Source organism: Chlamydotis macqueenii, chromosome 2, assembly GCF_036417535.1.
Source record: "Chlamydotis macqueenii isolate bChlMac1 chromosome 2, bChlMac1.mat, whole genome shotgun sequence".
Classification (NCBI taxonomy): domain Eukaryota; kingdom Metazoa; phylum Chordata; class Aves; order Otidiformes; family Otididae; genus Chlamydotis; species Chlamydotis macqueenii.
Window position 1 is genome coordinate 44,948,872 of NC_141557.1, and position 137,290 is coordinate 45,086,161.

At 43.2% G+C, this 137,290-nt stretch overlaps 2 protein-coding genes and 2 long non-coding RNA genes across 5 annotated transcripts; 2 read left to right on the forward strand and 2 right to left on the reverse strand.

The window, feature by feature from the left end:
* Positions 1-2,527: 2,527 nt before the first annotated feature.
* On the reverse strand, positions 2,528-58,910 carry ZNRF2 (zinc and ring finger 2). Its single transcript, XM_086742778.1, has 5 exons — positions 58,064-58,910; positions 27,453-27,548; positions 6,433-6,538; positions 5,597-5,674; positions 2,528-4,411 (listed from the first exon to the last, which is right to left on the reverse strand). The coding sequence occupies exons 1-4, from the start codon at positions 58,533-58,535 to the stop codon at positions 5,617-5,619; spliced, it is 732 nt and encodes a 243-aa protein (XP_086598904.1). The 5' UTR covers positions 58,536-58,910; the 3' UTR covers positions 2,528-4,411; positions 5,597-5,616.
* LOC147601644 (uncharacterized) lies at positions 58,360-89,610 on the forward strand. The gene is made up of 4 exons (XR_015257922.1): positions 58,360-58,465; positions 64,039-64,157; positions 67,874-67,948; positions 89,589-89,610. It is a non-coding gene; the product is annotated as an uncharacterized LOC147601644 (long non-coding RNA).
* LOC147601645 (uncharacterized) lies at positions 74,516-76,993 on the forward strand. Of its 2 annotated transcripts, XR_015257921.1 has the most exons (5): positions 74,516-74,638; positions 74,915-74,989; positions 75,707-75,869; positions 76,409-76,481; positions 76,825-76,993. It is a non-coding gene; the product is annotated as an uncharacterized LOC147601645 (long non-coding RNA). The 2 variants fall into 2 exon arrangements; XR_015257920.1 differs by having other exon boundaries at positions 76,409-76,993.
* A 23,958-nt stretch (positions 89,611-113,568) lies between the features above and the next one.
* On the reverse strand, positions 113,569-127,845 carry MTURN (maturin, neural progenitor differentiation regulator homolog). The gene is made up of 3 exons (XM_086742779.1): positions 127,668-127,845; positions 121,715-121,837; positions 113,569-115,521 (listed from the first exon to the last, which is right to left on the reverse strand). Exons 1-3 carry the CDS (start codon positions 127,827-127,829, stop codon positions 115,411-115,413), a joined length of 396 nt encoding a protein of 131 aa, XP_086598905.1. The 5' UTR covers positions 127,830-127,845; the 3' UTR covers positions 113,569-115,410.
* Positions 127,846-137,290: the final 9,445 nt, after the last annotated feature.

Below are 137,290 nucleotides of genomic sequence, written 5' to 3' on the forward strand. Positions count from 1 at the left end.
AGCAGTACAAGCTGATGACGCTGCTGCAGGAAAAAAGGCTGGGCTGTAGCAAAACCCCCGACAAGCCCTCCTCTTCCAGCTACAAACTCTTATGTCACTTTTGCTGATGCCAATGGAAAATCTGTCCAAAGACTGAGGGGATATGGCCTAAAAAGTATCATGTTTTCAGCTAGGAAGAGGAGAATGAATTGATACTAAAATGACTTTTAGGCTTGGAAGGGTGGAAACTGAATAATAAAATATAGCACTTATCAAAAAATGAGATAATCCTCCACTGGCAAAGGTGAGCTGGAAGATCCATAGTAGCACTTCTGCGTTCCCAGGTAGACTTTTGGCAGGAAACTCCCAACTGTACAGCAAAATGAGTAGGTACAAAACAGCCATACTAAATGTGCACGCAAATTTTCTCTTTCAATCTGGGAAAGTAGCTAAAATTAACAGAAACTTAGACAGATTATGGCCTACATCAAAACGAACATAGGTTCTGTTGCTGTTTACGTACAGATAGCAATAGCAGTCAAGTGCCACGATCCCTGCTGTTGGCGGAACATAGAAGACATGGAGCAAGTTTCCGAAGCCCTCACATGGAAAAGGCAGCATAATAAAAGTGTTCATAAGCACATCTTATATATTAGACATTATCCAACCAGAAACACCAAAGATCCACATTTCTGAATCAAAATTATCTTTCCCACATTTGCTGAGCTTTTAGTCTTCTGAGAGTCAGTTTTACAGCTCTCCAGCCTTTCAAAGACTTAATTAAAAAACCAGCACTCCTAGCATTAAGAACTAGGATAAACGTATAAATGTCAAGATTAAGTCATAAAACCCCTTTCACATCATGAAGGGGAGGAGCAGGGGAAAAAGGTCACAAGTATCCACCCACATCTTTGTACATTACCTACACATTTTCCATTTCAAAATACTGCAGTACGCTTACCCTTGAAGATGAACGTTAAATTGATTACAAATAAGACCATCTGTTTTACGCTTTATTCTTCCCAAAAATAAAATACCACAAATTTGCAGTGTGCTTCGTATTTTTGCTTTTACATCCCACGGAACTCATCGTTGCAAGTACACGTTGAAAGAAAATTTGCTACCTCCTTCAAAAGGAAAGTGTTACTACAGATACACTGCTCTAGAAGAGACAGGACACTGGGTGCCCTGCGCAGATGGTAGCATGGCTCTCCTGGTATAGGATTGGGTAGGGTTATATACAATCCAACTCATAGCCACCTCCACTACGAACTTCAAAACACAAGTTGCTACTCAAGACACATGGGTATGTTACAAGCTCAGAAAAATCTTACATTTCAAGACAATGTTGAGTCTACTCTTCCCCTTCTGACAAGCAGCATGTTTATAGCAGACCTGAGTATGGGAATTATTTCACACCCTTACATACTTAGGGAAGATATAGGCCAGATGACAGAAAATACTCTGAAACAGCACAGAATTGGCAATCTCAAGATATTTACAGGCAAAGAAGCACATCGCACCGTAATTTAAGTTATTGCTTCTTGTGGACAAGCGTGGTATTCCTTGATCGAGAGACAGGACTTGTTTGGTGTTTATTTTCCCCTTTTGAAGCACAATGACTCAAGACCACCGTGAGGATGTTTTTTAAATGAAGGTGTTGCCTATGACTAGAGCTACATCTACAGCATGGCCATCGCCAACTGACCAAGGCAGCTGGTGACAGGAAGCTTACACAGGTGAATTTCCACAGGTGCTTTCAAACCCAAGCATCACACACTCCCAGGGTCATTCTAGACTTGGTCTATATTACAGGTTTTGATACAAGAAAACCTCCCATAGCCTTTCAGAAGAGATTTATGGATACCAAAAATGCCAAACTAGGATCTAAGGCTGACCTCGTATCAGTTCCTCAAATAATCCAAGGTATTGCTGCTCTGCCGTGCTGATGGAAGCAGCAACGGACTCTTGCCCGCAAAACCACGCATCAATGCGATTGCTAGTGGCAGGCTTTTCAAACACCAGTCCTACATGTAGGACAGCAGTGATAACTGCTGGGTCTTTAAACCAGCTACTTGCATCTGAATACAGAAAATTAAGGTTTTTGAGAAAAACCAGTAAATGAACTAGGAATATGAACTACCAAAACTGAGCTTAAGTTGTAAACAGATTTATATTTATAATATTTACCTACTTAATCCTCAAGCCAAAGGCTATCTAGGACCTCGGAGCACAGGACACCAAAACAACTTACCCACCCCCTTTACATTATTACAGTTGAGTTTCTGTAGGCATGAAGCCAACAGTAAACATTAAATCAATGGAAATGCAAAAGCTTTACTTTCAGAAGACAGCAGGAATTTAAAACATTGGAAAAGCGGGCCTGCAGACAACACCGCTATCTGAACGTTACAGGTGCTGTAATTCCTCATTCCCTCCCTTCACGCCCCCCCCCCCCGTGATAATACAAGGCAACATAAATATTCTCAGCTAAAAAGGAATCTGTACAGAGAACAACTGTACATTTGATGTGACCACAGAACTGCAGGTATGACAAAATTATTCTGCTCCCACTGAAAAAGAGAATACAAGAGGGCCCCATGGTTACAGGTTCAGCTGAAACCTGTGATGCAAGCCCAAAAATGTAGAAACTGCACCAGCAATCAGAACAATTATCTAGTTTGGACTCCTTCAGATTTGCAGCATAACAAAGGCATTTTACAGAGCAACATTCAGGAGAAAATGTTATCCAGGCAAGGACTGTCTGCAAGCAAGATAGGAGAGTTTAGTAACATGCACTGCACTTGTTCTCCAGATAGCAGCAGTTGCTCCTGTTCTTTGCCCTTTTTGATATGAATCACAGTAGCAACAGAGAGAAATATGTACTTAAAAAACCCAAAGCAGAATTATGCATGTAGAAGAAAAATGTTTGAAGTGTTGTGCAATTTATTTTAACTATTGAAACTCACTAAAAATGCTGTCGCTAATAAATATTCATAAACTCTTCCCTGTGCTGTGAGATTCAGAAACTACCAAGATTAATTCTTTATATAAAAAGTATGCTTCTAAGCCCTGATATCTGTTCCAGTTTATTGTCCTTTTTTCCCCCCTTCTCTCTCTCTCTTTTTTTTTTTAAACTGTGATAACTTATGGAAACTAATACTTGTCCACAGTTTTACTTTGTGTACCCCAGAGACATCCTGTGTTTCATGGAGCCCTGGTTATACCAATATAATACAGTAAAATAATAATAAATTAAACAAATACAGGTGCATTTGGAAAAAAAAACAAACCAAAACCAAACCACACTGTCAAATGCTGGTCTCCACATTAAGAGATCAAGGATTTAGATGCAACGTACTACAGATCCTGCCATCAAAAAAACATTCAAATGAGGAAACAAAAATTTGCACGTTTTAAAAATTAAACACAAATCCCACCTTGATGTTATCTCACCCATGCCTATAACAACCTCTTGCTGTGCCCACATTTGCAGTTATTCATTTACACCTCAGGAGGCAGCCTGGAGATGAGAGTAGTACAATAAAATAATTACCTGAAACATTTTTAAAAAAATACCCGTTAAACAAATTACCTTAACTGGCAGCACTTAAAATTGGTAAATTTTTTCTTTTTCCCTATTTAAAAAAAAGTTGCATAGCTGTAAGATTTTGCTTTGCTGCATTTTTTTTTTGTTGTTTTTACTCACAAGCAGTAAAAGAGACGTTTTAGTTACTTAAATAGCAATACAATGTGCAGATTTCAACAATCCCTATCACTTGATCAATATAAATTAGTTACCTGTCCTGGTTTTACTCTTTGGACTGCATTGTGACAAAGGTTTAGTTACAAAATTTTGAAATATAGTATTCCTATGCAGAGAAGTTTATGTTTTCTGTTCTTGAGAAAAGTGAAGAACGTAAAACAGGGTGTGAATTCAGTAAATTAAGGTCACACTGTTAGATTATATTTAGTTTGCCATTTACTCTTCTTCAGCCAACGAGAAGGTGAAAACGTTCCCACTCAAAACCGGGGCCATCCTCCTGCAAGGGTCTCAGATAGCATGTATCGAACGTCTCCGCTTCCACCTGAGGCAGTAGGAAAACACGTCCAATAACCTGCTTCTTCACAGAACCAGAAGTTAGGCTGAAATTAGGAACTTTGGCCTTCGATACAAAGTAATGTCAGTCATGTCTGTGGGGAGTCGATTGTTACAGAATGTGCAGCATTTTCAAAATCCCTGTGTGTCCTTTGCATGAGTGTTTGGTATACCGAGCACTACTGGCAAATAACCGGTGTCTGCAATGCGTTTTCCATGTCACTGTCCATCTTTGCCTTTTCCAGCCACAAAGAACTGTAAGTCTCAAGCCAGGCACGCTGTGTTCAGCATGGGAACCTCACATCTCCTATGTTTTCTGATCAGTGGAAGCAGCTGTTGAAAAAGCAGAACACAAAGTACCATCATTTCAGCTATTTCAGTATGTAACACACTCAAATAGCAGGAGCACAACCACCGTGTTCCCCTTCCCCTTTTCCCTAAGCCCCCATTTGTCACCATCTCTGCAGTGAAAAAAAGCAAATAGAATTTAAGATGAGCTTAGACACCCGTGAGCATGTACAGAGACAAACGTGTTCATAAACAGCAGGTGGGCTTCTTCCACAATTCAGTTGTTGGGGGCAACACAGGAAACGTGTTTATTATTTTCGGCTAATGCTGCCCTGAGGTTAAAACAGTTATCCCTGCAGCACGATACCTTCCTTCAGGTTTTCTCTGCTACCCCTGCAACAACCATAGCACTGCAATGTGACCTGCAACACGGGCTCACGAAGCAATATGAAACAAATGGACAAATAAGCGGCAATGATGAAATCTTCAGATATTTTTTTTAATTTACATCAGAAAAACAAAACCAAACCCTCAGCTACCAGCCAGTTTCAGATATTTCAATTTCTCTAAGAATTATGATGACTGTTGGTGTGTTTTGTAAGGCTTAGGGGCAGTTGTTTAATGCAAGATAAAGTTCTTGAACTAGTCTACTAAAGCATAAACCTATCCTTTAAACCTTTGACATTGATTGCAGATCTGCAATCATTAACACAAAACATAAGCTGGAAAAATGTGAACCTCTGTGAGATGGCATGGATAGAAACATGTCAACATTTTAAATTTATTTATATATTTTAAACATTCTGGAATGAATTAACATGAAAGTGGTTTTGAAAATACCTAGTTTCAACTTTTTCATATGATTCCAAAAGCTTTCCGTCAGAAGTAAATGCCAGTACTCATGGAACAATCCAAAATTACACAATTGTATTATTTTAATTTTGTTTCATTTCCATGGAAAAAATACTCTTTAAAAGTTAATGCTAAAGCTTTATTGGCACTGACTTGTCACTTTCCAGTACTAAAACAGGAATACATCGTTTCAGCCCATGCCATATAAGGACGCAGAAACCTTTTACATATTGCAATACACGTCAATACTTACTGATTAATATTGCAGTTCTGAGACACAGTAGCAAATTCACAAATTAAAAAAAATAGCATAAAGAGTTCTTTCAGACAATCAAGATATTTATTGTTGAAATGTACATGTCTAAAAATAAATATTACCTAAAAACATGAATCTTGTCTTAATCTGATGGATGCTCAGGGCAAGATCTATTTACTTCAAACCATTCATCTATGCAGCTGTTGGATTCAAGACAAAAATGAAAACAATTGATGTGAATATCTCAGTAACATTCAGCAGTAAGATATTAATATAAATTGGTTTCCCATAATTTCAATGACTAGTAGAATTGTATATTATACAGAGAAGTATATGTACCTGTACACATCACTGGAAAATTTAATAACCCCAAACCACAGTACTATTTGGATATTAAACACTGTTGAAAAACTAGATTTCCTAGGTGTTAAAATTTTCTAAGGAAGCATTTTACAAGTTAATAGCCAGCTTTTATACACAGGTTCCTTCACTACTAGCACTATCATCTTGCTTGTATCATTCACTGCCATTTTACTTTCTGTAGTTACAGACACTTGTGAGAATAAATATAAAATAGGTTTAAAAAGTGTTCTCCCCTCTTCCCCATCAAGTCTATTAGCATTTGACAAATCTTAAGCACACACAACCTAAGCTAGCCCTAGCCATGAGGTGCACTCCTTCCCCACACAGGTGATTTTGTGTTATTTTTCCTCTGGGCTTTTCATGCAAGCATGGGAAGACTATAGTAAGGACAACTGACCTCAAATACCTTGGTGGAGATGCAGAAAGATGTCATTTTAAAAACATTTTTAGGGTTGCTGTTGTTTCTTTGTTGTTTGTTTGGTTTTTAAATCTACAAAGCAATTAAGTTTTAGTGCTCCTTTAAGCATGCCTTAAAGGAGTTACCCAATAAATGCAACCTTCTGGAATTTTATACGCATCCTGGAGGAATACTTGCCCTTTATGATATATGCAGAGGCAAGGCAGCCGTGCTATCGTATCTCCTTGCTGCAGCTCTTCCAGGCATATTGCACACTCCCCAGCATCTTTACTCAGCACATCCTCTGAAAAAAGAGCACAAAGTTAAATGGTTAAAAAGCAGACTACCGCAAGCAAAATGTTCTTTATGCAGAACATCAAGGACAGCTACAGAAGATACTCCTTGTCCTGCAGAAAGTCCTGTCAAGGTGAGGATCAGTCACACACCAGCTGACTGAAGATTCCTGATGGAAGACATCTTAGCAGCTCAAATTAAAATATGGTTATGATTCAGTTTCTTGCCTGAACAACAGAGTCATAGCTCAAAATGAAGTTCTGTAGGAAGATACCCATATGGAGAAGAGGGGTAGCCATAATCAACCGCCAGTATCCCTTTGGTGTTTACATTCTCCCAGCAGATCCATACCCCACCACACAGGCTGCTCTGATCTGAGCTCAGAAACCTGTGCTCTGAACCACACAGCTGCAGCAGACAGGCTGTGCTGCCAGCCCCAGGGATTAAGCATTGGAGAAGTTGGGTTCTTCATACAGATGGTATGTAATGTCTCTAGGGCTTTGAGGAGTCGAGCTGGGTGGGTTTTACGACCTGTACCTTCTTCCCCGTGCTCACTATGGAGGTTAAGTTCAAGCCTGAACGTTACACTTCCCCAGACAGGACACTGTACGTAATTAATTAGGTAAAGATCTTTTTAACTTCTAACCACTTAGCCTATCATTGGCTTTTTTTTTTTTTTTTTACTCTCCTACTCATCTCTCTTCTATACACCTGGCTTTCTTTTACCAGCCTTGCTGGTACTCATATTTCACACATTCAACCTCCTTTTCTCACCATATCAGCATGTTCTACAACATCCCATCCACCTCTTCCTCAATGCAAAGAATAAAACTGTTAGCAAGAGGAATGGGAATTTTCCTTCAGGGAAAGACCAGTGCTGTATAGCTCCAATGACCCTAAATTATTGGAGATACTGAATTTTTTGCAGCATGACCAAGTCCTAAAACAAAGGAGGAGAAAGTAAGTTACCAGGAATGCACAAGAGTTGGCTTTCACACAGAAGTTTCTGGGAATATATATTATTTTTAATAAAAACCTTCTCTCTTGGACACTTCTCCAGCCAGAACGTGGGATGCAGAATTCAGTCTTAGCACAAAGCAAAACAGGAGATCACGTAAGCCCTTGTTTGCCAGAAGCAGGTTAAAAGCTGCAGTTAGATGCGACCTCACACAGCACACAGAGCATTCCCAACAAGGGACCACATAGCAACCAGGTTGGCAAACTCTGGCAGATAAGAAAGGTGCACACTTGGCAAAATAAAGCCCACGCATTCCTGTGAAACTGTGGAAGCGTGAAAAGCTTCCCCTTCTTAACCAAAAGGAGCCTAAAGGACTGTTTATGGAGAGTATAGTTCCCAGGTATGACTGAGAAACCGCCAGCTCTATGTTATTCTCTCCAGTGTCTCCAATACTCCTCACCACGGCATTCCAAACACCTAGAAAATGACAAGCAGACAAGTAAAAAAGCTATCAGGGCAGCAAAAAGAGAAATGAAATTAGGTCTACTTTGTTTCTCTTAGAATGACAGCAAGCTGTCTTGCAGGTGCTTGGGTTTCTAAAACAGTGCTTATTTCAGTCTCTGCTGTATTCATTGGTTATGCTAAAAATACTGTCACGTGTGTGGCATCCTCATGAGGTTATGTGAATATCCGACACAAAGTGAACTGTCATGAAGAAAAATATTTGAAACAAAGTAATAAACAATATATATCCACCACAATGAAGAAAATAAAAAACGTGTTTTACACACAGTAACATTATCCATAGGCATTGTATTAACAAATTGCTTCTGTTCTTCTATCAGAAGCTGTAAGCTTCCAAGGATATTAGAGTTACCTAAGAGACAAAGCAATTTAAAACAATACAAAAGATCTTAAGGACTTTTAACTGTCATTACAAAATCCTGACACGAAAAACATGCCCAGAAGAGGGTGCTAAGGATAAATGCTTCCTTGAGGTTGGTTTTCGGTTTGATTTTTTAAATTATTTTTAAAATAAAGAGATACTTTAATATTTGGCACCAGTAGGCAAAGAGTCTCCAGACAGTATTGTCCTGCGACAGAGATATTAATCTTTGCCTGAGGCTCTCAGACACTCCTGTCCTAAACTGTCTGTTTGCACAAGTACTTTGCCAAAAGTCCTGTGAGCAGACCTACCCTCTTCCCACAGTTCGATTGCAGGAAGAAGTGCCATTCAAGCATGTATCATATACACAGAGCATACTTGATAAAAAGTCATTTTTTCCATGGAATCACTTTATCAGATCAGCAGCTGGTACCCAAAACAAAATGACACTAAGACACCTCCAGTGAATTAAACCCCCGGCTTCCTGCCTCAGCACTCTCAAGAGGGAACCATTTAGTCAAACTTTGATGGCAAAAATTAAAAAGCTGTCCAATAAAAATACAATTTATAAAAGACAACATTCCTGTGAACTGTTTTCCCATCATTCTCTATTGTACATGTCTGGCTTATCGTGCGCTCCCCAGACTGAACAACGCTTGGGTCTGAGCTCCTGCAGAGCAATTTAACAAGGTTCTGCACCTTTTGGCTATTGTTAGGACAAGATGCCAATTTAAACAGTTGTTTCTCCCACCAGGTCTGGCGTAAGTGTCTCAGACTCCTTTTCTTCCCTCCAGTACTCCCCAGCTGCCACGAGCCTCCCTCTTGCCAATACCGGCCCTAATGCACAATCCCAGGCAAACAGCTTGCCACCCTCCCTGGCTTCACCCCAGACTTTCCCACCGAGATGAGCCACCGGACACCCATTGGTCTTTTGCCCCGTTGTGCCCAGGGGAGCTGGAGAGAACGCTGAGGATGGCTGGCATGGACAGGGCCTCAGAAACACGGTGGAGTTCTGCCATCCCTGCAGGAGAGACTTTGTTAACAGGTTTCAATGCTCTCCCTCTGGAACAACTAGGAGTAGGCGTTCCCTACTTCTTTTGTCAACCTTATGAATCCTACCAGGCTCTCATGCAAGAGAAAAAGCATAAATACTGAAGGAATTAGTATAAAATACCTAACTGCTATAAATGCCCACATTGCAACTTGGCACTGCACGTTAACAGACTCCAAACCCATGTAATTATGCTTATAATTGATTACACATGTAGAGTGATGACAGCAAAACCAAATCCTTCAAGGACCTACAACACTTGGGGTCTGACTCCCTTTTCACCATTTTAGGTGATTCAGATCAACAATCCCTCATGAACAAAGAGGAGTGAAAAAACCTGTTAGACCTGGATCTGGTCAGAAAGTCTTCTGTAGTTGTTTCATACAGCACTCTCCTGTCCAACACTGGCTTGTACCAGATGGAAGTCAGGTTAAGGGCCATTTAATGCTAACTTTTAAATGTATCCGTTACGGCAAAATGTGTAAATCATTTTACATAGAAACACTGCAGTCTGAACAATTTTTTTTGTTTTCATATTTTCCTGCAATTGAATGATTCATCAGATATGTATTTTTATTTTTCTCTTAAAAAAAAAAACCAAACCCAAAACAACAGTTTGAGATCTCATCAATGTTATAATTAAAACATTTATGAGAGTGTATTACCTAAATGGAAGTGGGAAGAGGAAATAAGCAGAGGCCACATTTTTCCATTTCGCCCACACGTGGGTACGTACACAAACACTCACCACCACCCTACATCCATCTGCCTTGCACCAAATAGGAGGTAAACACTCCTCCACCCTCCCAGCTATTTGAACAAGTACTCACTAGCCAAAGACTGGTGTCAAAGATGAAATCTGGCAAAAGAGTGTAGTATTCGTCTCCTGTGTCTCCTCAAGTACTTTTTCCTCCTCTCCTCTATCCCTGGTTGATAATATTTAATACAACTGTTGTAACTTCTAGTTGTTCGTAATTTTTCCTCCTAAAATTCTGCTTTTATCTTTACTGTGTCTTGGTTTAGCCAAAAATAAATTCTACTCCACTCTTGCATTTATAGCAAAATAGTAGTACTGAATTAACCATACAATCATCTTGGCAATTCGGCACATACTTTACCAATTAAAAACTTTCTCTAGAACTTTTGAAAAATGTATCCAACAACTATCAAAGCCACTACCTCAACCATGGTTAAAATTATAGGTAACGTCTGAAATAGCCTGAAATGAAATTGTCTTTAAACTGAGGACTGCAAAAGCACATGCAATGCATACCTTACAGATTAAGTAATTAAAATCTGTGCTACTGCTTTTTGTTTTTCTTTTTTAAAACACAGATACATACAGCCCTAGGCTCAGGAAACACCAAGTCACAAATCATGGAGGCTGCAATGGTATTTGGGGGGAGATCACCTTATAGCTGCAGCATTTCATTTCTCACTAGGCATTCACTAGAAATGGAACACCAAGTTAGAAAGACCTTTGATCTAATCCAGTATGACAACTTTTAAAAATATCTGTATTTTTTTCTAAAACTTAAAAGCTTAAATGTCTGTGGAAGCTGCCACTGCAACTAGCTTAACAGTGAAGAATGACACAAAAGTGCACCCTTTCAGGAAAAAGACTGAAAGTTCCTGGAATGTGCCTTCTGAACAGTATTTTATCAGCACTAAAATTGGTAAAACAAGAGACGTAAGAGGTTAAAAAAATATAGATGAAACTTGATTAAATAGCAGGTATTACCATATGTTCGTTACACATTCAGTCATTTTTTTTTTTTGACGATTAACAGAAACCTCTCTCAGTTAAGTACTAGAGACTCGCTTTGCTTGTTTTCAAACAGAGGACATCAAGATACAGACACCTATAAACCAACATATTTCCTCACACATACAGCATTAATTTATCCAATTGCAGAATTTCATGAACTCGTGAAGTTCAACAAGGCCCTGCAAGGTCCTGCACATGGGTCAGTGCAATCCCAAGCACAAATACAGGCTGAGCAGAGAATGGATTATAAGCAGCCCTGAGGAGAAGAACTTGGGGGTGTTGGGTGGATGAGAAGCTCAACATGACCTGATAAAAGGGAGCTTGCAGCCCAGAAAGCCAACTGCATCCTGGGCTGCATCCAAAGAAGTGTGGCCAGCAGGTCAAGGGAGGTGATTCTCACCCTCTTGTGACACCCCACCTGGAGTATTGCATCCAGTTCTGGAGCCCTCAACATAAAAAGGACATGAACCTGTTGGAGCAGGTCCAGAGGAGGGCCACAAAGATGATCAGAGAGCTGGAGCACCTCTCTTATGAGGACAGGGCGAGAGAGCTGGGGCTGTTCAGCCTGGAGAAGAGAAGGCTCTGGGGAGACCTGATAGCGGTCTTCCAGTACCTAAGGGGACATACAAGAAAACTGAAGCGGGACTTTTTACAACAGCATGTAGTGATAGGACAAGGGGTGATGGCTTTAAACTGGAAATGGTTAGGTTTAGATTAAACATACGGAAGAAATCCTTTACTGTGAGAGAGGTGAGGCACTGGAACAGGTTGCACAGACAAGCTGTGGATGTCCCATCCCTGGAAATGTTCAAGGCCAGGTTGGACCGGGCTTTGAGCAACCTGGTCTAGTGGAAGATGCCCCTGCTCAGGGCAGGAGGGTTGGAACTAAATGATCTTTAAGGTCCTTTCCAACCCAAATCATTCTATGATTCTAATTTATTTTACACCTTTATCAATACTGCCTTCTTGGATGATCCAAAGTTTCTCCTTACACACTTAGAAAACAAAGTAGACCCCAAAGACCTGCATTTTCCACAGGTAACTTATTTGGTAGCCAGTAACTGTGTAAGTGATTAAAATACTCCTATTACATGTTACTGACTTGATTTACTAGATGTTTCCAGTGTCTGCCACATCTATTTTTCTCCCTCTCCATTCCTTTCCATCTATTTCCTACTACACTTTCCTCCTCTTGACACCTGTTTTCCCCAAAATATCATTCCCTCTAGATCTACTTTTTCTACCACTCCTCCTACCTTCCATCACCTCATTTCATTTACTGCTGCAATGGATGCACTGGAGAAAGAAGGACGAGATTAATATTATTAGCCACTATCTGATACAAATAATATGGACAGTCATTGTATTTGGGATTAATATCCTTGGGAGAAGTACACACTGAAATGGAAGGAAAAGGGACCATTATGTAGGGTGTGCTTTCCTCATGTAGCTCCATAACTATCTTTGCAACCTGGTACTGGTTGAGTAAAAGCTCTCTCCTAGTTCATTCTAAGCACTAGCAGAGCAAGCAGTTTATTTGGCATTCTACCTGTTCTTCAGGATTCTGGCTGCCACAAAAACAACATCCTTGATTCAACATTCTCCAACTAGGGATCATTCTTGGATGACCAGGTCAGCCCTCTGCTGCTGCTCAAAAATTGATCTGAAAGAGAGCTAATTCTTTAGTGCTCAGAGCCCTCAACAGCAGGAGAAAGATCATTCAGTTGTTACTGCAGAAGATGCTTATTTTGACACTCACAGCTTTCCAAGCTACAGGGTCTGTCAGCAGATTTAGCAAGGCAGAGCTACAGCCATTTGCTTTATTCACCCATGAAGACTGAACCTTCACAGCCAGAAGTTAAACTCGCAGTTTAACTTTCTCAGTGAGGAATATTCTTTCTGAAGAAACAGTGGGTTCCTGACCAGAAATATTTCTTACTTCTCTAATACAAGCAACCTCCTGTAAATCAGACGCAAAAAGGGAAGATTTTTTTAACATCTTATGTTTTCACTCGAACCACAGCTAAGTGGTTTTCAGGATTCATAATACCAGCAAGTTGAGCATGTAGAAATTCAGAATTCAGCTCTGCTGAGTAACTTCAATCCAAATTCCCTTTCATACTGGTGAAAAAACTAATACCCATACCCTAATCAAACATGCACACGTTGCAACTTTTATTGTGCTTCCAACAGGCACAGTAACTCCAAACACCGCTGCACCGCTTGCACGGTATTACCTAGAACTTAACGAATCTAAAACACCTTCCCCACCACAACGCACAAAACCATAACCTCTCTAAAACAAGCTAACCAGCTGCAACCAATGTGACACTTCCTCAAGTACTGACATAGTGTTTGATGAATTTGGAGGAGGGGGGCTTGTTTGGCATCTCACTCCTCACCTCTTGCAACACGGCAGCCTGTTACAATTTCCTATTCAAAGTCCAAGTGTTATCCTTGTTTTCCCCTTCCCTCTCACATTGCTTCGTCTTGGTCCAAGACTCAGATATCTATATACAAACAGACACCCACCATGAAAGACTTCCTGTACAAACATTGCCTACAGTCTTTGGTGCCTCCCCATCTTAAAACACCAAGGTAAAGGGGAGGGAGCACACCAAACAAAGTGAAAGTCGCACAAGAAAAATATTTGCAGAATAAGGCCTAAGTTGCAATACTTGATTCACAACACCAAGTTAAGCGAGAGGGAGGTGGCTGCAGAAGTTTCATTGTTTCTCTCAGCTAACCCAACATTTGAAGAATTGGATTTAGGTATTTGTGGGACATTCTGAGCTTTCAGAAGCTAATTCTGAGAAATAGCTAGATGCTTCCTGTTCAGACAGATAATGATCGGGTGTACGGTAGAGAGAAAACATTCGCTTTTTGTTGAATAAAGATAAAACCTGAAATAGTAGCAATAAAAATACATTTTAGGGAGCAGGATGAGTATAAAAGCCTGGATAGTCCTAGGTACCTGGATACAATTCTAATTAGGTAAACTAATACAGAGGGGAGAGGGATTTGTGCACTGAGGAAAACAGTTCTTTTGTAAAGAGTTTTGCTTCAGTGGCCACAAAGGAAATCTATCTGCAACTTTAAGATAAATGTTGTCAATACAAGCTACAGTTCTGAAAAAAATAAAGTAAAATAAAATAAAATAAATCCCCTGTTTAAATAGCACAGCTTTCATACAATGACCAATTAAGACATCTTGCTCAAAGACAAAGTCAGGTTTGCAACCCAGGACTCCCAGTGAAGAGCTAGGCTTTGAAAAGAGGTCAGGTGGTCTGGAAATAAAGCCCCTCACTTCCGAGCAACGACATCCATGGTCACTCCTACACTACAGGAACCAACATACCAACTTTCTCTGTCATAGAATCATAGAACAGTTCGGGTTGGAAGGGACCTTTAAAGGTCATCTAGTCCAACACCCCTGCAAGGAGCAGGGACATCCCCAACTAGATCAGGTTGCTCAGAGCCTCATCCAACCTGGCCAATCCATATTTATACTTCTAGTAGAAAGCATTGGGGTGAAACAGAAACTCATACAAGATAAAATTTATCAACCCAATTGAACATGAAACATTTCATGCTCCTGTCTTGAGATTTATTGCCAGAATGACTATGCGTTTCCACAATGATTCAAAATTCAAGAGACAATTACCTGATTGATTCTGAAACTTCAGCTTCAGCTACAGTCTTTCCAACTTTTGTTTAATCAAGCTTACAGTTTGAGATGCCCTTGAACATTAAATCATCTCACGATAGCTGAACAACTTTGTCCTCTTCCATTGACTTCTAAAGATAAGTTCCATTCACCACATTTGTAAGTATCATGTCCTTAAACTGTCAAATTTTGGTTTAGATATGGATCAAAGAGCTGCACCTGTTCAAAAACAAACCACAAATAAACAGTTTTGTCCTCCAGAACATGATGCAAAGTGACTTTGTTCCAGCCTTACCCATCCTGTACTAAGTCCCCATTCCAACTGAACTGATGTATACTTGTGTTTTGAATGACCCAAGGGGTAACTTGTTCTTGAATCATGTTCCCTGGGATGCTGTGTTTGTCCCAAGGCTTTCCCCGCCTCCCCTCAGAAACACTGCTCCTGGGAGACAAAAATACCGCTAAATATTGTCTCATCAGGAGGCAACGCAGTGAAAAGGCCTTGAATGTAGCAGTACCAAAACAGTGTCCCACCGTGCAACTTCGTCATGAATAGCATAAGCCAGCACATACCATCTGAAACAAAAGCTGCTTATTGCAGCGCATACAACAAGGAAGCTGCCTTCAGGCTGTTTTCTTAGTTTTTAATCAATACTACATGACCTCTCAGGTTATTGGGTATTAATCTTGCATGTCAGGAGTCAAATCAAAAGCAGCACGTAAAGGAGCAAACCCACAAGAAACAAAACAGCAGCAAAATAAGACTCCTTAGGAAACAGTGTAAGGACCTGTCACTTGAGGAATACCTCCTCCTCGCCTTCACAGGGTGAGAACGATGTAGACTTCTCAAGGCTAACTTTACCATCAAAGAGGATCTTACACCACAAATATGCTAGAAAAAGAAGGAGTGGTTGAGTAAATGGCCTGGGGCAACCAGAGTCTGCTGCAGTTAGAGAGGATTGTTTCTCACAGGGAGCTGGAGATAACTGGGATGAAGGAAACTTACAGAAGCAGGCAAGAAAGAAGAGTATCAGTGTGGGATTTATGCATGCAGATCTTTTATAATTTTTATTCTTTGCCAAACAATGCCTCTCATCTTTGAGCAGTAAATCAAAGCAAAATATTTAAGGGCTACTTATATGTACCTGCCAATCTGTACCAGCTCTAAGAAACTGCTATGACAGACACAAAATCAATTTAGGCCTGTTGAGAACTTAGGATTGCAATCCACAGATCCAGTCCAAAGGTGCTTGAACCACATGGTATCCCCCAGCACAAGGGGCAGAAAGTTGAGTCTTGTCACCAAGAGTGGCACATTCAAGCAAATGAGAGAGGCTTGAGGTGCAGCTTGCCTTGTGTAGCAGACGTTGACTTCTTTACTAAAGGTAAAAAACCAAAACAATAAACCTCAACCCAAACAAACCCCACTACAATCAACTAGGCATAAAACTCCTACAGTATTTATCTACGGAAGTATCTTCTGGTAGTAAATCACTCGGGAATCTAATTTTATGATTTAATGAGGAAAAGATACCACTGCGGTTAGGAGAAGGGTGAAGAATTCCTTTCATATACTGTGCAAAGATAGTTCTCTTCAAATATTTTTTCGGTCAGAAGGAAGACTTCGCTATCTTGCTGTAAGTCTGTTAAAATGAGCAACTTTGCCAAATCAAGACTAGATACTATTGCCAACAGTGTTCACAAAGACCGGGAAAGTGAAGCTGAGCATGGATGTGGCAGAGCAGATATGACCATAGATGGTTGTCTCTGACCAAGCTGAAGGTAAGATCTAAATTTGAAAAGATTTTGCAAATGCAAGATGTTGATGTGCCTGTACAAAAGGATCCTCACTGAGGTTAGGAAATCCCTGTTCCTTTGACAGCTTTTTAAAGTGACTAAGCTTATTTTAACCCCAACACGAAAGGATACCAAAACGATTGTAGAAGACAGTTTTTCCAAATGGCAAGGGTTCAACCATTCACTGTCACTGAAACTATGGTCAGAAGTCAGAGGAAATTGCTTTGTAATGATTTTAAATTAAGAAGTTTCATTCTAGTAATAGTCTGCAAGAAATTGAGAACGTGATAGGGACCTGCTGGCCTAACAAGAGCTGTGAGAACTCTCATCTAACTCAATGTAGGCAAAGCAGGCACATTAGAAACCTTCATGGAAGGAAAGGGTAGGGCAATAGTGTCCCTGAAGAGCACAGGCAGAGAGGGAAGGAAGAGAAGCAGCTCAGATGCACTTAGCTATCCTATTATTCTGGGTAACATGGGTTACTTTAACGGTGATTTTTTTTTTTTGAAGTTGGATGTAGGATTTGATTCAGTGTTTTGTTCACTTTGTCCTTTTTCAAGTTCCTATTCCAGGCTTCCTACAGGTGCTGTGAGTACAATGAGTTTTGCCAAGTCTTTTTTCCAGTCTTTTAAGATTGGCCAAGTAACTGACTCATTTCTTTGCAAGCTTGCAGAGGAGTTTGGTTCGATTTGATGCAAAATGAATGCATAGGGAGCACTAAAAGAGATGGCATGAAAGATGAAACTACAAGCCTAAGCTCAAAACAGGAGGAGGGGAGAAAAACAGGTGTGTCTGACTAAGACACTATTCTTAGGGAAGACACAATGCATTACTGAGCAACACACAATGAAAACACTGGTGCCAAAACTCAATGTGCATAAAGTCTGGCTTATTACCTCCAGTGCCAGGTGCTAGGCCTACAGGGTGCTTTTCTCAGCAGGCTTGAGATCAGCCTTCTCCAAGTTAACACTGAATGTCTGGTGTCAACGTGCATACACAGGACAGGGATATAAATCACTGCATCATTTTTACTTGCTTGTCTTTTCTGTTCACAGCAGACAGACTGCTTTTTCCAGCTATTCCAATTTTAAATGTAATTATTCTTGCAATATAGATTGAATGCAAAAAGTTCTGATAACATCAAATATTGAGTGGGAGGTTTCAAACTTATCTCAATTTTTCTTCTCTACACTAATCCATAATCCAATATTATAATTTATTCCAGCAAGCAGAGATACAGCATTTCTGCTGCGAACAGGTACCTACAGATTTACGCTATCCCAGCAAGATGCAGAGTATACGGATCTTTAATTTCAAGGTGGGGAGGTGAACCATAACAAACCTTCCTTTATATTTTGAAGCAAACAGCAATATCTAGATTCTAGCAATTAAGTAAAAAAAAAAAAAAAAAAAAAAGATACCCACATGATTTCAATAGTATTCAATCATGATCATTCACAACTAAGAACACAAAAAGATTAACATTGGAGATATGTTTAAAAAGTCCCCACAGACAATTCTCCAGTATTTGTTCAAAGCTTCATGCACATAATCTGGCAGTATACTTCTACAACCATATTAAAGTTTTATTTTTCTCTTCATTTTTAAAAAGTTACCAAGCTATCAAAACTATTGGACACCATTATGACAACAAGGTTTTTCAGCTGGTAAAGCCATGGACTGAAATACATTTCCTTGGAACTGGGGTAGGCTGGGGGGGAATTTACACGTCAACCAAACAACTCCTCCCTCAACTCTTCACCTCAAATAAACAAACATTATTTATGGGCTAAAAATTATCATTGAATACTACATTATTGCTCTAGCTACATGAAGGCTACGCAATACCTAATGTTATACATGAAGACTACCTAATTAAACTTCACACAAGAAAGGAGGAGACGAGGAACACGGTCAAAATGAAGAAAGGTTGATACGGCTTTAAATTACAGATAGCTATTAGGGCAGGGTTAAAACGGAAGTTATCCAAGGTTTTTATGAGGAAACTTTAACAAGGTCTCCTAAGTGTTAATATAGTTCAGTGGTAAATCTAGCAATAGTGAAGCTTTTTGTGTTTCAGCTGTTTAAGCAGTGATGATAATCCCCAGTTTAGAAGTGAGAGTACTCTTATCACAATAACAGTGTTCTCACCCAGCTTGTTTCTGAAGTTAGGCTTGTTCTACCACTGAACCCCCCTGCAAAAACTGGACTGACTTCTTTTGTCATTGAAAGGTTGAGTCTGCAACTCAGAAGCACAAGACTACTTAAATAATCAAAAGGTAGCAGGTTTTAAAGCAAGATTTTAATGTGAAGGGGAAAAAAAATTACAAGTGACATTTCAGGCAATACTTTCAATTGATCCGCCCTTGGGGCAGTTTCTGAGCAAGGAGTGCCTCTTATTTTTTTATATTTCTTTAGAAAAAAAAAAAAACATGATCTGCGAATAATCTGTTCTAGTTCCTGCAAAACAGTGAGGAATTTAAGAAAGGAAATACCATGAAATTCCTACACAGATCTCTCAATCTCAGCAAGATGTAATTTGGCATTTATTTTTAAAACTACTTGAAATTTTTAGGCTTTTATTTCAAAATCCAGCCAATGTAACCTATTCTCTAAGATTAGGAAAAGCTGTCTATTTTCAAAGGTTTTGTTTCCACAGAGCAACTGCAAAAAAAAGAGTCCGTTTGCTGCTAACAAAGGAGTAAAATCTCAAGGTTTTAGAGGTATCAGCTTTAAAGACTGCAGAATTACCATACAAAACTAGGAACATTATTTCCCCTGAAGCTAAATTCCCAGCAGTCACAAGACTGCAGCAATTGCAGACACGATTTATGACATCCTCTGAATGACCTCTCAAAGCTGAAGACTGATTAAGTGTAAGACACGGAAGGTAGCTCCTGTCTTCCCGCGTCACATGATGCAGAGTCACAGCACAGCGAACGTTTGCTACCGAGCGGACAAAACTGTCCCTCGGCTTTCTACTGCATGCAGCACTGCACCGCCTTTATAGAAGGGGAAACACAACGATATACAGTGCAATGTATCGGGGGCTCTTCTAACCCGATCTGTATCGCTCCTCGCGTCACCCGCAGATGTTCTTTGCGGCACTGGTTCACAGGTGTATCTGTCATTTTCTAGGGCAAGAATTGTCACTTGACTTTAGCAGTACCATCAGTACTAAAGCAAGACAACAGCAGTCTCTGAGCTTAGGAGTAGCTTATAAGAAAAAGAAACAACTTGAGCTATTCAGGATATGAATGATCCCATTTTCTCTGTTTCTTGCAGAAACAAGCAGGCTTGTTCTATAGTTGTCAAAAGCTTTACTGTATTTATCCAGTGCTGCATATAAAACATTCCCATGGTACATGTATGCATTCATATAACGTTGATCCAAATGTACTGAGAAAATAATTGTTGTCCTGCTTTGAAGAACTGAATTAAGTATGAGGTGACATTGCAGCTATTTTGGCCAGGAGTGATTTGCAATGGCTCCGTCACAGGAAGTTCAGTCTAGCAGATTTAGGCCTGGCTCGAGGGAAAGTGTGCAGAGAATCGCCCGCCAAGTATCCTTCTCCTCAAAGGTTCATTAAAAGACTAAATCACATTCACAACAAATCAAAGAAAAAATTAAGATATGAACGAATGTGATCTCTTCAGTGTGTCCCACTCAGCAAGATCCAAGCGTGCCGACTTTACTTCATCGCAGAAAGAAAATTCAGCATAATCTATTGAGCATGAACCATGAAAGTAAGCTGTCATAGCTTCTTTACAGATCTATGCCTCCCTTTCTCTTACATGAAAAGTAAAATAATAAGCAATATTGGTACCTCAACCACCATCACTAAACCTCCAAGATTATATCTTACCAAGATAAATGCGGCAGTCTGCGGTTCTGGAAACTGCTGTTCCAGATATTCGAAGAAATTCCCTCCCGGTTACACCATGTTTCCATTTCAGGAACTTTCTTTACAGCCACACCATTAGAAACACATAGCTTGCTTTTTTTACTCCGTAGCAAAGGGTTGACAGTTTGTGGGTGTGGAGGACAGATAAGAGACTGCAGTCTCTAAAAGTGCTGCAACTCCATGCTATCACAGACTGACCCAATTCATCCACTCACTGAGGCTGAAACGGGGTCACCAAAGCAGGTCCTACCCCCTCTAAGAGGTAGGTACATGCTGAACTTGACTGTGGTTTTATTTAGTGACATTTGTCAGCTTTACTCTTTAAAATGAACAAATCTCCCTCTCAACAAACTGGAACTGTAACAGGCTGCTTTTGCAGTGATGCTCTTCTCTGAGGTACCAAACACTGCTGAAGGAGAGATTTGGGATGGCTGGAAGGAAATATAGCTTTATTGAGCAATAGGGAGGAAGAGCTAGAGTTTGCCACTCTTCCTCTTGGCAGTCTGGTTTGGATGAGTAGCTACCCACAGCCTACACTGGCAAACACCAGTGAAAGTTTCCTCCTTGTTCAAACATTACCAACAACTCCCAAAGGCGGAAGTACAAACTAATCAATATATTTTAATCCAGTTTTTCAAATACAATTTCCCTCCTCAAAATTGTAACAATGATTTGCAAGACAAGCTACGAAAAGTCTGAGCTGATATTGTACCAGTCCACAGAATAACAGCCGTGCAAATGTCTGAGATAAAATTTTATTTACTATAATAATGTTCTACTGTCACTACATTAAGCAAAATCTCAAAGTTCAACAGATGTTCAACAGCTACAATTATTTTCAAGAACTACTGAATAAAAGAGCTTTAAAGCATCGGGGAAACTGACTGAACCTCCTATGTACTCTGGAGGAAGTTCATGAGTACCCAAGATCAAAACAAGTAAATATCACTATTTTAACTGCAAGCTCAGGGTAAGTGTCTGTTTACATGTTCAGTTAAACTACCTTAAAAAGCATGCTCTTCTCCCTCCCCAGTACCCCTGAGGACAAAGCACAGAATCATCTAGGGCAGAGCAAGAAGCTAGAAACTTTTAGCCAAGAATCTTGTTAAATTCCAAAAACGGAAGAATTGAGAAACTCTATTGAGAATTTTATATCTCAGATAAAGTGGAATGAAAAAATTGTTTTGCCTTAGTATTATTTTGTAATACTTTGCTGAAAGTCTAGTCCTATTAAAGGATGAGGACAAGGAGGAAGGCTTAAGCTTTTCCGGGCAGACTGGCAAGATGCCCTCTTGCAAGGTCTTTTAGGGTATGATCTGAGGAACCCTGGCAGAGAACTGAACCTGAAGTTAGCAGTTCCCTTCATTCCAGACTGAAGTTTTGAGTGCATCACTCAAAACAGTAGACAGCATCAGTCCTGCCGAGTAAAATAGTTTCCCTTTTTTTTGCACACAGAAATGACCGCGGAAATCAAGTCACTGCAATGGGCAGAACTATCAGAATAATCTGTTTTCATGGTCTAAATGTTAGGTTAAGGTGTGCTATTTTTCTTCCTTTCTACTGAGCAATATAAACTGAATAAGTTCTAGCACAAGTAGCTTGCCCCAAAGATGTTGAAACAGCCACCAATCAACAAAGCTTATAACTTGTGTCAGAAAAAAATTAGGTCAGTCTCATTCACAAATAATATTTCCAAAATATTTTTATTTAGTCCTTTAGGTGACTCATGGCAATCTTCAAGTCTCTATTTTTGATCAAGATGCAAATGTTATGACTGTCATTTAGATGTTGACAACCCCTCTAGCGGGATTATTGCTTATATAGATTCCAGCTCAGGATTCTGACACTCACAGGCAGACCTCGGCATGCGGCAGTACCAGCATTTCTTTCCTCACAAGACAAAACTTAACCCAATACCTCAAACTGATTTAGAATCCTTGTGACAAAACCCTGCTTTGCATCCTTGCTAATCTAAATCAGTTGCACTGTTGTGGCCCAAGTCACTTTGAATTCGGTTTGACAACAGAGGAATATTTGGCTAGCTGTGCATGGTGTTAGATTCAAACACCCCAGAAGACAAAGTACATTGCCAGACAGAAAGAGGACAGAGTTTCACTTGTGTTTTCCTTCCAGTACATCTACCTTAAATTTCAATACTCTGTCTGTAACAGTCTTTCCATATACTAATCCTCCCTTCAAAAGAGAGCTGGATAAATTTTTAATATAAAATCATACATGTAATCCCTGCTATCTGTGATGTTTGACCCCCTGCTCTTTTTTTGGTGTGATAGGGCTAAAAAAAAAAAAAATAAAATAATTAAAAAAATCATTTATTGTAATTTAAAAAGAGTAATTGCAAAGTTGTCACCTTGAGAAAGGAAGAAACCACCAGCAGCTCACGCACTGGATGTCTCAACATTTTTCCTCTCTGATATTACACTAGCAAGAGCTTTCCCCCTTAAAATGAACCTCAGTAAGTTGCCAATAATCAGACCCACCGCTGTATCTGAATTAAATGCAGAGCGGTCTGAGTGAAAGCAGCACTGATGTCAAAGCAGCACCACCCCTGAGCAAGCGGCTTTGAGGAGACCCGCTTCCAAAGTTTCCAGTAGAACGGCGTTCCAACACAAAGTGCTGACTTGATGAAACCCAAAATATTCCACAGGAATGTGCTAATTCAATCAAAACTTTTGAAAGAGGACAGGCCGGCTCGCCAAGCCAGCCAACCAGTCTAGTGAGTCGACCGGCTCTTCCCAGCTCTCCAGGGTCACTGGCTTCCCCGTCTGGCCAGGGGCCAGGCGGCTAGTCCCTGCTCTCCGAGGGGCCCTTTAGTAATAACAAGGATAAAGTCTTACAAAGTGTTCCGAGAAACAAACAAAGGAATTTTAAAATGAAAAATCACAATTCCTTCAGAACTAACTGCAAGGTTTCTGCAACAAATGCAAACAATTCCTCTTGAAAAGCATCTAAAATGAGTGCCCCTAAAGGCACAAGTCTCTCCTGTGTCTCCTCAATTTTTATAAAACATCTTCCAGTGGGAAAAAAGCCTCAATACTGTAACAGCACAAAATGAAAAACAACTATAGTCGAAACCTAAACTTCACCAGATAGGTCTGATCATCAGCAAGGAGTTAAAGGCAAGTTGCTTCCAAAGCACCGAGTAAATTCAAGTAAATGCCCCTGCCTGACAAGACACAGGGCTGCCTCATAAGCGACACCTTGGGCAGAGCAGTCCCAATGTGGGCTCTGCGTAACTCACCACGCCAAACTTGAATGAGATGGTGCAAGGGGCCTCATTTAACACTCTGGAGAAGCTCAAAAGAGCACATGTGGCTATATAATATTTTAGCAGTGGTTTTCAAAAAAAAAGTCTGTCAACTAGCAAGTAACCCACTTTCTTCACAAAACTGGCTTTTGGCAACCTGTGGCTAACCAGTGCATGGACCTACTCTGTCTTCCCAGCAACTCAGCAAGTAACAGCATGAAAAGAGTTTTTAATTGCTAAAAAAAAAAAAAAACCCAAGGCTATTTGAGACAGCAACGCCAAACACCACAATGTTTTTGCACAATTCCATTCATTTCACAGCTTTTGTATAAAAATGCCTAGATGCTGGTTCATATGTGAGCACCACAAGTAGTTCAAGAGATGTGGAACGAAGTTCCACAGAAAAATGAAAGAGCCCTTTTCACATGCTAAATTGAGTCAGCAATGAGAACTCTGTCGTAGGCAAGTCACATGATTTTGAAAGAATAAGGCTAATAAAATATACTGTTTTATTTATATGAAAATCAACACAACATCCAGCATACAACTGGGACGAATTCATGACCACTCTCTTTCAGAAAAGACATGTAAATCAGACAGCTGCCAGAGTTTGCAGTTCACTGACCCTTCCTATTGCCAAATGCAACGCACAAAGGTAGCTCAGAAAGCAATTAGAGATTGGCTGGGAGGACTCATTATTTTTTTTCAAACTTCAAATCACAACTAAACAGTCTTCTAACATTTTTCTGGGGAAGACTGTGTGCCTCAGACTCACATTTAAAAAGAAAGAAGGTTTGTCTTCTCAGAATGACAAAATCAGTTTGATCCCTGCTGTTTCTTGGAAAGAAAAACAAATGCATTTATGGTATCATGAGGAAACATATCTAAAGCAGAACTAGACATAAGCACAGTTCAATCCAACTGATCAATTTTTAAACATCTCAGCATCTGCAAAGTCTAAGGTTCCTTTCAATTAATTGCAGCACAAAATTCAGAGAGAAAAAGATGGTGAGGGCGAAAAAAAAAAAAATCTCCTCATCATGGCAAACAGCAAAACACACAGGAAAAAAAAGCATGTATACAGACATTCATACACAATTCTGAGCTTGTAATCACGGCAGCATTAAGTTACCCATCTGCTAGTTAATTCTTTCATTAGCCTCATTAAAGGGATCACAGTCATACCACAAAGTAACAACTGAGCACTGCACAACTCCGAAGCCATGTCCTCAATTTCTTTGTGCTGCAGTAAATAACCAGCTATAGGCTATAATTTAAGATTTAGTCCATGACTCCGGGAGCTAATCAACTGGAGTTACAGGGATCAATGCACACTTCTATTAAGCGTTTTTGAGAACGAGACCATCCTTCTAAGTAAGTGTCTCGCTCAAACCAATCTATGTAATTTAGTAGTTTTCCCCTTTCAAGCTTATATAACCATTTCCTAGAATGGGTTTCTGAGGCTCTCTATACAGCAGACATGCTCTTAAATTGAGAAATGACATGTTGCTGGTAGTAACTCACATGGCATTGTTCACAACTGCTTTTGTCATGTTGCAGATAATCCAGAGAGTGGCTTCAGATGCCACTCCCAGGTTTTACTTCTGCTCATTTACATGGAAGCTTGTTGACTTAACAGACCACACAAAGGTAACAAGATGGCCCAAAGGCCATCTTCCAACCAGCAGTGTGCCAGCTGAGAGAAATAGTGCAGGAGGAAAAACCAAAACAAAACAAAAACAAAACCAGGGGTCTGAACATGGCACCATTGTGATGCAAATGAACATTATAAATGATACTGAGAGGTTACACTATGTAATTGCTGCACCTTTGAAAATTAGTCAGCTGAGTGTGCTTATAGGTACACGCAGGAAGCAGCAGGGGCAAAGGATTTCAGTCAGTCGACTCATAATTTGTGCACGTCCCATCAGCTGGATTACCGCCAGAGTTTGCTCTCTGCCAGCTTGCCTCCTCCTGCTCCACCCTGACTGATCTCAAGTGCATTAACCCTCCCTGACTGGGCTGACCAGCCTGCTTCTCCCTAATGTTCAACATCCCTCAGTACAGATTTCTAATCAACTTACATTGGAAAATGCTCAGTCCTGAATTAAAGAAGGCAAAACAAAGAGAAACAAATCCCCCTCTGTTAGATGAAGTCAACCTTCTCAAATATATGTGTGGTAACACCAGGAAAAAAAAAAAAAAAAATATATTTACCCTTCCCTAGTGCTCTGCTTTGAAATAGATTTCACAACTCTAAGTATATAATTTCAAATTATTTTTGCAATTAAGGGCCAGCACTACTGCTATCCAGACAAAGAATAAGTTGGGCCCAACTATCCTGCAAGATTTCTTCCAGAAAAAAAAAAAAGCCAGTGCAGGATACCATAACAGCAAGGTGCCAGGGGGGTCAAAAAGCCCATAACACTGCAGATTATTTATGCAATACCTAACTTATGTTGGAAGGGACCTCTGGACATCTTCCGGTCCAGCCCCTCACTCAAAGCCAGACTAAGGTTAGACTAAGTTGCTCAAGGCCTTGTTCAATCATTTTCTGATCATCTCCAAGGATGAAGGTTGCACAGTCTCTTCAGGTGCCTGCTGCTGTGTTTAACCACCCTCATTATGCAGCATTTCTACCTTACATTGAATCAGATTTTTCCCTGATGTAATTTGTGTCCACTGCCTCTCAACTTTTTGCTGTGCTCCTCCAAAAAGTGTCCAACTCCCTCTCTTCTACAATTTCTTTCTGATCACATTCTGTTGTCACATATTCCACATCTGAAGACTGGTGAGCAACAAGGTCATTCAGGAGGCACTGTAAGATTTCTGATGGTAGGGTACCTCTGCCAAAGTCGGCACTAAGATTTTCCAATTCGTAGTTTTCTAATACCTTTTTGTGTGCTTGCCATAGAACGGAGCGTCAGCCTAAGCGATGGTGACAGAAAGGTTTAATCCCAACAGTGGCAAGAGTCCTGTTTGCATTGCATCAAAGGTAGCCTAGAAGGAGAGCTTAGTAGCAGGGGGAAAAAAAAAAAACAGAGCTACTACAGGCAACTCACTTGACATGGGCAACTTTCACTAAAACAACAAATACATACATATCTACCAGTCCTTATGATGTATCACACACACAATCAGCTGAAGGAGAAAGTTCTTCAGCTCCTTCAAGAAAGGGTCACTTTCTTGAACAATGTGCAAATGCACAGTGCATGAAGTAACAGTCCTTAATAACGTTCCCAGAAGGAGACTTGATTGACCTACCTCACTACTTGATGTCATTAGATGAGAGGATGTTTAAGCTACGCATACCTCAAGTGGACACTAAACACATACTGACCAATATCTGAGCTTGTGGTAAAAAAAATGGAATTAACACGCTCAAATAAGAATAATTTTATATTTGCAGAACACGTTAACAGTGTAAATTGTATTGGCATGCAGCATAAAAAAAAATAAAATAAAAGACCACGTTGTTAGGAATTAATTTGAAAAAATAAACTACAAGAAAAACCATACATCACTTCTGAGTGCTCTGAACTAGTTACCAGAGTATCTTGTTACATAAAGAATTATTATCATTCTAATGTTTAAAATTAATAAATTATCAGCTTACTTCTTTCTTACCATTGTACGTTATCCTTGGTTTTGTCAAACACATCACAAGATGTAAATCCATTTCGTCAGAAGATACAAATTTTGAACATACAGGGCACTTGAATCCTATGGAAAATGAAAATATGTAAGTGTGGGTACATTCAACCACGTTGCAAATATGTACGTTCAAGCCAAAAAAAACTATTCTGCACACATTAAAAGAAAGGGGGGAAAAAAAATACCTGGCAGCTTTTCTGTTTTGACCTGACATTTTTTTACATGAATACAATTCCCTTGATTTCAAAAGATCTCAAAATGGACCGTTGTTTCTGCAAATTGATCTGTTGCCAATTGCAAACATGTCGGCACCTCTGGAATGCAAACTTTCCCAACAACTCTAAGAACAGTTTAAGACAGGAGCAAGGGGATAATATGACTACTAAAATAGAAATTAGAAATGTGTAGCAAACATAGCCATTAAAATCTGAACTTGGGTAGCAACCTTGAATTAACATCTTCATTTTTACCAGAAAGAGCACTGAAACTTTAACAAAGGATCTCAGTTCTACATCTCACCATGTAAGCTGCAGCATCTCTTACCAGTCTGGAGCACAGGGAAAACATTAACTCAGAGGTGTCGTCTCACCTACTGAATCACTAATATTTCCTGTAGCACTGAATTTGTTTGACTTCTCTCATCCTAGCCAAGCATAACCTTGTTTAGTTTTTGAGGTCACAGCCTGCGGCAATACGGGGTAAAGAATAATTAAGACAGTTGAGATTGTGATGCAACTGCATACTAGTCCATGACAAAACTGCTTCATACTTCACGTAATTACCAAAGACTGCAGTCTTCCAGTGAAAGAACAAGATTGGTTGGACAAGTTTTACAGTTCACAGAAAAGTCCGACTGATTTTGATCTGCTGAATAATTGACACGCAAACAAGAAAGAAAAAGCCACCAACAGGGATCTTGATGCGTAACAATTGTTAAGGAGTACACCTACAGGACAACCTACAGCAAAAATATCTAAATCCATGCTCAGTGCAAAGCCAGAATTTCTTTGATGCTGTTGAAAAGTAATGATGCAGACATGTATAAAAGGCCACTGCACCTTCCACCAAGATCCGCATCTGGGCCTGCTCCCCCATGTTTTACCTTGGTGCCCCTTGCTTTTGTACTTCTAACCTTGGGAGCCCACAATGAACCGAGTCAGTCAAGGATGACAAGCGACTTGATGCTGCACTTTCAAGTTACTGATGCCTGAGAATTTGGACCTTTACTGTTAATTATTACCCAGATGTAGATTAAGCAGCTAACCTGAAGCATTAGCACTTGATGTAAGTAATGCACTTTATTTATCAAGACGACGATTTTTACTTCTTTAGTGCAGCTAATAGGAAGCAAGTCAAAGCAGACAACTGGTAGCACCCAGGAGGAACTGAGCAGCAGCTGAGCACGTGTTGGAAACCACTTCCTGAGATAAAGTACAGTTCTGATTCTTCCCATTTTAGTCACAAGCAGTTCATACCTATTTCTTCTTGTGTCAGTCTTACATTTCAGTTTAATTATTACTATTCTCTATGTATTTGTAATCCTCCTCCCCAACCCAGATCTTTCTTTAGAAACAAGTTACAACCACAGGTTAATAAGCACAGAACAGCCAAACACATCATTTGGAAAAAAAAAAAAAAAAACCAAGTTGAAAGGATTAATTTACTTGTAGAAAGCTTTGTCAGTGACCCTTCAGCCACTGTGTAGCCTCCTTCCTCCAGGCTGCGTGACAACATGACTGAAATCGAAATTAGTATCTCAGTCCTCCAAACACACAAAGCCACACGTAACTGTTTCGTTACAGTTTTCTTCAAAAACTGACCCAGGGTAAATTTTCTCTTAACCTTTATCAGCCTAATGCAGCTGATTACTCTTAAGTCTAGTCAAAACCACCAAGACCCATGCATTATTCTCATTTATATGCTTCTATAAGGCATAATTGACACCATATTTTGATGTGAAAAAGCACATAACTTCCTTATACATTGCAGACCAAGTCCTGCCGTGCCAGAAGGGAGTGTTTGCATTACAGCAAGTTAACATCTATCTTCATGGCTAGTTAAGCACCGAGACAGTCATTAACAGATTCCCTTTGCTTTCTGGACAGAACCCTTCCAGTTTATTCTCTAGGGTCATCAGCACATCTAATTGGGAGTGACAGGGGGCAGAGAAAACCATCAATAGGTCTTTAGAACCATTGCTAAAGTTAACAGTGTTATTAAGAAGGTATATATCCCATGAAAGCTTAGAGGGAATACTTAAATCCAAATAAAATATTAGGGAGAGTTTGGGTAAATAATGGTGATGATGATAGTAACAGTAATAATGCTTTTACTTAAAAAAACATGCTTAAAGATAGACAGCTGTGAAAAATCTTTCTGGTTTTCCATCTAGATTATTCAGCTAAACGTGCTTATACTACCATGTACCTGCCCCTAAAGCTAGTAAACGGTCCGCATTCCAGCAATATAGCAAGTATTTTAACAATACAGTATCTTGTGGCTTGTCCAGTATCAAGGAGGATCTAAAGGTAATAGTTAAACAACGACAAATATGCTCCTGACACAGCAAGTCTGGATATCTGACGGCTGCAGCCCTACTCAGCCTGCACAACAGTACACTGAAAAGCTCAAGAAGTAGAAATCACACAACTTAGCTGCCAGTGGCAAAGGTATCTTGTGGAAAATATGTTCTTCAGTAACCACCATCAGCTGCATACCAGAGACTAGCATAACAGCAGAAAAACAGCCTTGAGCTTGCAACACTTGCTGAAACATTTTTCAAATACAAGTGAAATCCAACTTCTCATTCTTTCACAAAATTCTGCTGCAATAACCAGCTCCTGGGTTTAGCCATCTTCCCCAAGAGATGCACAGTGTAGGTTTTGTGTGATGGAAATTATAATTTCCAACTCCTTTAGTAATCCCAAAGAACAAATTATTTTGACTGTAGACACAATATTTACTTTATTTTTAACTGTATTTGAAAAACATTAATAAGTGAACAATCAGCAGCGTCCACAAGGCAGTTAAAGGTCCTTAAAAGAAGCCGGTATTTTCCCACCTTTCCTCAAATCAGAAGGCAATAGTTTCACGACCCAGTTTACAATTAAGTACTCTGTAAGAACAAAGACTCTATTGTACCACTGCCCAGCAGGCTACCAACATTTATAGCCTATGTTTGTTTTCACCATCAGTTTCAAGGAACAATTCTGGTAACCTGAAGAAAGTTTCACATGACTCTAACAATCAGCAACAGGTAAAAAATAACTTGCTCTCTACATGACTTGTTTTACTGAGTTTTGCAGAGAAACAATGCATTCACAGACATCTGGACGATAAAGTGGAAGTAGTCATCAGATGAGGTGGCGTCATGTGAAGTGTCCTCTAAAAACTACAAAACTCAACTACTTTCTCATTCTCTTTACAAGGAGAGTCAAGAAATAATGTACAGTTCTAAGCAAAAAATCCAGCTCTTACAAAGGTGTTGGTTTCACAGCATCCCTTATCCTCACCCAAGATAAGGAACTATCACTGTTCTATTAGGGTCATCACTGTTTGTCAGCATGCCACAGCAAAGCTGTCCTTCCTTCTCCCACAGCAGAGAGAGCATTGCCTGTGATACAACCTAAGATGGCGAAGAATGACCTCTCACCCCATTCTCTTTCTGTATAGCAGGAAAGAACTGAGCACCAAAACTGAGCAAGCACAGACCTCTAGTTGACTTTAGCAACTGCATGCTTAAGAGGCAGGAAGACAAATTCTTACAAGCTCCCATCATCTAGTTTCACAACCCTGACTACAATACTGAAAGTAAAACATTACTTAAAACAAACCCATAATCCTCGAAAAGAGTACAATTACAAGAAAAGAGAGATAGAACAGAAAGTTGCAGTATGGCTACTAGAAAATGCCAAGATGGCACAGAAAGTTTGAAATAACTAAATCTGCATAAGTAGCAGGTCTTAAATACAGCAAATTCTCTCTCTCATTCTCTTGAATGTATCACTTTGTTCAGACTCTGCTGTCTTCTGCAAATGAACCTCCAGTTTGCCAAGAATTCCCATCTTCTCTCACATCCACCTACCAAACTCATAACTTTAATCTCTGGCAGGCTTGGAAACTACCCACAGGGAGACGTTGATGGGTGATCACTCGCTCTATCTGTACCAATTTCAACCTTTCATTGATATCTTACTGTATTTGCCTTGCTTTCCAAACATCGGACACTTAACTTGCAGTTCAGTGCGCAGTGAAGCAAACAAAAACCATTCAACAAATAACAAACTCCTGGACTTCCAATTTCTGCAAAATCATGTTGGCACTCCTTCTGGAATATCTACTTTGTGGTGGGGAAAAAAAAGAGCTAAGAGCGTCCAGACAATACAGCGCACATTGTCACAGAACTGCAGATAAAGGAAAGATGTTAAAGCAGTATTAGACTTGCATAGGAGAAGGGATGATCCTTTTGGTCCATATTAAACAGTTGTAGCAAGAAATAACCACAAATAAAATCTGCACCAATGCAAAACACTGCATCAGTCTGATCAGAGTAACCCTTCAGCAGAAAACATCTCAACTGGAACATTGCCAAAACCAAACTAAAAGTATAACGAGACCAGCTGTTCTTTTAAAATAACTATGCAACGTCTTAGTATTTTAAGTTTTTGTATCCTTGTGTTTTCAAGTAAGACAAATAAATCAATCTCGGTTTACATTTAAAGAAGTCATAAGAAAAGATAAATCCTTGCATACACATACTTTTCTAATATGCATTTGACAATACGAAGCCTGAACAAATGTTACTTACGTACTTGCGCTCGTTCTTCGGTACTTAGAAAAATAAGTATAGACAATCTGGAAGCACAGCATCCAGTAAACATGATGGCATGAGGGTGGTATTCAAGATTACTGTCACACAAATAAAGCCTGCACAATGATGCTAACAAAACAACACAAATAATCCCCTCCCCTCAATAAGCAGAAAAGACTTCACATAATCAGAGAAAGATGTTAGAAAGGACCTCAAGAGATCACCAAGCCTATCCCATACTGGGAAACTGGGTTAAATGTACTTAGAAGATTTAATCTGCACTTAAAAATCAACTAGTGAAAGATTTTACAGACAACCTACAATGCTGATCAGCTATTCCTAGGCAGCTAGAAAAATCTTCCCTAATCGCTAATCTGGCAGCCTTCACTTTCAAAACAGGTTGATTACTCTTATGTGTTCAGTAGACATGGAAAACAGTTGGTAACTGTCCTCAGTATAAAAAATATGTTCACACTGGAAAATGTGCATCCTTCACCTTCTTCCCCTAGCCTGAAAAATACTGAGTTACTCTAATCTTTTCTCACAGGCCCTGATGTCTAAACTTTTATTCCTATTGCTGTCCTCTGGACTCTTTCCAGCCTTAACATATTGCATTGCCAAGAACTGGGCAGAGGTTTCAGGCTAAGACATCACAAGCTCTAAGCAAAAATAAAGTTACCTATCACATCGTTCGGTTACACGAGGTGTTGAATATATATAGAATATATAGAGAGTATATAGGTCTATCTACACATAGAAATATCTCTTATCTGTGTGCATATACACGTACATTTTTAAACAAACCAGCAGATTATTAGCTTATTCCTCTCATGACCTATAACAATCCCTAAATCTTCAGCAGAACTGTTACTAGCCAGGTCCCAATTTTTAGTGGTATGTTTTATTTCGCCTCACATTTAGTAATTCTCAATTGTATTTTTTAATCAATTCTGAACACTTTTGTAACGTGCCAAAAACAATTATGAATTCCAATTTTGCCCTCCATAGTGCTTTCAAATCATACAAGCTTGGTATTATATTTGGCATTATATTTCCTTTTTCAAAGTGCCCATCCTCTGGGGAAGAAAAAAAAAATAAATAAAAAAAGCATGATTGAAAATGGACTCAAAGTAGACCACTGTGATACTTTATTTGAATTGCTCTTCCTAGAGCAGCCACAGGATTTTTTTTCCAACTATTTCAGCATCCGCCTACTTTTTCACCTAGACCATATTCTCCAAGTTTGCTAATGAGAATATAAAGCAGAACAGCGTAAACATTTTAGTAAAGTCAAAGTATAATGCCTCTACTTCTTCCTTTTATATTCAGCTGTGTAGAGGATTATGAAGCGAGATTGTAAGAATGGCAGAAAGACAGATGGAAATAATTCAGATTTTCGGTGAAGTAACAACAGTCCTGGTCAAGTCAAACTTCTGTTACTCCCTTCTTCTGTAAAATTAATTTGTAAAACTTAAAGAAAAAAAAGTTCCAGTAAAGACTGCATGGTCTGTCAGAGTTATGTGGCGACAGCATTCTCTCTTCCCTTCTCCTCAGACAGCTGAAACGTAAAGACAGAATGAGTAATTCCTTAAGCTCAAAACCATGAAGTTCTGTTCATGGAAGCACACTGCTTTAACCCAGCTAACATCTTACCTGGCAACTCTACCCCTACCATCAAAGAGAATATGAAGATCATTTTGCACTAGATTCAAGAACAGAGAGCTTACATTTTTTAAATGTCTTTAAGTTAGAATGTAAAAGAAAAAAAAAGCATTACCAATTCCCAGGGAACCCTCAACATAAGAATTTCTAGGTGCTGTAGCTCCCAATACAAACGGCTACTTGGAGAAAGTTTGCCATTTTATGTACAGAAGATTTTTATTAAGGCAGAAAGTGTCTCGGTGAAGAGACACGTAGTTCTCTAGCTTCCATCCTTCCTTATGCTGTCAACGGCCTAAGCCAGGAGAACATAGCACCATATGGAAAGACTTCTGGAGACAATAAATACAATCATTAAAAGAGAGAAAAAAAGCCCTGTGTTGAAATATCTTGCAAACCAAAAGATGAAATTACAGGTGAGAAAGACCTGTGGAAAAACTGATTTCACCTCTTAATACAAAAATAAGAACGGTTGTTATTAGAGGAAGAGCTTTATAAGAGTAACATTTTAGACTGATTGAAGCACCCAACAAATGGAAGAGGAAAGACCTTCTTAGCTCCACCTGTGTTTGCGGGTGGGTGTTACCCTGCCATCCCATCATTCATAGGGTCTGTGGTCAAGGTAGATGAGAGACTGCTCAAGTCCTCTTCATCCAGACTTCTAGAGTCTTTGCACTTTCAAACTGACAAGCACACAAGCAAGAATAGTTTTTAAAGCCACTTGAAAGCTATTAACTCACTCTTTCACTTACTACTTTATTAACTGCATTTCAGACATGTCACAAGTTTCTCCACAGAACAGAAGCAACTGAAGACAGATACGTGTGAATATAAACTTATGCTGGGAGTTGCATTTGGTAGATTTAAAGGTACGAGCAAGAAAATTTTCCTCCCTCTCTCCTGTCTATTCATTGTCAGATCTCTGGCAAGTAGAGATAAGGGCAAGGTCTCCTTCTAGCTACACTGGCAGTGTAACATCAGTAGTATGGGAGGAAACTAGCCCTTATAACCATTTCAGAGGCTTCTGTACACAAGTGGGGCTCTTACCACTCTGGAGAAATCTTGTGGAGCTGTGTGGAGGACAGCAAAGTTGTCTGAATACACAGGTAAGCCAGGCTGGATGCATTTTGGAGCCCCATCAACAACCTTATTCAGAAAGCAAGCAGCCAGAAAGCATGGTCAACAGTTTGGGGCACATACGTATTTTATTTACACATGGCAAGAAAGATTAACCTGTCAAACAAGCTTGGTTCTTGCATTACCAGATGATGACAAATAACTCACTGTAAGTCACCTTGGAGGTCTGAAAACTTTATGCAAATGAAATGCCTTAAGACTTTGACATTAGAGATATTACATATTCCCTTTGCTTTTTAGCTCTTAACTCATCTATCACAGTTCAAGGAGGAAGAATTCTCTCTCATTCTTAGTGTCTCCTGAACCTACACTTTTTTTTTCCTTAATTTTCCTACTCCTTCCATTTTCTCTCATTGCCTGTAGCAATATTTTTCTCAAACACCTGAAAGAAGTCTTTCCACGCATCATTTCACAATTAAAGTTGAGGAAGACAAACAGAATAACGGTGTTCTACTGCAGAAGTAGGCTATTCTAGAGTAACAAAATTTGGCAAGACTACTAAAAATTTTTAAGTACAGGGAACCAGTTTGTCTACATTCTCCTCCCCTCCTTCACACTGTCAATAAAGCCACTACTTTCAAAATATAATAGGGTTAATGAGAATGTTTCCATTAGAAATCACATCATTTAAAAGGAAGTATAGGAAGAGCTGCTCCAAGATAAGAAGAAAGAATGAAGTCCTGCTTTTTGAAAATACACAGATGTAAATATCTTGAAAACTTGTACTGCACAATGCAACAAATCTGATTAAAATTATGTGAAGCATGATAATAAGAGAGGAGAGGGTGGCCATACCATGCTGAGAGTATATTTAATGATAGCTAAAAGGGAAGAAGTATGATGTGAAAATGGCTGAATAATGGTTGACAAGGATGACTAAACTGAACATGTGAAACAGAGCATCTTGTCGGATGCAGAGAAGTCTTCTGAGCAAACTGGCCAAAATGCATATGAGGTCTTACGAAAAAAAGAAATGGGAAAGACAAACTAAACACTGCACTTGAAATGCAGCAGACAGGAACAAAGGAGCCAGCCCCAGGAGAAGGCAGCATCTTAGAAGACAGCACAGATAATGATGCTGCTTGAAAGCATGCAGAAGACAAAGTCTCTCCAAGAATCTGAAAACTGTTACTCTACTACACAAACAAGGCGATAATGGACACCTGAGAAAGCATAGCATTTACAGACAACCGGTCTGTTGTCTACAAAGTTTTTACCAAAGTAAGTGAGGGTAAAAAAAAAAAAAAAAAAAAAAAGAAAAAAGAAAAAAGAAAAGAAAAAAAAAAAAGAAAAAAGAGTCCCCACTAAGGCAAAACTTTGTGAAGTCTGATTTAGTTGAAATACTTACCAAAAACCTACTTGTTCCTGCAGAAATAGAGGTAGCAGTGACAAAGAAAAAAGGGGAAAATCAATCAATGACAAAAAGTCAGAGTACAAAATATTAAAGATTACAACTGGGAAGAACATATTTAAATAAAAAGTTAAATTATTATGTGGGATGTTCTCAGGAGTTTAAATATTAATTCTAAACATAATAAAGTCATTTTTTCAACAGCAACATTAAATTATACATCAAAAGTAGTTATAATTAAATTTATCATTCAGTATAACAGAAAAATGATACCTATTAAAAGTACAGTTTCAAGAAAGTCAAGGACAAATGTTTCAAAGCATACTTGTTGTGCTTTTAATCTCATTTTTTAATCACACATACAATAATTTTCATTACCTAAGCAGAACAGTAGACTTTCCTGTGTTAGTATACTTCATATTTTCCCTCTTTAGCTCTCACAATAACAGTGCTCCACAGAATGCACCAGTCTCCCAATTCTGCAGGGAAATATCAAACCTGTGGACTAATTTGCTTCCATTCACTTGAAACTGCTGAGAGTAAAGTAAGTATGGTTGTTGGTTTGTTTATTTATTTGGGGTTTTGGGTTTTTTTCCCAGGGTCAAGGTACGACTTATGAAAAAGGACTGAGCTTAGCAGAAGAGTCCGGGCTGAAAAATATCATTGATCTTCAGCAAAAAGGAATTTTGCTTATCATAAAGCAGCCTTTCATTTTTAAATAGAAAATTAAACTAAGATAAGTTCATTCTGCACTGACCCTTCTGCTCTTCCAATTGGTAAAATATTTACCTTAGTGTATGAACTACTGCAGAAACTAGGATGTAGATTCATAAGAAGTCAGACTTTTAACAGAATAATTAAAGAGAATCTTACAAAATGGGGAGAAAACCAAGGATTACAAAACAATTTCAGAAAGGTGTACACTAGAATTAGATCATTTAAATCCTTCAGTATTAACAGAATTTAAGTGTTCAACATGAATTATTTACAAATTTTGATAAAATGTGAGGGCAGTTTCTAAAGTTTGAATGATACATATTTATGTACTATAATAATTAGTTTTGCAAAAGTTCCTATTTCTAAGAGACAACCTTTTAATAACATTTGGGGATGTACCATAGTGAAGAAAACACGCAAAATGCCTAATAAGAAGATGCATAGTTAGTTCACAAAAACATAGAACTGAAGAAGAACTTGAAGAAATAACCCCCCAACCAAGTTTTCTAACTACTGTCAGTAAAAGCTGGAGAAAAATCAAGCTATTGACTTCCATGCTTTAAACAGATCAGTCATGACAGATCTGTCTATATTTACAGTCTTGTACCTATATTAAGAGGGTACCTAGCACCCATACCATATTCTGCAAAATCTTACAGAACTTTAATAAGAAAGTGGTGTTGAGTTTTGTTTGGGTTTTTGTGTGGTTTTGTTTTGTTTTCTTGTTTGTTTTTGAAACAACTGACTAAAGAGCAAACACAGTTAGTGCTCCTATTGCAGGATGTCCTTATAAGATCAGGATCATAGCGTGCCAAATGCTGCAAATATGTTCACATATATGTATTAGTCTCTCCTCCAAAGAGCTTACACTCTAAAATAGACAGGAAAAAGCAATGGTTGCAATGGGAGCAGTGTTTCTATTACATACTTTAGAAAGGCAGTAAGAAACTTGCCCTAGCTTACACAGAAAGACAAACAATTCTCATAAGTCTCTAGGTGTCACCTTATATAAGAATGCTATTTGCCCACAATGACATTGAAACAAGGGTCACAGAAAAAGCAAATAATGACATAAATGTGCTCTGCCTTTCCATGTAATGCTGCCTTCTTAACCAGAGCCTAACCTAATGAGTTAGCAAGGCTCTACCACCTGTTCCTAAAACCACAGTGAAAATATAAAGAATAAAATGCTCAAGGAAAAAAAAATAATCTGGTTTTGAAAGAAGAAAAAAGCTCTTTAGAACAGCTCTTGAGGGCAGCATAAAGAATGCCAGAGTTTGAGCCTTCACTCCTCTCAGCTCATGTACCTGTTCATCCCTTCACCTTCCTTCTGTCTCTTGGCAGCACCACCTCCTCGGCTCTTGCTGCCCCTTCCTGCGCGTGCACATCAGTCCGTGGGGACCAGCCCAAGCAGGCTGGACTCTGAGCTGTGCCAGTGGTATACTGGAGCAGCCTACTGCACCTTGCTGTATCAGCCAGCCTGCCTGCAGCACATAAAACAATTCAGAGACTGATAGGATCAAAAGAGCAGCTAGAGGGCAAAGACCAGTAAGGTGCATTTACGTAAACCCTTCCATGATATAAACAAAACAAACAAAAACTCCACACCAAAAACCTGCGGATTTCTAGAAAAAGAGACAAACTAATGAAGGATGCACCCCAAATGTGTATTATATACATACTTCAGCAGCAAACAATGTACTTAAAAAACAAAAACAAAAAACCCCCCAAACCAAACTTCCATGATGCACGTTAAGTAATTTATGCATCTTCCATCTCTTCAGAAGTCTGAAGTCCTGATGTAAGACTACTCAAGACTCCTACTACGACCCCAATGCCAAAATTATTAGAGACACAGATTTATATCTATTCTCATTGTAGCCTTTCATTCTAGGTTGAAAAAAAATTCACAGAAGATTTTGAGAAGTTGTTAAAGAAACAACAGTTCTCAAAAGGCACTTTCAGTTAAACAAACAATTCTCCAAGCAAGAAAGACTTTATACTGCTAAGTATTTGGCTACTGAATTGTCTCGTCGTTACTTTTCACAGACCAGGTTTTAAGAACTGCAGAGAATTAAGATCATTTATAAGAATTTTTCTGTTTCAAATTAGATCTCCTTTATCTAAGGAACATTAGTCCTTCAACAAGACTTCTGTTTCAGTAGACAGAAGATGTACTTTCAATGTCTTACAAAATAAAAATCTCCATGATGCTCTTGAAGAATAACTCTCTCACACTTAAACCTTGTTACCAGTTTTCTAGAAGGATTTCTTATTCTGAATTTTAGGAGAGGTCAAAGTAGCTGTTTTCCACATGGACACTAGCTTAAATCCACTCCTTACATTATAGGAGAAGCCCTCAGAAGGGAAGTCCATCACATGCAGGTGAATGCAGGAACAGCAACTGGAATAAATTTCACAGTATGGCCATCAACAAATTAATGAGATTAAGCCAGGCATAAGTCATGAGCTCTGGTGAAAAGACAGACTTGTTCCAGTTCTTCCATAGTAAACTCTATCCATATTAAAGACTACTGAGAAGTGAGCCACAGGCATATAAAAGACAGCCTCTGCTTCTAGGCTTTTTTGTTTCATCAAGCACTTTATTTTAAAATTTGCCTTTAACTACCATTTTCAGGAACACCTAATAAAAGCTCCCAAAGGATGCCCCATATTCCTGTTGGTCATCACAAAAGCACACTCTTCCTCTCTCTAGTGGAGGTCTTGCTGTACCTGTCCTTCACTGCAGTTGGATCAAATCAGAAATTAGTAAACTGGGAGATGCGCCAATAAGAGAAACCTTCTTTTATTGGTTTTTCCTTGAGAAGAAGCAATACTCAATACAATTCCTGGGTTTGTGCAGCAAGAATACCATTTAAACATTTAAACTTAGGTCTTTGCTTTCCAGAACTGTATAGACATTGTACCATTCATTCTATTAATACTATAATCTGCAACAGCAGTTTCTGGTTTGGAAGACATCTCCCCAGGGCAGTAGGCAGGCTCCAGAAGATTAACAGCTGTCTAATCTTTCAGGGAGACCCTCCAGCTCTAGGCTGAAAAACAAGTGATTGCTGAACTTGTTCTGTGACTTTAGCCTGACATGCTGTCTGTCCGGCACTCTCCACAGAACGTGGTACGACAGACTGAAATTCTGCTCTTTGTGTAAAACCAATTCTTAGCTAAACCTGTATCAAAACTGTTCAGCTGGCCTAAATATGACCAAAGGAAAAAAAAAAACAGATTCAGTTAGAAGGGTTACGTCACACATAGGGGAATACAAATGTTTTATACACATGTATATGCTTCTGGGGAGAAGTCAATGTAAATATGGAAATTGCCCTCCTTCACTATTGCATAGGTAGGACGATTTTTGTTGATATCAGAGACATTCAAAACATTGAAAATTAAGCTCTTAGGTAAGGAAGGGAGTTCACAACACGCAACAACATCTTTACAATGACTTCCATAAAGAAAAATAAAAACTTCAACTCACTCATCAGGTGTACATGCAACAAAATTCCTACAAGTTGCGCTAAATCTTGAGATGGACTAATTTTGTTATGCTGTCATCTAGACGCTCTAGAACCATACAGTGACAGATTCAAGTGGAAAAAAAAAGTTCATTTAAGCTCTTAAAAAAATAAATCAAATGTTTCAGATGCATTTATGTCAATTTACCAGATTACTTAACCTACAACATAGGTGGGACTACAAATTCTGCAGTATGTTATTGTTGCTCTTGACCTACCCCGGTATCTTACAAAGTTGAGGCTAGTACCATCCAGCAAAATGAAACAGCAAGCCTTTTGGAATAAATTCAAAGTACTAAAAGGACAATACAGTCTTATAATTTATTAATATTCTGGCAAGAATATGTATATACAAATCTGAGTTTTTTAAATCAATTTGGACAAAAATTCTGATATCAAATGTATGGACAGCTACAAAGTTTTCACTTTTTTTTTTAAATAGACAAAACTGCTTGCACGTAAGTGATTTATAAAAGATATAGGAACATCTTCTAAAGTATCAGTTATGACAACTTTTATTATCAATTCATATTCCCTCAGGGACAGTTTTACAGAAAGAAATTGAAATTGAGGCAAGGAAGAAAACCTCTTAGAAAACTACTAGCTTTTGTCTTGCACTGGCTAACCTGTTAAAATAGGTTTTTAATGTATTTAAATGTAAATTGTGGGTTCCACCCTAAATGGTGTCCCCCTCATCCAAGCAAATACAAATACTGTTTCATGGACTATCCAATCCCCATATGTTTCTGTAATGACTTAGGGAATAAATCATTCTTATATCAAACCTAAGGAATCAGAATACCACAGAAATAACTTCTAGAATGTGACTTCAATAAAAACCTTCAACTTAAAAATTGTGTTTTATATATATATCACCTCTCCAACGAAGCAAGTTTAAGCACGGGGAAAAAGAAAAGAAAGTGGAATGCAACCCCGCTAATGATCCAACAGCTCGCCACAGATCGCAGATACGTGGCAACATGGCAGAGGTCCAACCTAAACAAAGCAAAGTTACCCATAAGCTAGGGACAATTGGTTTGGAAATATAGCTTTTCCAGGACACTGAGAAAATTCTAATACTAATTTTATTTAAAGATGGTATTTCCATTTTTCATTTAGAAGGTGAAATGCATGTATTCCAACAATTAAAATAACAAACCCAGTTTCTTTTCTTTTCCTCCTGAAATTCACTTTATTTCTTCTAGTAGGGAGGAAGTGTAAGAAATGCATGTGGCTTCCTCTTTTGCTTAGGAGTAAACTGAATAAAGCTGCTGATGTTCCTGCAGAAGCTAGTGTAGCGGAATGATAGTATACCGAAAGGTCTTCAGCATAAAAAGGAAATAATATTTACTTAGGATTCCCACCCCTAAGGAAAATCCTGCAGGACATTTGTAAAGATAACAGTAAGTAGGAAAAAAAGCACATACTGTCTTAAATAAACTGCACTTAACAATAGGGAAAAAATATTCAAACCACACAGCTCTCTGCAGCAGGGTCATAAAAAGAAAGGAAAAAGGTCACTGAAGTATTTACAAATCCTGTTTTCACACATGAATCAAAGTATTACTGTATTTTCCATCTTGGCTTTGAAAGCCATTAAGTGAAATTAAATATTTACATGTTTTGTTCTTTTCCCTCCCCTCACAAAAGATGGATCTTATCTTGTTGCCTCAGCATTACTGGATGCAAAACTACTCCTTTTCAAAAGTAAATATTTTCAAATATCACCTTCTAGATTTTAACCTCTTCTCAAGAAAAACTAATGTTATTTTGAAAGATTACTCTTTCAGTGAGCCTCCTACTGCTCAAGGCATCTTTCTAATACTATAATTCAAAACATATCATGAGTTTCTCCAGGTTTTTAAACATTTAAAGGTCAAATATTTTAATAATTTGATTTTTTAAAGAGTAGTGTCACACAGCATCAAAGAAAACTGAACAGTGTGATAAAAGAAAGGCTCTGTATAACTCGCTTTTTCTTTTTTACTTCCACTTACTGGAAGGAGCCAAGCAGGGAAGTCCAAACTACAGCTGAAACTACAAGACTAGTAAAACTTTTAGCAGAAAATAAGAACTAGTTCCAGAAAGCCCTTAAACCACATGAAAAACAAACAGAGACAAAACTAAGAACAAGGAAACTAGGTTAACAATGTTTGAGAAAGCTGTGACAAGAAATCTATTTCCTAGGATAAAAGGGAACAAATAGATGAATACCAAACTTCTAAAACCGAAATAAGACTTAAAAACAAAACAAAACAAAAACCCACAAACAAAAAACTCAAAAAAACAACACATCGGAACTGTAAGCATATGAGTCAGAGTTAGAAAAAGTTACAAAAAGCCTTCCAAGCAAAGTCTATCTGGTCTACTCTCCAGGCTGTCAAAGCTGCTTCCCATACCACAGGGAAGTGGGGCAAATAGAATCATAGAATGGTTTGGATTGGAAGCGACCTTCAAAGGTCATCTAGTCCAACCCCTCTGCAAGGAGGAGGGGCAGCTCCAACCAGATCAGGTTGCTCAGAGCCCCATTCAACCTGGCCTTGAATATTTCCAGGGATGGGGCATCCACCACCTCTCCGGGCAAGCTGTTCCCGTGTTCCACCACCCTCATTGTAAAAATTTTTTTCCTTATATCAAGTTTGAATCTGCTTCCTTCTATTTTAAAACCATTACCTCTCATGCTATCACAAGAGGCCCTACTGAAGAGTTTCTCCTTGTCTTTCTTACAAGCCCTCTTCAGGTACTAGAAGGCTGCTATAAGGTCTCCCCAGAACCTTCTTTCTCCAGACTCAACAGCCCCAACTTTCTCAGCCTGTCCTCATAGGAGAGTCTATCTCAAACTCTTGGTCTGTTAAGCACAATTCAGTAGTCCAACACAGAAAGCTTTAGGCCAGCATGAAACGTACTGTTCTTGAAAAGTACCTTCTTTTGTCTCCCGGCTGAAGAACCCAGCGCATCCCCCCGGGCAGCGGGAGCACCTGGAGGGGAGCAGCCGCCTGGAAGAGGCTTCGCTGGAGCTGTCCAGAGAGCGGGTGCTGAACAGGGCTCACGCCGGGGAGGGGCTCGCAGGGCTTTGGGATTTTTCTTCTTTTCGGCTTCTACGGAGCGCGTGCTAAACCCTGAACAAGTCATCCTTGATTATCAGTCTTGTGTTATTCCTGTTATTAAGTGCAGTTCGCCAAATACCACAACAATGACACAAATAGATATATTCATGCATAAGGCCTGTCTTCCGCAGACAGGCCAGAATCAAGCTCTTTTAACAGTTTTTACTTCTGGTCTTTAGGCAAGATTCATGGCTTAAAGACAGGAAGATACTAATTTCAGTTTGTGCAAATGATGATGAGGTACATGTGAATGTAAGAGCACTGAAGTCTCCCTCAATTCTTACAGCACTGGTGCCAACTTGTATACACATTCACAATTGTACTTTTGTCTGTGTTACGGAAAGGTTTTTCACAGCCTAATCGGACGCTTTCGGCTTTAAGGAATAACTGCAGCTTGCTTTCTTGTTTATACAGGAAGAAGCAGCTTCAAGTTCACTAGCTAACCCAGATAACTCTCTACATAAGTCTGTTTTTAATGAATACTGTTATCAGTCTATCCTCCTGAATCTATCTAAGTAGACAGCCACTGACAGAAACAGCAACTTAAGTTTAAGACATTTACTTTATTGTTAAATCTCATCTGCCTCATTACCACCCTGGTCCTTTTTTGTCAAACGTATATAGCAAACTAGAGCTTTTTACAAGTCTAACTCAAAGTAAGTGGATATAAAAAACTGAGAGATATTCAACTGTAACAGTGCAATAAATGCCCTTTCAGTTACATTTCAAGGTTATACACATTGTTGAAATAGCATCTAATAGCTAGAAAGAGTCAAGTACAGGTAAAAAGGAAAAAAGAGCCCTTCACATTTGTAATGAAGAAAGAACTACTCATTAATAAAAATGCATCAATTGCAAATTTCTGCATTCAAAATTGGGAATTAGTTGCAAAACAGTAAGAATAACTTGCTTATTAGGAAGTTTTCCAACGGTAAAATTAGTTGTCAAAATAAAATACCCAAGGAAATAGATAGTCTTCCATTAAGAAATTAAGAAAGAGCAGATAAACATCATCTGCTCAGAATGGGCTAAACCCAGCTGATCCTGCATTCCAGTGCTAGGAAAGAGCTGTTAACCTCAAGGTCTTATCAATTGATTTCATTATCAAAGAGACTTTGACCCACACACCACTCATTAGAATTAAATCTATGCTTATCATAGAATCAAGGAATTCTATGATTCTATGGACAAGTACTTGTGGTAATATTCCAAACCTTCAGCTAAAGGGTTCCATTGGCATACCATCAACTGATTTTCACAGTTATGAAAGCACCATTAAAATTAGCTTACAGTTCAGGAGCTTCTTCAAAGGACTATAAATCTAACAATTTAAAGATGTGAATACTGAGATTACAGAAGGAGTTCCTCTCCTCCAGCAGAGGAAGGAATTCTTGTCAGTTATATATGACAATTCCTGACAAATGGGATTACACTCTTCAAGGCAGATTTGTGAGTATACCAGAAGTTCTGCACATGCAAGACTGGCTGACTTGAGTAAAGCTGTCCTCGTAGTGTTTTAGCTGTACCAGTAGCTTAAAAACATTGTACCTAGTACATTTATCACCACTGCCTGAAGCAACACAAGGCTAAATATGTCAGAGAAACTACAGCAGGGAAAATGCAAGAAAAACAAGGTACTAACTTGAGGCTTTTCTTCCTCTCCTATTTCTATATGAAATTTCACATGTCTGAAATTGAATTAGAAGTGTGTAGTTCTGTAAATTTACAGATTTGTAAGGCATAAACAGAAAACTGATAGCACTGGAATTTAATATGTTGACATTTAAGTTCCAGGCTTTAATGCCTTGTGCTATATGTACAGCACATGTAGCTGGTTAGATCTTTGAAGAAGCAAGTTTAATCAGTTTTGACTTGTGTGCACTTCAAAATACTGCTAATGAAAATAAAAAAAAAAAAGTTTAATCACGATTTTCAAGTTTGGGGAACTGCAAGTCAGAAAAACTGAAGACAAGAAAATACCTAAAAATAGATAAACTAAAATAAAAAGTTTCATCAAAATAGCCTCTTTGATAGAGAACTAATTATCTATTTCACTTCAGTGTTACTCCTCCATTAACACTACAGATACAACTATTGCTAGATAAAACTAGGATAACAAGGTTAAAATCCAAATTAAATAATACCCCAAATTATATCTTTCTAGGAAAAAAAAAATTAAAGTACTAAACTAAGACACTGATTTTGCTTTTAAATTGGAATGTTTAAGATCCAGCTAAATCAGTATTTCTGCAGATTTATTTTTGTTTCCAGTAGCATTTCAGTTACTAATACAGGTGTTGCGAGTAAGATGACTCATCGACACAGAAAACAGCAAGAGGGCAGAGAAAAGGAAGAAAAAAGGAGAGGCTCTCAAGCTTCATTGTGTCACAGGACCACAGTTTAAGAGGCTGAAAGACACCTGTATCAGCACACATATCCTTGCATCCTGATTCCCTCCAAGTAAGACTAACGCAACAAACATTGCCATTCCGTACAGACATTTTCCCCCTCCTCTCTCTTGCTTACAAACTCGACACTCCTTTCAGATTATTTCATTTGAGGTTAACATTTCCTGGGGTGCTTATGTTTTTCACTTATTTTCTTTCTGCATCGTTGTGGATAGTGTCAGGCCAGCCACAGGGTCAATACAAACCTTTGTTTTTAAACTAATTCAATGAATGCTTGCATGCTACAGCTAACAAAGTTGTACAATTAAGAATAGGCTGTCATGGGACACAGCTGTTAAATAGCCCAGAAATAGTCCAAATCCATGATGGGAAAATGAAGAAAAATAAGAGTCCTTAGAGGTGCATCTTATAATTAAATTAGTATTTTGCAGTACTTTGTAAAATGCAGAACATCTTACAAATATTACAGCTGAATAAAAGTAGAAATGTTTGACTGCTTGCAAACATTTAAGAGCCTTCCTCATGTTGACAAATTACACATCACTTTTGCATACTTAACCTGCAAGCTAAGGTATCTGTCGAGCAAAATAAGGGTAAAATCAAAATAATCCCCAAATTGATATAATTTCATCTACACCAGAATACCTTTAGGTCTCCCATTCTCAGCTCACTATATCAGAGCTGTAGCTAGAGTAATTTCCATTATTAAAAGGCAGTATAGCTGCATTAGCCCAGCACCCAGTTTCTCAGCATAGTTAGCAATCCAGACGCACCACTAAACCAACAGCATGGCCGTACAGCTTTTCAGATGCAAAAAGCCAACAACATTCAATACCATGCTACAGCCTCATTCAAATACCACGCTACACCCTCATTCAAATACCACACTACACCCCTACACCTGCTGTTTCCATTAGTTAACTAATGAACAATTGGTGGAATGGCAAAGATGGAGAAAACAATTTGCGGACAGCAAAATACAAGAAACACTTCTCTAGTACACTTCAATAGGGATCCACTTCATTTTTGGATGCTTTGGGCTACTTGTTTTTCATCAATAAAATACTAAGATAAAATACTAAATCTGTATGCCTGTATTTTCATCAGTAAATTAAAATTCAGCTAAAATGGAAGTCAATACCATTAACTCACTATTAAAAAACAGGCAACACCTATACATAAGCAAATCTTTTGTGGAGAAAGACTGCCATGTCTGTTACAACAAATATAAGGCAAGTCATACTTAGCATTGATAATACTGATAATACTGATATACATTGATAATATTGATATACTCTGATACTGCCCAGAGTATAATTTTTTTCCAAGAGTTGAAAGAAATTACAGAAATTAATTCCTACTGACTTTTGCAGCACTACTAAAAGCAAGGATTGCAGCAGAGGTCACTGAAATTTTTTGCGCTATCACTTAATAATAAAAAATAAATAAAGGTCCAATATTTAACAAGTTTTTTAAAAAAATTATTTAGCTAGTAGTCAAAATTGCCTTGATCAAAGATTACAGCTAGCCAGTACCTAAAAGAGAATCAATACTGGTCAGAATTTAAAAACTAGAAGGCTTTTGACAACCGCTCCATGGTCTCAGGTTCCATGACAGCATAAACTTGCCTTATCTGTGTGGCTAGGATCAATGTCAACACTGCTTTCAGCCCAAGCAGTCTTCATAAAGCTTAATTCTAGCCCATTTTTCACAAATCAAAAGACTTCCTCCACATATTAAACTGTTTAACATCAAGAAATTACATCATCCAAGCTTAAAACTATTTTGAACATTTCTTCTGAATAAAGCTTTAAAGCAAAATGTACAACCATTAAACACGTTTAAAAGGCTGGTTGCCTGCACACCGGTAGGGGGAAGTCATATACACCCACCCAGCCCACTAGAAGGAACTCTTGCCCTCTGGCTCTAATTGTGTTCATCATTTTCTTTTGACTTCATCAGCTGAACACAACTGTCCCCTTTACAACTGGAGACGCAAAGTGGAGACACAAAGGAGAATAACTTGAGCTGAACGCATCATCCCCCACACTTGCACAATACGAAACACATTGTTTGCATCAGCCTTCTTATTTCTTTGTTTGCAGCAGAACTAGTCCCACATTTGAAAGGAACATTTCCTCCACTCCCTAGTTGTATGCCGTCACTGGATCCTGGTCTTAGCAAGTGTGTGAAAACCAAACTTTATCTTAGCACACAGTTTATTATGCTAGCAACGGAATCTGTATTTCCTCCAAACTGGAAGCTATTTCAGTATTGTATTTTACTTCAATAGCATTTTAAACACTTTGGTTTTCACATCCATGGTTAGGAAAAAACCTACTTACAAAACATGCAAATTCACGGATATGAAACATTTGGATATAAACTAATCCAAGAGCAAGCTGTAGCAAACATACAGTTAAAGCTAACTGAAGAGCAATATAATCCAGTCCTTAAGAAGCAAAGTAATGCCTGTACACTTGTCATCTAGTATCTAAATGTAGTCATCTAGTAGTCAAATGTTAGGACAGCTGAATAAGATATTCAAGTAGTGTTTCTTTCATAGCACACAGCCCTTTTACATATGTGAATTTCATGCTGTTTTCATTCACATGCTGTTCTAGTACATAATTGCTCTTCAGCCAGCAACAACCTTATGGCTCTATTGCACAGGTGGAGCAGTATTTTATTTCTTTACACAGCACTTTAAAAATGTGGAAGTAGTTTTACAATTATGTTTTATTATTTTGGAATTGTAATTTGTTAATAGATTGACAGAGCTTTAACAAAAAGCGGGGTCTTTTTTGTTTTGAACTCAATCTATTTGTCATATATTTAGTACTGCTCTCAATATAGAAATATAACAAATATCTGTCCACACTGATCTGACTACCTCTAACAACTATATCCACAGGGATAGGGAGGAAAAAAAAACCCAAACCAAAACACTCAAACCAACCCTAACTGACCATTAAGGCTGCAAAATTACAACACTAAAAAACAAAAAGCTCTAGAAGAAAGATGCATAGGTAACCCTGTATTTGGGCACTTCACACCTGAACTCAGTAAAACTACCTTTCAGGACACTTAATCAGAATCACCTCTGAAGATGAAACCTGTTTATTCAGTCTAAGAGACTACAGGAGCCCTGGGCCACTTGCTGGACAAATGTAATATGCCTTCCAACATTAAGAATGTAGGTGTGTTATTTTAAACTTGTTCTTCCCAAAGGACAGCAAAACACCCAAGAAAATGGACAGCAAATGCTCTAGTCTGGCGCCTTAGGCTACTTCAGCCATCCTTGCTTTAGGTTACTCTAGTCATCCTTGCTGATGCAGCAAAGACAATGAGAAGAGGACTTCCTCCCTGTAAAAGCAGTTAAATGACCATAGAGGACTGCATTTTACCATTGTCACTGTTCCTCATATTCTCGAGCTCGTCCACTATTATCCACTTGAAACGTGCTTCACTGATGATACTCTGTTCTATTTGGTAGGGGCACAGCATTTTCTCAAGACAGACAAGATTTTTCCCCATACTGGAACTTCAATCCATATTCATGCTCAAGAATCAAAGAGGAGTGATGTTCTTCAGTCCACAAGAAGTAAAACTCCTGAGAGCTGCAGGAACTCAAGATTCAAAAGTGACATGATTTTCAGGGAACTACTAGGATTCTTGGCAGGAAGACAAGTTTTCTGAAAGACTATCACCAGATTGGTCCAGATTTCATTAGACAATGAATTTTTTAAAGATTCTTAAAATACCGTCTCTGTGTTCAGCTAATCTGCAGAAAGTACTTCTAAGCAGACTTTTCTTTTGCTACACATGGAAGCTTCACTGATTTAAAATTCCTTTCACGAAGGCCACATCTGTTAGTGTACCTTATGACAGTTTTTCTTTTAGCAGTACAGAAGAACTGCATTTAGGTTACACTCAACACAGTTCAGCAAGAACCCATCCCTCAATTTTGTGTCAAATTCAATACTCAAAGAAAGATGCATCTGTATTTTAATAAGAAACGGGTCCCTCCCCTTTGTGCATTGAGTCCTAGTAATTTTTTTCAAATGTGGTTAAGTGCCTTAGCTGTACTTCAACTCAAGCAAATGTATATACACCTAATACTTTATGAAAAAAATTCCAAGAGTATCATAACTAAAGCCTCATTTTTTTCCCCACATGCCTTTATGCATGTTCAGGCAACCTACTAGTACTGACATAAGAAAGAATGTAATTTACCAGTTTTGATACTACTCCATCTCACATCTAAAAACTCCAGCTTCAATTTTTAAAACCGTAATGAAATTGTAGTATAAATCAACCTGACATAGGGACTAATTATGGTAGCCCAAATAGGAAGTGTTTTGGAACACCACTAGTTTTAAAAGCCATTTACAGTTAAAATGTTGCTAAATAATTGCCTTACAGAAATGATACTTCATATGGAAAGCCAAATAAATTCTAACAGCTCATTTTTTCTTGCCATTATTCTTAGGTCAATTTATAATAAGTTACTAGAAGACATGCAAAGTGCATGCCAGACAAGAACTCTGTATTTATAGCACACTAAGTCAGTCAGCAAATGGAATCTACTAAAAATATCCACAATGGTATGCAGCACACCCACCCTTTGGGGACTATTCACAGGCTGTGGTGGTCTGATTTTTAGACAGAGCAGACAAGGAAAAAGAAAACACCCAGGTAGGTCAGGTCCTAAAGATGACTAAGAGTAATGGAGTCGAATCCCACACACCACTTCATATTCTCCTTGGTTGGCAATCAGACATTCTGAGCCCTACAAGATTTTCCTGCTTCCTGGTCTCTCCAAGTCAATACCATGCAATTTTCACGCAGAAAACAAAAGCATGTCCTGAGTGAAAGTGAGAACCATCTTCATCCCGTCTATGGCTCACCCTCCCATTTTTGCAAGCATCCAGAATTTGAAGCCTACCAAACGACAGATGTCAAAGAGCTCTGGACGCACAGCAAGACATCCTTATGAAAGTCATGATGCTCACTTACAAAGAAAAGGTGCCCTTGGGAACATAGGCATCTGTTTAGGAAACATCTAACCAGAGATTAGACAGCAAAAACACCTTCCTGGATGCTTAAGAAGTGGTGTTCTGGTTTTACTCAGGTAATTGTGGTTTTTATCAATCAAAAGAAAACAATTTGTATAAGATGCTTGTCTTTAAAAATACTCCAAAATAGAAACTCAGAGCACTTGAAGGTTTCTGCCTGTTTCTTTTCATGGATTAAACATCTGCAAGAACAACATGTTCCATTTACCACAGTAAATGAACACAGTCTGTAGAAATGACCATACATCTCTCCTGAAACTAATTAAACCATTAATGAGCAGCAGACACTGCAGAAAAATCTTGAAAATAATATAAATTTGGTTCATGCATCTGCAAATAGCTGGGAAAACCTACTCAAAAATCTTCGTAACATTATTCAAAACGTAAAAGTTTCATGCAAGTCTAAGACAACAAATCAAGAACATTCACATGACAAAGTTTTCCCTGAGCAGCTGGCAAGATCAGGAGTGGAGAACTTACATTGCCTACCCATCTGTTTGGGTGTTTTAAAAATAGTTTTGAATTTCTAGCAGTGACAAAAGGCTTTCTTTATAAGACAAAGAAATTACTTGGGAGGTTGTTGGAGACTAGTCTGCAATTATGTGAGAGAACCCGAGGAGAGGCACACTGTCAGGATACCAGGGCTGGAGAGGTATTCAGAAGACGTTAAAGAGGAAGGCCTTTGTTTGAACTGGCACTGTAAACGCTCAATCAGGTATTATCGCTGTCTTGATAGCCAAAAGAAATATTTATATATGCCATTACAACTAGGCTGTTTGGCTAACTATTTACATTTCTCCCCTAAATGAATTACTGCCATTTTTACTATTTGGCTTCTCCTAATCCCTTTTGTTTACCAGGCAGGAGGAGAAGAAAAAGATGCCCTTCAAAAATCCTCTATCACCCACCTGAGTCTTTATTCCAGCGCTCCAAGCCCCTCATCACCACAGAGACCTGTCTCCAACTGAAGGAAATGAAACATGGTTCCCAGGGGCTTCATTAGCACTACCAGAAAATCCAAACAGCTCTTTTGGCTCCTTTGTCCAAACACATAACATTTGAGACTAAAAGCACTCCCTTGACTGAGCTGGAGCAGGTGGGTGGTGGTGTTGGACTTTTTGCTACTTTTTCCTGTCCCTTCCTTAGGAGAGCTTATATCTCTGCTGCCAACCAGGACCTGTGTGCTGCTCTGTACGTATGCAGGAATAACAGAACAGCCCACTCAACACGGGAACAGCGAGGGATCGGATTCCTCAAACCCATCTGTCAGAACAGCTCTTCTGAAACTCCTTATCAAGAGATTTATCCTTGGACCACTTTCCTAGCACACTGGATTTTTCAATCTGTATTTTGGTTAATGGCATGCTAATACATTTCCAGAACCTCCCGTATCTCCAGAGTCTGCAAAAGTTACTCTTCTCTCTCACTCTGGAGTCAACTCATTGGTATAACTGAAGAGAAAATGAGGCACACACAGATTTCTCCCCCCAGTCTGTGGTTGTTGTGAAGTTATGTGCATGCATACAGACATGTTTGTATTTCTCTCAGCTTCCAGACTTGTCTTCATTTTAACCTTCTTCTCCAATCAGCAGACTTCAGACAGCCTCTCATTGTTACTGCTCTCAGTTTTCCAAAGCGGACAAACATGGATATGATTGTGTTTCACTGGTGCAGCCAAGTGAACAGAAACAAATCAAAACATCAGAGACAGCCTCTTAGCTTTCACTGTTCTGCACCTTGTAAGATCTATGAACTGCAACAGCAAAACTATCTGAAGATGCACATGGGATTTTTTTGTGTTCACAACAGCAAGTAGCAGTGTTATCATACCTCTAAAAAAAAAAAGGGCAAAATCTGTATGGAAAAATTATAGCTTCTATTAGAGTAAATCCTTACACTCTTTCCTCATTCTGAATGGTTAGGAAGTAATTTTGAGAAACAGATATTGTACCAAAGATTCACCAGCTTTCCTCAAACATCAAAAAAAATTTCCAGCTGCCAGGAAGAGAAGGTATGTCAAGCAGTACCAAGGCACACAGGCTGAAACTGCAAGAGTGAGTTTCACTGCTTCTAACATGATGCACACACATGGGATATCTCAACAGTCTCATGGCAAGGCATGCTTCCCAAAACTTCTCCCAACTCAGGGGGCAAAGACCTCAGAGCTACAACTTTGGCTGGTAAAACAGGAGCAGCATTGAAGTCTGAAGTGAAACTCTTAAGAGTTTCACGATTTCTCAAAGCAACAGTACTTGTGTGACACTGGGAAAGAAAGGCAAGGAAGGGATCAAAAGATAGCCATACTCCCCCATCCCTAAAAAGGTGTGAGAAAGATGAACTGAACCTCAAGAACATATTCAAATGTACCACAGAACTAAACAGACCAGGTGGAAAACAAAACAAGATATGAGTTTCTAGGCTGTTTGAGAGACTTCTAAAAAAAAATCTGAGACTTCCCATCATTATTCTACTGATATCCACTTCCCACAATCCAGCAAATAATTCAGGTTATAACCTGAGGCTTTCGTGAACTTTCTTCTACAGAATGAAGAATTCATTCATTACTTCTACCAGCTATTATTACAAACAAATGCTACTGTAACATACCTATAAGGTTCTACCCATACTGTATTACGTACATTCAGTAGCTGGCGATAAATCCTGCACTGTAAAGCACTTCATAAAAAAGCTTGACTGTTATTTAGCTTGAGAAGAATGTAACCAACTTCCTTCTCCTAATAAAGTTGAACTGACATAACTTAAATCTCCAAATTATTACTCCAAGTCTTGACATAGGCCTGAAAGCTGTCAGTCATATCTGACAACACCATAAATTTAAAAACCTGTCTATAAATACATAATATGAACTTGTATATGACCAAATATAACACAATCTGAGACTTTGTATAATACTTTTACATTCTCTGCTCAATCAACTTGAATAAAGAACTGATGTGGAAATTTAAAAGACTCAATATGTAACATTTCTGCTATCCTCAGTTGAACTTTTACTTATTCTTCCCTAAGAGACTTTTAAAGACAAAAAAAAATATTTAAAGGATTTATTCTTGTCTTATAACAACATTCCCAAGGAGTTATTTAAATTTGGGCACCAGAAGGATACTTATACTAGGTGTTTTCATCAAGAATTCTCCCTGTTGTGACCGCCTAGAAACAGGATCACAAACATGAAGTGGGTTCTGAGGAGCTGTCAACATTTTAAGTGACGGAAGTAACACATCAGCAGTTACCCAAAGCAAAGAAAATTCTGAAAGACTGTCTATTTTTAGCTGAACCAACTGCTGCAAGCATCATTGACAAAAACTAGCTATATTGTAACTACAGCAGTACCTTTGCTGCAGTGCTAACAGTCTACGCAGGAATACTTATTGCCTGAAAACACAGTGGAAAAACTGTGGATCTAAGGGCCAACTCTTCTACATGTTTCTTAACAGAAGGTAAGAATATTTACTTTGGGGTTGGGAGAGAGGGGAAGTCCCATTCACTGAGAACAGAATGGGAAACTACTGGTCAAAATTCCCGGTAACAGCGTTATCACCTTAAAGGAAGCTGGAACTCAGCGCTGTGTTGCAAGAAAGCGCTTGAACATCATGCACAAGCTTGGCCTCTGCATTGGGGAGTGCCCTAAGATCTTACGGAATTTGGGTCTCACTCTGCTTAATGCTCTAAGCCTACTCCAGGCACACTTGCAGCATTAAGTGAAAAAATTTTTTTTTTTTTTTTAGTGGATCAAGGCCCCAGTTATTCAGTGACTTGAACTCTCCCAGAGACGAGACATAAGGTTACAAAGCAGTATTTACTCCACTATATGCTGATCACAAAAAGTGCACTAAAGGTCAGACAGGAACATCAGACCCTCGCCGTAAGGAAAAGCAGGAAAAGCTGTTGTTACTACAGTTCCTGTTAAAGGAACATAGAAAATAACTGATCATACTTTCCAATACATTAACATACAATAACATAATACTTTTTACATGCTCATCCAAATGGCATATTAACAAGCATAGTATGGATTTAAGTATGTTACATTAGAGAGTTAATGCAAAGCTGCTCGGTAAAAGTGACAATAGAGCGTAATTCACTAATGGCAAATTAATTACAGTTATTTAATAAACACAACACCTACACATCACTGATTGAGGAAGCCAAGCAGTATGCCTAAAAACATAAGTAGCTGGAGATTCAGTTCAACTTACGGAAGTTATTCTTGTTCTTCTTTTTCATTTTAATCTTCATAGAATTGCTATGCTAATCCTCAAAATTAATTTCAGTAGTTTTCAAGATAAAAAGAAACAATTTCGCTAATTCACAAGTTACAAAACAAGGGAGGGGACTTCAAGCATGCTTATCATACACAAGAGAAGTGCCAGATACCACACCTAGACAAGCTTGAGCTAGTTACCATCAGAACAAAAACAATGCTTCAAGTTATTTTTCACCATGCTGATGCTACTAATGTATGATCTGCAGTGGGGCTACTTGTTCCAAGCATCTAGTTATTACAAGGAATCAAGAAAACACAAAGCATGCAACTAAATAAGGATGCTGACATTCAATGTGATATGGAGTATCACTGACATCACAGAATATTTAAATTGGAAAAAAAAAAAAAAAGAATAATGTTTCAAGTGAGGCCTTCTTCACATGTGTTGCAGTATCATGATTAAACAGTTACTTGTCCTGATAAGAAATACTAAGATTTTTAGACAAGCAGCAGCAGGTCAATTCATGACTATCTTGTGACCACATAAGGACAGCATATTTTGAAACTTGCCACTCAAACTCCTAACATATGGCATTCCTTATTTATTAGTCAGTAGATTAAGAGAGTGTACCCCTCCTGATGCTTTTCCTGCGCCGGGAAAAGCAACAAGCTTTGCATCATTTCAGTCTATATCCACTTTAATAAGCCAATTTTAGAGATTTGCAAAAGACAAAATATAGTGTGGTACAGCAATTAATAGATTATCATGTGCCAAAGAAAAATACGATCAAATTGAAAGTTACTCTGAAGAGACCTTCCTGCACCTGAATGAACAATTGCCTAGGTTATTGATTCTCACCACTGTATTTACATCTAATCCACTCCCTCCTGGCAGCAAGGCAAATTGCAAGACCATGTTTAAGCAAGGAGAGAAAAACAAACAAACAAACAATGTTTTACCTTTGAGCAACAACTGGCTACATGTTTTAACGATTCCCTTGTGCTTAGCACGGACTGCACAATACTCCGTGGCAGGGCATCCTTTCAACACTAAGACAAACGCATGCATCTTCTTCCCCCACAAGCTACCGCGACCATGTAATGAGCATCCTTGCAACAAAGCACTCCTGTTCAGCAGCTTGCTACTATAAGAACAGTTACGTTTCCTTTCTTAGGGGCAAATACCCCTCTATTATAATGGGGTTTGACAGCTTTCTGTTAATGTTCAACTGCTGCACTGGCAGGAGGCAGTTTTTGATCTAGGAAGTAACAGCTATACTGTCTTCAGGTCAACACACCAGCAGCATCTAGGTGGCAGGCCATGGGACAGAAACCTTGCGCACCCTGTGAGGGTAGGACTGAAGAAAAGCTCTGCTTTGGCTAAAACCAGGTTGCATTACAGAAAAGAAGAAAGCCTAGCCTGCTACAAATAGTATTCACAAATGGATTAACTAGAATGTAGAAACATAGGAATTTCACACTAGCTTCCCTTTCAAAAAAAAAAAAAAAAAGAGCTTTTGGGGAAGTTGGTTAGTATTTAGACAGGTTATATATATACACATGTGTGTATATATACACACACCAGAATTATCAAGAGAATGAATCCATTAAAAAAGTCACCTTGCATCTTAATGTGTGACGTTAACAAACGATGACCTTTAGAATAAGCTGTACTGAAAGCAGCCAGCAACTTTGAAAGCAGTTGGCAACTTACAGGCAGATTTTTAACTTCAAGGTAAAGAACACAGGCAGTAAAATGCAAGTCCTATACCAGCCCTATTCATCTCAGCATCACACGGGAGAGAAAAAACTCTGACAACTTGCTCCACGTTTACTACGACCTCTCAAAGGACCTCTTGGTTAATTCCGAGTTTAGCTGAGTGTCTCTCCTGCCTCAAGACCACACGGTACCGGTGCTGCAAGCCTGTACTCCAGCGGCACGGATAGCTATCCGGCTCTACTCAGCTCTTAGGGGGAAAATAAACAAATAAACTTAGTTTAACTTCTGCTTTTCTTAATCGACTTTCAGAACCGAGAACTTGGAAAGAGGAACAGGCATCAGCCACGTATTAATCAGTACCTAAAGAGAGGTTTGGTCCGGTTTTAGAACAAACGGCGGAGACCCATGATCCAATTAAACTCTGATTATGTAAGTAGCAGCCAAGAGTATTTACACAGGCACTGATTACAGCTATTACAATCTAAAGTCGCTGGCCGCAGAGGCTCGGCTTCCCCTTCGCCGTCCCGACGGCACCGCCGCGGGCTCCGTTTCGTTTTTAACCCCTCACTTCCCACGGCTCTCGTTACAAACAAGAGACCGGCTGGGCTGAAAATCTCGTTCTCCAAAGCCTGGAGGAGCCACCGCTCTCCCCAGAGTGATGATTCATTACCGGTCCCACCTCCGGGCCGGGACCCGGGGAAGGAACGTTCTCTCCCCCCATTCCCCGCCTCCACCGCCCCTCTCGCCCGGTCGAGCCCGAGCCCGAGCCCCAGCCCCGCAGCAGCGGGAGAGGGACCGAAACCCTCCCGCCAGCCCCCGCTCCGCGGGCCGGCCCTTACCTCCGAACAGGTGCGGCGAGAGGTGGGCGGGCAGCGAGCCGATCACCAGCCGGGGCCCGCCAGTGGAGCCGCCGCCGCCACCCCCCGCGGGCCGTTCCCGGCCGCCCTCCTCCGGGGTGCTGTTAACCGAGTCCTGCGAGCCGTAGGGGCCGCTGCTGTGGGGGATGTTGAAGGCGGATTGCGCCGACCGGGCCCCGGAGGCGGCAGCCCCCCCTAAGGACCTGCTCCGGGGTGCCGACCCCGCCGCTGCCGCCGCCGCTCCTCCTCCTCCTGTCGCTGCCGCCGCGCCGCCGGGAGCGGCGCGAGGCGCCGCCGCCGCCAGGTGCGCGTACCGCCCGCCAGCTCCCGCCGAGCGCCCGCCGGTCCCGTTAGCGCCGCCGCTGCTGCTGCTGCTGGAGGAAGGTAGATCCCCGCCCGAGTACGCCCGGGTGCGGCCATTGGCAGCGGTGGGGCTGCTCTGCTTGGCGCCCATGGTCCCGCCGCCGCCTGGCGCTGCCCGGTGCCCTTCGCCTTCGCCGCCTTCCCCGCGGCGTCCCAGGGGAAGGCGGGAGTCCGGCCCCGGCGGGGGCGATCCGAGGAGCGGGTCGCGACGGGGTTGAGGGAGGGGGGAAGGGAAGGAGAGGGCACGCCGAAGGAAGGGAAAGGGTCGCTCGGTGGGTCGGTGTCGAGAAGGGAAGAGCCGCCCGCCGGGATCCGGCTCAGCTGGCGGCCCCGGCGCGGCCGCTGCTCGCGGGTCTGGGGCGCCACCATGAGCTGCTCGGGACGGTGCTGGCTCCCGCCGCGCGGCCGCTCGGCCCCGCTGCTGCTGCTGCTGTGCCCGCCGCCGCCGCTGCTGCTGCTGCGTCCGCCGCCGCCGTGCCCGCCGCCACCATCCTCCGCCGCCGCTGAGCCCTGTGGGGGGCAACGGCGGCAGCAGCGCCGCCGAGCCCGCTCGCTCGCCCGCGGCCCGCCGTGCCTGTGTCGAGGGAGGCGGGAGGGGGCGGTCACCCCGAAGCAGCCGCTCCTCTACTGTGTCGCCATACTGGGGGCGGCACCCGCGGGCGGGATGGGGAGCGGTTTACAGCGGCGGCAGCAAGAGCAGGAACGGCGGCGGCAGCCGCCTGTCCTTTCCCCTGCCCGGCGGGGGACCGGCCCGCCGCTCCACCCCCGCCTCCTGCCCTGCTCTTCACGCAAGGTGCGGGGCAGCGCCAGGTGGGCGGGCGCGGCGGCCGTTGAGGGCGGCCGTTGGCGTTGCCCCGGGGCCGCCCTCAGTGCCGAGTCCCACCAGGTGAAGGAAACGCGAAGCGCCCGCAAAGCACCCGGATGCCCGGGCTCCAGGGCCCGGCCCGCTGCTCCCCGCGCCTGACTTTGGCGGGGTGCTCGGCCTAAGGGCCGCTTACCGCCATTGGGACCTTTCCCGGGTTGGGGACTTCCCGCCCGGGCGGTTTGCTGGGAGTTTCGGTTCCGGTGGGTCTGTGCAGGGCAAGAAGGGTGAAAAATCTCTTAAATCTTTGGTTCACAGGCAAACTAGAAAAATCTTGTAGAGCTCAGTCTCTGACTCAGAGAAAAACTCCTGTTACTATTGATGACAGGTTTACACACGGATTGACTAACAGCCGAAAATTTTGGCCCTGTGAATTACACCCATGTGGATTACAGGCTCGGTTTGCTCATGACAAAACGATTGGCCACATGAAGTTATTTTGTTCTTTAAAGGTATGTGATATTAAACGTCATGTACACTGAATTTATATAAAAGTTGTTCCTACAATTGGTCACCCGAGGTAAACTGCTCATTTTTATGAATTACCGTCTGCTCTAAACCAAGGTACGTCACCATGAAGCAGTGTCACACACCATCATGGCACTCGCCGTCATGCCGTCTCGGTAGGGATTCCAGCTGCATTCGTGCCTGTGTCACAATGGCATAGTACCCAAGCTATTTTACAATTCATACAGTAAAACGGATCAAAACCTTTGTTAATATACAAAGTATTACATAACAGTTGCACTATACATATTACATGTAATTACTACATGTATGTTATTACATGTAATGTACATGTTACAGTTGTAATATACACGTTGCTGAGAACTTCAATACTCGTTCTCTGATGGGAATAGGTGCAAAGCCCTCCCTTTCCCTCTCCTTTTGCCAGCTCCATTACAACTGCATGCAGTTGCTTTCCAGCATCCGTGCAGCTCACAGTTCAACTTGCAAGAAAAGGTACTGTAGCTGGGGATGGCAGAGGAGGTTACTAGCCCTAACTCTTCGTTCCAACACCGCTTTTCTGGGTAGCGGAGACACTCGGTGAATAATCTGAACCCCATTTAGAGGATGCTGCTGTAAACCATTGCCCGTTTCAGTTAGAGGCGGTGAGGCCACAGCTGTCTCACGAACAGCTTGGCCTTTTGTGTGCTGAGTGCCGGGCAGACAGCTGGGATCGATAATCTGCTGTCCCAAGCTATCCCATCCCTGCTTGTGAATTATAAGCTGCAGTCTCCGCTGCCAGTGGTAGATAGCCCAAGGCAGATCAAGCGTGATTACTTTCTAGTTCAGTTTCTTACAGGGTGAGTATGCTCTCTGCTCTACCACCGGTTACTTTTGAAACCCCTGGCCAGCTTCAGCCAAATCTCTCAGAGGCACTAACAGCATAGAAAATAAGCTGTTATGTTAGAGACAGGGATCCTATTAATGTTCCCACAGAAGGGAAAGCTACTGTAGGAATTCCTATCTTCATGCCCAAGAATCCACATGGGCAAAGGATGTTGCAAACATGACTCATAATTTCTGCTGCTCACAAAATGCCTGTGGCATGTTCAGCCCTATCGGAGCAGGTTCAGAGGACAGCATGCTCACAGTGTTACGGAGTTTTTAAAAGTTCCACCACTGAGTACTAGTGGAGCTGGTCAGCTGCTATAATAAACAGCATTTTGAAAATAGTACATTGTTGTGCAGTACCACAGTACTTTCTGTAATTTCTTTACAGTAGGTCTAAGAGTTGAGCAGGTGTTAAATGGAGATTCTATTTGACTGAAATAACCTTTCATTCAATTTAGGATTAGATTGTAAAGTCTACGGGGAAAAAAAAAGAGCCCTCAAGACATCCAAACAGTTACTCAATCTTACGATCAGAAAGTTACCTTTAACAGCATAGAATATTTCACAGAAAAGAAGTCACAACAGGACACCCTGTGTTCCCTTCTCAGAAAGTGTGGCTGTTCCCAGTGCAGTGTGATATTATTTTTTCTTCTTTTACCCTTTTTTGAGGGACTTCAGTTTTTGTTTTGCATCTGGGGCAGCTCTCTCACTATCCGGTGTGAGTCTCAACAGGACACACACCTCAAAGAACACCTCACCTTCAGAAAAGCAATGTGACATGCTTCTGAGCCAGCTTTCTCCCTTCCGTCCTTCCCAGTCCCTCTTAAAAATTGTTGAATAGAAATTTTTCTACGTATGGAAATTTGCTTTATATAGCCAACAGAGCAGTTAGGTTTTCAAGCTAACATTTCTTCCAACTCATGACTGTTTACTAGCTGTTAAGTCTTGTAGAGGCAAGTAGCTGGCACTGTAACGTCCACCCATTTGTTCACGAATATACTCCAGAAGTAGTTTGCATAAAAATTTCCGTTTCCTACCCAACATAGAAAATAACCAGTGACAAGAGTAAACAGTGCAGAGAGGAAGTAGAACAACATCTTGCTGCTGACCATATTCCCACAGATCTCAAGGAATCAGGGGAAAGCAGATAGTTATATAAAAATTGACTTCTATAGGCCTATATGGGTGAATGCTGTTATTATTCCTGTGGAAACATATCTAGGGAATCTTATTGGTACCTAAATAACCATGAAATAGAAACTAACAGTCTCGTTCCCTGTCCAGAATAGTGGAAAAAAAAAACAACTGGTTTAGACAGGCAAATATACTTGCTGTTCTTTGTTATAAGCTGCATACCTCCACTTGAGTTCTGGTTACACTACCTTGTCTGTCAGCAAGTGAAAATAATGAACTTGTTTCTTGACCAGTTTCCTTGAAAATACCAGGTGGCAGGTGTCCCCTAAGCATACAAAATTAGCTGTAAAGTCATAATACTCCACATTTTGGAAAATCTGTACTGCTAAATGGAGCAGGGGGACTGAATTTTGCTCACCAGTGAGCTATGCAAATAGATCATCCTCCCTCTCCCCTCCTGCCCCCTTCTTTGGTGGCTTTTACGGGGACACTCAAGCAAGGTTTCATTTCTGACAAAAGCCTCTGACCTTGAGCTAATAAAGCCAGCCAGAGGTTTACATTCTGTTCAGAATTGATCAGGCCATCCTTTCTAAAGCAGAAAGGTTTAAGAAGTAACGGCACAGACTCATAGCATACAGCTTAATTTTATAATAGCTAGTGTGTGCTCCTGATAGGGTTTGGGCAACTACATTTTCTGAGCAAATACCAAACTAGAGGTGCATGTAGTGGTTGGAAGAGATCAACGTGGTTTTTACATTACTGTATATTCCAGCTGTTTGAAATGAACAGCACCGCACACCACTTCTTCACAGATACTGAGAACAGAGGCTTCTGAAGTGTTCAGTTACTCATAAGAGGAAGTAAAACAGAACTATTTTACCCCTCTGCAATAAGATGTGTAAAATACACGTCCCTTACATCTGCAGCTAGAATAAGCCATCCAGCAGATGAGACTTATGTGTTCACATCTGTAAGGGAAGGGAGATAGGTCCCATATTATCCCTGTCAGTGTGACTACAAACCATACATAAACCTATTGTAGGCATCTTTTTAGATATATTTTGCTATCATTGTATCTCCAGCTGGTAACTGGTGTTTTGAGAGATGTAGGAGACCCTATTATCCAGTATCTTAGATTTTTGTTTGCATAGAATAACTCTTTGTATATATTGGCTTTAATCCTGTGAAGACTTGTACATATGCTTACACTCATGTGTGAAATACACTCCTGCAACATGTTGTGATTGATCTTCATGAAATTAAAAAAAAAAAAAAGCAACTCTTAAAGCTCGAGGTTTGGGTCCTAAAATTGTTCTGGAAATGTGTGGTGATGCTTACAAGGATAAGGAAATTTATCCTTGCTTTATAAAAATTCTATTTAAAACCATTTATCTTTTGTTTGAAGTCTATGCTTTTCTGAGGTTTCTACTACATTGTAAGCAATGTGCTGAATTTTGTACACTGAAGTTACCCGTGGAGAAAACTGGTGTTCACAGGAAAGATAAAAGAGACTTAAAAGCACACTGACATGTTGACTGGACTTATCGATTGACTGTTTTGTACAGGAAGAAATACTTGGAAATAACTTACTTGAAGAAATGGCAGTTTGTGCTGTGCACTCCATTACCACATGCTATAAAGCATCACTATAAGAAATGTACTTTAGTCTAACAGTTCTAGTAGGAAAGTGTATTCACCATGATAATTTCTAAGCTATTCTACATTCATGGTTTTATTATTCTAGCCACTGAGTACCTTCGTAGGTCACAATGCCATTTGTATGAATTTGCCATTTTAGTGGATAATCAGGCCAGTGTTGTTACTGGTTCTCCAATAAACTGTGTTAGTTTTACTTGTTGGTGGTTTTTTTTGTTATCACCTTTGCATGAATTATCCCCTTGTGTAGCTTCCTGACCTTTCGTGCATCTATAGCCCACTCAACGCTATCTTTCTTCAGAAGCTACTGTGCAGACCATTTTTATTATACACTGAAGGAATAACAGAAGGCAAATAGTTGCTTAGGCTATGCCCCTATCTACACTGATGGCATTTGCACCAATTCATAAATGGAGTGACATCAGTATATGTTTATCTGGGCAAGGCGTGATACGCAGATCTGTGGGTATGGGAGTCTGTGGATAGATGAGTTGACATATAAAGGTTCCATCCAGCTGATTTTTCTGTTTCTGTGATTTCTAAGAAGAGGGGGTGGAGGACAAACTAACAGGTGGGAAGTATGTTTACTCTCTCTTGTTTTCAGATCTCGTGTATCAGCACCCAGCAATGCCAGCTGAACGTGGATTCAGGAGCTGGGGGAGGACTGTTGGTTTTCTTGGCTCCTTTTTCTTCTGCAGAGGGAAATACTGATAGTCTTTCAAGGTATATTCCTGAATTACACTGTTTTGCCTTGCAACGTAGAGTGTGAGACCACGAAATCCTTCTGCACCTAGAGAGACAGCTGGCTTTATGGAGAGCCTTGTCTGAACAATTCATGATAGTTAATAAATAAGGCACTTAAAGTCCTGACGCAGTGAATATTACACAGGTAAATGAGTATTCAGAAGCTGATTGCAGACAAGCTGTTTTACAGGATACATCTTGCAACAGAAGGCAACAGTCACAACCTTAAAGTACAATAAAAGCAAGGCGTACTACTGTATGTATGGGGGTAGTACTTTATTAACGAGCGCATAGTGAGGGATACAAAAGCACATAACTGGATTTTTCTGAAGGCCTAGATTGCAGCCGCAACTATACTGAGTTGGGAGGAATGTCAGAGAGCTCTGCTTCGTGTTCTCTGCCAGAAGCATTTTCTGCCTCAGCTTCTGTGCATCATGTCTGGTGTAAACGAAGCACGAGGGTGGTGTAAAAGGCTCCATCTGTTGTACTGGCTCAGATCCACTTGACAGAAGCCGGAACCTATGAAAGTAAGAGATGAGAAATCAGAATTGCGAACTGGCTTCCTCCTTTCCCCACTCTGCCCTTCCCTAGTTCGTACTTCTCCAGGAGCAAGAGGAACTTCGTGTCTTGCTCTAGATTGCTCCTTGCAAAATGAGGGGTTGGGGTCCTTCATGCATCCTCCTCAGCCGTCCCACAACAGCGAAGAGACCACTCACAATTTATACTGAGGGACTTAAATTTCTTAAAGAATCAAAATATGTTCCAAAGAGTGATAGAAACCAGTCATTTCACTACTTCAGCAAGCCAGCCTGCACTTCCTGGTCGGTTGCTCTGCCCCAAGCTGGTTTCAGTTCAGTATTCAGAAAATGCCAGGCAAATAATAAACCAGGTTCAAGTCAGAACAGTCCTTGCAACTGCCTGGAATAGCAAAACATTTCTAGATGATGCAGTGTCTTTCTAGACAATAGGAATGCAAAGTCGCTGTATTGTCAGTAGGTTCTCGTTCGGATGAGTACTGTTAGTTACAGGATTAACCATCCCCATGGAGCTCCTGTACAATGCTAACTTAACAGGGTCACAATTCATCAAGATAGTTCAGAACCTTTTCTTTTTCTCTGTGACTTTCTAAACAAAGCTTTTCCTCTGGAGTCATGGTAACTCATCTTTAACTAAGATGTGATATAATCACAAAATAAATAGGGCCCTTTTGCAGCTGTATTAATCCCAGTCAAGGACAGAATGAGGTTCTACACTTTCCACATGGAGTTCAAATGGTAAAGAAAGGACCTGTTTTGTAGGAAACGCATCATGAGGCTGGAGAGACTTGGATTTGTCCTGGATGGCAATTCTTCCTCTCTTGTTGAAGGAAAAAATAGAGAGCAATCTGGTATTGCAAGTCCACACTGACATCTAGTGCTGAAAAAATTGCACTAGCCAGTGAGGAAACAAAGGGAAAAAAGGTGTTGGACTGGAATGAAAATCTGAAAATACAGGAAAGCATCCCTCCTGCTTTATGAAAGCCACTGTCCGTTTGTAGATCTCTCCAGTGGGCAGGAGGTGCTCTGCCTCCATGAACCTGAGTGCTGTGGGGGCATCCCTTGAAGAACTGCACGGGGTACTGGGTCTGACATCCAGCATGGCAACCTCTGAACGCCCCTGAAAACTGGTCTTCAGGACACAAGGAATCCTGAGTTGTGACTTATTTTAAGTGTGGTTTGTTGCCACCGCTACTGTAGGACTTGGTCTGGAGTGGCATAACTAGTAGAGCACTGCTACCAATGTTCCAGTATTCTTGATTTTACAAATGAAGACTTCACAAAGATGAAATGTTCTGACCTTCCAATCCGAGAAGAGAATTCCCTGGTACGTTGGAAAGATTCCCTCTCTAAGCTTTTCCTAAGGATAGGGGTAATTTGTTTATCAATGGCTTTTTGTTGTTAATGTTCTCTTACCTCCCGTTTTGATACATTTTTCCACACACACACAAAAATCTGCACTTTGTAATATTTTACTGTGCCTTTAAGGGCAGGCAAAGACTGTAAAACAAATTATTTGTGATTTTTCTTTGTCATTTCTACCTTCCATAGGGAATTAAAAAAAATAATAATAACGTAGAGAATAATGAGTGTTTTTCAATGTCTTAGGTGCCAGCACACTTCCTTCCCTGTCACCAGGGAAATGGTGAGATTAAAACCATGTGCTCTGTGTGCTTCAGAAGTGAGATATGCACATCAGTGTTGTATAAATCATCAAAGGAAACGAGCAAAAGGACAGACCCAGAGCCACTGAGATCAATGGACTTTTTTTCCCCCCGTTGAATCCCATGAGCTTTGGATCAGGTCCCGGCGGATGTCAGAGCTCTGCCAGCCCCGCTGAGAAACTGTAGTCCAAATGTTGGCATGCTGTTTGGCAAGTCGCAACCGTAAGGTTAAGCAGAGGTTGGCAGATATATCCTCCACGGAGGAATCCTGGTGTTGGCGAGCAGAACTTCATAGCGAGACTCAGCACGAAGAACTTCTTGTTTCTCTGCACAGAGGCAATGCAGGTCCTAACCTACCAGCCATCGCTACGTGTGAGGACATCTTCTTCTTCCAGACACCCTGCGCTGTGCACTGGGTTTTCCTACCATTTGATACTAGCTGGGAACAGCTCTTACTTCCTCCTCTTTCACAGCACAGCAAGCAACAAATGGCAGGATTTAGCCCTTACTGCTTTGCAGGTGTGAAAGCCTCAGAAAAAAATGTGGCTTTCATCCTGCCCGTTGTACCTTTCCTCCTCTTATAGTCAGGAAGCCCAAGTACTCAGATATAATTTCTACTTTTAATTTTTGCAGTTCTTTATTTTTCTGAACAATAATCATATAGAAGTAAGCATGTTGTCACATTGAGGCTGTATTTTTTTTTCCTCGTCTCTTGTAATCAACAGCCATATGCAGATTTAAAAAATGTTTCAGACTCTTGTGTCTGGGCTGGACAGATTGGGACGTACAGGGAGGATTGGCAGGCCCAATTAGACAATGAATAGCATAAGTAGCTGTCAAAAAATAAGACTAGAGCAGGAGAAAGCATGTGGCATCTTTCACTAGATAAGCTAGAATGATTGGCATACTTAGTCAGAAACACTCGCTTTCTGATTTAATGGGGGCTTAAGACAAATTGTCTCACAGCTGAGACCATGCAAATCGATCATTAAAATGTAGGGTTAGAGTCTGGTGTCAGTTTAAATTCCATTAATATCAGTGGAATGACACCAAATTTATCCACTCAAATTTAGAGGATGCAAAATTTGGCCCGTAATTATTATTAGGAGCAAAAGCATGCAAAACTATATCCCATGGCTAGAATTTTCTTGAAATAAAAAGTAATAGAATAGTAAAAACCCAAAACACAGAATGGACTACAGTAGAATAGGTAAACAAGGAAAAGGAGAAGGAAAGGAAAGGGAAAAGGAAAAGAAGGGGAAAAGGAAAGAGGAAAGAAGAGGAAGGAGACAATGGAAAGAAGAAAGGAAAGGGGAAGAAAAAAAGAAAGAATGTAAAAGAAATGGCAAGAAATGAATGCATTAATTTAGGAAAATTCCCTGCTGACATTTAAAAACATGGAAAAAAATTCCATATGTACAGTAATAACATTGAATTAAATCATTTCGGCATCAGTGTTATCATATGATGTTCTTGTCCATCCTTTCCTTTTCAGCTTTTAAGAGGACCCAAAGGACACACCGTCTGGTGATAGCAAATTATCCAAGGAGGTGCCACTAACATTTTAACGGTGAGTAGTTTGCAGAGCATATCTGGTGTGGTGATTGAACATCCAGTATGAATATATTCAGCTGACATGAGTTCCTAAGCCTTTAGGAACACAGCAGAGTGTATTAAAAGCAATGTTTTTTTTCCATCCAGTATTAGGGAGTAACTGATATAATCCCAGCTAAGAGCACTGACTTGCTTTCTGCAGAACACGATCTTTTAAAATGAAATTTCAGGTGTATTTTGGGGAGCAGTGAGCTAGGTCAAATGGTAATAATTTCGTGTTCTGAGATTAATATTAAATTCCCCACCTGCTCCTTTGCCTTGTGTTCAGGAGTGTGGTTCAGTGAAGGGAACACTCCCGTTGGTACAAACAGCATGAGTCAGGGCTACTTGTCAGCCAGGGCTGCGGGATCACAACCCGAGTCAGAGAGCCTCTGTGAGGCTTTCAGTGACTCAGGACTTTGACAAATCCCTGAGATGGGGTGAAGGGATAACTTTTGTAAAGGAGTCAGTGCTATTGTAGACTTGGTTTTACAAGCAATTGCTACCGGTGAGACAGAGTTTTGGCAGCGTACAGACCCATGCGGTGGCAGATTAAGCTGGGGTGGCTGACATGACTCCAACCTTGCCTGATGACGCTGCCCTTATCTTAGAGGCTGGCATCCTTGCCTGGAGCTGACAGAGGGATACAGACAGCTTGACGTGTTAGAGTAAAGCAAAAAGGATGTCAGTCAGGAACAGTGGCAGTTCAGGAAATGCTGCGTGGCCCTTCAACCCCCTCCCCTGCAAGGCCAGGAGAAGGGCTGGAGCAGCCCTGCTTTGATCCATTGCCACATCTGAGCCAATATCCTGATACTCCAGAATTTGGCTATGAATAGCTTCTAATTCAAGCTGGCTGTCCTCAGCAACAAAGAAAAATGTAAATGCACAATGACGGTTGTGGAGTGCAGTGCTTTAAACAGTGATGGTGGAGTAAAATATTGCTTTAGAAAATTCACAAATAAATAAAACCCCTTCAGCTGAAGAAACTGGAAAGCCTTTTTTTTTTTTTTTTGCAGCTGCCTCCTTATATTTCGAGTAATTCTCCTTGCCTTTATGTGAAAATGGTTCTTTCCAGAATACTTTCAGACTTCAATTAAAATCATATTTGATCATCTGCTCTCTCTGACAAAATTACAATGCAGTTTTCATCAGCTGTAACTCACCTCATCTGATGTGCCTCTACTGATAGAGCTCAAACCAGATCTTTGATTCAGGTCCCTATTTGCTGTGGAGACTGAAGGAGAAATCTTAATGCGCTTCCATTTTTATCAAGGGCATTTTGCAAACGGAAGAGAAAAAGTAAAACTGAATAAGGATGCTAAAGATTATTAAAAACGTGTCATTAAGTCCAAAATTATTCACATGAAGAATTCCTTCCCAGTGGCAGAAACTGTGAAGAGGGTGCAGTGCTTGGAGAGAGCAGCGTAGGTCCCAAGGAAACTTGTCCTTGCTTCCCAGCTATCTGACTTGATTATTTGGGCAACTTACAAGTCACTTTGTCTCTTGTTGATCCAGTTCTTCCCTTTCTACTCTCTACCTCTTTATCATTTTGTCAGGATAAAACATACTACAAATTGCAAGAAGCTCAAACAATAAGTAGAAAGACCTTAATAACCACAGAGGCTCAATACATTTTATACTAGATCCCTATGATAAGAAGAGCTTTAGAAAAACAGAACTCTTATAGAAATAATGATATCCAAATTATGCAAATACCAGTCAGAAAACAAATTGCCACTAATGCTAGCCTGCTAAGCAGACCCATGAAGCACAGAACATGTGATAGACATTTCTGCAAAAATCCCCTGTAAGTTCACACAGAGCAGGATATATCTTAAAAAATGATCACGGGAATACTTTATCATGTAGAAATTGTAGTGGCTAGAGAGGCCACTTCTGAATTCACCTGGGGATTTATAGATATGACCTATACTGGCATATAATAGGGGAATATTTTGTCAATCAGCAGCTGGCATAAAATAAATATGTTTACTGTTAATGCTGCTGTCACAATTAATCACAAAATCCCAGGAATCAGATGCTACAGCACCTACTGGTTTTCGTTAGCATCGTGGTGTGGTGCGTATTAGGGCTTTCTCGCATAGGAAATTAATTCTTATTAAAATGTCTTGCGGGCATCAAAACTGAAGTAATGAGACAAGAATGAGCTGGGAGTCCAAAGGCAAATGGAGTGGGTGGGGGTTTATACAAAACAGCTCCTTAGTAATCAGCTAGCGGAAACTCATGAGAAAGGAGAAGTATGCCAGATGGAAACAGCTTTGCCCATTGCCTGAATAGAGCCTTTCACCCCATTTTAGAGAGGTAGGGTGAAACATTGTCAAGGCTGATCAGTCCCACAGACAGATAGTAAAGAATTTGAACTGTCTCTCTCTATTACTGTTTACTAACTGAGCTAACTGGCAACTCAGACCACCGGTAGAAGTTTAATTATCAGCCCTGTTGTTTTCATGATAAACTGCTGTTCCTTGGGGTTTTATCGTTTCAGTTCTTAAGGCCTTTCTGTGTGTGGTTTGGTCATGGAGGCAGCAGAACTGGATTGATTTAGAAACAGATTTAGCCAGACTGATGCTGAAATTGTGGCTAAACTAGCCTGGCATACCTCTTCACCTCTTTCTGTAACACACATGCCAAAAATCCTGCCATTGTTTTTACCAGAGTCCAACATAACTGGAAGCACGTCAATAGTCTTTGTAGAAAAAAGCTCGCTAAGATGCCTTCCTAAGAGGCGTATGATTAATCTGGAATCTCTTAATGAGGCTACAGCCTGGCACAGGTCCAATGGGCAGGTCAATTGGTCAACATTTGCAAGAAATCCTGAATTATATTCCAAATTTTGGTTCTCACGGAGCTCATAAGATCTTTTCCCTATCCTCCTCTTCCAGACCTGGGATATGCCAATCTCCCAGTTCTACTGGTTAATAAATGTCTGAAAGCATAGTTATTATTGGGAGGCCTGCATGTGTTACACATACCAGAAAATGGATATGTCTGAAAAGTGAGAATCTGAAAGGAGAGAAAGCAGATTTCTATAGAGAGTATTGCCTTATGCTGATTTTCAAAGAAACATGGAGATATTTTTTTTTTCACAAATCATAGAGGATCTGGAAAGGGTAATTAGTTCCTCTTCTTCTCCACAGCAGGCAGTGCTTTTAAAGTCCTTCCAGAGTACTTGTCATCAAAGTATTTGTTACCTACCTGATCAGGTCTTTAGAGGTACAATATGGTATTTTCAAAGGTGATGTGATATGGTTGCAAATCCAGCACGTTGTATGGCTATCTGTGTAAACAGACATTATATAATGCTTCCAGAAAACGTTTCCACAGTGGCAAGAAAGAAGTTGGAATTGATGAACCAAGTTTTAGCCAAATTGTTCAGGTTCAACCCTTCAGGATCTGTCTCCGCTGTATGTTTAACTCACATGACCCAGCCAGAGCACGTGCAGCCGCAATGCAGGGCTGCATTCACGTGGCATCACCCTTCTCCATCCTAGTCCTCCTTCCTGCAAGAGAGGAGGGTGGGTGAACGGAGGTGGAAGAACTGTACAAGCACTTTGGTTGTCATTTGTGTTTGGTTTCAGAGCTGCTGTCGGTATATCCCACAGCCCTCAGCATTGTATTAACTCAAGCTCCTCTGTCATTTGTTTCCAGTGAACCACGGGCCGTAACTAGGACTAGAGCTATCAAAATTATTTTCCTGCAAAATCAGGAAACACTCAGATGAGCTGGTCCATGTTTATGGACGCACCAGAGATTTGGGCGTAGCAACCAGCTAGGACTCCGAGTGAATCCTCAGGGATGGCTGGCTTTTGAGCCACATGTACACAGATAAATGGGAATCATCTGGACTTGCCTGTCCTCATCTGTCTCCTTGTCACAGCTTGCTGATACGTTACTGCACAGATACGTCCCCCACACCCCAGGCAATGCCCCTATCTCAGGAGACATCTATAAACCATTTGCAGATCCTAAGCAAATCCAATGTAGTGTATATGGATATGCGTTATCCAAGCTGTCCAGGATGAATTTTAACTGGTGCAGAAGCACTCTGTAATCATTGTTTTGTCTGGTATTTATGAAGATACTGCCCTCTGCATAGCCTGGGTGTTCCTCCATTTGTATGGTAATGAATCAGCATTCAGGGGGCCTTTTCTGTGCTGCTTCTTACCCGGGCCCTGTTCCCTCTGATATCAGAGCAAGGCCCCCAGCAGCCCAGCCGCTGGTGAAGGTAGGGGAAGATGAGGACAAAGAGCCCCGCCATACCTATTGATGGAGAAATCTGCATCTGAAAGTGCCTGCTGGGAATGGGCAAGGTGCCAGACAGCAGGGAGAAGGGTGATGCTCTAGAATATAAAGGAGGGCATACTGTTATAGCTTTCTGTCTTTAAGTCACTGGTTATTTGTAAAAAAAAAAAAGAAAGGAAGCAAATGGGGTGGGGACGGGGTGGGGACACACACACACACCGTTTGATTTGGCAGCAGCATGGTTTATAGTCATATCCCACCAAATGCAGGACCTCTTCTCTCCCACAGCCCCTGCCCGCTGCTGCGACTCTTCTAACCCTGCAGCCCTTCTCCTGTTCCACCTCTCCCTCTTTAGTCCACAACAGAGCCTCTACCAACAGCTGGATCTGCAATTACCCCAGTCAAGGCCATGATATCTGAGCGTGTAGGTGACTTTAAGCACTTATTTTCAAGGATCACTGCCTTTGCTATTCCAGTTCAATGGGTTTTGTTTTACTGTTTCTGAGCAGACATGCTGCCAAGCTGCTTCTGCAGTTCTCCTTCCACCCATTCTTACTCCTCTCTCATGGGGAAGGTGCCTAGGTCTTTCCCGCTGTAGTCCCTCTGCACACCCCGCTGCCTCCAAAAAAAAGAAAGCTCCCTCCAAGACAGCCTGGCAGCCTTCAGGTCCCAGTGCTTAGTGATGCCTCCTGCTGAACATAGGTCAAGACTCGCAGCTCCCCTCCAAAGAGAAAGAGAGAAGCGTCTCAGCAGCAGGCTACAACAGCAGAAAGCTCTTCAGTACTCAGTCATGGGGGACAAACTGCAGCAGGAGCCTGGATGATGTGTAGAAACGGCATGCCCAGCCAGCATCGGTGGGTACTATAAAGCTGGTGAAGACACCTGCGATCTCCATCTTCTACTCCTTTTTCAGTAGGTAGGCTGGTTAATAGACAACAGCCCTTCTTCTGGGGAAAAAAAAAAAAAAAGAAAAAGAAAAAAGGTGAGGGGGATTATATGCAGGCCCAGAGTGAAAGAGTTCAGCTGGGAAAGACAGTCTGCCCCCAGCAACCCATAAGTTATGCTTAGCTCTAACCAGATTTTCAGCCTAGAAGGAGGAAAGCTTCGGGGCCCATAGTGCAAGTTTGATAACAGTGTGTGAATCATACGCCAGTGGACCTCGGCTGAGAATTTCCTCTCTAAATCTCAGCTTCCCCAGTGCCAGAAGCATCCCAGTTGGGGCTCATCCAGGATGAATCTGCAATGACTAAGAAAGAGAAGGAGCAATGATTGACATGATAATACAGCATCTCCCATGCAAAAACCTCCTCACCCCCTCCAGCATTTTCATAACCAAATGCACACCTTGTTTTGCACTATAAAGAGCATGGGAATGAGATGTGATAATGAGACGTAACGAGATGCATGTATAAGACAAGCTGTGGACATGCAGTGAGCATAAAAAGAGATGTGTACATATGCACATAGGGAAGAAGTGGCAGGTGATAGACACTTTCTTATAATCTAGCAACAATAATCATGACAATAGTTAAGTTCTGGTTTTATTTTCCATCCCCCATGCACACCTTTGTGTATCTTGAGAAAATAAGAAAATAACCAGGCTTTCTATTCAGATTCTTATAACTAGACTCCAGTAAGCATTATAAAAAAAGTCCACTAATATCCATTAAAATCATTAGGCAAGTTTAATCCAGCTGTCTTCCTGCCCCTTGTGTTCCACTTTGTTTTTCCTTATTAGCAAAGAGAAAGCCTACAAGCATGCATTTTACAGAGAATATTGGAAAGTACCAGTTTGGAATTCACTTTCCACAATCCATGGCACACCCAGTGCTAAAAGCTGATTTTACCTTATCAGGAATCAGAAGCAGCACCAGACCTGCCTCTGTTTTGAACGCTTGCAAAATTGGTATCGGCAAGCTTCAGATCAGAAAGGACTTGGAGAGATTGTCTGGCAAATATTTTCAAATGTTAAATAGTAGAGGGGAAATAAAACTCTCTGGACAGTGCACCGGCAGAAAAAGGCAGTATTTGCTCACTAAACTCTCTTCTAATTATTGACATATTGCAACTAGTCAGCATTAGAGGCAAAAAGAAGCTGTAATCCATCCATGCCCTCCTCTTTTTGGACTGTTTCCGGTACTAATTGCAGCAGAGGAGCTTTCCGGACCACGATCCTCTGGCTTTTCCAATCGTTGCTTAGAGGAACTCCAAGGCTGCACAAAAAGTTACAGGTTTTCTGACTTTTTTGCAGTAACACTTCAGTTCTTTTGCCTTTTCGCGAGGTTGCAGATCCACAGCAACAGCCCTTCAGCTGAAAGCCCATTGTAAGCTTCACCAACAGTAGCAGATGCAGAAACAGATTTCCCTTGGGAGAGAACGTTGAGTCAGTCTGACAGCTGTAGTGGCAAGTACTAGCGATGTTCATTGCCCTTGTAAATCTTGGGGATAAACGTACCTAAAATGTCAATGAGTGAGGGTGGAAACTGAGTAACTCATGCTCGTGTTGCATAAAAATGGCAATGAATGATTATTTATATCAGGCAGGATGTAATTGCCTACACTGGGGCACGGAGCTCGTGGGCAGGCAGCGCTGGGGCGGGTGAGGATGCTTCTACATAAACATGTCGTGATGATCGGTGTTCATTGATTCTTTTACTCCCTTACATTTGTTACTGTCCAGGTGGATGCTTCCTCTTACTGAAGCAGAAATTGTTTATGCGTAGCGCCGTGGCAAGAGCTGTGCAAACATTAACGTGTGGGTATGATTCATTCCTGCTGATGGAAGCAAACCCTCGGCATAAGAGAAGCAAATTATTCTGTCTCTCTCCACCGTGGCATGGAGGTTTCTGTAACAGGCTTGGGGGATTTCTAGTGTGGTTTTGCTCCCTATTCGAAAGGAACATTTACTTTGCTCCCCATGCTGCAGCCTTGCAGGAGAAGTTGTGCTGGCTCCACACTCTCTTCTGAACTGGGAAATGTGCCTGCCTTATGACACTAAAGCCACACGTTAGGCAAATTTTTCCTTTCAGCCATCCTTCCAGATACCATCTTTTTGCCCTTTTTGCCTAGGGGCAAGGAATTTACTGGTGGGACCATCAACAACAGGGGGAATTTTACTGGCAAAACCAGCAGCCTGCTTGTCGTTGTTACTTTTTACTCATGCCTGGATCATCTTGCAGTGGTTTCTATGACAACAGAAAAATTATTTCTTAACATAAATCAAGTTTGTCAGACTTATGCTTGTGCATAGCACTTGCTGAAGGCTAAATAAGCAATTCCAAGAGCGAAAGCAGACAAACTGATCTGCTGTATGAAAATGAAGCTGCCAAGTATCCGAAATAGAAAAGATCCCTTGTTTTCCTAGGGAAATTTGCTTTAAGTATTGAATTGTGGTGGTTCTTTCATATTTTGTGAAAGAAAAGCATGAGACTAGTGAATATAATGAATTAATACGCTTATCTTTTAAATGCAGAGACTTTGGGACACATCAACTGTGTTTCTAAGAAAAGAAGTGTGAGTATTCAGCACATAAACAACACAGGAAGAGGAAGAAAGGAGAAGATTCATAGAAGCTCCTCTTTAGAAAATGTGAAGGGATTTCTGAACATCGCATTCTGTGCCTGTTTCATATGTGGGTAATGATAATAGTTCTTGGTAACCTGATCCTCAGAGTGCAAAATCTTAAGACTACCTTTTGCTTGCTCATTTTTTCTCATCTTGTCCTCTGGCATCTTTTTATTAGACCCTAAAATTATAGTTATGATTGGCAGATTGGAAGGACTGTTTTGCAGACAGTTCATCCCTATTGCATGTATTCCTGCTGCATAGCAATGAGCTATTTTTAAAAGTATAAATTTCTTTATACTTCTTATATTTCTGAGTGATGAATGGTAGCGTCCCATATCAGTTTAATCTACAAGGATCATAATTTTTAGTTATGACAAAATCCTTTCAGGAGTTTAGTGCAATTTGTGGCATTGATATAGCTATTGGTTTTAGGCAGTGGGTTACTCTTGTTAATCTAAAATAGGTGGTTAATGGACTGGTTTAGTTAAGCTGTCCCTGACCGAGGGGGTGTCCTGTTCATCCTGTGGAGAAGAACAAACTCCATGCCTGGGTGTGGAGAATGGGCTATGGTATGGATACAGGCAAGCATATTGCCTTCTGTCCACAGCACAACTCCTGCTCATCTCAAAGGGAGCTTCATAGAATGAGCAAAGGCAAGGCCTCATCTTTTGCTGCAGAAGGTAATGCACTGCTTATTGTTTTTTCACTCTGTTAGTGCTTGATTCAGCACAACTCAGTAGGAGTGATTTATCTTTCCTTCCTTCCCATCTTCCTTTCTCTGTTTCTGCTCTACTTCCTTCTTGGCATCTCTCAGTTCTTCATCCTCCTCCTTCCAGCAATTCCAAACCCAGCCTCAACTACATCTTGGCTTCATTTCCATTCCTCTCCATCTGCTAAAATGTATTCATGTATTATGTATCAAATGTTGACATTTATAATGGCGTCAATAAAGTTTTGAGTCAAAGCCTGAATGGAAACAAGCAGTTTGGGCAGCGTTTACCTCTCTCATCAGTCTTGTTTCAGACTATTTTCAGACTCAAGAAAGGAAGCACTGCACAGCTGGGTCCTACTAGGAAGATTTCCTGAGCAACCATGATGGACAGGAGCATTTTTTGTTCTTTAATGGAAGTTTAAATGCCAAAGACTATGGTGGTTCCATGTGGCTAACCAATGAAGCAAGTGGACCCAGTGTTTCAAGAATCCTCTATCAGAATAAAAATACACGACTGAGGTAAAGTGAATGTGTAGGTCATTTGAAACATCCACATCCACACATATGCATGATTGGGAGTGGGGTTGCATGCTTAAAGCTGCAATTCCAGAGCAGCTTGGTATGATCTAAGGTGGGGTTGCCCTCCACCTTTCCTTAGATGCACTCTCCATTCTTCTCTTCACTGATGTTTGTCTGATCATACAATGAGCCTATTAAGGGAGAGAAACTAGCAACTCATTTTGGGGAGGGGGGAAGGGAGGGGAAGCAGCATTTTCTTCCAATTTAGCTCTTCAAACCAACTCACTGCAGGATTAGGTACGTTTTTGCCAGTGTGAGGGAGAGCCAGAAAATCCAGCCAGCAGTGTCGTGGGGCAGAGGAGCAGGTAATAAAGAGGTAACAGCAACCTAGGTCAGCTTAGGCTCTGACAGAACTGCAGCTTCAGTGGGGATTTTGAAGATCTCAAACATGACTTTGCTGTATCCATAAAAGCACCAGAGGTCTGTCAAACTTGCTTCAGAAGTATTGTGGCATTAGGGATGCTTAAATTTACAGCCCTGTTTTCCATTTCTTGTCTTCAGTGTATTGATTGCTACTCTTTCTCCAAGCTGTTTGCTATGCATCATACTTTCCTTTTAGTAGAGGTCTCAGACATATTTTGTCAGCTCTGGGCATCTGGATAAGACAAATTTCTCCTGCTGTACAGATTGATTTGATTTACGTTTATGGGGTGCCCATAGCTGGCTATTTGGATCTGAACTGCATATACACTAGAATAATTTGATTGCCAGTTCCATAGGTCCATTACAAGACACTATATTCAGATGGAGGTAAAATATGAAATAGGATCAGGCACAGGACCAGTCAATCCTTATTTTTCCCAAAAGGAGATTTTTAAAAATTTCATCCAATACAAGGTTCAGCACTTGGAAGGAAGGGAACAGAAAATAACAGAAATTCTTAGGCTTTATTTCCTCTTGGTAAAAAAAAAAAGATTGAAATGAGCTGAAATTCTGCTCCTTAATTAACCTGATGAAGTCTGTAAGAACTGGAGAAGGTAGACTAACAAGTACATGGCTGAGTCTAGAAGGAAACAGAGGTGAAAAGAGGTTAGAGATGAGAAGAGAAAAAACAATGGTTTTCTGGAGGCTTCAGGTAGTCAAAGCCCTGCACAAATGCCCAGCTAGGTGAACTGTGTCCTCTTTACTCTTTGATCTTGGTCTGCAAATCATTCATGGTATTTAGTGATTCGCTACGCCAGCTTGCCAGTCAGTTTTTAGGGAGCTGTAGAAATCAGTCATGGCTTCTCTTTTTGCATCCCACCCTTATTTTGACTTCATTCAGTTAATCTCCCAGCAGTGTATTTACAAGCGGGAAAGAAGCACCAGTGAAATGGAGAAGAGCTGTCTCGCTGTTATGGCCCCTCTGCCACCCCTGCCTTTGCATTTAAATGTTTTCTCTTGTGTTTGGCTCTTGCTGCTCCTGATCTTCTGCAATATGTCTCATTTTCTCTAATCATTTTACAAACACAGACTGAATCAAAGGACACCACCCAGAAGAGAAACAACTTGTCTTAAGATCAAAAGTTCTGCTTTGTTTGCTGTCAGGTCACCTACCCTGCACATTACATTCACAATTTATTTTTGAGTTGCTGTTTATTCACTCTAAGTGATTCAACCCATACATATTATCCTAAAAAAAGCCCTGGTCTCAAAACACATTGAGGACCACCCAAGAACTCCCATGGGAACTGAAGGTTCAAAGTAACTCCCTGTGCTGTGCCTTAACTCTTCTGGTCAGAGCAACACTGAAAAGCTTCACCCTGATGCCCCTGCTTCCCACCTTTTCTTCTTGCTAACTCTTAGCTGATAGGTACCAACCAGAGAAATGCATTTCTTCTTGTATGTCTCAAAAAGAGAAGAGCTCAGCAGCACTTTTTGATAGGTGGAATTTGTTAATATATTTTCTGTCCACTCAGTGGTACCTATGGGAAAAGTAAACCTGTTACTGCATTTGTCAGTGACGTGGGAGCCATTAAGAATTACCTATTCATTCACTGCTCCATCCCATGACACTCTGGGCCTGGAGAGGGAGTTGTGGTTGTTGCCCTTCTCTTCCCAGGGGTCAAGAAGTAGCCAAAAAGCAGGTAAGAACACACAGGGAGGAACAAGCAACTGAAATTACCAATGAACGACCTCTTTCTGAAGAGCTGCTACACCTGAGGTGGACCTGGTGCTCTACACTTAACAGTTTGAGATGGTGTTTATATGTAGTTAGAAAAGCTTTTTCTATTTCCTTAGTCCACAGAGCCCCATTGAGAAGGAAGGAGCTAGTTATTACCCTTCAAAATGGAAAAAGTTAAATCTGATGTAATTTTTCATCAGAATCTGGTGCCCTCAATCATTGCAAAGGGTCTATTAGTTCTTAGGTACTGGCTAACATCAATGAGGTGATTTGTGGAGCCGGTTACCATTCACTCCGAGGGAGGAAGGCTATAACCTAGCATATTTATCAGCCTGAAAGTCCAAAACCACTGACTCTTGAGAGGGGTGGACAACCCTAACCGTCCCTGAAGTCAGAAAGAACTGAGGGTGGAGAGCAAGCCCAGGAGATTTCCTGGAGTTCTGCATCTAGATCTTCAGGAACAACCTCCTGTAGCTATCCAGTCAAAGGAAATTAAATGTGGGAATCTTTGCAGAAGAATTCCTAATCCCATCCCTCAGTAGATGAGCACAGGCCTTTGTGGGAGACTGTGCTTTGTATCAGAGTTTTCAGTTTAAATGTCTCATTCTGGTACATGTGACATCCATGACTTTTCATGGGCTACAGTCTGACCCTGCAGTGCCATCACAAGACGGTATGTGTCTGTCTTAAAATGGAGGCAAAGCTGCTTCTCTCAGGAGGTAGATTCAGAAATGTAGCCAACCTACATGTGAGTCACAGGAAGGAGTGTATTATTTAGTTTCTCTTTATTATTTATAGTCACCAGCATCCATTAAAGCTATGAAGCTGCACAAATGTTTGCAAAACTGGAGCTGTATTCTTTTAACCCATACTGCACCTGGAAACACAACGCAATGTTGCATAATAGACACCTGAGGGTGTTGTCAGGGGGAAAAGGGTGACGTTGTGAAGTGATTTCAGAAGGAATCAGAAGAAGTGTTCAGTCATAAAGCTAATATTTGGCAAGGAAAAAATGACATGTCTATAGACAACACCAAAGTTGTTTTCAGAGGATAGTGAATGGAGAAGGACGTAAGAAGGCTGTGCCAGATGGCAGAATCGACAAATGAGAAAATAAACCCTATTTTACCTGGCAATGTATAGTCTAGTGGGCTGTATTCTCAGCTGGTGTAGGCTGGAATAACTCCATTAACATCGATGAAGCCAGCAAGTCCAGCTGAGTTCATGGAGAAAGATGTTTCTTTCTTAAGCCTTTTTGTGTAAGCCACACTTTGGTGCTTTCCATGCTGTTTGTTTTCCCCTTGTAACACACTAAGGGCCAAACTTGGCTTGCAAGGTTGTCAAGAAGCTTATAACCACCCTGACTATGTCTAATGCAGTAGTGAAGTCGGACACAGGACACTCTGTGCATTCAAAGCCCGTCAGAAATTTTAAAGGAAAAGCAAAGCCTTCGACAAGACGGAATTTTGAAGGAACTAAAAATTGTATTCTATAGCATGTAGAATACATGCTTGTGAAGAAATGACCAAGTCATATACAACAGATGATTTGCAGAACAACACCAGTGCTAAGCATAAAGCATTTGTAGGGAAACAGAGGGCTCCTGTGAGGTTTTGCATGATTCATTCATATTTTCCTTTGGCAGCATGAATGTGAGAGAAGAATACACCATTTGATTTGGTTTTCCCTCCAATTCATTTTCCTGGACCCCTGCAAGTCAGAATCCTCCATAGGCAAAGTTTTGTAGCAGGGACCAGCTACACCAGACCTCCAGGTAAATAAATTTGCAGAGAGAGTCTTGTGGCTCAGAAAGTTCACTGTTCTCCGAGTGAGTCACTCTGTTGTTTCCTCCCTCAAATTGCAAATGGCATTTCTTCACGCTTTCTCTCTGTTTTTTTTTATCCATCATCAAATGCCCTTTAGCTTTGTGGGCAACACCAAATAAATATGGCCCTGTCATATTATGGGTTAAGAGGAAGAGCCTAGAAGAAAAGTAGAGATTGATGTAAGTACAGCACAAACCAGCTCATGTATTCATGGACTAATCTCAGTCAAGCCTCCTGAGATGTTTGTCAAGTTAAATGCTCAGTGTTACCAGCGCTTGGAGCCAGATTTGCAAAGTGTATTCAGTCGCAAGACACCCAGGTTTCATTTGCCATTGAGAGGGACCCTGCATAGTGAGGAGGACTCTCAACAGATAATTTCCATTCATCTTAAAGACTATATGAGCCTATGTGGGTTTGATCTTTATGGCCTAATTTTCAGAGATGGCTCTCACCTCCATCCCCAGTGACTCTAACTGTACTTTGGGGGATTTACTTCCTGTGCTTTCTTAACTAACATAAATTGCCCTGTTGATTACACAAGGGGGAAATATTACTGCTGTATACAAGAACTGCAGGATTGGACTCTTGAGGGTTAAGATTCTCAGCTTTCCCGTTTGGTCGGCCTCCAACAAATTGAAGCGAAGCAGAGCCTCAGCGTACAATATACAATTACATTTCTGACACACCGCATCTTGCTGTGCCATCTCTTTTAAAATCGGAACCTGTTTTCAGCCTTATAATTTAATAGAGCATGATAGGAAGCCTTGAATAGAAAGCATTTCTTTTAAATTTGACTAAAAATAGCTTTCCTTCCACAATGAGCTCATGGCTTTTTACTTTCTCTTATGGTCAGTTGGCTTCCCCTTCACACATACACATATTTTATGGAGTGGATTCATACAAATGAGATCTCTAAATTATTAATATATTTTGTGTTTTATTTTAATAGTTTCTTGTTACACATTTTGATGCACATTTTGCAGACGTAGCACCTATTCTTGTACATACTCAAACAAAGTCAAGTACATAATCTTATACTTTTCCTTTGAAAAGCAGTAGCTTTAATGGCTGCTGAGGAAGAGTTTAATTTGCATACTTTTGTCTGTGTTTTGTTAATCTGTGTGACTGTGAATTTGCAAAATAAGTTGTATAACTTTGTTGATCAGACATAAGGCCCCATTCTAAGTAAAAACTGGATCCTGTTCCTACTGAGTCCGGCACCTGGAGCAAGGTTGTGGAAAAAGCTCTGATTTTTATTTTTGCAGTCCTCTAAGGCAGGACAGGGTAGCTTCAAGTCTGTGCTATGTTATCTTCTGCTTTCCAAGGTTTTCTGTTAATTCTGGGAAACGGACATCTGCTGGGAATGCTCTGTGCAACTCCCAGTCAGCTGGCTGGCCACTTCAGGCTCCACTTATGTCTTAAATCCCTCTACCCCCATCGCCGGTGTGGTTGCTGGGTATGATAATGGTGTTTTCAGCCTCTCATTGCAGGAGAACTTTGCATTAATGAGAAAAGAAAGAAAAACTGGATTCTGCATTTTGGTGCTGTAGAGTTGTAGTTAATTAGCCCTGTGCAAGTTTTAAGAAGCTGAGTGAAATTTGTCTTCTTTGATCCACCATTAATAAAAAACTTCTGGACAATACAGTCCTAATTGTTCAACCCAGTGGCATCATTCATACAGGTGCAGTTTACTATTTCTCTTAATTTTCTTTTGAGCATTTCCAGCAGCAGGAACACCAAGCGTAAGTAATTGTGGTGGTTTAGCCCGGATCACCACACAGTTTCTCGCTCACCCTCCCCTAGCCAGTGGGACGGGGGAGAGAAATTGGGAAGAAAGGAAAACTTGTGGGTTGACATAAAAACAGTTTACTAAAATACTAAAAACTACAAAGATAACAGAATATAAGGATATTGCTATATACAAAATGAACAGTGTACGATTTCTCACCACCCGATATTCGAATAACCGACACAGCCCGAGCAGCGATCATGGGAACAACACCGAGCAGCAAGCAAAGGGGGGGGCAGCAAGCTAGAAGGTAGCAGGAACAATGCCAGCAAGCAAGAGAGAAGCAGAGGATGCCAAGGGTGCCCGAATGGAATTGATGCCCCGTCCCATGGGCAACCCCCAGTTATATACTGAGCATGACGTTTATGGCATGGAATACTCTCTTTGGACAATTTGGATCAATTATTCTGTCTGTCTTTTGCCCAGCTTCCCACATCTGCACGTTAACAAGATGTTAACGAGACTTGGAAAGCCAGACACTGTCCTTGGTCTCATTAACAACAACTGGTATCATCAGAGAGTTTTTATCAACGTTCTTTACACACGAAATCCAAAACACACCGGCTACTGAGAGGAAAATTAACTCCATCCTTGCTAAAACCAGGACAGTAATGCATCAATGACATCTCATGGTAGCTCAATGACTTTTCTTTATGCTGTATAGGTTGGATCAGAATGAAGTAGCCAGAAGTATTTGTTATTTGTGGTAACTTTTGTTTGTTTTCCAAAGGATGCAGTAGAAAACCTGGGCATTCTGCTAGGCAAATGTTTGTGGTAAAGTACAGGTAGTACTTTAAAGAAAGCTATATCTCTGGGCCAGGGGTTCTCTGCCATGTTTGTGAAAAAAACCAAATTGCTTAAGGATGGCAGGAAGGGAATTCACATTCCCAAGGTTCAATCAAATAAGAGAGCCCTGCTCATACTGCCTGGTTAGCCTGGCATTGGTTTGCAGGCCCATGTGCCACCACGGCCCACGTTTGTTCTGGAGAGCTGTGACTGATGACTCTGAGGGCCTGAAGAGATTTGCAAGGAGATTAACACTGGAGAACAGAAAACGCTTTGGCACAAATTACCTCATTAGAATAGATTTATTTACAGAAAGAAGACAAATTTGAAGGTGTCATTTATGTTCCAAGGAAAACCTCTTTGTGATAGGTTGCTTCAAGAGCAGAACACATTTAACATATTTATTCTTTTAAGGATATTCAGGACCAATGCATTAAACGTGGTAGTGAAAATGAATAATGAGATTTAAAAAAAAAAACAAGACAAGTAAAAGCCAAGGTCAAATTGCAAGTATGTTAGACTGGAAAAAAGAGGAAGAAAATGGAAGTACAGTGTCCTGTGCAGTTTAGCAAGGCAGCCAAAAAGAAACCTGGGAAGTGGGAGAAATTCAGCCATGGATTCCTTTGTCTCTTAGTCAAATGGGAGGAGATGTCCTGTTGCACTACTGTACAGTAGCTTGTTTTTGCACTTGAAACAAGAGACCTGATCTTGATCTTCAGGGTAAACCTGACCTCAAAAGAGACCAACACAGAGGGGATAAGCACAGAGCACTTCAAAAATCTAAACCCTGCAAGACAATTAAGATCACATCTAATGTCATAACATTGTGCTGGTCTGTCAGCACCACAATTAGCAATACGTAAGTGCAAAACCAAAAGTCTGTTTCAACTCTGCTAAGCAATCCCTCACCAGAAACATAGTCAAAAATGTCTCAGGAGGTGAAAGCCTTACAGCTGACTCAACAGCTTGAAGCTCCCTTAAGGTCTGCAGGGACTTCAGAAGGTACTGAAGCACTGGGTCCCCTGAGGTGCTGTTAAGATTAAGAGCATCGCTCTCCTTTTAAGGAAGACCCTATGGAAACTTAACAGAAGAGCTGTGTTTCATAAAAACATCCCACCTAACATTAAGAAAACGGTACAGAGTGTCATGACTGAGGACCATGAATATCAGTGTTATAACCTGCCCCTTGTTCTGTCATAGTACTGGTCTGGCAGGGCACACTTTAGACTGAAAGGAAACCCTAGAGAGCCTTTAGCTTCCATTAATACGTATCTTAAGATATTTTTCCCTGCATCTTTCGAGTCCCTCCCAAGCCAGTGGTCTCCCTGCCTGCCTAAAGCAGCAGTCTTTCTCTTCTGATTCCTCTTTCCTGTGGAGTCCAAGGGAGGGGAAATTCTGCTACTGCTCTGTGAATCCCCTAGGTATTCTGAGAAAGACTTTTGTCACATTTACTATTCTCTAAGCTTTACCTGGTTCAGGTAATTCCTGGAGGCCATGGGAGGTGACAGGTTAGGGAGCAGCCATGCCTGTGCTACCGTGAGACTGCATCTTTTTCCTGCTCCAACAGGCAGCAGGAATGTGGCACAAATGTTCTCCTTTCACTGTTGTTAAACTGTGACCAAGAATGCTACAACTGTAAATCCATCAGCTTAATCGATATTAACAGTAATTGCAAGAACAATTTCCACAGGTTAAATAAGAAATGTTTTCACTTCAGCTGAAGGCCAGCACTTCAACCATAAAGTTGATGTCAGTTGGTTGTTCATCATTTTGTCATATTTTAATTCTCTGTTATAACTGGGTTCTATTTTTTTTGAAAATAAAAAAACGAACTAGAAAGTTTCCCTGTTCTTAGTGGTAAGTATTTTAGCTGTATGGCTACATTTGAATGTATGTATAGCCTACCTGAACAATGAGAGCCTTAACAGAAGAACTATGCCCAGTTCCTCATCAACCATTAATAATATTATTGTTAACAAATACCTGAGCACTGAATCATAAAGCATGTGCTGATTTTGACTCTATGTAGACTGCAGATCCCCATTATTTGGAGAGAAAAAAAAAAAAAGGTTGTAAGTAGGTGACTATGTCCATTAATTAAGCTATTCAAAACCAATTTGCTTTTTCAGAGGGCACTTTATCTCATTACAGTTCTCTCAACGTAAACAATAAAACAAACAAGTGAAAACTGCAAACCCAATCTCACTGTTCCCAGTGTCACGATGAGTTAATTTCCCGCCTGCCAGAAAGTGACCAGTGATGCTAGTGCTTCTGGTCAGGCATGCTCTTTGCCGTCATCTAAGGAGAGGAGCAACTCTGATGTTCCTTAGAGACATTCGTCACTGTCACAAGAGGACAGCAAGTCTTCACACCTCTCTGCCTACGTCACAATATCAACGGCCCACCATGGTCCTCATATCCCAGCAGCAAGAAGCTTTTGAATGTAACTTGCCTTGGTAGGCAATCACAAGCCTGGCTACTGTGTTTGAAGGAGGCCAAAGTTGTACTCTTGACTCAAACAGCACTGCCCATGTGCTGATAGCGTAGCATGTGTGAGGATTTCCAGGACTCAGTCCCAACACCGCTGTTTCTCACACAAGATTTCACCCAGCCATGTGGAAGTGAGGTGCTACCACACACCAACTTGTTTTGCCATCTGGACATTGCTGGAAGCATTTTGCTTCTCGTAAACAGACTGAGGTCATCTTTCCTCATTAGCTTGGTCATTGCATGGCTAGCCAAGTTATCTGGCCATGCTATAACGTGCACACTTCGATGCTTAATCACTTCTGACCAACAGCCTTCAAATCACAAAAGTAAGGATAGATCCCTAACTTTTAGGTTTCTTTGCTGAATCATCCCCAAGCTTATGTTCAGTGCTACTTGGCAGTGTGAACGAGCACCGGGTCATTAACTCAACACTGATACTGATTGGCAGCTCTAAGAGAAACGCCCAGATGTTCCTATTCATTTCTTGCCACCTTGCAGAACTCTGGCAGATGATTGTAATCCAAGAGAGGACTTGTAAAACCAGAAAGAGGGAGAAATAAAGGCCAGGTATACTGAGGAGCCCATGAGACCAAAGAACAAGTTGTTCTGCCAGTGACTCAGAAGCAACCTCCTCTCTTAAGAGACATTATAGGGTTTTTTGTTAGAGGGCAGGATCTGAGTTAATGAGAGACTTGATGCATATAAATAATAATACCGCTATTTGGGAACTTGTGTAGTCAAAAAAAGCGATCCAAGCAATCTATGAGCACTCGTAAAAATTGATAGCCCCTGAACTAAAGCAATGTAGGACTTGGTGAGTTAGATCTCTCACCCTTTTGTCTGTAGCAGGTGCAGGTGCTGGCACGCAAGTGGGTCTTGGTAGTTGCCAGGGATGGAGGAAACTGAGAAGTGGGTTCAAAACTGAACGTCCCCAACAAGCCTGGGAGAGAGAAAACAAATATGCCAAGGTGGTTTTAAATGACAGGATTTCAAAACACTTGTTAGTGACATGAAAAAAAAGACAATTTGACACACAACTGCTCTCCTCCTCTGGTCTGTGAGGCAAAGCCTTTGTGTCCACAGTGTTCTGTTTTACTATATCTGATTCTGCAGTAGGGCAAAATCCCACACCATGACCCTTCCCTTTGTCCTGCCCTTCTTCCACAACTGGTGAATTTTCAACTTACAGGGATAAATGGTGATTTAGCGATCAGATCTGCGTAATCCTAGTTTTCTTCAGTGCATGGACTCAGAAGGAAAAGTATCATAGATGTTACTTTATCAGATGACCTAGGTGGAAGCTGGAAGTGCTGTCAAGGGCATAGCTGGAAGCAGATGAGGGGAAACAGGACACAAATCCGTAGGAATTAGATATCCATTTGTTCTGCTGCTCCTAGAGCAATGTGCTTACCCAAGACAACACTTGAGCGAGCTTCAGCAACAGATTCTGCTTTGTAATGATGGCGAGACCCAACAGCAGAATTCCACTGTGACGTTTGAATGGTTAAACAAGTTTTGTTTCGGAAACTAGGGGAAGTATGGCAAGTATTATTATGATTAATGGGTGTTGTTATACTGCCAGTTTCCTAGATGTGCTGTAGTTAATTTTAGCCAATGAACCAACTCTTTGTGCAGTCATATGAAAACACACCAGTCTATGAGGAACGTGCACAGCTACAAGCTGGGCACGTGAATTTTAGATGTCTGCAAAAGTGCCTAACTGGTTTTCTTTAAGCATCCTCTCCTCACTTCTGACCTCCACGTTAGCCTCAAAAGCTGTGGTCACAGATTTGTCTCTAGATGCCTGTGTCCAAATTTTTTGCCCTTCCAGTTAGTAATTTTGACTGGCTCAGCGGGATGATTTCGAGGTATCCTGAAAGCACTGTCCTGGCCATTAGCTGTTCTTTGCTCCAAGCTAACTAGCTATGAAGGTACTGCTTAGGAGCCCAGAGTGGCCCATCCTCACTGAATGCATGTCCCAGTGCTCTTAAGATCTTAATAATCAGGTTGTAACATTGAGGAAACTGTGGCAAGACAGAGTCCATGTCCATGCAGCACAGATCCAGAATGCAGTACGGGCAGCATTTGCAGAAGCTGGGTTAGGCAACTGTGCAGAGCCCAAGATCAGCATCCAGGGAAGAGTGCAGAAATAACAAGTGTCAGACACAAGGTCATTTTGGCTGAGCCCTGAATCCTTCATTCATTCCAAAGACGACTTTGTAGATGAATAAATGGCAGGTTTGCTTTTGAAATGCAGCAATTACTGCTGATTTGAAGGAACGGAAGGGTACCAAGATAGATAAGCTTGCCAACAGCTGTTTAGCTGGCCTCTCAAGGAAATTGTAACACTCACCGGCCTGGGGGGAAAACCCGCTTTTTCGATACTAATGATTAGGCTGAGCTCCTGGATGATGCTACAAAGGTTGCCTCCTAAGCCTGTGATGGTGCTAGAGTCACCAACAAACAGGAGTTTCCGGGTGATCTCTTCAGGGACTCTTGCAATTGCATCTCACCAGCTGTGGATGAACCAGTGCCCACTGTCACCGTTTGTCTGAGAAGGACAAGGCAAGATGACTGAAAACAGGGCATTTAAAAAGGGAGAGACTGCCTGGTTCTATCTGACACTGAAAACCTGCTGCTTTGCTGACATTCATGTTCCTACACCACATATTGCCATTGGAGTATGGTTCTCACAGATGCTCAGACTAAAATTGACTGCCACAGCCACCTGATCTGATTGACCGCATAACCTGGGCCATAGGGTTTAACCCACAACCTTGCCGCTGCTAGGCTGTCATTCCTGTGGGGTGGGAGCATACCAGGACAGTCCTGAATGAATGGTGACTTTCTTCTCTGACTGGTGCATGTCGATGTGAGAAATGAGACACTAGATTTCTCATCAAGTCACCAATTAGGATAACATATCACACAGGGGCTAAACAGTCTGCATGAATTGTTCTTTGATTTCATATTTTGCATCTTAAGTAGTCTGGCCAGTCACAGTGGGAGTCATCTCACCTGACATCAGATATCTCCATCTAAGCTGGTCTTGATAATTAGTGAAGAAAAGTAGATACTTATAAGGCATGAGTCATCTGCCCTCTTTTAGATGTCTGCATTGGGGTGAAGTGACTCATGCTCTTCCCAATGACTACAAAGGAAGTTCAAACCGCAAACTCAGAAGAAGACGTATATTGTAATGTCTAAAGTTAGATAGTCGAGCACTACTCTTAATATCTTGAGGTGTGTCAGTGGTCCAGTCTCACTCCTGATTTGTCTTTTCTAAATAAAACAATACATTTGCCCTGGGAATTATGTATCTAATTCCCACCTGCTTAAGTGGGCACTCTCAAACTGAAAATAGCCCGTTTTCAAATAAAATATTTAAAATATCTTATGAAAATGCCCCCTGTCCCTGGCTTCTATCTAGCCAGTTTCTAGCTTTTGCTGCTGTTTAACAGTCATGTCTTCCTTTTATTTTTTTAAGTTCTACTTCTCCAGCCACCTACTACTCCCAAGGAGCTGCTGGGAGGCTGAACAAAGCACGCAAGGAGTGGACACAGCAAAGAGAGAAGCCAAGACACATCACTAATTCTGCCAGCTGTATGAAATAAAGTGATTACCCAAAGGATTTTTGTTTTCTCTCTAGTCTCTTTTTTTTTTTTTAAAAAGTAGTAGTTACTTACGACATCAATACAGACTTCAACATAGTGATCTTAGTGGGCAGTGTCCCTTTAAATTACATTATTCTAATCGAATAACTAACTTCATCAAGCAGCCAAAATCAATGCTTTGTATTAGACATGGACCCAAACCCATTAAGGCCTTATTATTCAAGCATGCACCTCCCTTCAGCTTTTATCTCCCCTCAAGGGTTTTTGTAGTAAAGCAGGCTTTTTTTTTTTTTTTTTTTAATTAGCCCTTCTGCCCTGGAGTCTTGTATTTGATTTTCCAGTATCCAGGGAAGTATTTTTTTTTTAAACTACTCAATCCTTGAATAGAAAAATTTGCCTCTTAGTTCTTCATTACCAGTGATAACAAAGCTTTGTGGAAGACATTCTGATAATGCAGAAACAGAAGCACACAAAGGCAAAGCAGCACTTCAAAGGGGCATTAGCTCTGATATGGGAATCTCATTCATCTAACTCCCTTCTAAAGCACGAGTTAGCAATTCACAGGGACACAGTTCACACATATACATGAAGTGGCACGAAAGGCCCTTGGGTTCGTCTGAGCTGTCTGATCCCAGTGCCCTTTGGTGGTGTATTTTTAGTTTTCCTTGACTTCATTTGGTTTCATATGGAGAACCAACCACTGGCTTAGCTGTTTCTGTGTGTGTCATGGGGGACCCAGAAATGATTGACTGAGGAGTACAGTTATTGTATGAGAAGCCATCTGCATGCTTGCTGCCTTCCCACGTATGCTGAGCAACCTGCAACCGCTCAGCAGCCAGTGATGTGCAGTACCATGGCTACCCAGATGTACGCCTCCGTGTTACGGATGCTGGGCCTTTGCTACTTAATCATGGTGTATCTCACCAGTAGTGTAACCAATGTACACATAATCAATGCGTAGTTAATTGAGCATATGTATCATGCATTGTCTAATCCACTGGAAATACTATATACACCTATTCAGGAACTGTGATTTTACTAATGAGATAAGGACCTTGGAGCATATTGTCCAAGAGACTCCTCAAAGCTAAGTCCCCACGCTGGACTCAATTGCTGTCGGTGACTGGTGAATCTGTATCATGAGCACCACCCTGTAAGAGCACTAGTGCACGCAGAGCTCCTCGGAGGGGCTGATCCCAGCATGCCATCATCAAGGCAGAGGAGCTCATCCCGTGCTGCAGCGGCCAGGCATCCCAGCAGCTGCAGGAGTGTAAGATTGCCATTGCGTTTTCTATTATTTCCATCCTTTATGCAATAAACTGGAGAGGCAGTCTTGAGCGCCAGTGCAGACGTTGCACCTCCGTGGTGCAAAATAACAGCACGGTGCTGAGCTGGGTCAAACAGACACACCCTCAGCAATCTTCCATTCTGGCAGGTAACTAACGCATCTGTCTCCTTAGCGAAGGTTTGCACTTATTCCTGTGCTCAGCTGGCAACTGCCAAAGTCTCCATACCTTGCTGGAAAACCAGGATGCGGAAACTTAAGTCTAAGAAGCTGAAGCTTTCAGCAAGAGAAAAGTTCAGGAGCTGGTTTGAGAGAAAACAAGGCATTTGGTGAAGTTTTACCTTTGCTGTTTTCAAACTAGATAGTAGATACCATCGCGTGAAGAAAACCCAATGGGAATTGCCAGCAAGTTGTTTTCCAGAGTACGTGGCAGTTTCAAGCAGTAACTTCAAAAGGAAACTGTTCTCCTCCTGCTCCTGAAAGAAGAGCTCTTCAACCCAAAAGAAGCCATTTATTGGTCTGTGCAAATTATTCTATTCAGTACTCATTTTGCTACAAGTATCCTGTTAATAAGTTCATCCATATCCTCCCCAGATTCCCCAGGAACTTCAAGGTTCACACTGTTTTGTGGAAAACCACAGTAACAGCAGATGAAAAATAGAATACATTGGAATAGCATAAAAGAACTGAAATTGCCTGAAATGCCTCTCAGGCAGAAAATTTTGCCTTGCTTCCTTGGTCCAATGGGGTCATTTTCAAAGTTAATTGCTTCTTAGCGTAAGCTTATCAGAAGCGAGCCCCAGACCAGTATGGAGGGCTCTGAATTCTGTATTAATTTTCATACTTATTCACTCTGTTTTCATATTTAAATTGGATTGCCACAGAATCCCTAATCCGCCCCACCAGGGTGCTCCAGACAAAAGAGCAGAGCTTAGCACCGTCCTGCTAGCCGCGTGGGTTTGGAGATACAATTCTCTTCTGCGTCACCAGCGTGGCAGATAATTTCCCCTACAATTGCGTGTGCCTTGCATTCCTGCAGGATCCACACACATGAGGGGAGCGGGCTGGCCCCACAAGCAGATGGCTGGCTGTCTTTGTTCATACTTATTTCTCTTGCAGCTCTCTGGTGGGACTCTGGAAGCTGCAGTCAGGAAGAGGAGGATGGCAAACCAGCTGTGATGTGCTTCAGCCTGCTAAAGGGATGTCCATGACTGGTGCTCAGGAGAAGGCCTTGCCATCTCTTCCTTCCACTCTACCTAGCCCTTCTGGCTTTGGTACACTGTTCCTACAGGTCCACCCTTTAAATCCTTTCACAAGAAATAGTAATTTGCAGCAGAACACTCTGGTTTTTGGCCTTGTCCTATGATCTTCTCCACAGGAGTGACTTGAATAAGCACCTTAGCTGGCAGTAGGCAGAGAGCAGCACACAAGGAATATGGACTGAAGCACCAGTCTTTGTGGTCGGGTTCACCTTGCCTCATGGCCACTCTCCAGACCGGACTCCTGTGCAAGGCCATGGACTTGGTCCACGGCTGGTGGGAGTCCCTGGTATACCTGATACCCTGAGGATATGGACAGCACACTCTGTTTGCAAGCAGTCAGAAGCTAGACAGGACTCTGCTTAGAGCTGTTTTTTAGCGGACCAGACAAAAGGACAGACAAAATGGGAGTGTTACCCATCACCAATGCACAGTATGATGGCTCTGCCCCTTGGCCCGTAATGTGACCCTGGGTCATGTTACTCCAGCTTCCTACATCCATTCCATATCTTGTAAATGGTACTGGAGTTGAAATAGTCAGGGGAAGCAATGTGAAATGGGTGCTGTTAAGATCCGTGAAGGGTGTGTGTTACAGGAGAGCGTGGGGAAGAACCTATGTAGTGACAAGGTTTTCCTCTGCAGTGGTTTTCCTCATCTAGACCTGTGTGTTTCTGGTAAGTACAGCAGGCAAAGCCAGGCTAGCTCATGCTGTACTGGAAAATGACTGGAAATCCCCAGAGCAAAGTGTCCCCGGTGCTTGTTCCTGCCTGTGCTGGGAGTTCCCGACCCCTCTGACCTGACACCCTGTCTACTCATGTGAGCACTCCCAACACTGGTCAAGCCAAATCATGGCTGTTTATTGTCATAAATCACAGATCTTTGCTAACTTAATGAGGACATGGGGACACAGGTTATGTAAATACGTGAGCCAGGGATTTTGTGTGCTGCATGTCCTGAAGCTGGCTGGCTGGGAACCTGATGAATATGATGCTTTTAAAAATATGTGCCATGAATGGCATTTTTAATACGGATTATTTGCTTGGGACATTGCTAGTTGACTGAGAAGTTTCTGTTTGTAGCCAGACCGTGGTTAAGAGCATGCCAAACATGCCAGGTATGCTAGGTATTAAAAACAAATACCCAGCTTTTATGAACTCTTTAGATCATTAACGCATCTAAAAGCACCTCAGGAAATAGGACAGCCTCAGGCCTTTACTAACCATCTAGTCTATCCTTCTGCTCCGAGGCAGAATCAATTAGATGTAAACCATTTTTGATGGTGTGTGTTCCTAGTGTGGTCTTAGAAATCTCCAGTGACAGAGATTCAATAAGCACCCCAGGCAATCTCTGCCGGTGTCTCACAATGTCTAGATTTAGGAAATTTAACTTTCTGGTCTAAGTGTCCCTTGCTGCAGTTGAAGTTAACTTCTCCTTGCCCTGCTTGTGGTGGAAAGACTATTCCCTGCACACCAGCGGCAGCATGTTTGAGGGCTGCAGACCTTGTTCTTCTCAGTCTTTTGTTTTCCTTTCTCGTCTCACTGAGCACTCTCCATTTGTACAATCTTTTTTAACCGGTGATGTTACTAGATGCACTTCCCCTCTTGGGTCATTGCTTTCCCCTGAACTGCTGAAATACATCAAGTGCTTTTTTTGGAATGCTGTTAGACGCCAAATACAGGCCGCAGCAGCACTGCGATGCTCACAGTGTTTAATGTACGACGCTTGCTTATCAGTGTGAATCATGTGCCTCCCTTTTTTTCACCACAGCATGGCATCATCTGTGCAGGTTAAACTGGAAACCATCACCCTTACTTAGGTCTTTCTGCAGAGCTCCTGGTGGTTGGGAAGACCAAGAACTACAGAAGTAAAATGGCCTGCGTGATCCCCCTCCAGATCAGAGGCTGGGATGGGAACAGGCAAAAGGAGGTTGCTTTTAGAGAACTGTGGGAAAAGCAAGGAAAGAACATGGAAATGCAAGTGGCAGGTGTTCAGAGGAAAGCCCACAGGCTGTAGGAGTTTTCACTGTCAGAGTTGCAGCCACTTCCCAAACCACCCTCTTGCATCCAGCATTTGCAGCCTGAAGAAGCCTGCTAGGTGATGATGGTTGTACAATGTCACGCTGATTCAGGACCTTGTCTTGCTTGGATACGCACCCAGAGTCCTAAGGGGTGCTTTTCTGCCTTTGCTGGATTGGGATTCAGAAGTGAAACCAGCCGGTGAGGCGAACACTGCCATGCCATAGGGGCATGTCAGCCCCAACTCCCATGTCTCTCTGCTGCGCTGTTGTGCGACGCATGGCTGAGCGCAGCCCCTCCATCTCCCACTGACACAGCACTACGTCAAGAGGTGTGAGGCTGAACTCACAGAGGTCATGGCAATGTGATGCCAGCGCCAGCGCAGGGTCAGCAAGCAGGAAGGATGCTGATGAGTGCCAGGGGTGGCAGGATGGGGATGAGAAAGCAGGACCCAGAAAGCTCTGAGCATATAGCTCCCCTGTTGCCAATTTCCATTTGCATTGAGAAGGCAGCTTTTTTCCTGATCGTTGCCGACACAGGGCATATTTTCTATTTCCTTCTCCCTTCATGCTGCAAGAAGTAGCCCAGTCACATAAGCTGCTCTCATTGAAAGCCAGATGACTTCGAAATGAGAAAGTCTGGGTTTGAAGAAAGCCACCTTTTATTTCCCCTTAATGCCCTATTGTTTAGCAGGCTCTGACAATGCTCACTCCCACCAGCACAGCATCCGCGTCTGGAAGGAAAGCGTATCCGGGTGGAAAGCCACGCAAGGCTGTCATCTTGGCTGCAGAGAAACAAAAGCTCCAGGAGGCACTGCTGTCGGGAGCAGAGGGGACCTGGAGCCTCGCAGCTGTCGTGCCCCGAGTGACGCTCCCTATTCACTCACCTCCTGCCATCCGCGCTCATTGAGGCTCTGGATATTTCCCCCTCCCTCTCCTCGTCACTGACAAGCCCCCAGGGATGTTGATGCCATGCCCTCTCCTCTGCGGCGTGAACAAGCAGCTCTATTCCGAGCCTGGTTTAGTAGGAAGCTTCACGCCACTAATTAGAAAAGCTTTCGGGTTTGGTTGGGGTTCTGTTGTTCCGTTTTGTTTTGTCCCTGGAAAGCGGGTCTGCAGCAATGAGCTGGCCTCCATGCCCCCAGCAAGGTTAATTATTTATGAATGTTCCCCAGAGACCAGGACGTGTCAAAAAATGATTAAGCCAAACACTCGCCAGCTGCACTGCTTGGCGGTTGTGGCAGTCGTTCTCGCTGATCGCTGGGAGAGCAGGATACAGCCCTTATTAAAATAGGTAGACTGCCTAATTGCTTCCTCTGGGAAAAAGGCCCTTTCAAAATCCTCATCTCTTTGGAGAATGGCAGACCCAAAATAACTGTCTATATCTCTCTAAAAATACATACATTGGTATTTACACCACTGTGGTTAATGCACACACACTAACACGTGCACACAGGCGTCACAGAAAAGAAGGCGCAGTACAGACGTGCAAGGGGAGGAAGCCAGGCAGCTGGTTCCCTTGCGCACAGGGCTCTGAGGAGTTCTGCCTTGCTGCCCCCTTTGCCACACCACAGTGCCGTAGACCTTCTCGCCATCTGTGGTCCCATGGGCCAGCACCTTTGGACAGGGTGCAGGAGAGAGGCTGGTCACTCTGTATTTGCAATATATCTAAAAAAACCAGGAGCCCAGTTTACCATGTGTCTTAGAGCACTGTTATCAGTGCTTTGGCCACTGATCCATATTTCTGGGGAGGGCTAAGACTGGTGAGTGGTGTGTCCAACTCAAACCTTTATCTTCTATCAAACACTCGTATGTCCTGGACACCTGATGTGGTGCGATCAGTGTCCTGCTAGAGAGGTGAGGATGGATGAGGAGGGGATGCTGACCCAGTAACTATCTTCTGTTGTGCAGTAAGTGCTGATGACAGAGGCTTCAATATGTGATAGAGATCTATATTGTGGGTCCATCACTGTTTTGTTATATGAACAGCGCACTTTTCTTCCCCAGACCACAGGTCTTTCCACTTCAGGACTCGATGCAGCTCCTGTTCTGATGGCTGCATGCAGCTTCTCCTCTGCCACTAAAACCAGAATGGGTTAAAAAGAGAATGGAGGAGGCACTACAGACATTTCTGGTCCCGCCATAGGTCTGTTCATCTACGAATTTGCCTAGTTGAGCTAAACTTTGGGCACTCACATCCTCCTGTGTTAAGCAACATATTCCACCACTTGAGTACGTTTTGAGTGAAGAAACACCTTTTCACTTATTTGAACCTGCCTACGGCTAGTTTCATTTAATGGCCCTTACCTCCTGCATCAGAGGAGTAAGTAGACCTTTAGTATCCCCCTATGTGTTTTCTCTTTTGCAGAAGAGTCCCAGAAACATCTATCAATGTCAAGTTTTATCTGCCATTTTATTTCCCGTTCCCCTTGCAACTCTTTGCATTTGGCTTTTCTTTTACTACAGCTATTAACTTGAATTTTCAGAGCTAAAGAATTGGTGTATCCTGGAGCCCTAACTCATGTACACCACTAGTAATGGTCCTTCTACCGAGTTGGAGAGCTGCTTCAAAGCAGGCGGCTTTGGATCTGATTTACAATGTCCCCAAGGAGAGCTCAATCTGTAGCTCTCCTCCACAAAAAATTCCTAAAGATTTCAGAAGCAGCCAGCCCCGGTCTGCTGATTGAGTCTTGCACGTTAAAACGGAGAGGACTCACTCCTGGTAGCTGATGCCTTTGGGAGGGTGCAGGGCGTTGATCGATGTAACTGGATGTATGTTCAGCTTTGCTGTAGTGCAGGGACAGAGCCACGTGGGGCGTGCAGGGTCTTGGCTTACTCCAGTTTTCCGAGGAAAGAGGCTACTTTCTGTACTGCCACCAGTCCATGGTATGTAAAAGCCTTAAAACACTGGTAGCAAAGGGCAGCTGCCCATGGGTTAGGTACAAAAACAATTTGGTTTGAGCTGGAATGCAGTTCCTCTGCTCCTAGGTTTACGGCATCACATGCCACCGGAGCAAAAGGAAGATGCATTTGTGAAAGCCTATAAATAAAATGTTTTTTAAAAAAGCAGACAGCTACACTTACGTGAGCTTTTGCCTCTCTTTACCGTAGCCACATCCCTTACGCGCTCAAAAGATGGGTGAGGTGAAGAGGTAAATGCTGAGCTGTGAATTCCTGAGCCACACAGCCTGTTACTAATTACCATGATTAAATATTGACACAGTGACTGCACACAGGCCTTCCAGGCAGAGATCAGTCCCCCTCCATGGTGGCAGCAGAGAAATCCAGACAAAGAAATAGCTTCCTGAGCACTTATATTGCAAGACCTCAATCCATCCTACAATTAACGTCCCCCGGAGACTGCCAGCACGTGTGTGAGCTTGCACAGCTCTAGCAAGGAGTTGGTGGGGGTCAGTAGGTTGCTGATCTGAAACCATTGCCTTTGGGATTCCCCTCGCCACAGTCTCCAGCAGCTGGTCAGGCAACTGGGATGAGGCAGCACAGTGGGATATGCTTCCCCATGGCAAAGAAAGGTTGTTACTCAGAGGAAGAGCAGGGTCCTCTTCCTCGGGGAAGCTCCCAGGCAGACCTCACAGCCCTGCTTGGCCACCTCCCTGTAGGGCTGCACAGGCTGGCGAGCCTGGTAACTGGGTCCTTCTGCACGCTCCCTCCAGCATCTTACACCCTGCTCTTTCGTGGGTCTCAGGTAACAGATCAGGAGAAAAGCCTATAAACTCATGTGATCACCCCTATTCAGGAAACCATTTAATCATTTTTCTTGAGTTCAGAGCGTCCTGCACAGGGATGCACAAACTCACCTGACACGGGAAGATTTTGCCCAAGAAAGACTTGCCACCGGAACAGGGGAGGCTCAAAGGGAGAGGGAACAGGGGAGAGAGCCCTTTCTCCCCTCCTCTTCCCCAGCACTGCTGGTTAACGTGCTGGGCTGTGTGCCCGGGGAGCAGATGCGCTGCTGCATGGTTTCCCCTCCCCATATTGTGGCCGTGTCCGGCACTGATTTTGCCCGCAGTCTTTTTTTGATACAGCAGCTGACTTGGCCACAAGCGAAAAATAAAATATGATCCCTTGCATTTGCAAAACTGCCCAAAGCCAGCTGTAGCCCTGAGCTCCTTTTCCTCCCCCTGAGAACAAGGAGCAGTATCTGCAGAGCTCTCCTGTATCCAGCATGTCCACCAGCCAAAATCCCATTCCTTCTTCACTGGATTGTTCCTCTTCATCTCTTCAAATCATACAGGGCAGTCGCAGAAGCCTGGATGAACCTGTGCCAGGCTCATACTCTTCAAGCAGCAGAATATCTATGCTCTCAGCTCAAACTTGTTCCCATGCTGAGGTTTTTCATGAATGCTGCCTGTTACTTGTTTTGAGAACAGCCACTACTCATAATCTGAAGCTCTAATGGGCCTTTGTTTTGTGGGTGAGTTTTCTTGACCTGAGGCTGGGCAGAAAAGTGCTTTCCAGGAGAATTATTTTATTTCAAAATTGATGATAGAAGAAGTAGTGTTTGACATTGTTACGTTTTCAGGAAAACACCGTAGAAAACGGGTTGCATATTAATACAAATAGTTAAGAAGCACCAATTTCTCCATTCCCCTGGCTTCGCACTGCAGCATCCAGCAGCTTTGCTCTTGCGAGGAGAAGGCCACAGCTGAGGGAGCTGGATGGGACCACCTTGGCTCCGGCTTCTCTCCTCACCGCCCCAGGAGCGGCCAGGATCGGGGAGGAGAGGGAAGAAGTTACGCTGCAGCTCCGTTCCCCGTGGGAGGTCAGAAGCTGCGAAGACAGATGGAGGCAAGGGGCCAGAGACAGGACTAAGATACTTGCTCGTGGTGGTTTTTTATCCCATTCTGGTGCAAACCGTGCTGGAGATAGCCCATGTTAGGAGCTAGTGTCAGCCCTGAAAGGCACTCACAGTACCTCCTTATTTGGGATGAGGAGAGAAGAAGATGGGACACAATGTATTTATTATCCATCCCAGACACAATCAACAAGCTGTTAATTATCAGGCTGTAACATACACAACCGTAGCATACATGGCTTATACGGGAAATTGTTGTTTAAACAAGATATCAAGGATGATATTCCTTTGGCTTGTGGTTTGCCTGTGCTTCAGTACGAGCCTGGTACGTTTCCAGTTAACCAGAGCTGACCTGCTCCTCTTGGGGAGAAGCCTGACCCAGGTTTGCAGGTGGGTTAAGAGGGGGACCAGGGAAGCTGGGTCTTGCTCCCCTCCATCTCAGACTTGTCACCAGGCTCCAGAGAAGCTGCTGGGGCTGAGCAAGTTGTTCTAGCCCAGGCGTAGGTCCCACACATCTGGCCTGATTTATTTGTTTTTAGCAACCGAGAGCTGCTCGGTGAGCAGCAGTGGGAGAAGAGCTTATCCACTGGGAATGATGGGGATGGCAATGTGGGAATTTGTAGGGAGGGAAACACACTTTGTCCTGATTTTTCCAGGTCCTTTTGTGGCCTTAAGAGAACCAAAAGGAGCTTCAATTCTGTTCTTCCACTTTTAATGTTATCTTAATCTTCAATAATTAAGACAGTTGTGAATTCAAGTACTTGAACATTCATTGCCGTTCATGCGTAACCTCGACCTGCAGTTCAGGGTTAGCCACAACTCGGGACAAACATCCTTGTCCATAAACAAACACCAGTGAAGCATGACCAGGAGGACTGACACGCCATCATCTTAGGCAGTGGTTTGACCCGTATTTCTTTCAGCAGTAGCTTCTTCATTTGGTAGTCGTCGCCCCTAGTGACGTGCACTTTCAATACTGAAGACCAGCAACTGCTATACATCCACTGAAGACCTGAATGTGTGAGGGAGAAGGCAGCAGTTCAAATGATAGTCCCAAGCCTTGTTGCTGTTGGATCCCCGGTGACTCTTTTCCCTAGTTCCCATTTTCTCTAGCTGTATTTCCATTTCAGTTATTAAAATGAATAACAAAGAACTCCTAGCCTTATTTATGCAAATTCATAGCCAGAACTTTCAGTATTAAAAGAATAGCATGAGCAATGGACAAATGTTGCCCCAGGCTATCTGTCACTTCAGAAGCCATCAGCCTAACAGAGCCAGAAGCTGGGGTTACATTAAGGCCTCTACAGCACATCCACTCCTATAAACACATCGCTTTAGAGCAGAGGCCTCTGTGGGTTGTCAAGGGGCAGGTTTGTATTTATGGCACTCATTGAATAAAAAGACGGAAAATTAATTTCCTGTTTTGAAACGAGTCTCAGTTTTATCAAAGCGAAAACTGCATCACAAAGCTGACTAGCTGCCTGCAGTTTAACGTACACAGCATTCCTATTCAGCCATTAAGCAGATTATTCTCTGCTGGATGGATGTGTCATCCCTGTTAATGTTAATGATAGTTTCACATATGCCGTGACAGAATAAATGCCAAACTACGTGAACCATTTACTCCCTAAAGGGAAGTGCAGCTCCTTCAAGCAACACAGGAATCTGCTAGCACAGCGATGGGAGCCTGGGAAGAGTTTTTAGCGAGACTGAGATGTAGGGATGTTGCTTTGCCAGCTTTGGCAACAAAGCCAACTGAAGACGTTCCCACCCATCCTGTCCCCTTGTGCTGTAGTCCCCTGCTCCCCAAGTTGAAGCAACTGTAGATGAGCTGCTAACATGACTGATGTTTAAAACAGCCTTTCAGAAGAAAACAAAAACCTGGTTGCCTTCCTTGGTTTTTAACCCAGCTCATTTCACAGTGACGTTCTGCAGAGAGCTGCATCTGAGGCACCTGGAGCAGCAAACCATAGCCAGGAACGAGTGGTTAGGGCAGGGCTGGCAAGAAAACTTCCTACGCTGGCTTAGGAGGCAGTAGGCGAACTGGAGGATGTGGAGTTGTGCCAGGCTGCCTGCCTTTACACACAGTGCATGTCTGTGCTGCCTCCGCGCAGTGACACCGGCTCACAGAGCTGCAGGTGAGCTCTGCCTCCACAGTGGCTTGCCCAGCTGCTGGCTCAAGCAAAGTTTGGTCAGCAAGTGGCTTCTTGCCCAGGCCTTTGCCCAGGGTCTGAGGCAGGCTGCGTGGTCCTCCTGGATCAGAGCTGGGTCATTCAAGGAGCATCCCTGTCATCTGCCCACCCATGCACCACAGGCAGTCACATACATGTGACTGTCAGGGCAGCATGACAGGGGACTCCATGACCCAGCAAATCCTGAAGACAGAAGGAAAAGGCTTTGCCAGAACATCTGTAGGAGCTCTCTATGCAACCGTAAAGCAGGACAAAAAGAGCAGGAGCTGGATGGAAACCAGCTCAGATTCACTGATTAAGCTGAAGAGGAGACTGGGATTTTCCTCTTTTATGAGACTCTTGTAACCACTGAGCTATGTCAGTAAAATCAACTTAGCCATGTGCTGTCTTTTCACACAGATTTCACATCTTAGCAAGTTTATCAGTAAACAAACCCAGTGGCACTGCTTAATGCCCTGAGTGCCAACTTGCCAAGGGGCCAGATCCAGTGCGGAGGAACTAAGCTTGTCCTGCTCAGCATATGCCGAGGAGATGCAAACCCAGAGGGTCAGTGGGTGTTCCTACCTGTATCCACCTGCAGACCAGGGATACTTCCACTTGCTGCACTTTTCCACCAAACACCGTATTTCTTTACTTTAAGAAGTAAAAAAAGGTACTTCTCTTTCTGAGGTAACCCTCATGGCGTGAATTCAAGAACACGTCACGCAGCATTGAAGGAATGCAAAGAGTCACAGCAGAGGAGGGAAATTAAACCAGGCTTTTGCTGCTTCCGCATAGAACCAGTCACTGGATCAAGTTGTTTTCCCCCCATGTAGGGTTTTCTTCCATGGATGAGTCAAGCCTAATTCACATGAAGTCTCTCATATGGTCTCAATAGGATAGGAAAGCGAAAATAGCCAGGAGGGTCCACACTGCACATCTGGCAAGTCAAATTCTGCAAGCCCTGTTTGGCTTCCCATGTTCTCTTGCTTCTCAGGGGCTTCTCAGGGAGACTCCTGATGTGTTGCCATGGCCAAGACAGCTCCATGCGCAACATTGCTGCTCAGCTCGCTGGTTGCAGACAGTGGCTGTGGCCAATGTGCCTGAGATGCTCTTCTGGCTGTCTGTGGCCTGCTGAGCCACATTCCTGCTCTGCCAGTCTGTGTTGGCTACAGCTTGCTGTAGCAGTAGAAGCAACTGCAGCTAGGAGAGGGGAAGAGGACAGAGGACCTTTCAGAGGGGACTTCATGGATAAAGGAAAGCCCCACCTTAGGCAGGAGGGGCTGTGCTGTTCATTAGGGAGGCTGTACACTGTGACCAGTTCTTAGGGTCGACACTGGAAGTGACAGTAGATCACGTAGCTCTGAGAGCATGCCTGTCCATCCAGAAGCATGTGGCCACTACTGCCATGAAACCCACTGGTCTGGCTACAAACAGCCAGCGCTGGCCAACTTCATCTGTGCAGGATGGCTGCTGGACAGGTGAGTAATGGTTGTCCACTCTGCTGCTACCACATGTTGTAAGACTTACTGGTCTTACTGCAGCAGCAGTCACTGAGGGTTAGGACTGCATGGGAGCACCACAAGGCATCCCCAACCCTCTTACCTGCACTCCACACTGTCCCTCAGTGGTCACCTACAGAAACAATTTTTCATTGTGCTCTAGCGTAACAAGGCAAAATGAGCTCGATGTCGAGACATTTGGGCTGCTTGAAATTTTTCAGGAATTATCATCTCTTTGCTTTAATGTAAAAAGCTCTTTTGCCAGCATAGCTAATGCAGACATTGGTGATATCTATGGTCTTCCCCTTCTCCTTGGAATCTCTTCTCCTCTGTTACTATGGCTAACAAATCATTTTATGGGATATTGAACCCACAGATTGACACTATTTAAGTAGTGCTGCATGATAAGAGCGGTAATTTTAGAATCATAGAATAGTTTGGGTTGGAAGGGACCTTTAAAGGTTATCCAGTCCAACCCCCCTGCAAGAAGAAGGGACATCTCCAACCAGATCAGGTTGCTCACAGCCCTGTCCAACCTGGCCTTGAACGTTTCCAGGGATGGGGCCTCCACCACCTCTCTGGGCAACCTGTGCCAGTGTTCTACCACCCTCATTGTAAAAATTTTTTTTCCTTATATCGAGTTTGAATCTATGTCCTTCTATTTTAAAGAAATGGAGGGCAGGTGATAGGCACTGACTGGAAGCTTTACTCTGCTGAACAGTCACTGCAATGGCAAAGGAAAGCAGAGATTCAGGGACCTGCAAGACCACATAAGCTGCCCACTGGACCTGCTGGCCTCAGTGGCAGCAGTCAGAAACATGTTATTCCTGTCTTCTGTGTAATTTCCTTGCGTGTCTAAATGTCCGATACAACAGCATGTGTCAGGCCACTGTGGGTGACTGAATGGGAGCATTTGGTCACTTTGCTTTGGTCGTATTAACTCTCAGCAGTGTTGTCCCATTAATCCTCAGGCCTTGGCCTGGGTGAGCATAGGGACTTGCAGGCCTGGGCAGGTCCCTTGTACAAACAACCCTGCCATGGGGCCAGTGGGAGGAAAGAAACTTTATTAGGAAGGAAAACATGACTTTTATTGTTCTGAAAGAACAGTTGGTGGTGAAAGCGCCAACAGTGTGATAACACGTACAAGTTTGTGAACCGCACAAATGGACATGGTGACAAGTTGTGCCAAGGGTACGGGGACTTTAGCCGCAGAGCTGCAGAAGTGCCTCACACCTCAGCAAATAACCCTTTCCATTCGGTGTGCTGGCTGGATGGGTGTGGAGCACCATGGCAGCAGGCTGGTGCTTAGTCACACGGATTTTGGGTCCTGCCAATGCTTTTTTTGCAAAGGCAGAAGCAGCTCAGTGAGAGGGGAGGAGAGCAGGGGTGGGCTCAGCCCCCAGAGCCCACGACGGCTGGTGCAGGACCATGCACAGAGCGTCTTGCTGGAGGATGGTGAGGAGAAAGAAGAGGTGCGGTGATTGCCACTCAGAGGCACTTGCTACACCCATGTTTGCATGCGTGTTCTTCCATCAGACACTGCTACATCTCCACATCCATTTCTGCTGCCTGCTCTGGCCAAGCCAGGCTGCACTCAGCTGTCACAACGCCTTCTCCAGTCCCATCGCAGATCAAGCCAATCCCCTTCTCCACCAGTTCCTTGTCACATTGCCCTCTTCCTGGTCTCAGTCCTCTCATATCTCCTCTTTATCATTCCCTTTCCTTGTCTCAGGCATGGCGCCAGCACCTGAACCACAGTCCACTCTGGAGCGAGGTCTGTGACCTCCCAGATGCCTCCTCCTTGGCTCTTTCCCTCTGCCTTGAGCTGCAGCCTGCTGACCCCAAGTCCATGCCCCTGTTGCTCTGGGGCTGACTGTGCCAGCATCCCCTCTGTGAAGCCAGCAAAGTAACAGGCTGCTGCTCATTGCTTGGTTTCCACAGTAACAAAGATGGCTATTCCCCACCCGCTGTCCAAAAAAAAATCTCCCCTATCCTAGTTTCGACCTGCTATCTCCACCACCCTTATGCTTTTCTGAAGATTCCAGCGATGGTAAGTCTATCCCTAATTTCCCTCTTGAGCTTTTCTGTGTGCTGAACCATGAAACAGGTTCCCGGTAAAACAGGGGCTGGTGGTGCACACTTTTGCTGATCTGCTGCTGTGCTGCAATCGATCTTTTATGAGGGAGGATGCATGGGGCCAGTTATCTAATTAGCTGCTCGGAAGGCTCAGGGAGCCCTGATGCAGCTTGGCTAGCCATTGCATTACTGGTTCTGCAGGTAGCGCCCTCCCTCCCGTTTTTGGACAAACTGCACATTGGCAAAGCCTGAAGGAATTTAGCAAGAGCCTTCCATGGTGGTTCCCAGAAAGGTGCCTCCTGCTATCCCGCAGAGCTGGAAAAACATGCACCCATGCGCTAGGGCTAGTGGGGAGGATAGTCCTGCCCCACAGTTTGAGAGGCCTCCACAAGCATTTTGTTATCTCACTTTACATTTTCAGCTCGTGGCTTGCTGCATCCATAAAACTGTCTTGCCCTCAGGGTCAGACATTTCACAGAGGTAATAATCACAGAATCATAGAGTAGTTTGGGTTGGAAGGGACCTTTAAAAGTCATCTAGTCCAGCCCCCCTTGCAAGGAGCAGGGGCATCTCCAACCAGATCAGGTTGCTCAGAGCCCCATCGAACCCGGCCTTGAATGTTTCCAGGGATGGGGCATCCACCACCTCTCTGGGCAACCTGTGCAAGTGTTCCACCACCCTCATTGTGAAAAATTTCTTTCTTATGTCCATTCTGAATCTACCTCCTTCTATTTTAAAACCATGACCCCTCATTCTTCCATAACAGGCCCTGCTAGGGGAAAGGGTCCATGGGTCTGTGCTTTGTATCCTAGGCTTTGCATAAGTAATTTTGTGGCAGAAGGCTGACTTCAGAAAGCTCAAGGAGGCTCAATACAAGAGCTGAATTCATCAAGAGCAAGGCATACACTTTCTGCAGCCAGTGGCACATGGAGGAGAGACGTGACTGGCATCTTGAATGGCCACCCTAGGCACTGCAGCCAGGAAGTCCATTGATAGCTGGGTGACCCACCAGCACCCCTTGTCATGAGATGTAAGTGGGGCACAAACTCACATGCTCGGCTCCCTCAGCTCTGCGCTGCCACTCCCCGTTGCTGCTACGTGACTCACAGGCAGTTCAAAACCTTCCCCGATAAAGGTTTTCCAGAAACAAAACAAATACAGCAAACAAGAAGCAAAGAATAGTAAAAAAACCAACCCTTCAAGAACTTTTATTAACCAAAAGGGACAGTGTGATGGGATAAAAACTAGCACTGCTTTTCTGTGTGGATCACTGCATTTCCCGTACAAGGTGTCCTCCTGAACGAAGGCTGCAAGTCTCCGTTCTCATCAAATGCCTTTGCTGGAGCTGAGCGTATGGTCCTTAAGGATGCAGAGGAAAATGGAAAGCTGTGCTTGGAGGGTAGCCAGACAAGCAATAGGGAAAAGGGCAGCTACAGTCCTGGGCGTGCTGACCACGTATTTGGCCAACCACACTCCTGGTTATTTAGCCTGCAGCTGGGGAGAAGGTGAGCAGTACGGAGGGTGAATGCAAGCTCACATTCACCCAAGGTACCTCATTTTCTCATTACTGAGAAGTGTACATCACACGCTGACCGTGCCCCGCAGGCGAATGCAGCACTGGTTTCGGGTCTCCCTGTCGGGGCTGCTGCAAGGCCAAGTGTTTCCAGAGGCTGGCAGCAGGAATCAGTGGTCTGGCCCAGCTCCTGGATTACTGGCACATGCAGGGCAGGACTCAGCATTCATCACCTCCTCAGTGCCGTTTAGCCTTTGTCTTGTGCCAAAACCCTCTCCCTCTCCTGTCTGTGACCAGCTTGTCAGCCTCAAGTCATCTGAATGTGACACAGCTTGGCTTCTTTGCATGGCCACTCCAACCCCAGAAGCTGAGAAGGTCCAGGGAAAACCCAGCTCCACCTCCAGTCCTCGGCAGGTAAAATGAGTGCCTGTGCCAGGCAGGCTGGGATTGGAATGACCTGGACATGCTGAGAGGTGACATCTGGTCAGTAGCTGCAGAGTGGCTGAGCCCAGTGCAGCATCTGGGACACAGCTCAAGGCTGGGAGCACACCAGTGCAACCAGCAGCCACGTCAGCGCGACACTGGAGTGCAGATGCGTGTGAACAAAGCATGGCTGCAGTGGAGCTTACTCTGACATGATGTTGCCCCTGATGCAGCGCAGTCCAGCCGTGGTCCTGGGAGGGATGGATAGCACTGGGGTCAAGAGGTGTAAGCACCAGCGCCTGCTGTCCTACACAGCTTTGGCAGTGCTGACATCCATCTTCAGCGTGCTTCTTCCCTCTTCTCCCTATGGTTTTTCTCCATGGCAAGCCCTCAGCCCATTTGCCTCCAAAGCAGGACTCTTTGCACTGATTCCTTTTTTTCCCCAGCCTGACCCCTTCTCCTGCAACAGCTGAAGCTGCAAGAGAGCAAAGGCAGGGTCTCAGGCCAGCAGCAAACCTGCTTCTGTCACTCCTGCAATGCCACCATCGGCTGAAGTTGCTTCAAAATTTAGGCTCTGCTGACCCCTAGGGGACTGCCACAAACCCAAAAGCATGAAGGCCTCAAAGATCATGGCATCTCACAGCTCTGTGGTGGGTATAACAAAGCTGACACCTATTTCTGGGCCCCTGAGCACTGCCAGAGGCTGTAAATAAAAACCCAGCTCCATCACTGCCTCTTCCATGGCACCACTGCAGCAGCAATACTTTAGGAGAAGTGTACAAGCAAGGTAAGGTTGTTGCGGGGAGTGAAGACCTACTATCTGACTGCCCCATACAATCGCTGCTTTTATTTCAGCGTGGTGAAGCACTTTCAGCCCCTTCTGTATCAGTTTGTCTAATAAAAGGTAAAAACCCACAACTGCAGCACTGCTCAGTGAAAAGCATGGACGCATACTTCTAGGCATGGGAAATAAAGTTAAATGTGCTTTTTAATGGCATTTCATCACTTACTTGAACAAGTGGTGGAAGCAGGAACCTTGTTATAGAGAAGGAGGAACAGGAAGTTGTAGAAAGCAAGCATAAAATCTGATGTGCTCCTTAAAACAACACATGGAGCTGCTGAGGGGGGAACATTGCATTTCCCAGCTGACTGCTTGAGGACAGCTGTGGCAGGAGACAGCTCATTAGGCAGGAGCCCACAGAGGTAACAAGAACTGCAGACCTCTAATCATAGAATCATAGAATAGTTTGGGTTGGAAGGGACCTTTAAAGGTCATCTAGTCTAACCCCCCTGCAAGAAGAAGGGACATCTCCAACCAGATCAGGTTGCTCACAGCTCCATCCAACCTGCCTTCCAGGGATGGGGCATCCACCACCTCTCTGGGCAACCTGTGCCAGTGTTCCACCACCCTCATTGTAAAAATTTTTTTCCTTATATCTAATCTGAATCTACTTCCTTCTATTTAAAAACCATTACCCATCATCCTATCTCAACAGGCCCTGCCGAAGAGTTTCTCCTCATCTTTCCTATGAGCCTCCTTTAGGTACTGGAAGGCGGCTACAAGGTCTCCCTGGAGCCTTCTCTTCTCCAGGCTGAACAGCCCCAACTCTCTCAGCCTGTCCTCATAGGAGAGGTGCTCCAGCCCTTTTATCATCTTCGTGGCCCTCCTCTGGACCCACTTCAACAGGTCCACATCTTTCTTATGCTGAGGGCTCCAGAGCTGGACACAGTACTCCAGGTGGGATCTCATGGATATGTTCTACCTGATACAAAGCCAAAACCTACCATAGCCCTGGAATATCCCAATTTCTTGAGTTGGGGAAGGTGTGATGTAACTCTGGAGAGCTGGAGTGTGGACAGACCCAGATTGGGGCAAAATGAAGGGTCTCTCAAAAGGTTGCAGGGCTTGTGTTGCCAGGACCGTGCACTAACACAAGGGAGTCAGTCCTGGCAGGCATTTCACCAGCTGCAGGTAGGTTTAGAACTCGTAACAAAAGGTAACAACTGACAGCATTCCTTCAACTAAATCGGAGTGAAAAGATGTCAAAGCAGCAATTAAAAGTGCAGTGTTTAAAGAAAAGAGACAAATGAGTTGAACAGAACCACCAATTTTCATTTTAGCATCGTTACATGTCTCTTAATTAGAACAGATGCCTCCCTAATCTGTTGAAAACAGAAAAGGACCTGGGAGGTCTGAATTACTGGCTCATCCACAAATATTACCACTACTTCCCGTCTTCTGACAGCAAATCCACTGCCTCAGTCTGTGCTGAACTGAATCACTCAGCAGTTCTGGGTCCTGTCTTGCACAGCAGGGCTTACTCTGCCGTGCCGTAAGCTCAGATTGAAATCCTTGTCTCCTCCTTACACCTGCAAACATCGTGTTTATCCACACTCCAACACTGTTTGGGAAATCAAGCGTCTTGTTCCCTTTGCCCCATGCATTGTAGTTATGCTTTAGCCTCTCAAAATCCCTGATGAGTTGATTTTGCTCACAGAGAAGAGACTCCATCACTCATCAGAGTTTGGTAAGCTCTTTAATGGCAAACTCATGGTGTAATGACACTGCTGGATTCGATGCCTCTGTGGTGGGAGAGGAAGGAGGATCAGAAGAAAGGCAGGCTCCACTGGAGGCTTACACCTTTTAAAGCGTTGAACAAAAGAGCAACACCTTTTGGTGACCTGTTTCACAGTTTTGTAGTCCCAAAGGCAGAGAGATCTTCCACCCAGAAAAGCGGTGGAAAGCACACCAAAGAGCCTTTGCATGGCGTGGCGCAAGATGGTTTCTGCTTGACGCATTGAGGTCTGACTGGTCCCCATATTAGTAAAGGAAAACTTGGCAACAACAAAAAATTGCATTAACTGAAAACCAGAGCTGACGTTTCCACCAGCACCCCTGAAGATGAGAGCTGACATCCTTTACATGCAGCGTTACTGCAGATCTTTGCCTACATGAGCCAACAGCATGTCAGTACAGAAAGGGAATTTCAAAGTTCAAATGTATTTTACATTAAACCAGTGAGATTTACTGTAGTCAGCAGTAACTGGTTCAAAGAAGTTTTGGGGTTTTTTTCTGCAGACGAATGCACTTTTTGTTAATCTGTAAATTTGTTTATGACCAAGCTCGTACTGCCAGTGCAGTGCTACGCAGCTCTGTGGAAACTGGGCCTTGTAGTAACGCAGATGCACCTTTAGGGATGGTCTTTCTTTAAAAAAAAACCCACAAAAACAGCAATGAAAAAAAAAAATCAAATACAGAGCACCTAAATGATGATTTGGCTTACTGAATGGGTGATTGTGGGTAAGCGAAGAGGTTTCCTTCATACACCTGCCACAGATATCAGACACCAACAATGCAACGAAGAAAGTCTCAGAAGTCCAATGAAAACTCAAGGTGACAGGGTCTGCCCTCAGAGTCTTTCCTATCAGAGGTGAGGACTAAATTTAAGGAACCTCTTTATTTCAGCATCTGCCTTGGAAGTGAGGTCCCTGAGCCTCCGGCTCAGTGGTGGCTCTGCACCTCAAGCCCAGCCTGTCACTGGGTCCGACAGCCGCTGCCCTGAGTCCCTCCTGCCTGGCTGTCACACGAAGGCTTCGCAGCTGCAGAGAAAGGCTGCCGGGGAGGTCCTGCCAGAATTACAGGGCTAAAACAAAGCATTTCCCTCTGCTCAGTGATTTACGGAAAGGCGCATCCAGCTACAGTCCCTGAAAGGATCCCTCCCAGTTTCCCACATCCTGTGGCCAGAGTGAAACCTCTCAGCCCTGAGAAAGAGACCTGCAGGGTGGACCAGGTCTCCCGGTGATGGGCAGCCAGTCTCATTTTCTAGACGCCCAGCCAGGAAAGCCTCCATGGGTCACAATTTTCAGACTGGATTATTTAGCTAGGGATTGCTCCCTGTGAAAAGACCTTGAGTTTGGTACCTAAAATGACTGCTCTCTTCTGCATAACTCTTGCCCAGCATGGATCCTCAAGGTGGGTAACAGCCAAGGTATCTCCCATGCCACCACATCCCCCAGTGAGAAGGTGCAGAAAGGACAGCAGGGCTCAGTACACTGAACTGTGGCTCTCACTGATGCACCTGGCTGCAAGCTGTGGGAGATAAGAGGTGTTTCTCTCCCTCCTCCTCTGCTTCCCCTCTTCTGGGAGTGGGAATTTCTGAGAACAGAGTGGTAAGGATGGACACGAGGGAAGGATGGACACGGGGTAACGATGGACACAGGGTAGGGAAGGACACAAGGTAAGGATGGATGAAGTGGTAACCTTGCCTCCTGCCACAGCTAAAGCTAACTGTGAGTAAAATAGCCATGGACTTCAGTCCTGGGTCCCAGTGAAAGATCAGGCAACACGTTGAAAGAGGCTGGGAATCTGTCCTGTACGGCAGCTTTCCAAAGCAATGTCCATAATGTTACTGCAGAGCAGGAGGAGGAGCTGAAGTCTAATGTGGTTGAGGTCATCATGCCCAGGGGTGTGCTATTTCCCATGTTTCTGCGAGGAAAAAGTTGGCCAATTTTTTCCCTCATGAGCAAGTACTTTAAAGAGATGTTACTGTGCACCTAATAAAGCAGCTTCCTGCTCCCTGACTGCGGCCCCTGCCTACTCACACAGTATCATAAATAATAACGCTGGGGACAAGAGGAGGAAAAGGCTTTTTAGTTTGTCTTTTCTCCATCCCTTCCTCTCTCAGCCATCTCAATACAGTAATCAGGCAGGATGCTAATGGAAAAAACCGAGCAGCTTTTTTATAAACCACACAGGTTCAGTAAGGATGGCAGGATGGTGTGGGCCGTCTCAGAAATCCCAGCATCTCTCTGCAAGGAGCCTCTTGCCCCCACTACCCAAACCGGTTGTTGCATTTCTGAAATCTGCTCTGGCATCCCATGTATTTGTCATCCCCCCAGCAACACTCTGCTCATGGCATTCATGCAACTCATATTCAGAAGTGCCAGTTCTGCAAGAGGCTCTGCTCTCATATACTTATATTTAGCTAGAGCACGGCACGCCTGTGAGAGAAGGGCGAGGGAAAAGGGAGACTCTCCTGTGTCCTTTCACTAATGGTTTGCTTTGAGGATAGGCAATGATAACGCAAACCTCTTTTCACCCACAGATCTGAAAGCACTTTATACACCGGTGGTCAAATAATACTGATGGACCCTTTTACACAAGGCTTAAGGTGAGACTTTCAAAGGAGTTACCCTGCTCCGACTGAATTTCATGGAGGCCTGGATGCATAACTGGAGGCCTGCCTTGAATTCCCAGCTGCTGAGACCCACCTGAAGCTCAGGGCAAGGCGATGGCAGAGCTCTGAACCTATATCCTCTCACCAAGTCCCCAGTCTTGCAAGCACTGACGCGTGTGTTCATAAATCTTGCATCTCAGTCTGGCAGCCTAGCTGGGTCATGCTACCCCTGGTTAATTACCGAATGGCTATTAAACTGAGTATGGGGTGAGAGTGAGGGAAAAATAAAATACATGTAAAATACAAAAATACTTTGTAATGCAACTAAATCAGTTCTGCATCTCTTGCATTGTTTGGTAAGTATGGAACAAGTAACATGGTAATACAGAAATGTATTTGGTCAAAGTAAGCAATCAGTATTTTTTGATAAAATACATTCTATATTAATGCTCATTCACATTTAATACACACGTAAATTAAATTTTCTATGTATAAAATTCCAGTTTATTCGCAGTGCTGCCTGGTGATGCTTCAGTTCAGCAGCAGGGCTCAACACATTCGGCTCCTAGCCAGACTGAGAGGGGAGAAGAGCGCTCAGCTCTCTGCAGGACCAAGCCTCACGCATCCCCTGGAGCGCCTGATCCTGCGGGTCCCGTCTGAACAGAATCTCGCTGGCTCCAGTGGGAATTCTGCAGGGGTGAGCGCTGCAGAAGGCCCCCCCTGGCTCTCCAGAACTTGCAGTCTGGTGTGGAAGTCACCCAAATGGCACACGGCATTCCCAAAAAGAAGTGAGTTAGTGAATACAGAAAATAATATATCTACATAATTTACAGCGTTATGTTTGCTTGCAACCATATTAAAGCTCAAACACTTGTTAACAATGCAATCAATAGGCAGGGAAAGGCAGCAGAGCGCAGTATGTATTGCAACCTCCTGTAACCGATTACCAGCACTGGATCTTACACTCTTTCCCGATTTCATGAATTCCTGCCTATCCCAGTGCCACCCAGAGCCCTGTGCTCCGTTGAGCCTCATGGAGTCAATCCTTCACAGCCCTTGGCCCAGTTCAGATTGCATCCGCGCCTCCACCACAGGCACATAACACCGTGCAAGGCGCATTCGGCTGTGGGTGCTCAGCTACCAACCACGTCCACCCCTGCACCCTCCCCCCTGTCGCGCCGGCACTTGTCTGCGCAGCCATGCACTGAAGCAGATGGTGGGAACTGATCCGGCTGGAAAACTGCCTGTCCATAAAAAGGCAGAGGGTTATTTCCCAGTCGGATCGACGCCGCAGCCCAGTTCACAAAGCAGCCGTGCCCGGGGCTCGCGCAGGTGTGTGTGTGGGTGCATGCATGTGCATGAGGGTGCCAGCCACTGGCACCCAAGCAAAACGGGTGCCAGTGTCTAGCAAACCTGAAGGGCAGGACTTTGCCTCTAGCTTGTGCTACAGGAAATTATGTCTTGCATTACATTAGAGCAGGGGGAAGCCAGCCCCAAAAGATCTACTCGTATGAACCACAACCAAAGGACTGGATGCTACGAAAAGTTCTCCTGAAGCAAGGCTCTGTTTAAATTTATGGCATCTGTTTCAGCTGGAGAGGAAAGAAGAACTTAGGGACTTAAAGCAGGGATGGAAACCACGGGTCTTACACTTTATTTTAGTAAGCAAAAAGCCTATTGCTGCTGTACAGTGTTATACAACGAACTGCCACGGTTCTCACGTCACTAGTCCATAAAAATGTGCTGCGACTATCATGTTTATGCCCGCATGCCGAAAGAATGTACAAAGTTGCATTAAGCTCTGTTTCTCTTTCTCTCTTTTTTTTTTCAGTATTCTTAAACTTTGACTTTTACAGTGTTGCAGACACTTCTGTGCATACTCAGGTACCACACACGGTCCCAGTTACAGAAGATCATTGCCCCAGATTGGAAAAATCAAGTGCTATGCATCTCTCAAGCCATCATCAGAAATGTAAACCACCAAGAAAACTTACTCTCTTCAGTAACCTTGATAAAAAAAAATCTTTAAATAGTCTATTGAAAAGGAGATGTTGCTTACAACAGGGTTTTCAAAATGGTGCAAGTTGTTTCTGGGAGTTGTCCAAGCATTTTCTCTTCGCTCACTTTTTGTTTTTATAAAGCTAATTCTGTATAAAAGGGCTTTTGAAGCGTGTGACCTTCGTTTCATGATTTTTAAAAAATTGGAAAAAAAGGAGTAAATTTAGAAACACTTTGCTCGATTGTGGAAAACAGCTGTATTACAACAGAATCCCCTTTGCTTCTTATATTTTCAGTACAAAAGGCAAGTAAATAAAGAGACTCTGCATCTTCACAGTCTGGTACTCACCCGAGTCACTTAAATCTACGCAAAATAGGTACAAAATATGAAGTGTCCTCTTCTCCTTTATAACAAGACCCCACCAAACCTCTCTGGGGAGCAAGTCCCCAGATAAGTAAAACCTCACTAGTCTTTACATCAGCCAAGGTAGTAGTATTTTAGCTCCCCTCCGATGAGGTGTAAATGCCTAGACTAGCTCAAAGGCTAGGGAGAGGAACAGGTCCAGCATAATTTTAAGACCCAGGTGCTGGTTTATACCCTTATGGCTTCAAAGTTAAGTTGCACTTTAATTCATGATACTTCAAGGTTTGAGTAATAATTTAGCAGTGTATTAAAAACAGCAAAGTTTAAAGTTGGTTGTCATGCAGAAGTGGGATAGGCAATGGCTACTTTTTAATTTATCTGTACGAAAGCAGCCTTTGGGTTTGGATCAACTGGCGTCGGAGTACCAGGGTTGGTTTTAACGTGTACTGCTGATACTAATTACTCCCAGTTATTAATCCAGCACTTGTAAACTCAGGCATCAGTAAAATGACATTAATACATCTGACACCAATACTCCCCTGGGTTTCCTGCTTCCCACTGTTTTTGTTAAGCCTTCACGTACACTTCTGCAATACCAACCACTATTAAACTAGTGTTTTTCAGGAGAAATCTCTCCAAGTTTGGTACTTTGTCAAGAAACACAGCTGTTGAAATAAAAGGAAAAGCGCAGGTTGCGTTTGCTCTCTGCGCTGGTTTCCTCTGAAAGGTCACTGGTGAGGACAGTACTCTCACCACACGCTTCCTACATTCTCGGTACTCTACATTCATGTCAGTGAACGCTACTCTCAAACACACGAAATTGAAGAGACAAGTCAGCGACAAAACTACTTCTAGACTGATAATGGCAGAATGCTACCAAGACAACTCCATAGAAAACCCACTGAAGCAGGAGCAAAATTCAGGTCACTTCTTAGCAAAGCTCATCACATATTATTATTATTATTAATTTTTTTTTAAAACCGTTTCATCAAACTTTTATCCTGGGAGCCAGATATCCCCATGTGATGTGCTAATTCAAACAGGCTAGCATGGGATCACCTGACCCCACCTGGTGCCAAAGGCTTCCGAATTTTTTTAGCTTCTCAGAAAATCACTGCTGACTGACACCCATCTGTTGGTGATCGGCTTCTGGTTCCTCTTCTTCCACATCTGCGTTATATTCTTCAAATGCATCATCATCAACATCTGGAAGCCCAAGTAACTACAAAGAAGAGAAAATACTGTGTCATAGTGAAGTACCCACTTGTGCAGCTTCGCTGCAAATTTTCACACAATACCTAGGTGCCACTTCTTGAAAATCTCAAACCCTGTAATAATAGTATGGCATAATGATCTCAACTCTCTTTCGCTCCCTCCTGTGACAGAGGAAGATTTGAAAATGCATCCTCACATCAAATTAAGTGCTCAGAGACTGGGAGATAAATAAAACCAAAGCAAAGCACTTGCAAAAAGCTTCACATTCTTCCCTGAGGTCGTATCACGAATTGTTGAGTGTTTAGACTTGGCAGTGGTTTAACTTCAGAAAGAACCATGATAATACTGTAGCAGTAGTTATCTCAGTTTAAGATTGCGTTCGGCAACCCTATAAAAGCCAAAGAAGAAAGCATCCTCATGCAGAACTGGCTAGTATGGAACAGGCAAGGAGTCCCTAAACACCTAAAGATCCCACCATGTTAAGTGCTTCTCTTGAACCCTTCACTCTATCACACCAGACAAAGCCTTGCACACTGGGTGACGCCCTCACAGCGAGAAACACTGTGTATGCAACTCAAAATTATCAGAGTCCCTTTAAATTTCTGGAAATTAAGATTTGGACTTGTGAAGAACCACCGGTTCATCTTCCTTGGACAACGTTTGGATGCTTCCACCTGATGGCTCCGATCACTGCAACGGCACTTGTTCGCTCCAGGAAAAGCAGCAAACAGCGATGTTTGAACTTTTCCCCTCTCCTCCAAAAGGCTGCCAAGCCAACAGAAGTCAGGAAGACAGATAAACCAAATAATAGTCAAAATAATGCATCTGTTGTGGAGCTCTCACATTAGAGCCCTACACTAGCAGCTATTAATAGCCACACAGCAGAATCATATGCCAGGCATTATTGGGAATACCATGTATTTAGCTTGCCAGGGCTGGAAGAGCAGCACAGAATGACACAGCTGTTAGCTCTCAAAAGAGGCAAAGCCCAGCAAAATCAGGGGGAGGGTGACACTTGCTAGGTGGTAGCCTGAAAATCAGAAGGCTGCAATGAGGCAGATTTTTAGGAATCTAAACTGATTTAGTCTGTGATCAACATTCAAAATTATTCAGTGGACACAAATACAACGCACAGAATCAGCCTCTTAGTCCAATGAAGCCTGTATTCCTCACCGTCACTGGGGAAAAAACAGTTTTTTAGTTGCAGGGTTTCTTCAGCAGGGAAGTGGAAGGAGAATTTGCTGACTAAACCTCCTCCTTCGCATTTTAAAAATGCTTACCGAGAGACCCCAAGCTGAAAATGTTCATGTTGTCTGAGCAGAACAAAGAGTAAATATTCTTATGCATACGTATTTTTCAAATCAAATGCTTAACTGAACGTGAAAGTACTTGGTTCCTTTTCAGGATGCGGGGGCTTTGTTTCATGCTGAAGCTAAAATTAAAATACTCAGTTTTTAAAATGCAAAAGCAAGGCCTCTAGACTTTCTTATCCATCAGTATTATTTTCACTCAACTGATTTGGGGTACTCAAAGTAAATGTGAGCATTGTACTGCTCCTTCATATCACCTGGCAGAAAGAGGTCACATTTGATCACTTTTTTTTTTTTGCCCAGCTCTGGTTATAATTCCTCCTTGATTTGCAGGGAAATGAGCCACATGAGTCTTCATTTTATGGGATACTGTAAGCCCTTCCCATGCAAAATGAGCACGGAAAACACAACATACACCACAAGAACCACAAAGATGCACACGATCCCAAAGGATGGGGAGCATGCCCTATTTTTCACACATCCCCTCTCCCTTCGCCATTGGGAAACCCAGCTTTCCTCTCCCTGCTGCAGCGTAAATCAGTGTGATGCTGCGGATGTTAGGGGTTTTATGGAGCGTAGGAAGGATGGGGATGGGACAAGATGGGATGCTCCTCCAACAGAGGCCCAGTTTTGTTGTTTCGCAGACACTTCAGGATCTTCCAAGGCACCAAAAACCTCAGCCATGTAGGTCCTGCTTTTAGTGGTTGCATCTCTCCGCTTCCCACAGGCCTACAGTCCCTCACCACCGTTAACCCCTTACAGCTCTCTGGACTGCAGTGACAAATCAACCAAAATCTTGGCCCCAAGGAGGGAGGATCAAAGTCCAGAGTGCAAGGAGCTCTACAAACACTGGGCCAAAGCAGGAGGAGGAAGTCTAAAAGATGAGGACAAAACAAGATGATGAAGGTGGCCTGAGCTGACTCTAGACCGACTCCCACTTTGCCTTCTTTCAAACACATGAGTTTCTGCTTCTAGTCCATATCTACTTTATACATTAAAGTACCAGCTCTGGGGCAGACTGGAAAGGATTTTAATGGAGAACGAAAACAAAGAGGAAAGAGGTAAAACGGGAAAGGAGTGTAGAAAGAGAGAGCTGATCCATCAGCCAAATTGGCAAGGGGAACAAAACTGCCAGGTGGGAACACGTCGGGAGGAGGACAACAACCAGCGGCAGCACTGCCTGAGCTAAACCTATTTATTCCTGTTGGCCAAACCGCCCATCTGGAGGTAATGGAGAGCTCACTGGGACGTACGTGAATTAAATGAACACGGGATAGATGGCTTCTAGACTGCAGGCTCCCCAGTTCAGATGCAGGCTTCTTAGGCTGAAGGTGAGCTCAACGCGGCAACCCTGGAATTTGATGCTGAATTGTACGACTCGTGTTTTGGTTCTCTGCAAACTCTGCCAGTTGGTGCAATGACCCTCAGGCTTTTTTTTTTTTCTAATTTGTCTTTCTTTTCTTAACTCTTTCAAAGCGCCTTGATTCTATACAAATAACCTAGTAGTTTTTAAGTTGCAAGCTCATGAAAGCAGAGTGACATTGCCTCCTGCCAAAAGCTGACGCACAGACATGCTGAAAAATAAGCCAAGTACAAAAGCAAGCTTTAGCGGTCCATATGATGCTACACTAGAGATAACACAGTTCTGTTGAATCGCAGGGTGAAGGGCTTCATCTGCAGGCAGATGTGTTGGAGCAACAGCACGGACACCTCTGGTACCAGCGAAACAAGAGCACTGGAGGAGCTGGGATGCTCTGAGGCAAATAGTGGTATCTGAGCCCAGTGCTACTGATACCACATCATGTACCTGCATGGTGTCTGGCACTTTTGGATGCTCCCTGAATAATCAAGTAATAAGGCAAATTACAGAGTTTTGTGGAAACTGACCCAGGAAGGTAGTAATGGGCAGAGACAACATGATCCCCACCACCTTCAGCAAAGAAATACCTTGACCTTGTCTAGAGCAGGATTTAGGGATACAGTTTAGTTGTCGAAGGTTTACCAACACTTTTTAAAAAACCTCGTCTAAATAAATACCCTGCCCTGGCACTGTGTTTATGCCCATAACACAAGAGGAAGAAGATGTCTGAGAGCAGTGAGGGCTGGTGAGCAGCCCCCAGATCGCCCTCATTGACTCCTGTGCCCAGAGAGCAGAGTGAAATCTCTGTCTCTCACTGAGAGGGATGCCAACCGCTGAGCATCCCTGCTCTCACTGCCTCCAAAATACGGGGGCCAGCAGTGTGAGCAGCCAGTCCCTTCCCACGTCACAACCCCAGGGCAAGCCTGTAGGGACATGGCTGGGCTGTTACCACAAATGCGTGGAGCAGGGCTGAACTGAGTTACTGGGCAAAAGTCGGTCTAGGAGACTTCAGTTAAGGGAGGGCAGGTGCTCGTGCCATGCACGAGAGCACAGAGAGCTGCAGATGCAGCGCTGGCGTCTCCTCCTAAACATTTCCCTTCAAAGGACCCTGACAAAGGCTTTCAAAACTGTCTAATGATCTTGGACGTCTAGCTGGTAATACTGAAATGGAAAAAGACTTTCAGAAGGTGCTTACCAAGCACATGCTAAAAACCCCTCCTCAGGTCCCAGACTGAGCAGCCAGGTCCATCAGACACTTCAGAAGACCTTCAGCAGCAGTTTTTCCTAAACTGAAATTTGCAGCCTGGTCTCTGACAGCAGACTTGCTTGGGATAGTGAAGGAATGTCCTGCAAACGCACTGTTACAGCAAGCTGACAGTAGGGTGGTTTCATTAGCAAAACAGGTCCAGCAGAGAAAGGATGGGAGAAAGCGTGAAGTAATGCCAAGGAAGTAATTTCCCAATTCTGATTAAAAGCAGGTTTGTTTTGGCAAAGGCCTGACGATGCAAAATATAACTGTTTCCATGCATCTATTGCAACATCCTTCACTTAAAAAAAAAAATCTATCCTACCATGCATGTGCTATTTTTAATAATTACAATAAGGGAAAAATGTCAATATGTTCCTTATTAGACTTGTCTACACAGAACCATATCTCAAATGATAAACCCAGTTTTGTTACACTGATACAAATCTCTCAATACTAGGTCAAAGGAAAATCTGAGAAACTTAATCTTTGCAGCACATCCAAGAGAAAATTAAGAGGTACTTGATTACAATCTGCAAGAGGTGTCTGACAACTGAGGACGCCATTTTTGAGCAGAAAAAAAGCATAATGAAACTCAACAGCTAGGAAGCAAAACGAGAAAAATGCAGATTGCAAATAAAAGGGATTTTCACAGAAGAGCAACTAATGATGAGAAGAAAAAGTGGTCAGCAGTGTTGCATTCTTTAAGTCACCTGAAGACTTGATTACATCAAGACTGGGTGTCTTTGGAGAAGATACGTTCCAGCTCAACAACAATTTATGTGCTCGGTTGTGGGAATAATGGGGTGAAATGTGATGTATTAACGAAGGGCCCAGACTAAACGAGCATGATTCCCCTTGCTTTGAACTTTTTTATTCTGAAGAGTAGCTTAACTTGGTTTGACCAAAGCCAATTTCTCAGAAACTCAAGCTACGCTGAAATAAATGTGGTTTAAATGAAGTGATCTGTACCAATTTAATTAAGTCTTTTTGAAGTCCTCTTTAGTTAAAGCAACTAAAGTTTTGAAGTTTCTCCTCAAAGACACAGCTTTTCTGAGCAGGAGAAAACAGCCATGAAGATCCAAGAGCCGAGTAATTTTCTGGGAAACATATTTATATTTTTGTATGTTTTCACAATTACAAGCAGCTGTACCGATGGATCAGATTTCCAGTCCTCTCTAAGAAAAGTGTGCATCTGTTCTATTTATTTCCAGTCTCTCAAAGGATTCTTTAAAACGCTGCTCTTTTATGTCGACCAGCTGTGGCGGTCCACGGCAAGGCAATGCAAGAGTGTAACACAGGGAGGGCCAGTGTTTTCATGTTGGCGCTCCAGGCCCTCCCTTTCGCTCTAAATACTTGGTATACATTTTCAGTTTTCTCGATTAGTCAGCCAGAAAAAGAAAGGAAGCAAAAAGGCCTACATTTTCAGTTGAGTATTAAAATGTCCATCGGTCAGCTTTCCCATGGACACCATGGGAGCACAGCTCTGGCAATGAATTTCCGCTCTGCTTTGCACCAGCCCCTTACCCAGCCCCAGGCACTCAAAAGGAGAGGTTGTGCAAAGGGAGGATTTGCCAAAAACAAAGGATAATGGCCAGCCTAAGTCACCTCACCCTGACAAAACCCAGGCTTCTACCCAAATCTTAGTGTTAAACAAGGACAGAGAAAGCTGAGTAGCAGCAAAACAAAAAATACAAGCCCTCTCCCCACAAAACCCAGCTTCTGCTCCAACTTCTTGTCAAACGGGCATTTGCAAATACTAACAGCAAAATCTGGACCACTTAGGGGGAAAAAAAAAGCTAACCTTAAAATAAACCAAATCACTCTGAGGAGAGAACATATTTCTAGCTTCCCAGAGGTTTACTCTTGCTACTCAGATCCTTGCAAAACTCCCCAATTCCAGTGCCAGGAAATAACTCTGCCACAAAGTCTCGCGGCGCAGACTCGCATCCCGTTCCTCAGAGTCAGTGCTGCATCAGCAGGACTGGAGCCCCCGTGCAGCCGGGAAGCCACTGCGACCGGCTGCCACACCAGTTGGCCTCCCGCCCCGCGCAGGAATCTCATCCTCTCAAACCCAGAGATGGAAATAAAAAGGCAGCTGGCTTCCAAGAAACAATGTCCAATTGCCTGATAGCAGCTTACGTGTTAAAACCCCTGCGCCCAGGCAGCTGATGGGAGATGGAAGTCCCTGTAGAAGGAAAACCACCTTTCTCCATCCAGTGCTACCCTATTAAAAGTCACAGGTAACTGCCAATGCTCAGAAGTAAAAAAAAAAGGCACTTACGGGTCTGAAGGATTTGAAGACTTTTTCCAATATTTCATGTAGTGTCTTTTTCCCACAGGAGGAGATGTAATCCTGTGCGAGCTGCAGAAAAGGTAAGCAGTCCTCGCTTTCGCTCCACACGTGCTGAAAGCCAACAGCAAGACAAGAGAGAAAAGGCATTAACAGGAATTCACGCTGGCCTTTCCATGTGATTTTATAAGGTGACATGTTGTAAACATCTGCCAAAGTACACTGGGCCTCCTGCAGTCCAGACCCGCACTGGGGACGGGAGCTGCAGGCTGTTCAGAAGCCACGCTTCTGAGGAGGAACCTTGATTTTATTAACATGATGCATCAGAAAGCGAGGAAATTGACCCAGAAGAGAAAACACCTTATGACTGCACCAGCAATGAAGGAGACGCACACATTGCGCACGCGCATTTTACCAATAAAGGTGTTTTCGTTTGACATCAGCCCTGCTCAGAGCTGGAAGTCACATTGTTTTTTCTCTTCTCCTGCCTCATCCACTGCAGAGAAGCTCTCAAGAAGAGCTAAAGCATCTCTTTGTTCTCCTGGTGTCAGTGCAAGTGTGATGTGAGCCTGGAGGTGGAACTTGATGTGTAATTGTCTTGATGATGCAGAAGAAAATATGGAAAATATACCCGCAGGTTAGACAGAGAGCCAAGAAGAGAGACTTGGGCACTCACAACATCCCGACACTCCATCCTCCTCTGTTTTGAGAAGGATCCGAATCTTCTCCTCTTGGGCAGGCACATTTAAACCCATTTGGGATATTCTTCTCATCTTGCTCTTGCTTTGGAGACGCTGGTTCCCCAGCCTGGCCCTGTGAAGCCTCTCCCAAAACTGATGCGTGTTCTGCTGCTATGAGGTTGTTGGAAACGGAGCTGGTGAGCAATGCTGGAAGCACTCAGGCAGCAATGCTTCTTGCACGCACAGGCGGCACAAGCTAACACAAACTTTTAAAGACCTCCTCTTTGAAGACTTTGTGCATGGAACTGTCTTAGGCCGTCTGCTACAGAGAGAAGCATAATACTGCAAAATTGGTTTTGAGACTCTTATACCTCTATTTTCGCACAGCAGCTCTTTTCCCCAAAGCACCATGCAGCTTTTTACTGCGCGATAAACAGTAGGTTATGCTTACACAGGGAAAGAGGAGGGTCTCTCTGAAGCTTAACTAACATTTATGAAAGGAGTCAGAACGACAGATGTTTCCACCCCTAACGTCAGGCTTGCACGCCGCCTTCCTGTTCAGCGGCGGCGAATACCTGCCAGGGATGCAGTTTTACACTTATTGAAAAAAAAAACACTACTTAACATCACCTAAGCTGCATCTTTAAGATGAGAACTGTAACTGCCTTGCTCTGAGCCTCACTTGACCCACATTTTCTTTGCTGCTTGTTGCGTTTTACAAGCATAAACTTAGTGAAATGTTTGGTTATGAAAAGAGCCCTGCCTTACTGAGTAGGTTCTGCTCTTTCCATATTACCAGAGTCATCTCTTAACCAGCTTGGCAATAAAAATATAAAAATAAGTTCTTTACTGTCTTGCCAGCGCTCAAAGGCACATACCACAAGTCTCATGATACTTCATGCCATCTTAGAGTCACGGTCCTTGTAGTCCTATAAATACACAACCAAATCTCAGCTTCCGTTTACAACAACAGCAGCAAAAAAAAAAAAAAAAGTCCACACTTTGTGATTTCTATGGCCTAAAAAGGCAGAAGGTAAATGAAGCGAACTCAAATGAACCCTCTTTAAAATATCAAATGAACGCTTTCAAATCACAACATTTTAAGGACAGCCTCGAGATTTCAGAGGCCTAGCCCACGATTTCTTAATACTTGGGGTTAGCAATAACTGTTCAGCTACTTTTAAATCTTGGCGTCAAACTTAAGAGGTGGATGTTGCAGCTTGGCAATTCACGGCTCATGCTAAACCTGCTGTAATTGTTTATATGTATAAAATGATTATGACTGCTAACATCCTGATCTTGTTTAAATTGTGGCTTTTGACTACCAGAGCTATACACAGGAGCTTCCACATAAATGAAAATCAGGCCCTGCCCTTTTATAAATAATAGCTACTTCGTTCCCCAGGGGAAGTTAACTCCATGTTGTCCTATCATGTTTTCACAGTCTCTTTCCAAGCCACACCGCATTTTGGACTCCGGCGTGAACTGGCCAGCAGTAGCACAGCATAAGATGACCTAGCACGAGGGGAAAACCTAAGCGAATAACTTGATCACTGAGCCTGTGAAGAGACTTCCTGGCATAGCACCGTAAGGCAGCCAGCAAGTAAGGCTTCCAACAATTTTTCCACATCTGCAGAAGATTTAAAACCTTGGCTGCAGCAACAAATGCACTACGAAAGGTCTCACGTGCCATTAGAGCATGCATCTCCTTCGGAAGTGGCTTGATTTCATCTTCCCCCCTGAGAAAAATCCTTAAATGTAATAAAGAGCGGGGTTATAACACCTATATATTCAGCTGCATCCACAGCTCTCGGTAGACGTTCAGCTCGGCACCGAGGCAGCGCAGGAACCGAGTCGCACCACTGACTCGCACATCTCCAGAGGAACCTGCAAAAGGAATTCTGGCCTCTCAAAATGAAAATAGACATAATTTGAGGATTCAGCTCTTGCTTAGAAAGTTAGAGCAGTCAGTGAGGCTGCACACACAGAGATGCTTTTCCTGGAAAAAGCCATGACGCCCGAGAATCTCTTTGCAGCAGGAGAAGCGGGCCGCTGGCAAACTGGTGGACCACAGTGCTTGGCCGTGGCTGCACAATTAAAAAAATATTAACCTCATCATCTGAGTATGCATTTTCCAAGCTTGCCCAGCTTTGCTCACGGTTGCTTTGTGTCACTACAAAAGCACACAGCCACTAATTTCCACCTCAGCTGACCTAGGATCATGGTTGAATTATTTAGTTCAGCATCCACACACAGCACATAGCTGAGGCAATTCACGGGGTGGCATCTGGGGGTGTTTGCTTTCCCTCACACCTTTCAATGATTCATTGTTGCTGGACTACAGAGTCACTTGCTGGACCACCTTTTTCTAACCAGCCCACCTGTTGAGCATGGCAGCAAAACTTTTTCTTTGTGAGGATAATTAGACTTGCAGAAAATATTCAGACTCACTGACTCTGTTCAAAAATATTTGACAGGAAATCTCGCATCAACATGGCATCATATTTTTATTTGCTTTATTGGTTACTTTGAATACCAGCAATAACACGGTGACAAAACAAATGACAGACTATAAGCAACAGCATGGCAACCCTCACCCTCATCGGTTATAGCTATACAAGTCCAATTAATTTTTTGAGAACACGACGAGCCTCAGGAGCTAAATTATACGTAGTTCGGCTGTCTAAAATGCTGATTCAGAGAATTTTAGTGTCCAGGTGGTACTGAAAATGCCAGCAGGCATATACATGAGTCTTCTGCATCCCTAGCAGGTTAAAAACCTAGTCCAAATATACCTTTACAGGAAATTAAAATTATTTATGATTGTTGTGATCTGGAATCTGTGATTTTACACAACATTCAGAGTTATTCTCCCCTGGACTGCATCTTGGCAACCTTTCCATGTTGTTCTTCTCCTCCCTTTTAAGTTCATTGTGCTCATCATTTCCTCCTTACAAGTGGATTATCACGGACTTCTCTGGCACTTCCTACATAGCTTTTTTAAGTTGCATTATCATGAAGTGAAGATGTATAGAAAGAGAACAAGAACACCAGGCATCAGATGCTTATTAAACGTGAGGCTCTTTGATAAGAGCCACAGGGTGCAAAAAGGCCATAAAGTGTGTCACTGTGAATTCTGTTTATATTTACACACTTTCACACTCCATTATATTACTGGAGCCACGCAACAAGGCTCAAGCACAAATGAGCATCAGCCCCTGGCTTGTATTCAGTCTCCTTAAAATAAACTTTAGCCTGGAATTGCACGTAGAAAGGAAACTGATCTTCTGGAACACGAAAAACCAAAGTGACTCCAAAAAAACAAGATATCCAAGCTGGGAGCAGAAACGAAGTCCCACAGCGCATCAGGAGCAGAAAGCGCGATGCTGGTGAATCAGCTCATTAGTGGCTCTTAATCGCATTAAAGAGACACCATCAATGGGAAAAGAATTAAGAATGACACCTATCTGCTTGTCTTAGAAGTATTATGACTACAAGAAGTCCCTCAAGTAACAATGCCAACAAAAGACAGAAGAAAACACTGCTCCTAGTCTTTCACTGTTTATGTTCTGTGTTTGACAGGAGTTGGCCCTTCTGTTCAGTTTTACTACCGGCGGCTCTGGGCGGGGAGTCCTTCCCACAGCAACCCTGGAATGAAAATATTTGCCAAAAAAAAGGGAAAACGTGGTTGCAAACCCACAAAAATTGGCCGGTGTTGGAAGCACGGGAATAGGGTCTGCAACTGCTTAAGCTTTTTTTTTTTTTTTTTAAGTTGACTAAGTTTTGTTTTGAAAGAGTTTGCTCAATTATTGAGCAGCATATAAAGAAATAATGCACGTTTAAGAAAAATAACGAGCTGTCTTTGCAATTTCCGATATCACTAGTATCCAGTAACAACTTTAGCATAGTCCTGCAGTTGGATTCAGAGGTATCCCGGCTTACGAGTCCAGCAGGCATGGCCCTTCCTGGGCAGGGGTATCTCTACAGGGGAGCGAGCACCGGGGTTTGGCACGCTCTCAGGGAAGACGATCTGGGAAGGTGGCTCCACAGGGCTTAGTCCCACCACGGCCCAGGAGAGTCCACAGCCGGAGACGCCTTGCTCCCACAGCTGGGACGGAGGCTGAAGGTCTCGCGTATCCCTGGAGAGATGCATAACTAAACTCCAGGCAGCTTCTTTCATAATTCAACGCGACCATCTGCCCGACATAACAAATAAACGTCCTGCCCACTGGGATATGCGGTCTTGGAGAAGTCACTTCGGCACTCTTTGTTTCCACGAACCCGCCCGTCTGATGGGCTCACACTCCACTTACCTGACGGAAAGGGAATTCATGGACATTTGGCAGCAGGTTGAGGGATGAAAGTTGCGCCAGGAAGGGAAGGACCTACAACATTCCCACAATAATGGTCTGTGCTAGGAGCTATTTTTTTTTTTAATAGAATGAAATTCTTTAATTCTGGTTAACCAGAGCTTTGCAGGTTACTCCTGGCGAGGCGTCGCTTTCCAGTAACTCTCTTCTCGCACTTCTGCTCGCAGAAGCAGATGGGAACAACCCATCCCCCCCACCATCCTAAAGCCAGGGGTTGTTTCACCGGTGCCATTTCTGCACAAACTCGCCGCGGAACTCCGTCACGGGTGGGGAGGGGAGGCGGCGGCACCTGCCCTGGTCCGCCTGCCCCGACGGGCTCGGTGTAGGAGGGTAAGGGGGGGGCGCGGCCCTCCTGTCATCCTGACTCCATTTTATTCCTGCCCATTCTCCATTTGCCGTGACAGCCCCGCCAGCCCGCCCGTCCCTGCGCCGAGCCCCGGCCCCCTGGGAGCGTGGAGGGGGCCGCAGGGGGGGGCCAGGGGCCGCAGCCCCCGCGGGGCGCTAGAGGAGCTGGAGAGGGGAGGGGGCTCGCACCCCTCTGCCCCCCTCCCGGAGCCCGCAGCCTCCCCCCGGGCCGGGGTGATGAGGAAGGCGGGGGGGGGTCCCTGCCCGCGGGGCCGCCCCGCACCGGACTCCATTTTGCAGATTGTGGTGCGCGCCGGAGAGGATCCCCCGGCCCTGTCCCCCCGCCACCCCCGCCCTCCATCCCCGCATCCCTCCGCCCCTCCAGGGCACAGCCCCGTCCTCTGCACCCCACCCCCCCAACCCCTGCACCGGCGTGCTCCCCCACGCACCGGGAACCTGCACGGAGTGGAGAGGCGGGGGAGTGAGGATGTCCCAAAGCGGTGCACACGCACGGATACCCACGCACGCCCCGCTCCCCGAGTCACTCACGAAATTGTCGCCGCAGGCGGCCTCCGGGCAGAGGACGTAGAAGGAGACGCCGGGCTCGGCGTAGAAGTCCATCCGCCTCTCCGTCTCCTCGGCGGCGATGAGCTGGAAGGGCGTGCGGGCGCACCACCGCTCCGCCGCCTCCGCCAGCGCCTCGAAAGCCATCGCCGCCGCCGCCGCCGCCGCCTCCCGCCCGCCGCCGCCGGGATCCGCGCCCCCGCCCCCCGCGCCCCCGCCCCCCGCGCGCGCCCGCCCGCCCCGCGCCGCCTCGCCGGGCTCTCCCCCGCCTCCCCCGCGGCGGGTGCAGGCGGGGAAGGAACGGGGGCGTCAGGCCCCGGGCAGCCGCCCACTCCCCTCCCTCACTCGCGGCGTGGGGAGGGGTTTGGGATGGGAGGGGGCAAGCGCTGCAGACAATTGGGCTGACGCCTTCTGGCAACTTGGGCGGAAATCCCACCTGGGGACGGGCTGCTCCTCCCTTTCTCCCTTCCCAGAGCCCATCCAGAATCTCCCTTTCCTCCCCCGACGGATTGGGGCAACGGCGCTGGGGACCGAGGGGTTTGCCGTTCGGTTTGTGTCCCCTCCTTCCTAGCAGAGCCCAAGCGACCCTGCGTGCGTCTGGCGCGGAACCTGAGACCCGAGAGCCCATCCGCGTTCGTGAAAGGGCCCGAGGTGCCTGCTGCGCCGTGAGGGACAACAAATACCCCCAAACCTGGTCGGGGGGGCGGGGGGTGGCTGGAGGCCCAGGATCTTGTGGAGGTGACCAGGTTAGGACAGAGCCCGTACGTGGCAGCAGGTAGAAGAGTCTGGATGGACAAAGGCGACATCGACTGCCAAATAACGCCCGGCTGCTGTTTCGTCTCTCCACAGCGGTGTTTTTAACTGCATCGCCACCACGAGTACCAAATGCCCAGCCGATGAGGTCTGTGTTACACATCTGTCATTCGTACGAGTTGGTGCAAAAATCATTCAACCCCTGGTGAAGGAACCGATGAGGCCGAGGAAGGCAACACCAGCACCCTCCCTGCCTGGCCTGGGGCGCGCTCGGCCCCCCCGTCGTCGGCTCCTGCCCCACGGCTTTGCCCAACAGGAGTGCAGCTGAGCTCAGTCCCCACGACACCACAGAGAAAAAAGCTCCACTGGCGTTGCAGCCGAGTGCTGAGGTGTCAGGAAATGCCCGCAACGTGAGTGACGCTCACGACACCATAACTCGGCTCCTTCATGCACGTGGAGCATGATGGCCTGACTGTTTTTCCACCAAAGCACGTTTAGTTTATTCTGTGCGGATATTCTGGATGTTGCCCTCGTTCCTGAGGTGCCGTTAGAGCAGCAAGCGCTGAGCAGCCCTCACTGCGCGTGGTGCTGTGATCTGACCACGGAAATCACGGTAAAAACGCCAAACGAGGCCGGTGATACCGATCTCCTACCTACTGCGCAGGCCTGGAGGAAACCTGAACGTGACTACACGCTGCCAGGGCACCGGGAGCTGGTGAGGCTGTGAGTCCCGTGCAAGGCTTGGCAACTTCGGCACTCTTTTCAGCATTGGGTGTTTGGTGGAGTTTTTTTTTTTTTTTTCCAAATGTATTTACATAATTAGCATGAAAATAGGACATGGAAAAATACAGCCCTTTCTCCTAAAAGGTGACATTGCCGGCTTTCCTGCAACCGGCGGGCAGGGTGCCACCACCCCAGCAGATATCTCCCCTGCTGCGACACTCAGCCGCCAAGGTCGACCCCAATCCCGCCGTCTCTTTGTGCTTCCCTGAGATCTGGCCTTGTTTTCCCTTCATCCCCAAAGACGATATCGGCGCTGGGTAAAGACGCGGGGTGGGAGCCAGGCCTTGGCCTTCCCTCTGGCTTGCGGGGCCACATGCAGGGTTTGGCACCCAGGTTTGGGGCCACCTGAGGCAAGCAGCCAGGCAGCCACGTCCTCCTGGCCTGAAGCAGTAAGGGGAGGTCAAGGCTGCACTGCAAGCGGCTACAATTTCAAATAAACGAGGTCGCGGCGGTAACACCGATGATTTATGTGCATTTTCAAACCCACACGTGAACGTCTTTTTAGTCCTTAAAAACGTCGCTTTGAAGTATGTGCCGTTCGTTATCTCCCTTCTGTGGGGTAGGGGAGCTGACAGGTTTCGAATGAGATTTTAAATATCTTATTGCAGCACGCGCTGCAAAATCCTTTGTCACGTCCGACAGCACAGCCATTCAAACCCAACAGCCGTGCTGATTTGTTTATTTACACATAACGAGTCTCTTTGCCCTTACACCTCTACCCCAAAAGCAGATTATGAAAACAACCCGGTAAAGGACAGTGGTTTCAGCAATGCTAGAAAGCCACCTGCAGAAGTCCTGCTTGCAGAGCGAGCCAGGCTCAGTGGCCCTGGGCATCGTGCCGATGCCCAGGGCCAAGGGATGGCGAATGCGAGGTGGAGGCAGTGCCCACCACACCCTTCTGCCTCTCTGCAACTCAAAAGCACTCGCTGCTTGTTGGAGTAGATGGGTAGGTGGCCAGCAGTGCTGTCCTGTGCCTCAGCTTTTCCTGTATCAATCACGCGTGTGGTTTTGCTTCCGACTTGCTCCAACTATCCATGAGCATTCATGCCCTGAAGGACGGACACATAAGGGGAGCGGCTGTCTTCTTGGGAGAGGAGGACAGGGGAAGTCAAGAAGCCATCTGCTGTGGCAAGGATGGCTTGCAGGAGGGAAATGTCACCAGTGGGAAGGTATTTCGCTCTACCCTATGGGGATGCACTTCCATTTCCATCTCCCTCCAGGACCCAGCAACTCCAGTGCTTTCCATCGCCCCGATCCAGGCCGTTGTGAGGTCAGGGAAATGTCACTAGATCATGTCAGAGGGACGCTGCTGGCCAGTAACTGTCGCCTACTGAAAATGGCATTTCACTTTGAAGCGTGTATGGACACGATTTAGGAAGGGAGAGCATGTGCACTGCCATAGCTGTGCTAGTTGAATCAGAAATACAGATATCGGCATTTTATGGGTTACTTCTGGTTTTATCCAGGTTCTCTGCCTTCCCAGAAGTGAAATTGTCAGGTGAAAGGTGAATGACAGCATGAGGGTTGAGCAGATAAACCAATTTTTTGCCATTGGAGGAGGTGTGGTGGGGAAGGTTTTTAAAGTATCAGGTACCCGGCTCCCAGGAGTTACCTTTACAAAAGTCCTTGCCTCTGAGATGGCTGGTGACGAGCATGGTCTGGAAGGCTGAAAACTCAACAGCCCTGTGCTCAAGTGAGGAAGGGAAGAGCACCTCGCTGGGTGTTTACTATTCCCCTATTCCCCCAGGACACAGTGACATTAAATGATGTGGGGAAAGGGAGGCAGGGGAGGAGGAGCGAGAAGCTGCGGAAGGTGGGGAGCACAAGGGTGTCTGGAATGTGTCAGACAAAAGCTACTTGCCCGTGGCTCTTGCGTCTTTCCAAAACACTGAACCACTGTTCTCCTCTACAGCAGGTTAGAAATCTGACAAATCCAGCCTGTGGTCTGGCCACCTTCAAGATTTCTTTTTTCCTCTTTATTTTTTTTTTTCTGATGAAGAGCCCTCATTGGTCTGCTTTTGGTGAACTGCCAAGCAATTCACATTAATTCGCCTGACCAGCTGTAAGAACCCGATTGCCCTCCCGCAGCCCTCATTACGCACCCTTCCTGCTGATCTAAATACAGAAAGGTCAGGAGGGTGAGCTCCAGTAAATTATTAGAGATACACCCTTAATTGCTGTGCTGTGCTGGCTTGTTCTCTTACATCTCTACACTGTTTGGTCTGTTAAGGAAAGACTGGTTCCTTTGCTTCAAAAGATAAAAGGGTCAAGAAAACCTAGGTGGGAAAAAATGGGCAAGGGGGGCTGATTCCCTCATGGCCAACCCCTCATAGACCTCCTTTGCATGATGGACCTTAAAAAGAAAATACTGCTTACTTTTATCTGTACTGGCTCATTCACTATGTGCATTTAGAATCATAGAATCTTTAAGGTTGGAAGAGATCTCCAAGATCATCAAGTCCAACCAAGTCCAACCATCAACCTAACACCACCATGCCTGCTAAAACATATCCTGAAGTGCCACGTTCTTCAAACACCTCCAGGAATGGTGACTCCACCACTTCCTTGGGCAGGCTGTTCCAGTGCCTGACCATTCTTTCAGTAAAGAAGTTTTTCCTAATATCCAACCTAAACCTCCCCTGATGCAACTTGAGGCCATTTCCTCTTGTCCTGTCACAAGTTACTTGGGAGAAGAGACCAACACCCACCCACCTCCCTACAGCCTCCTTTCAGGTAGATGCAGAGAGCAATGAGGTCTCACCTCAGCCTCCTCTTCTCCAGACTAAACAACCCCAGTTCCCTCAGCCGCTCCTCATAAGACTTGTTCTCCAGCACCCTCACCACCTTCGTTGCCCTTCTCTGGACATGCTCCAGCAACTCAACGTCCTTCTTGTACTGAGGGGCCCAAAACTGCACACAGTATTCAAGATGTGGCCTCACCAGCGCTGAGTACAGGGGCACAATCAATTTCCTACTCCTGCTGGCCATGCTGTTCCTGATACAAGCCAGGATGCTGTTGGCCTTCTTGGCCACCTGGACACACTGCTGGCTCATGTTCAGCCAGCTGTCAAACAGCACCCCCAGGTCCCTTTCCACCGGGCAGCTTTCCAGTCACTCTTCCCAAATTTCACGTCCAGAGCCTTTACTATTGCACTTGCTTGAGAGAGGTGCTGAAACAGCTGTCCCTGCAAAAGCCTGGTCTGTGCAGGGCTTTACATGGTGCTTGCACCATCATGGCTCTACACGTGTTTTCACCCAGCAGACTGTTTTTTAACTGTGGAGCATCTACATTGAGGTTACTAAAAAGTGAAAAATTCCTGGCTGCTACGATATTTCCAGCCCACCCCATTGGGCGCTGCATCATCCCCGAGCACACAACCCCAATCGCATCATCCCCCTGGGCTGGAGTCCGGGAGCCAGCACGCTGGTATCTTGCAAATTGTTCCCCACCTGACTTCCCCACTCCTGAGGATATTCAGCTTTCCAGGGCATCTAGACAGCAATTTGCGTTTTTATTGTCTTTAGTGAGGAATGCAGCTGCGGCTGTCCTCTTGGCTTTGGGTTGTGGATTTTTTAACCCATTGCCATGGTAAATGGAGTTGAGGAAAGAGCAAGAAAACTGTCAAGAATGATCCAAGCCAAGAAGATGTTGTAGAGGAAAGGTGTAGAATTAGAAATGCATGGTTTCTCTATGAAGTTTTAAACTACAAAAAAATGTTAGTTAAAAATCTATACAGAATGGATATCCTGCTGCTCCCCCAAATCCTGACATCCTCCTTTTGAAGTCAGTGGTTCCTTTGGCAGTAAGAAATCAAGCACATAAATAGCGATGAAGATCTGGGCTACGCAAAATCCAGCTTGCTAATTAGCAGCCTTCCCTGGTGGCACTGCCTGCTCCAAAACATGAACTTACATTTTAAAAAGTCATCAAACAACCCCCAAATCTGTCCTCCTCCAAGGAAGATCATGTGCTAAGTGTGAGGAAGAATACGTTGATGCACTATCATCTTCCTGGTCCTGCAAGCAGGCAAGTTTTGAAGTTTCTGTTGCTCGTGACACCCCAAGGAGTGGTATCGTGTCATGCTGCTGGGCGCTGTGCAGTAACAGTGGAGCATCTCCAGGCTTGACAGTGCTGAGCATTTATTAAAGTGATGGCACATTACGTTTGTGAGCAGCATACTGAAATACAATGGAAATATTTGACGGCTCAGCAAACTGAGGGTGACGCAAGGGGCTGGATTCACCATGGATCAATTCACCTGAAGCTCTGTAGATATTTCCATCCATCCTCTCTTTTTTTCTGACCCTCAAAGCCCAGCACAAAGCATTTATCCTACTGCATGCAGGTAAAAAAAACACCAGCTGATTTTGAAAGAAGTTGATTTTCCTTGAAAGTTTCTGAAGCACAGGCTGCGTACACATCTAATATTCAGTGCCCTTTTGAAAACGGTATAACTCATCTCAAATATAGACGCAACGGTAGGAATGAAGAGTTGTGAACTTTGTTTAGGGCTGGCAAGCTGAGGGTCAGCAAGCAGCCAGCCAGCCATGGCCAGAGATGAGGCTTAGCAAACCCAGGCTGGAGGCCGGGATGGGAGAAATCAGGTGGACAGCACCAGAGAGCTTCTGCCCTTGCATCTTTTTTGCACAAAGAGGTTGACATGCCACAGCTCCTGCCTTTTTCACCAGCAAGTTATCTGCCAACACTCTATATGATTGGACCTGTGTATTCAGGAGCAGACTATGTGGCCAGGCAAGCCAAGTGTGGGATATATTATGAGCTGGTTCATTAAGAACTGAAAGGTGATTTTGCAAAGACCTGAATGTCACAAGGCACCGTATCTTCAGGCAAACAAACAGGATTTTTTTTGTTCAATTTGCGATCGTTTATGATATTGAAAGGGCACAGAGCTGTCCCTGATTTTCAGATGAATTGCTCCACTAGTATAAAAGATATTCTCATAATAGTCCCAAATTAGTTGATTGCTTGAAGTGCCAGAATCCTTAATGCTTCGCTATTTTAAACATATGGAAATTGATTCAACACTTACCATCTATTTAGAGATGTAAATTTATTGAAAAAGATGCCACTTCTTCCTAAGCTTCAGGCAAGCTCTGATACTTAGCTTTCTGGGCACAAGCAGGTTTTTACGAGGACTTGTGATTTTAACTACAGTGATTTATTTTCCTTCTAAAGGCTGGGAGAAGCAGAGGAAAATTGACCGTATCGTCTACAGAGAAAAAAAAGAAAAAAAGCACTGGTGTGAATTGACACAGATAGGGCAGTATCTAGCTCATCATACCCTGAGGGTCTTCTCCCAAGCGCGGACACTGGCCCAGACCTTGCCCTAACTTCGGCTGCAATTGCTCTGTCAGTAGGCCCACGCTGATGTTAGAAGCATCACTTATTTCTCTTATAGTCTTTAAGGGAAAAAGTGATGAAAAACTGAGCACAGGCAGTGACAGCGATGACATTGGTCAACACCCCGTGGCAAAGGAAGCTCCCACTCCTTCCCCAATGCAGCTTAAAAGCAAAACGCATAGATCATTCATCTGCAATTAAAAGCTCTTCTCTGAAAGTCAGACTGGTTCCCAACTTCAGTCCGTTGGGATACCTTCCTGTACGGGCAAGCCTTGTGTTGATGTCGAGGGCATGAGGCTGCTGTTAGGATCAGATGACAAAATCTGCAGCCTGGTCCTAGGCTCTGCTGCTGACAGCCTTTTTTTTTTTAATTTGACATACTCCCCTTAGCACCTTATAAAGTGGAGATTTGTGTCTATTACATAAGAAGGCTGTTGATGCCTTAAAGCTTGTGAAAATACGAGTTTCTCCTGTGGAAAAAGATTTAAAAAAAAATAAAAATGGTTGTCTCAGCTATTTGATCATGTGTTATTATTCAGCATGATTCATATATTAATACCATACTGAATGTCTCTATAAAGCCTAATATTATGCTTCTGAGATTAAGCAATATTTCTTAATGTGTTTCTTATCCCAGTATTTTTGCAGAGAAGCTGGAATGGGGCCAGTTGACGCAAGGTACCTACAGATTAGTGGTTAGCTCAAGCCAGGAGAGCACTCACAAAGTGAATGCTCCAACCATCCCCGCTTACCCTGCTTTGGTTTGCATCATGGAGAGGGCACATGAAGTGGATTCCTCTCCGATGAAAGGTGGATGGTGTGCATGTTGCAATCTCAGCACTCTTCTGCATTATGGATCTGCTCCCGGGCTGTACTACTTGCTAGCATAGACACAGCTACAGCATAGTTACTGCACCTTAAAAATCCCATGATGGCATTTGGGAAGTGAGTTCACTGGCTGCATTAAGTAACCACCAAACGTGGTATCTTCACTGGCTAATGTTTAATCAGCGGCTTTATACTCTTGTTTATACCAGTTTGTTTATGATGCCGAGTCTGACTTCAGTAGCATGGAGGAAAAATCTGGCTCCGTTCCTGAGGTAAAGCACCTTAGTCTGTTGTGTAAGCCTGAAAGAATTAATTTGGAAAAAGGCAGGGTTACCACAGAGCTTGTTTTAGGAAGTAGAGCCTGCTGCTGCTGAGTGGTCTTCATCCCCATCCCTATCCCTATCCTTCCCTTCCGCCTTTGCTCTCCACCATCCAGACTCAAGCGACCAGCTCTCTTCCCTAATCACGCAATAACTGCGTACCTAAACGTGCTTCTTACATCGTGAAGGAGAGAATGACAACCACCAGCATCTCTCAGGGCATTCAAAGCCTCTCCCCCATGCCGGTGACCTCTCACGTCAGTTGTGCTGGGCTGCTATGGGGCTACGGTGGGACCCAGCTGACAGGACCATGTGGCTGGCCTTACTGGATGGACACTCACCTTTGTGTCCCCTCCACTTCAGTCCCATCAACAGCCTTGCTGTCATCTCCTCTGTGCCAACCACTCCCAAACCTCTCCTCCCATTCAGCTTCCCAAAACACAAGGAGCACAGCCTGTGGCTCTGACGTAACTGAAAATTTTGGTAGACGTCCCATAAGCTTACAAAGTTTTGGCCACCTCTGTTAGGTGTGATGAGGGTCCAGGTCTCGTGTTGCAGGCTCTGTGCTCCTAGCAGACTGCCACAATCCTGAGACTTATTTGAAGCATCAGAGTAAAACCCATGCTGCTCACTGAAATATTTGATTGCTCTCTTCCTGAGCAGATGCTTGTTTATTTTTGTTAGTGATTATAATGTCTGGCAGTAGGAAAATGTTAAGGAGGTGTCAGAGCGATGGAGGAAAAAGCCAACTCCCAAGTTACGAAGGGGTGATGGCAGAATTTATGGGCTGGCTGAGGTTGCAAAGAAGTGGACAATTATATCTTACTTGCAACACGCTGGGAACATTTTCCTTCAGATCAGGCCCTGTACAAGTGTGCCTCAAAGTTTTCTGCACAAGGTCCTACAACAAAGTGAGCTGGTCTGGGAAGAAACACAGGTCAAAATTTTCATGCAAAACCTTCAACATGATATTTAGTGCATTTTTACACTCTGCCCTTCAGAAAGCCCTGTTTTTACAAAAGTTCAGGAGAATTAAAATCACTGGCAGATGTACCAGAACCTACGGATTCTGTGGGATTTCAAGTCATTTACACCATTCCTTCGAAGATATCCCATCAGTTGTCTCATTTAGATTGTCAGTGCCATTTTTAAACCACACAGTTCAACTAAATCCAACAGCACACAGAAAAAAAACCCCATCAGCCTTGCTCCAGCCCCTGCTTCCACCAGCATCCAACCAAAAAGTCAGGGAGACATTGATACCCCCGCTACACACACAGCACACAAATTCAGTGGCAGAGCTCAATGAAACTTAGCAGGGCCAAACATTTCACCAAAACCCTTGTGCAAATCCCTTTGGCGAGGTATTTTTTAACCCACTTTTTCTCCAAACGCTACTTCTCCCAGCCACAGGGCAATGGTAACAATGAATTTTGTGTTTTATTTACAGCCATGCTGTGAGCTCAGGCCATGGTTGCACAAGATCATCCTCAATGCAACACAGCAGCAGCCTGAGGTGTTTCACCGTCTCACGTCTCACCACTTGGTTGTTTGCTGTCCGA

Coding starts and splice junctions, on each gene's coding strand:
- ZNRF2 (XM_086742778.1), bottom strand. CDS start 58,535: ATGGGCGCCAAGCAGAGCAGCCCCACCGCTGCCAATGGCCGCACCCGG. Junction 27,549..58,063: donor CTCGCCGCACCTGTTCGGAG/GTAAGGGCCGGC, acceptor CATTTTCCATAG/GATTCAAGTGCCCTGTATGT. Junction 5,675..6,432: donor CTCTGCATATATCATAAAGG/GCAAGTATTCCT, acceptor TGAATCCAACAG/CTGCATAGATGAATGGTTTG.
- MTURN (XM_086742779.1), bottom strand. CDS start 127,829: ATGGCTTTCGAGGCGCTGGCGGAGGCGGCGGAGCGGTGGTGCGCCCGC. Junction 121,838..127,667: donor CCGCCTGCGGCGACAATTTC/GTGAGTGACTCG, acceptor GTTGGCTTTCAG/CACGTGTGGAGCGAAAGCGA. Junction 115,522..121,714: donor TCTTCAAATCCTTCAGACCC/GTAAGTGCCTTT, acceptor TCTTCTTTGTAG/TTACTTGGGCTTCCAGATGT.